The sequence below is a fragment of the Vitis riparia genome, chromosome 13, assembly GCF_004353265.1.
Source record: "Vitis riparia cultivar Riparia Gloire de Montpellier isolate 1030 chromosome 13, EGFV_Vit.rip_1.0, whole genome shotgun sequence".
In the NCBI taxonomy this organism is placed as follows: Eukaryota; Viridiplantae; Streptophyta; class Magnoliopsida; order Vitales; family Vitaceae; genus Vitis; species Vitis riparia.
The window spans coordinates 7,309,485-7,433,877 of NC_048443.1; the positions used below are offsets into that span (position 1 = coordinate 7,309,485).

Here is a 124,393-nt window from a genome sequence, read left to right on the forward strand (position 1 = left end):
TCATTATTAAGCACTTTCTCAAGCACGAATCGAATATCAATCTCGATATATTTAGTTTTGGCATGAAAAATAAGATTTGAAGTAACGCAATAACACCAATGTTATCACACCACCAAATGAGGGTTTTTCAAGAGAAAGACCCAACTCATGAAATAGAGATTGAATCCAAATCAATTTTGTAGTGGTAGAAGATGAAGCACAATATAGGAACAAAGACTTTTTTTATTGAAGAATTGACTTACACACTTTGACAACTAGATTGAGAAACACTAGGCTCTTGTAGCAGAGAAAGCAAGGCCTTGAACTTAGAAGATGACTTGGACTATGAAGATTATGATTGTGTGAGATCAAGTTGATAGAGACCATTCCTAAGAGCTCGTTCCACCATAATTTTCTTTGAAGCTTTGTCCTTGCTTAGACAATAGTCATGACATAATTCATTAAACATTATTATATTTTGTAAATTGAGAAATACTGAAAAGATTTTTGGTTATGTGTGGAACATGTAAGATGTTATTAAGGAGAAGAGGTTTAGAAGAATTTTTGCAAGGTAAGAAGGAATTTCCAAAATGAGAAATAGCAAGTTTAGAACCATTACCAACCATAAGCTTCTCATTACCCATGTAATCTACCTTGATAGTTAAATCATTCATATCGACAGTGATGTGGTTTGTCGTGCTACTATCGACATACCACTCGTGATTTGCAAAGTTAGAGGTGAAAGCAACATTTGCCTGATAACTAGTCAAATCAACACTTGAAAAGCTAATATCAAACCTTTTGTAGCATTTAGCAACCACATGACCAATCTTGCCACGGAGTTGACAAATTGGCTTGTTGCCATGACTAGAACCACCATTGTCAAGGTCATCATGACCATGAAAATGAGAGTTACCACCATGATTGGCATTACTCAATACAACAAGAAAGGATCTGCGATAAGCAACATTAATAGACGGAGAATTTTCCAAATCAGTTGGCAAAAATACTAATTGATGTTGAATCATCATTTCATGAGTCTATATGACAAGTTGAACCTCTTGAAGAGTGAAAACATCATTTCTTGAAGTAAGATTAACAATTATTGACTCATATTTAGGATAAAATCCAATAAGAATATAAAGAATGAGATCTTTATCAATAATGACCTAAGTAAAAAGTTAAGATTGTCAGTCAAACCTCACATCTTAAGAATATACTCCTTTACACTAAGAGCTCATTTCTTCAATGTCTATAGCATCATACAAAGCTACATCACTTTGGCCTTCAATTGAGACCAAAAAAGTTATTCACGTGTGGACCAAACTTCAATAGTAGTAGCATAATGATTGACATGATTGAGCATTGATTCGCTCATCAGTAAAAGAATCTAGCTTAGAAGAAACTGATCATGTCTCATTCAAATTAGGAAATCAAGATTTTAAACCCTAGTTGGTGGAGAACTATGACTGTTACAAAGAACTTTGACAAATTGAGGCAGAATTAGAACAAATCCAAACAAAAAGCCTTCAAATCCTTAAGCTCGTATAGTTGAAAGCACTTGACCTCGCCATTAGTAGCACTTATTGTGATCCAACCAAAAAGAAAAAGCATTGAAATTTGGAACAAAAGAGGCAAGAGGCAAATTAGGAGCACCAAAGGAAGTAGAAGAGGTCAAAGACATGTTTCTAGAGAAAAATTTCGAGAAAAAAATGGAAGAATTTAGAAAGAGAAAGAAGAGAGAGAGAGAGAGAGAGAGAAGAATTCTCAAATGCAAACTTGCTCTGATACCAACTTAGAGAGAGAAAGGATTTGGTGAGAATGACGACACTCACTTAAGTTTATTATTGATTATGATATATATATATATATAGCTATTACAAGAGGGTTTAGTTAATTACTTACAATCTGAGCTGGCATAACAAACTCTTAACAAACTTCCTAACAAATGCAAGCTTAATTTAATTTTATCACTAATATCATCAAATGTGTTTGTACATGTTTACAAGAATGGAAAAGATTGTTAAAATATTGACTAAAGAAATGCAAGTTGTGTTCTTATTAGGCCACTCTTCTAATCAAGCTCACCAAGAAATCCTTATAGTTTCCAAGAGCTACATCTTCAATCTTCTGGGTTAGAGGAATTTTATATTGCTTATCAAATTCTTCTATGATTTCCTTCATATCAACATTGATCCGTGTCACTATTACTCGAGTTAGGGCTTCTTTGGTATTCTCGTCTGCATCATCTTTGAATGCATCATTTAAGACCTAAAAGAATTGAAACAATCAATCCAATACATGATTCTACAAACAAATATAAGATCATTTCTAAGATATTGTTCATGATGAATTAATCTTACCTTACTGAAATGTGCTTGGGGATTGCATAGGCACTAAAGTGTCTCCTTCAAACTCATTAGAGTGTCAAGATCCTAAGCAGATTAATGAGAATCATACTAAATTGGTAATTTAAGATGATAAGAAAAGTAAATCAAAGAAACCCTTCATGTGATTTTTCATTGTTTTTCCTACTTAATTTGTTCACTTTTTTATAAAAAAATAAAAGAAATAAAATATGAAAATATTAAATTGTTTTCCTTTGCTACATTTCATTTTTATTTTATTTTTTATAATTTGATTGGTATGTTATACTCCTTCCCCAAAGATTTAGACTTAGTAACTAGAGCTCTCTTGGTAAAAAATCTAGGCTCTTACTCACCATGGTTTTTAAAATAGATTACATAATTAAGATAAGTCCAGTATATAAAAAAAAAATACCTAATACTTCTCTTCTAACTAATATGGAATATCATATTACAATTTCAATTTTATTATTATATATCTACTAAGGGGTTTACTTATCATTGTTATTCCTTCAAACAACTAAGGTACCTTCTTTTTTTTTTTCTTTATTTAAAATTTATTTTAATTACAACTGTTGTTGAATTAAAGTTTGAAGAATAAAAATTTAAGGTATATTACACATTTATTATAATATCATTCTCGGTCCTCACCTCATCTATATTTTTGCCATAAATCTCCTTATAGTACTTGACCACTGCCTTGAGATGGAGCTTGCTCCTTGTTGTTAGAATCCTCACTATCCCATCATCTTCAATTGGGTTCTTCTTATCAACATTCTTAACAGCGATTGCAAGTGTTGTGGCCTCTGATCTAGCAGTCCCATCATTAACTCGTGACCCTTCATATCTATACGAACTCACAAGGGCTACTAGGAGCTATCAAGATAGGAAAACAAATTTTCGTTATACCATAATTTACATTAATTATGGAAGTATTTAACCTTTATTAAATACCTTTAAAATCAAAGATGTCAAACAAGGCCTTAATCTATCATAAAAAAAGTTAGATTTGTGTTCTTTTGCCCTTGTGCTAATTCAAATTGGGTCAAACATATGATGAGGCTTGAGAGGGAAGAACTTTGGTGTTAGCCAACTATATTGTCATGCGTTTGAGGCTTAATTTTTAGGTTATCAACAAAAGAGCCATGCATATTATGGCACAATGATTGGGCCACACTGCTTGGGCTAGCCCAATCTTGAAACATATGAGCTGACCAAGTTTGAGCTCAAAGTGGGCTCTAATCATCATATAAAAAGCAATCCCACAAATCATAATAAATGTTTTTAATTTTACAAAAATATTATAATATATTTTTAATCATATAAATAAAACCGTTAAGAGTATTTGAAAATTTTAATATTTTACAAGAAGTAATAAAACTGTCATGAAATGGATTCTCAAAAAGATTATAAAGTATAAGGATTATGTGATAAAATTATTATTTTTCATATAAAAACTGTGCTCATGCTTTGAATATCATTCATTTGATGCGATAACCTGACTGAAGTGGCATTAACCTTGCGTTCAATGCCTTCAAGTTGGGAAGCAACATCCTCGATCGACTGGTTGAAGAGGGATTGATAAGCTTTCCTAGCTCCAAGCAACTCTTCTGATGATCTTGTGCATGCAATCTCAATGAGCAAGCCATATGCTTGAGGACCCTTAGTAATAGCCTCATGCACCAAACGAGCATCCCTTTCCCAAGGATGCATGATCCATTGCACCACAATATCCTAACAATAAAAAAAAGTCAAAAGAGTCATAAGATTGCAAAAAATTCAACCATTCATAACTAATGTATCATCACATCCTAATATATGTGCCTTGGCAAAATATAATACAATGCTCTTAGGAAAATACTAAGATACTAAATTAATGCCTCTGAAACTTCGAATTTCGGTTTCTAGAAATATACGATGAAATTTGGATCATTGAATAAAGGTACAAATATAAATATAAAGAAAGAATTATGGTATAAAAACAAATTAAATTAAGGTATAAATAAACAAAATTAAGGTATAAACAAATGAGACCAAGGTATGATGGGATAGAATCAATATACAGAGTAATGAGACCCCCAAATGTGATACAAATGAATGAGCTTAGAATACAAAACAATGGGACCTGAATTACATATGCGACACCATTTAGTGGTGCCTTTTGAATAGGTTCCACAAAAAGTATATTTGGATATCGTACTAAAATGTGTCATCGTGCCAATTAAAAGCACTTAAAAAAAAATAAGTCAATCTAAAATATAAGTCAATCTGACTTATCCATGAGTATAGATTGGGCATGAAACTATGATAAGAAAGGGTAAGTGTTAGCAAACATTAACAAGCCTATGAAATGAAAATTTTATTTCATTTTATTTTTCATTATTTGAAGTAATGGTACTATATCATATATATATATATTAGAATTTTCTCATATTATATATTGCAATTTTTTATATAGAAAAGTATTTATAGGCTATATCTAGTACCAAAATACATTAAAACTAGGTTAAAAAGAGAACATTTTTCAAGCATTTTTCATGTGATATCCATAATTATGACTTTCAGCTAACATTTTTATTACAAGAGGAAGAACATGAGTACCTTAAACCGCAGAAATTCTTTCGTTAAGCATCCAATATGGTGATCATCCCACCTCTCAAAAAGACGTTCATCCTCCAAGAAGAATTTAGTTCTCTTTCTAAAGGATTCCAAGTGATCCAAATGCCACTTTCCTAGGATCGATGCCATCAAATCCTCATCAACTCCAAATCCTAAAAAATGCAAATTAAGGTTGCTTCAAATAGATGGACTACATATAAGTCCTGGTGAGCCTATATAAAATAAAGCAAATAGAAAATAACAAAAGCCTACAAAAATTGAATTTCACAATTTAAATTATTATACCATAATTTAGAGTGCAATTGGTTGTGATTTTAAGAAATGTTTTTAATCTTTCTAATATTTGAAAATTTCTATCTTTCGAGTATTAAAAATGTTAAAAATACTTCATAAAATCACAATCAGAAGCATTCTTAAAGTTCAAATACTAAAACAACGAAAAGCATTTCCTAAAATCATTATTAAACACACTCTTATTATCCAACTAAAATAAACAAAATTAAATAAAAAAAAAATGATAAGAAAAATATAAGGGGCAAACCTGAGAAAGCCTCGGTGAGAGCTTCAAAGTCATTTGGAGGATCCATTTTGGCTGTTTTTCTTTTCCCGAGTCACGCAATAAGATGAAAGGCTTCTCATTCATACATGATTTAGTAAGTGATCCATCCAAGGGGATGGATGCAGTAGAATAAAATGTACACAAAAAATGGAATGACTTGTGGGAAGAGGAAAGGCATCTGTCCTCAAAGGACTGCATGTCAATATCATGGAGTCCTTTCACTGATTATGAGATTCCGACTATAGTGTTTGAATTTTGCTTTTAAGACTTGATTTTCTGATCAAGACTTTGACCTAGGTTTGGGTGATTTTAGTTCATGGAATAATGATTTTGAACAATTTGAATTTGTTTTGATCTAATAATAATGAATTTATAGTTGGGCTTGGGCTTGGGCTGAGCTCCTATAATGAATACTAGTACTGGTACAGTGTTGGTCAAAGCTGCTTTAGAATTTTGTCGTGAAAAGATTCATGGAAACTTAGGCACTCATCACGGTGCTTAATGTTCATGTGCCTCTTCTATGGGGGTCAAATATGATGAATGTATTGTGTGATCAAGTCCTTATGTATATACATCATCCTACACACACACATTTACAGCTCGTTTAGTAATGATTTTAGGAAACATTTTTAACCTTTTTAACTCTTGAAATTTTTTCATTTAAGTATTAAAAATATTAAAAATGTTTTCTAAAACCACTCACAAACGCATTTTTAAACTTCATTTGATAGTGTTTTCGAAAAACACTTTCAATCTAAAAAGTATTTTTGAAGAAAAATAATTTTTTTGATAAAATTTATGAAACACTTTTAAAAACCATTTATAGTATTAAAAAATAATTGATAGTGCTTTTTAAAAAAACATTTGATAAATGATTCATTTAAAAAACTTTTAGAAAAAATAACATTTTAAGTAAAAAAATTTTGAGTAAAAACACTATCAAATAAACTTTTGAACCTGTTTGACAGTACTTTTAGATGAAGTGTTTTTATTGAAAAAGTTTTCCCTATAATATTTCTATGAAAAACTATCTTACGAGATTCTGGAAAAATTATTTTAATAATGTTTTTGACAATATGTTGCATAAGTATAAAAATATTTTAATATTAATAAATTATCAAAAAGGACATATAATTTAATTACAAAAAGTAAATATTATAATAAATCCAAAAATTTTCATTGTAAAAGAATGTATAAATATTTATATTGTTAAAAAAACTAAAAATAATCATTTTTATAATTACCAAAAAAAAATGGAAAATATATATTTTTAAACGGATTAATAAATAAACATCAATCATTATATAATAATTTTTTTAACTAAAAAATGAAACAAACTATTTGATTATCTATTAAATTAAAAATAATAAATTTTTATTACAAAATGATGGGTGGTAGCTACTTAAGATTCAAAAGTTTTCTTAAATTGTATTTGTTTAAAATTAAAAGAGTCAAATATTAATTCTTACCCTGTTGTATTCCTATGTGGAGTGGAGAGTTGGGATATAAAATATGGTTAAAATTATACCCTTTATGATGCCCACATAATGTCCAATTATAAGCATATGCGAGTTTCTTTCCTTTTGTGAGGTAGGAATGCCTAAAAGCATTAATTTCCAATATATATTTGCAATGTACACATTATTCACTTTATAAACTTGCCCATCTAGAACGGAGAGTACTTTGGAGTAGAGCTCAACGATATTGAACGAGAGTGACAAAAGCCTTCGACTGTAGAGTCTCCACTCGAATGAAGAAGGAAGGAGGAAGAAAAAAGTGAAAGGGAAATGGAGAGTATTAGAAAACACTTAAGGGTATTTCAGAAATATTTGTAAGCTTTTAAAGTGATTTTTTTTAAAATCACTTCCTAAGTGCTTCTCTAAAAATTGCTTCAAGTATTTTTCTAAATTTTTAAAAGTTTTTTTAAAAAATATATATATTGTCAAATACCTATTTTTTAACCTTGAAAATGCTTTTAAATATTTTTAGGACTAGAAACACTTTTAAGAAACATTACCAAATGGGCTTTTAATTATTTTTTACATAAAAGTTTAAGACATATTTGGATGTATGGTATTGTTAGACACCTTAAGAGGTATGTGAAGATATAGTGTCTATTAAAAGTTTCAAAAAGCATCCATCCCTAAAATTCAAAACCCTTTTTATGATCCCCTCATTTTTTAAGCTCTTAAATTTATAAAAAAAAAAAAAAATTGTAAAAATCGTATATCCTCATTTCTAATATTATCGGAGATGATTATTTGTTTTTTATTACTCTAATATTATAATTTTTAGAGAGAAAAAATTACTAAAGTAATGAAAAGATTAAGAAAAAAAGAAATGAAAGAAGAAGTGAGACGATGATCTGAATTAATTTGTAAAAGAATTTCAATATTTTCACATATAAGTACTTTTATCTTTAAAAAACCTATAATTCTAATGGATATATAGAAAGTTTGGTAGATGCAAATATAATTTCTCTTTTAACACTTCGAATCAATCCAATAAATTGGTGTTTGGTGCTAGCCTACTAAGCCTTGAGGCCCAAAAGAGAGCGGGCTTGAACAGTGAAGGGATACTGCCCAGCCCGTGTAATTACATGGTCATACTATTTGGGTCAGCCTAGTCTTGAGATCTATGGGCAATCTTGGTTTGGGCTCACTAAGGTAGCTCTTAGGCAAGCTCAACATGCTTGATGCGCTTCTCTTCTTGGACTAAGCCCAGAGTTGGGACGACCCAATCTTTGACTAAAGCCCATGTAAGAGCATCTAGGCTTTAGGCAATTACATTTAGGGCTACTCAGTGTACTAATGCATGTGGCAATTTTGACACAGCCTAACATGATTGATAAAAGACATAAATTTTAGTGGGTTCGGGTCACACAAAATCACGTTTTTGTTGTAATCATATCAACTCATATAACTCATTCAATTAGTCATGTTTATGAGAAAAGACATTTATGATTTGTTTAACTCAATTTATTAATTTTAAATATTTAAAAATTCTAAAAATTTAAAATGCCTTTTAATTATGAATAATATCATATAGTTAAAAAAATTTAAAGAACTAAAGTATAATTATATTAAAGGTTAAAAATATTTTATAATTTAATAAATAAATAAATTTATAAATAGTATATAATTAAAATTTTAATTTAATTTTTATGTTATAAATGTATTATAACTTAAAATAAATAATTAAATTAATTAAAAGTTAAAAAAATTAAACTTAAAAGTTAAGAAAACTAAAAAAATATTTTAAATTAATATTCTTATAAAATTAAAATTTTAAAAAGGTTAATTAAAATACAATCATATTAATGAGTTTAATGAATTAAAATTATATTAATCAGTTTAACGAGTTAGAATCATGTTAATAGCTAGGTTTCATAAGAATGAGTCTCACCCATTTACTTTGAAATTCTCCCATAACATGCAATACAATTCGATTTGGGAAAAAATAAAATAAAATAAAATCAAACATATCATTGTATGATAAGAGTATTATTTTCCTTGCAAAAATTATGCTCATATACTTTGAATGTCTTCTAAGTGGCACTATCTCTCTTCCATTTGATGTCTTAAATTTGGAGTCAACATTCTCAATTGATACGTCAAAGAGAGATTGACAGGCTTTTCCAGGCTTTGTGCATGTGATCCCGATGAGCAAGTCGTATGATTGTCAACCCATGCATGGTCACAGCTTCTCAGCATATCAAATGAGCATCCCTTTCCCAAGTATGTGTGACCCCATTGCACCAAAGCATTCTAACCATGACAAAACTCAAATCTACCACAAGATTGCATTGACATCTTGTCACATCGTAATATGAATGTCATATTTTTAGAAGAGTTGTGTAGTTCTCTCACTAAAGAAGTATAAATACTCTGAATCCCATTTTCCAAATATCATTGTCATCCATTTCTCATCAACTTCAAATCCTATAAAAGCGAATTAAAGGGGTTTCAATATCTAAAAATAATAATTAATATAGGAATTAAATTAACTATGATTGGGTTGAGGACTTTCTCTCTCTTGCTGCTTATGATGAAAGCTATTAGAGAATTGCAAAATGAGGGGAACGAGGAGATCTATGACATGCCAAAACCTAGAGGTGGGCACTTGTAGGAATCTTCCCTGCATAAGCGTTGTGAGCAGAGAGGGTGTGGGGGCCATTTTTAGAGAAAATAAAGGGAAACTCTATTGAAATTTTCCTAGTCAGACATTGTTTTAACATTTAAGTTCAATTAAACTATGGTTATTAATTTCCTTTTTTAGAGGATGTTTGGTAAATCAATTTGGTGAATTAATATGAATTAATGATTTAATGACTTAATTTAAATCATTAAGTAGATTAAGTATATTTGGTAAAATAACTTAATATCAAAATTTAAAGTAAAAAATAATTTTAAGTATTAATTCAAAATAATGAATTTATTTTTAATCTCAAATCTCTTTTATAACATTTGTCCATATTTACTAAGAGTATATTTTATAATTATGGCTCTATATTCATAACTCATTTTTTATACTAAATATTTTTATAGTTAATTTATATATCTACAATATTTTAAATATGAATGTTTAATAAATAAATTTATTGTTTAAAATTAGGAAAAATATAAATATTAATTAAAATTAATAAGGGTAAATATGTCGATTTGATGATTTAGAATCAATTTTAAATTAACTTTATGAAATAGCCTTAATACTTAATGTAAAAAATAAGTGATAAGTTTTAAATTAATAATTAATGAAAAATTTAACTTAAAGTCAAATTAAGTCATTATTAAGTAATAAGTATTAAGTTTTTACCAAACACCCACTTACTAAATTACTTCAATTAAAAGATATTGGAGTCATCATAATTTGTTTCTTTGGTTCTTGGAATCTAGTAAAAGAATGAGAGTAAGAATGGGAGAGGATGCATCGAGTAAGAATAAGCATTGTAGAAGTTTGGTTACAATAGGAACCAACGAAAGAGTAATGACTTGGGAAATGAAAGGGAATAAGATATAGGATTGATAATGCATGGGAAAATGGGTAAATAGTAGGGTTATTTACAAAAAAATGGATTCTATGCTTTTCATTTTTTTTTTCAATTTATTATAACCATTTTTAAATTGGATTACATATACTAAATGCATACCTAATTGTTAGGATTTTAGCTAGCTCAACCTCAAGTAATCATTGTAGAAAGAGGAGGAGGGTGAATGGGTGAAGGTCACTTTTTGCAAATTTAAGCTATGTAAGGCAAGTGACAATTATATGCAAATGTATAAGAAATATAATGAAATTGCATATAAAATAGAGAGAGTAAGGAAGAGAAATTATAGACATTGGATTTTATGGTAGTTTAACGCAACCTGACTTATGTCCACTCTCCTCAAGCTCCTAATTGAGTGAGAGTTCCACCGATCCAAGACTTCCAAACAAGTATTCAAAATATATAATTGGATTTTTCAACTCTAATGGGCACTACAAATTTCTTCAAGAGATGCCTCACTTTTGAATTCCTTAAGTGATATCCCATATTTGGCAAACACTAAGTGATACCTTATACTTAAATTTTTCTGTTAAGTGATTCCCCACACTTGAGCTTTCTTTGCAAAGGTTACAAATTGATAGGAAATATAATCTCACAAGATCCTACTACAAATTTAAGCTAAGCTCAAATAATATGAAGAAAAACTAGGATTGAGGTTCATTAAATGGATATGCAAGTTTTGAAATAAGGTACACTAAATGGATATGCAAGCTTTGAAATAAGGTGCATTAAAAAAACACTCCCTCAAGGCTTAAATATAATCAAGAAAGATTTTGGAATGTTAAACTCTCTTGAACAATGAAGAATGGCACCTTTTTATAAGAGAAGGAAGCCCAAACTAGCCATAGGCATAGTTTGGGGTTTGATTGGTTGAGCATCAACTTGACTAGTTCACTATCCTTTGTGCATTAATTGTGTAAGCAATTGACCATTGGGGTTCAAGGCTTCAATTGGGCCTTGATCGAAACTTGGCTAATCCTCAATTGGTCTAAACTTTTTGAACACTTGCTACTGGAAATCAAGGTTGCACAAAATGCCCCTTGATTGATAAAGCCCAACCGGCTCAACCAATTTCCTAAACCCTTAACCTATCGCATTGTGAAGTGCTCAAATAATCCAGTTTTGAGGTTTGGAACCTCTAACAACTTGTGTAAAGCAAATTAAAACCTTTAAAGCAAGTTTATAAAGAATTTGACTTAAGGTTTTGATTAAAAACATGAAATTGTCCAAATATAAAATATGTTAAGGCAATTTAACTCTTGGATGATTGTAGGTGCATCAATAAAAATACAATGTACAATCCTAACGTATCAACAACCTTACAAAAAGATCCTAAGGAATGGGTTTTCAGTGATTTCCACTTTGAGGTCTTCAGTTTCTTTTTGAATTTCTTTTGACTTATTTTTCTTTATGATTACCACTTTATAAATCTTCTTACCTAAACACATTTAAGGTTAAATATTAGTTTCAAGCTTTATTTTATTATCATCAAAATGGAGATTAACCAAATCTTTGTTTAACAATCTCCATTTTTTTTTTATGATGACAAAATCAAGGTTGCTAAAATGCCCCTCCTCAATATATGGTCCTTAATTTTTAGAAAATATTTAAGTTTAAGAACTTTAAGGAGTATATTAAAAATGTTAAAATAAAAAATATACCCAAATATAAATAACATAAAGAGCAATTAAGAATATGACAAGATATAGACATTAAATATGATACATGCATATTTGACCAATTATGCACATAACATCAATAATTAAGATTACGAAATACAAGATTGTCATTTTACTACAATGACAACCTAATACTAATATTTCATCGTAATTACATCCACTCATAACTGGGGGAAAAAATCAATCATAATACCAACTCTTAAAATTAGCAACCCTTAATTTTATTTTTTAATTATTAAGAGAAGACATTTTGCTCCTATTTCTCTCTATATGCTTGTGGGTGTTTGAAGCTATCTCGGATATATTTGTGGATAGTAGAGAAGAAATTCGTTAAGCAAAATACAAGGAAAGTAAAAACAACTATTGAAAAAGAGAGCTCCAAAAGTATTGTTTTTAATTAATACGATGTTAATTTTCCTTTTGTTTTGTTTTTTTTTTTTTAATTTATGGCATAGAGTTTAGGTGTAAATAAAATATTTTGAATTAAAAAGATTGCATTTTGTACCCTATCCAATTCTTGCCATGAGATATTGGTGATATCTTTACCATGATGATCAATTATATAAGAGGGTTATTGCTTTAATATATACTATAGCACAATGAAATTGGACTTGAGAATAACCAATTTATTTAATTGTATAAATATATAGGTCCTCCATACAAACAAATACGAGCATGATACAAAAGCAATAGAACTTTAGTACAAAGCTATAGGAATAATGGTTCAATTGTATTGGTCCAAATGCATAAAGAAATGGGTCCAAAATGAAAGGTAATAAGACCAAAGATACAAAGCAATGGGACCATAGTACATACTAATTGAACAAATGATTTATAATTCTATCCTTGAGAGTGAAATTAGGGATAATAGAAGATGAGTGACTAATTTAGGGGTGGAATGATCGATTTCTAAATTGGAATGACTAATAATTTCATGAAGACAATTAATAATTATAGGAGCACAAAGTGCCTCAACAAAGGATGAAGGGAGGAGGCAATAGAGTTTTCCATGTACCCTCTCTTTCCATTGATGGTGGAGTGATTTTTCTCTCTAAATTAGTGTGTCTAATATCATTCAATAATGTAAATGTGGTACCTCTTGCATATAGTTGTTAAAAAAATTTTTTTTTTTTTTAAATTTAATGTTGTTATATAAGCTAGATGTTGAATTTAAAAATTAAGAACAAACCAGGGACATGGTAGGATAACTAAAAAAGGAGTCTTCACACAGTGTGATTTGTTAGGGAATATGGGAAATAAATCAGAACCTTGAAACTCAAGTCACTTGCTTCACTATTAATAAAGAACTAATGGAGCTATTAATTGAAGATTCCCTTAACACATGAAAGCAAGATGCTTAGCTGTTGTTGGTTCATTTTCAAGACTAAGACAAGGGTTGATTTTGGGAAACAACATTTTAAAGGGTGTCTCCATGGTTCTAAAAATTCTCCCTTTTAAGTTAGAAAGTTAAGCTTTCTTTGTTAGCTTGGAGGATAAAGCATTTTAAGATGGATACGGTTATATATTAATTTGGTGTTATAATTTTATGTATTTTTACTTCAATTAAAATTGAAATTGAAGTCGATATCATGATTTCCAAAGAACAATGTTGATATATATTATGAAAGTTCACACCAAACAAAGCATTTGCTTGCATAAATCAAGAAACGATTTTTCCTAAAATCAATATAGTAGGAAAGCATGATATTATCAGCTCAAATTCTATAAACTTAAACTTTTAGAAAATATGATTGTCCAATATGATATCACAATCTCATTTGATAAGAGATCATGTGTTCAAACATTACTACAAGGACATTTATTTGACCATACTTAAGAGGTGTTAAAGACTATAATTTACATTATAAACGTAAATTATAAGCATCAAACTCCTTGAAGCAAATTATTCTCATTCATAGAATTTTATATTCTTAGAGGTTATCTAATTTAGGTCTTACCAAGGATTGAAATTTCAGATTTTATTGGCGATATTTCACCGATATATCGGATATTGGATGACCCCAAAATGATTTTGAGAACCGATTATCGAACGGGAGGAATTTCAGGAAAATGTCGGAAATATCATTGAAATATCAATGATATATCGGTTTGGAACCAATAAATCGAATATTAAATCGGCCATGGAGCGACACATGGAGCAAAGGGAAGAAATGGAAAAAATTGCTGATTTTTTCAGAAAATCTATGATTTTTTTGGCCGTTGTTTTTTTTGAAAAATTAAAATTCATCTAATGATCATATTTGAATTTTTGATGATCCAATGACCCAGATTTCACCCGTACTTTTGTAAAGCCATCCAATGGTCAGATTTGTGATCCAATGGTGGAAAATTAATCTTGACTTGATCCAACGACTATGAAATGTTTCCAATGGTTATTTGAAGATCTAATGGCCAAATTTGAACCAAATTTTGATCCAATGGTTAAAATTAATTTATAACAACTATTTAACCATCCAACGGCTAGTTTGACCAAAAAAATCCTATAAATACTCACAATCCACTCCATTTCATACATAAAAATTTGATTTTATTCTATTGCTCCAAATTTTTATTTTTTTTATCTCTACCAAAATTTTTAAATTTTGAAAATTTGGTGGCGAAGAGGATTAACTCCAAGTCAATACTAATTAAGATATGTTTTACCTTTCATAAAATTTATTTTTATTATGCATAATTCAATGTTAGCTTTTATGTATAGTTTAATTGATATTATCTAATTTTAAAATTTATCATATTAACATTAAATTTCATATGGAATGGAAATTGATTTGACAACTATGCATATTTAGTTTCATTTCTTAATAATTTTAAAATTAAAGTTAATTCATATGGAAATTTAATTGTAATGTTTATCTATTTCATCCATAATTCAATTTTAATTTGAACTTTTATTAGTAATGATTCTTATCAATTTCATGAATGTGGAAAATTTATTTAATTCAATTTAATGTAATTTAATTTAAATTTAATTCATATGAAAATTTAAGTGTAATGTTTATCTATTTCATATATGCATAATTCAATTTTAATTTCAATTTTTCTTTGTAATGATTCTTATCAATTTCATGAATAATATTAATATTAAATTTCTTAGATGTTTTATCTTTAATAATTTTAAATTTGATATTAGTTTCATATAGGAATTTAAAATACATGTTTAGAAAATGGCTAGTGGAAGTGGAAATGGAAGTGGTATCATGGGTCGAGATCCTTGTTGGAAATATTGTACAATTATGGAAGAGAACAAAAATGGAACAATATGCAATTACTATGGGTTGACAATAAAAAATGGTGAGATTACTTGTTTTAAATTTTACCTGTCACATACAGACCCTCATTCAAATACAAAAAAATGTTCTAACGTGCCTCCATAAATGAAACAAGAAATAAGATGACTTCTAAAGGAAAAAAAAAAGGCAAAAGCGAAGAAACCTGCAGATATAGAAGAAATCCGAGCTTAATTGTGAGACACAATGGGAGAAAGACATAGACATGTAACTGATGAGGAGGATGAGTAGAACCTTGATGATGATGATGATCATGATGGAGATGATGTTGATGTGTATATGTATTCGACTGACATGCACCTTGATAAGTGGCATGCTTATAAAGCGACAATTCGAGCATCAAAAGCTACTGAATGGAATCAACAACAAGAAAAACATATTGTAAGAGACAAAAGAAAAACAGGTATAATATTAATTTGAATTATTACTGTTTCTTATCAACTTTATTAATAATATTAAATTAACATATATGTTTAATTTTAATAATTATAATAGGTGAGTCTTCATATCTAACTAATCCAACAAGGCATATGTGAATATCGCAAAGTGTTCGATATTTGGATCCATCACCACCTAGTGCACCCTCATTGTACAAATCTTCAGCAGCAAGACAGAAAAATGTGAAAAATCTTTTCAAAGGTGGTGTCATCAAGGAAACCATGGGAAATTTGATCAATAAGTTCTTCATATATGATATTGTTGTGCCCAATGAAGCAGACTCTTACCATTTCAAGAACACGATTGTTGGTGCACAATAAGCAGGTAATTACTATAATTTTAAAAATTGTATTCATTTTAATAATATCATTATTATTTATAAAGTATGATTCCCACAAATATTCTTATATGCTTTAATTATATATGGATGATAGGTATGGGTATAGAACCACCTCTTCTTATGAAATCAAATATAAGTACTTGGATATGGAGTACAAAGACATGGAAGCTTATGTCAATATTCAAAGAGAAAAGTGGAAGACTTATGGATGCATGATTATGTGTGGCAGATGGACTGGGCTCACGAAATTACGCATAATTAATTTCATGGTATATTCAAAAGGTAGCACAATCTTCTTCAAATTTGTTGATGCATCAAATTATATAAACAACAAATACATACATGGTTTATTGAAGGATGTGATCAAGGAAGTTGACAAACAAAATGTGGTATAAATAGTTATAGATAATGGGTCGGCATTCATGTAGGCGGGGAAGCTGTTAATGAAGAAATACAATCTTTATTGAACTCTATGCGCAACACATTACATCAACTTAATGTTTGAAGACATCGGTAAAAGGCCAAGTATTGTAGATATGATTACAAAGGCTTGAAAGATAACCAACTTCATCTATAACCATAGTTGGTTGCTTGCACAGATGCGGAAGGTGTGTGGTGGAGACATAGTTGGCCTTGGAGCAACAAGATTTGCAACCAATTATATTGCCCTCGACAGTTTTTTGAAAAAGAAAGTGAGTTTGAAGAAAGTGTTTATCAATGATGAATGGCCACAACACAAGTTAAGTCGTACATTAATCAATAAAGAGGTTGAAAAACTTATGTTTGACCATGCGTACTAGGAGAGAGTGGGAAATGCCATTTGTATACGAATTGATTCGAGTTATGAATGAGAACTTCATTGACTTAATGCTAAAGAATGGGTGTTAGAAATAATGGCAAATTGTTGGGATAGAACTCTTAAACATCATTTTCATGTAGCAGGTAACTAAGTATTATCCGTCTTCAAAAGTTATTGGTATTTAATATGTTTCTTTCATAGCATTCTAATTCTACATTTCTACTTTACTATTGTACCATTTCTTTCTTAATCCAAGGTTTCAATATAAACGTGCAGTTGGTATTAATCCTGGTCTACTTCGAGCTGTTCATGAAGTCTTTGCGAAATTAAATCCTGCAGTAGAAGGTCTTAGTCAATTTGGAAATGAGGTAAATAATTATAGTTATAATATAAATTAAATAATTGAATTTCATTTACTCAATTTTTTACTTTCAATTATTTAATATGTAGCTTATACTATTCCGAGATGTAAATAGAGGATTCAATAATCGAGCAACGATTATTTCAAGGTAAAAAATGATTCCCAATGAGTATTATTTGTGAATTAATAATACATTACATTAGCATATTATTGTAGCTTTCTAATATAAGTATTGATATGATTTATTTGGTTGTAGCTGAATGGTGGTTCATGTATGGAAACCACACTCCTACATTAAGAAGGTTGGCCATCAAGGTTTTATTGCAAATTGTGTCATCTTCAACTTGTGAGAGAAATTGGAACACATTTGCCTTAATTCATACAAAGCAAAGAAATCGGTTTGCTTGCCCAAGGCTCCAACAATTAGTTTTCTATTATTATAATATGAAGCTAAAGATTCGTGATATGGAGGCAGAAAATGACAAAGTTGTGGAGAAAGATTACCCCGATTTACTTGACATTACAACTGAGGCTGGTGAAGAGGAAGATAACCAATTGTTTTAATAGGTTAGACCTCTTCCTTTAGATGATGAAGATGGAAATCCTGACCCATGAATTGCCGCACATGTCCAAGAAACAGGTGTTGATGTTGAACGACTATTATCTAATGAAGTTCATACTGATAGTTTCAACCAAGACACGAGAAATTCATTTCTACAAGGAAATTCTCAGTCAATAGTCACTTCTTAACCTTCTTTTGACTCCAGGAGTGTTGAACATAGTAGTAGACCTAGTGCTGCTAGTACTTCTGCTTCCGATTATGATGGTTCAAGAGGGGAGGAGACTAATGATGGTAGTGACCCTGGAAATGATGGAGGGGATGTTAGACAATAGCAGCAAAGTGGACAACCATTGACATTTACTTATGAAGATGATTTCACACATTATATTCAAGATGAAAACCACGACTCTAGAAGAGCTGGTCTAAGTGTTGGAGCCATTGGAAAGTCATATAGAGGAAGACGACGAAGGATAACACCATACAACAAGGACTCATTGTCGACCAATTTTAAGTCAATCAGTATAGAGACTCAATTCAATGACTTGTCAAATGAAGCCAACATTTATGCTCCTTATGCAGTGAGTTATGGTCAACCTCCTCCAAATCTTTCAAGTTCCATTGATGGAGAGTATGAAAGATATAACTTATCCTTCTTCTACACAAATGTCGTACTACCTTCCATATCAAATGCAACAACAAGGATTTCAAATGAGTACATAGGAAAACCTTGGATTTCCCATCCATGGACAGGTTGTGGGTAGGACTCAAGAAATTTATGCGTGGCATGTTCGTACTTACAATCAATACTATCAAAACTCTATGTCCTAGTATGAATATTGTTTTTAACAGGATGGACTCCCTTCATCTAACAATATGATGAAACCATATCGATCTTCATTTTGGTATTAAGGACTATTACAATGTCATATGTATTATGTCTATGTATAGATTGTTTTCATTTAATAAAATCAAATATTTCTTAACTCAATTCTAGCTTTCTAAGTGTGCAATTCCAAATTTATATTTTTTATTCTTAAAATCCAAGTATTGAATCTATCGATATATCTTTATTTACCGATTTTTTTTTTTACAATATTTATGTCAATTACACTTACAAAATAATTTTAACTGATATATCCATGTTTACCGATATTTCAAATGTCGGGTCTCACTCAACTATGGAAAAAATGTATATCACTCCTATATATGGAACAAAGAAACTTACCATATACGAAAGTGGCCCACTAATATTTTATAAGAGAATATTTTATCTCATGACAATGATTGACAAACAATCTATACTTGTCAATGTAGCATTAAATAAATACCAATACGAATAATTGAGAAAGGATTTAGAAAAGAAATATGGATTGTATTACTACGTACGAAAGGAGCACTTTTACTTTAAGTCATTTCATCAAATGAAAATTAATCTTAATCAATAAGATTTACAATGATCTTGTGGGAACCACGTGAACAAAATTACTTCTCAATGTAATCTAGTTACTTTTTAATTAGATTTAATTATCTTCTTGATTGATCTAATTTGAAGGAAAAAAATTACTTCTTTCAACTCAAATTTTCATTTAGATATATTCTTTTTTCTAGTACTGAAATCTCAAAAGAAGTAATATATATAACAATGATGCTTGTTCACTAAAGGAGTGCGACGTTTGGAATTTATTCAAATATGACTTCTAAGTGGGTCTAGAAAAAGAATAAAGTTACAAAATTATAAAATTGAAAAAGAAGGAACAAAAAGTTTACACACCCAGGTTGTCAGAACAAAGACTTGTAAAATTAACCATAAACATTGCTTTAGATGTTCTCTTATGGGTCCTTAAAGAGGTTTTTTTTTTTTTTCAAGCTAAATTAAATATTCCCTTCCAACCCAATGAAGGGAAAAGGAAAATGGAATTATCTTGTCCTCATTGCACTTTTATGATATATTATTAATAAAATATTAATATATATATTTTTAATTTAATATTTAATAATTTTAAAATTTTTAGTCCTTTTTAATCCTATTAAATTAATTAATATTATATATATTATATATTTTATAAATATAATATATATTTAATATAAATATAAAATATATAATATAAAAAAATTGAATTAAAAAAATATTTTTAATATTAAATTAAAATTCATTTGATTCAATTGTATTTAATAATACAAAATAAAATGATGATTATATATAATTTTTTTAACATTTAATTAATATATTAATGATATAGAAAAAAAGATTTGTGAAGAAAATTATTATGATTATTTTCATGTTGGAATATTTTTATTTAATTATAAAATAATTATTAATTATTTATTAAAATAATTCTTTTTAATACATAAATAAATTTTTCATTTTTTTGTTTATATGTCTTTACATTTAATAGGTGTCATTTTTTATATCCAAAGTTAAGTTAGCTTGATGGTGGGTGGGTAAACATTTGAACTTTTTGGTTGGGGTTCGAATCCCCCCAACTCCAAAAATTTGGAGCAAATTTTGGGGTAGCCATATGGCAAAAAATATATTATATATTATTAATAAAATATATATAAATATTTTATTAATATTTTTAATTTAATATTTAATAATTTTTAAATTTGTATTATATTTTTATATATATAATATATATTTAATATAATATAAGTAATAATATAAATATAAAAATATACAATTTAAAAAAAAATTAATTCAAATTTTAAATTGAATGAAAAAATATATTTAATATTAAATTAAGATTCATTTGATTCAATTGTATTTAATAATACAAAATAAATGATGATTACATATAATTTTTTTAATATTTAATTAATATATTAATGATATAGAAAAAAAGATTTGTAAAGAAAATTATTATGATTATTTTCATGTTGGAATATTTTCATTTAATTATAAAATAATTTTGAATTATTTATTAAAATATTTCTTTTTAATACATATGTAAATTTTTCATTTTTTTTTTATTTATAAGTCTTTATATTTAATAGGTGTCATACCATATAACAAATGTTAAGTTATCTTGATGGTGGGCGGGTGAATATTTAAACTTTTATTTGGGGTTCGAATCCCCAACTCCAAAATTTTGGAGCGAATTTTGGGGTTGGAAAAAATGGCGAAATATTGAAAGCTTTTGATATTTGGCAACATTTAATCCTTGAATGTAACATTATTTGAAAAATATATTTAATATGTAATAAAATGTAGATTCTAATTTATATAAAAGGATTTCACAAACAAAAATATTATATCAAATTATTCAACTCATTTTATGTAATCCAACAACTAAGAGTCATATGTGTGTGACCTAAATCAATATATAATTATAAAAATAAAAAATTTATATTTTCAATAAATATGTGGATTGTAAGATATTAAAATAAAATATGTTTGAATATTATACAGTATTATCTAATCTTAATTATTAATATATCATATGAAATAAATTTAAAAATAATATTTTTATACCATGTTGCAAAATAACAATAGGTGACAAATAAATTTTGTCCCTAAAATTTTATAATATTCTTTAGTAACAAAAATTTCAATAAAATATTTTGTTGTGAAAAATATATCTTGCGACAAAATAATTGTCACTAAATATTCATTATTGTCGCAAAAAAATTTCATGAATAACTTACTAGCATGACTTTCTCATTGTCAATATTTTTTTGTGACAAAAATGTAATTTGTTGCGCCTAATAAATTTTGAGACAATTTTTAAATTTTGTCACTAATAATGACATTTAGTGACAATTTTTTTTTTCCCACATTAAAACTTCATCGCTAATTCTCCTATTTCTTGTAGTGTACATATGGAACAAAATAAACTTACCATATACAAAAGTAGCCCACTAATATTTTATAAGCGAATATTTTATCTCATGACAATGATTGACGGACAATCTATACTTGTCAATATAGCATTAAATCAATACCAATACTAATAATTGAGAAAGGATTTAGAAAAGAAATATGGATTGTACTACTACGTACGGAAGGAGTACTTTTACTTTAAGTCATTTCATCAAATGAAAATTAATCTTAATCAATAAGATTTATAATGATCTTGTGGGAAGCGCGTGAACAAAATTACTTCTCAATGTAATCTAGTTACTTTTCAATTAGATTTAATTATCTTCTTGATTGATCTAATTTAAAGGAAAAAGTTACTTCTTTCAACTCAAATTTTCATTTAGATATATTCTTTTTTCTAGTATTGAAATCTCAAAAGAAGTAATATATATAACAATGATGCTTGTTCACTAAAGGAGTGTGACGTTTGGAATTTATTCAAATATGACTTCTAAGTGGGTCTAGAAAAAGAATAAAGTTACAAAATTATAAAATTGAAAAGGAAGGAACATTGCTTTAGATGTTCTCTTATGGGTCCTTAAAGAGGTTTTTTTTTTTTTTTTTTTTTTTTTTTAAAGCTAAATTAAATATTCCCTTCCAACCCAATGAAGGGAAAAGGAAAATGGAATTGTCTTGTCCTCATTGCACTTTTATGATATCCATTCACCTTTTCTTTTTTATAAAGTTGGTGATATAAAATGTTATTTGATGGTTATAAATACTAGATCTTGAAATAGCTTGTGAAATGAGTCTAATACACTTGGAAAGAATCCTCTAGAAGCCCTTCTTAATTATCTAGTATAGGTTTTTCATAAAAAATTAATTACAACATAGTTAAAGTGCCTATTCTCAAATCTTATTCCGCAAAATTTTGTTATAGTTTGAACATTACTACTTTTCTAGAGAATCTCACATCAACAATAAAAGGTGTTTGATAATTAACATTATAAAATCTTTTATATTTGTAATTGAAGTGTTTTATACATCCAAGTGAATATGATACGGAACCTCTAAGCTACTGAAAGGTAGAGTACCTCCGCAAATAAGGCTCAATCAATGTTAGCAGCCAGCCAATGTGGGACATTGGACTTTTGTTTGTCCTATCTCAAAAATCCTTAGTAAATTGTTGATGCCCATATTTATGTTTCAATTGTTGATGCCCAATCTTACTTTGAAACCAAATGATGCGAGACCATATACACTCCCTAAAGCCTAAGCTAATAGGAGGTAAAGGTAGCTCCACATAACAGGTCCAACCAACATTAATCAGTTGATGTTGGAAATAGACAAATGAGGTTCTAATGCAATGAAAAAAGCAAATAAGCCAAAAGAAATAACCATTCCAGTAAGTAGTAACACCTAACATATTTCTTTCTTCACACAATTTTTAAAATCCAAGTGAAACTGCTGAATTGCTCCTCTGATAGTGTAAAATTTCTCTTTATAAAACAAAGAGTATATATACCATATACTCCTTAAAGATCCACTTGAAAGAATTGGTAGAGAGTAGCATTGCATTATAGATTAATATTTGACCTTCCAGTATTTCCCATGAAAAGGACGAGGAAAAAGGTGTTGAGACAAATGCTTCTTTCCTAAAGGTGACCCAATAGCATCTTTTCTATATAAAGTTGAGTCTGTTTCTAGCTTTCCTAAAGCAAAAACATGAGAATGGCTTCACTTAGACTGCCTGATTCAATTCCTTCTCCAGTCCAAGATAGTGAGAGACTTAATCTAGCTTTACAAGGTCTTTCTTCTACCTTCATTTATCTGTTCAGTTTTTCGATGCATATAGACCAACATAATGTAATGATTGTATGAAGTTCAAATCCTCTTGATTACTTTTTTCTTGGTTTTGTGGATATGGGTAGGGAGAGGAGTGGATGAAAAAGTGATAGTATGGATATTGGGACACAGGAATGCAATCCAAAGGAAGCAGATCAAAGACACTTATCAACAGCTTTATAAAGAGTCCATCATCCATCGTCTTCAATCTAAACTTTCTGGTGTGCTCAAGGTACTTTGTGTTCATACCTTAGCCCCAATTTTATGGAGGATGTTTGATTTTGGTTATATACATGAGCTATATGAATGGCAATTAATGGTTCTAATTACATGTCTAATCAATAGTTTGAAAGGAGCTAGTAAGATAATATGGTAGATTTATGACTATCATTCTAATAGAATGAAATGCTCTTAAAAATAGATTAGTTTTCTTTCCCTCTGACAAATCTTATTGTCCCTTGAATCTCAAGATTGGTACAACTTATCAATAATTATGGACCTATAAATGGTTCAAATTTTTACATAGTTCTTAGTCATGTACGAATTGATGAAGAGTTATTCATAACTATATAATAAATGTTTGATAATAGACAGCAATGATCTTGTGGATGAATGAAGCCCCCGAAAGGGATGCGATATTGGCAAACATGGCCTTGAAAAAGAAGAGGAAGAAAATAAATCAGTTGCAGGTATTGGTAGAGATAGCATGTGCATCATCCCCGGACCATCTAATGGCAGTGAGGCAGGCCTACTTCTCTTTATACGAATGCTCTCTGGAAGAAGACATCACATCCAACATCTCAACTTCTCTCCAAAAGGTGATACATCATGTTAGACTATTAATTAATTTGAGTCAATAATATTATATCAAACTAATTTACGTTACAACTTTGACAGTATCATTTCACCATGATTACTTGTCATTAATATTGGGCTTACCATTTCAAATTCAGGACTTTTCATCAACAAAAAAGCATGTCAAAATAAGCTTAATCCTAATACATAGGAGGTATGCATATGATACGAAGACCATTATGTGTGCTATTTATGTGATTTCCCACGTATGAAAAAGTTCCCAATGCATATATATAAATTGAAATTCTCTTAATGGTATAAATGTGTTTTAAAGCTCCAATAACTTATTAAACCTAGAGCAAACAATATGTATATGGGAGCATGTTACGTACTAATATCAAAGGTGACTCTTAATCCTGGTGTGTGACTTTGTTTGTCTGACTCTACAAGGGATGTCCATTTATTTGGCTTCACAAACTCGTGCAAATGACATAACAAGGACATTGTGTCTGCCAAGGTGGTAGGGTGATTATAATACCACGCATCCAACATAGGAAAAATTTTTAGACATTATATATATAGTAGACTCCTCTTAGTGTAGACACGTTTAAAACCATGTGTATTCATTAAGTACAAAGCGGATACTATTTATATGGGAGGAAATGGGTTGGTATAATTTAAATATACCATTGTTATAATCTTCTAGCATTATACGTTTTCACTCCCTAGACTGACTTGTATTGTGGGTGATGCACAGCTTCTAGTGGGTCTAGTGAGCTCGTACAGGCATGATAGAGAATTGGTGGACTTTAATCTTGCAAAATCTGAGGCAGCTAAGCTACATGAAGCCATTGAAAAGAAGCAATTAGATCATGATGATGTTGTGTGGATATGACAACAAGGAATTTCTTTCAACTTAGAGCAACTTTTGTGTGCTACAAGCAAAGCTACGAAGTTGCTATTGATCAGGTTTGACTTCTAGAAAATCAATAGGTAGATTAATTCCTTTCTTTTCCTTTTTTTTTTTTTTTTAATACTAAAAATGAACTTTTATAAATTTTTGACAGGCCATTAATAGTAGTGGAAATGGTGATTTGGGCTCTATATTGCGAGGAGTAATTTTGTGCATTGTTTTCCCAGAGAAACATTTTGCTGAGGTGATGGAAAAAAGTTAAGGGAAGAAAATAAAAACTTTGGACCTTAGAACTTTGGATCTTACCTTTAATGTTGTATTGGTTCCTGAAAAATATAGAAATCCAAGTTGTTAGTCTTGTTCCAAACTATTGTTAGGTTCCACTTTTTTGTCTCAACAAACCAAACACAGCAAGATTAATGTGATTTTTCCATTTGTGAGTCAATTCAGGTGTGCACATAAGCAACTTCTAAACATTTGTTGAAGTTACTTTAATGCATGCCATTGGATGTTCAAGGAGGTCTGAAACTATTCCAATGGAAGACTTTCTTCTTCCATGAAAGTTTGTATTTCTTTTATTAAAGCTTAATATGTAAGCTTCTCATTAGCATTATTTTTCTCTATTGCATGATCCATCATCAGGTCATTAGAGCCTCCACTATTGGGTACTGGACTAAAGATGAAGATTCATTGACAAGAGCAATTGTGACTCGGGCTGAAATTGATATGACGAAGATCAAAGGAGAGTACTTCAAAATGAACAACACCAATCTCGATGATGTAGTTAGACATAATGCATCAGGGGTTTACAAAAGCTTCTTGATGGCCTTAATTGGAGAAATAATTTGATTCTCTCAACCAAGTGTCTGTTGTTGTTCTAATCACCAAAAACTGGCTTTATTCGGGATATATTTCCCTACTACCCCATTGTAGCCCGCAAAAGTTGAATTATAAGAACCTTCTGAATGTTTATCTTAAAAGTTTGACCGTAAACCTAAGTATATATGTGGTCTTAATCAGCTAATCAAACTAATTAAGCAGCCATTTCCATCCTTCAAACCCTTTTGGACCATGAAATAGAATAATTAATTTACTCTTTTGATGTTGATTTTAGTCAATCCATATTTGTCATTCACTTTTCCTTATGAGAGGGTTCGATCCTTGATATCCTCCACTTCAATTCATTCTTTTTTAATTAAAGCTCTTTTGGTCTCATCAACTTGAATGATCTCTTTGCCCTTACAAATTGTCTAAAAATCTAAAACTCATTCAAAAGTCAAGCCCTTCACATGGCAGGTGGTAAATAGAAGGTTAATACAAAAGAATTGCAATAGAAGAGGAGACTTTACAAGAACCACAACTCAGAGTGATGTGTTACGCATAAGAAGAGAAGGGAATTAATGGATCATCTATGTCTACATTGCTCAATGCGGTATTGACATTATGGCATTGAATGTTGAAACTTATAGGGATTGATTGAGTTCCAACTAGAAGTGTGGTGGAGATGCTAACTACTTTTGATCAATTCTTTGGAAGCTTTCTTAATTAGATGTATAAATTTATTTGGTGCATTGCTAGTACTATCTTATTATGGACTAAAAAGAAATATAATTAGAAAAGTTTTTATGATAGACTAAGCACTTTTAAGTCATTGTGGAATTTATTCTATTTTTCTTCATCCTCTTGGTTGACAACTTGTGTGATATTTGAGCGAACTCCTATGTGCATACCATGAATCATGTTGGAACACTAGTACTAACCCTCTTGAAATATGTTGGAGAAGAACTAGCCATTGAGTTTAGCTTTATTGGAAGGCTAAACAATAGCAAAAGTTGAGGACCTCTCTAATCTTCTAGTAAGGAAGATTTGAGGATAGTAATATCTTTAATAAAGAAGAAAAAAGAGTTCTATGAAAGTTACATGAGAGGCCTTCCTAAGTCTTTGATATTACCTTAGAGATGCGATGCTTCTTTTATTGGATTCTTTACTTAGTTAATCAAGTGGTGTAATCATTGATAGAGTGGTAAACAAAATATTTGATCTCTTTTTTGAGAATAGTCTACTTCTAGGAGGAATTGATGGTTGTAATATATTTCTTGCTTTTAATAAAGAGTTACAAGATTATTACAATGGGGAAGACATTTTCATGGTTCTTTATCTAATTAATAATTAAATGTTTTTGTTTTTGATAAAAGAAGTCTTCCAACCACTAAAATATAACATCTAGAGGTCTATATTCTTAATCTTTCAATAAGTGAAATTCATTTTCATTTTATGATCTTGAACCGTATATCCATTTATATCATAGAAAGATTTTATTTATAGATTATGAATCATGGCCAAAAATATAATGTAGTTATATGAAGTAGCTTTATGATTTCATTTTTAACGTTATGTTGGATATCTTGGTTATTGGTATGTGTATGTAATAGAATGTGACAACAAATTTTATTGAATTTTGGTGAACCAAAGTCCTTAATTTCTTTTAAAATATTTTTAAAAAATCAATGTTATCACCTTGTATTATAACAAGTGGCTTTAACCTTTATAAAAAAAAATTCATGGTCAATACTATGGTTTTGATTCTTAATTAACTTCAAGTGGGATTGCCCACACTTGCCCTCGACATAGATATTAAGTTCACAAAAACCAAAGATTACACCAAATTTTAAGAAATGTATGTTGTATAGAATGTAACAATATTGATTTTTTAGAAATTGAAAATTAAAATACTAAAATAAAATTTCATCCAAACCAAGGGATCTTCTCACCCGGTGCTATCACAAGACTCCTTAATTAGAATCAAAGGTATTCCAAGTGAAGGCACCCTGGTTTGTCTAATCTTGCTTCAATGACATTAATCCAAAATCATAAAATTTTTATTTTCATTTTGTATACAAAAAGATTTAACGTAGTTTAATTCCCATATTTTATTTTCCTTCAACCAATCAATTCAATTTGTTGATATTTTCATGAAGTTGCTAGAAATTTATTTTAGGTCATGGAATATAGTTCGTATTGAATTTATTCTCCAATACAAGACCATGTTAATGATAAATTGTTGATTTGATTTTGGTACCATATAGATAAAGTCTTACCACATGAAAATTGTTTTTTTCTTTTAAATAATGAAAATTATCTTTAGGTGTTGTATTACTTTAATTAAATTATTTATTTATTTTTAAAATTTATTTTAGATTTTTTATAATTTAATTACGACTATAATCCTTTCTTTTTTTTTCTTCTCCCCTTAGTTCTTAGTATTTTTTTTGAAAATGATTGTCCAATTATATTTCCAAGGACATATTGCTTCCAAGTGAAATTATAGGCTAAACATTGGTCAAGTATTCATAACTAAACTATTTTTTTAAAAAAAAGAAATTATCATTAAAGCACTATGGAGCAATTGTAGAAAGACCTAATTAATCCTAATGAGGGTTCCATGGTCCTTCCGAGCGTTCATATTCACTTTTTCAAAGTTAGAAGACCCAAGCTTTCTTTTCTTAGGTCAGAAGAAAGAGCATTTATCCTAATGTCTATATTTATTCCATTATTAACTCGTTTTCTTGGGAACCAAATAACTCTATACCTCCTACATATAGCTTTAGTAATGATAAAAAGAAAAAGGAATAAAGTGCATGTGAAAGTAGCTATAATACCTTTCAAACGACAACAAATTTTATTTTACTTTATTTTTAAAAATTATAAATTTGAAAGTGTGTAAATTAAATAACAGCTTCATGCACCTAGATTTATGATACCCGTTTGGATTTACATAACATTCTTTGGGACCCTTAAAGATTTTCTAAGCCAAAGGAAAGGTGGAAACAATCTTCCCATACATTATTGCACTCCCATAAATCCCATCACCTTCTACTTATCCAAAAAGTTTACCCTTTGAAAATGTTAAGCTGTATTGGATCTATTTACTTGGAAGACTTAAATCATGTAAAAATATCCTTGAAACAAACAACTTAGAATAAGAACTAAAATTTCATTAATTCTTTCATATATATATATATTCATTTTATTATGGAACATCAACCTACCTCAAATCCCTAGGTTGCTTGAAAGACTTCTTTGACGCCATCACACTATACACATCTATTTTAAGAATCATGATTTAGTTGACCCATTTTTTAGCTTAAGAGTGGTATTATTGCACCCCAATAATTCCTATGATGCTCACATGACCATTAATTGTGATACCACTTGTCGAATCAAGTTTTGACCACTTTATTTGAAAATCATTTAGTATTTGGCAACAATAGGCTAAATCTTTTTTTGCATTCAACATCATACCCCACAACTTGTTCTAAGAGCCATCATTTGAATAACTTATCTTCGAACTTAATTATATTTGCATACAATTGCTCTTGATTCAGACATTACATTTGTTTCTGCTACTCTATTTTACATTCAATTACTCTCTAGAATTGTGCAAAATATTAGTCTCCCTAGTTTGGATTTTTTTTTTTTTCAAAAATCGAAAAGAAAAAAAAATAATTTTTTTTCCTTTTATAATTTTATAAAACTAATATAGTTGAAACTATAAACAATTTTCCCTTTCCACATCATTATCTGTATAATAAATTCACTTCTCATGCATCTTCAAAACCAATTTGATTTGGAAACTTAAGTTGCAACTATTTCAAAGCTATGCATTTTTTTTTTTTTTTTTTGTTTCAGTCCCCCAAACATTATTTTTCTCCCTTTCAAAGGGGATCAATATACTTTTATCATTCTCTGTCACAGGTGTATACTATGTTGATTTGTCCGATTCTCTTTCAACTTCAATTGGATTTCACAAATCCCAAATGGGGTTAGCCCAAGTTGTTATATTAAGTGAAAACATATACTATAAAGCTATAAAGTGAAAGTTGGTCCATTTGGAAGTCAATTTAAGTATCACCAACCTCATATCGCAGTACAGATTTTCCAACCAAGCTTGATCTGATCGGATTTGAACGATTCTTCCTTAACCTGCATGTCAAATGTAAGACTAATTCCTTCTAGATTTTATATACTTTATAATTATCACCACATCAATCACATAGTCAATTTATTAAACATGAAATGAAATTAATAAAGTAAGAAATTGCTTTGATACACCGACCCTCAAAAGTCTCTCAAATGGGCCCTTCTTTCTTTGTGAAGGCTCATTCAACTTGTTTGATGAATGCCAACTTTTGACATTACTTTCTTTGTAAAGTCGTTATTTTATTTTTGGATGAATAGAAAAAATTATAAATTGTAACTTTTGACATTAGAAATTTTGGGCATTTGCATGTTAATGGGCAAATTAATTTATTTGACCTAGCAAAAAAATTGACCAAAAAATAGATGGAATACATTTTTTCTCCATTTATTTTGTCGTTGAACAAGCATTAATTTCAAATAATATTTTTCTCAAATTATCATCATATTTGTAATTTTTATATTTTTTTATACATTTTTCTTCCATCATTTCGTTTTGGATATGCAAACCTTCAAATTTTTTCCATGATGTCAGCAATGGCATCTCCTACACATCATATAATGCTCTTGTAAAATAAAAAGTATTGGTAAGATATGAATCTCATATGGAGAATCCTCTTTTAAGGATTTTGTTTGATGAGTTGTTTACATTGCGATGGAGATTACTTGTTGGTTTCCCATCAGAAGTGAAAAGGAAAAGACAAGAAAGAAAGAGAAAAAGAAAAAGAATAAAGAAGGGAGGGAAAGAGAGAGGAAAGAAGAGGTTGACACAATAGATCTTTCTTAAAAAGGAGAACAAATAAGTAAATAAATAACACAAGCTTTTCTCTATAAAGAGTGGTTCTCATTTTGGTAAAGAAAAATATGAAAAATGGCCACACTTAGACTGCCTGATGTAGCCCCTTCGATCTCTAACCCAACACAGTGAGAGACTTAGAGTAGCTTTACAAGGTTTCTATCCCTCTTCTTTTTCTTCTTTCTTTCATTTCTCTTCATCTTCTTAGGTTTTTTCATTTTTCGTCTACAGTTTTAGAAGGTATATAGTTAAGAATGATATATATATATATAGCAAACTACTTTATTATTATGATTATTATTTATTTATATGCTTATTTGTACGTAGGGTGGGGAGTGGATCAGAAAGTGATAATATGGATATTGGGACACAGAAATGCAGTCCAAAGGAAGAAGATCAAAGAGACTTATCAACAACTTTTTAAAGAATCCATCATTCATTGTCTTCAATCTACACTCTCTGGTGTACTTGGGGTACTTTGTTTCATGAAATATATATTTCATTCATACATAATAATAAGAGTACAATCGGGCCTTTATAAGCTAATTAGTCCCACTATTTTTGGTACCATTGAAACTAAGTCCTAGAATTAAGGCTGCAGATATTTTCCTAACAACTAGATAATAAAGAGGTATTTACAGCTAAATATATATATCTTCTAAATATTCCTAATTTTTATATAAAAAAAATGTTCTGCAAGGATACTAAACAAGGCTGTTTAAGCTGAAGATTTTGATGTTTTATGTATCATATTGTGAAGCACATGCTAATTTGTTGATGACAGTTGATATATATTATCATAGATATAAAGGGCATTGGGCTAGTTAGCTTCGCAGAAATTGAGTTCTCTCTCTCTCTCTCAAAGTGGCAGTCCTTTATTCCTGTCAAAAATTGAAGGAATGGTGTTCTATACAGCCTGAACTTAAATCCCATACCATTTTGCATCTGTCTATGCCTTCATTATTTTTCTTTAAAGGCAGATTAGGATTCAATCCCTAGTTGAGTATAGGAGAGTGGTTCTAGTAAAAGATTGTCCCCTTCATGCATATCTACTTTGGCACCACCTAATGATGATTATGAGCCTAAAATATTTAATTCGCAGAAGCTAATCTTCCCCATGTGAAACCCCATGCATATGGGAACATAATAGGTATTAAATGTTTCATAATAGAAAGCAATGGTCTATTGGATGGAAGAACCGCCTGAAAGGGATGCCAAGTTGGTAGAGAAGACCTTGAAGAGGGGGAAGGCGGGCATCACTCAACTGCAAGTCATTGTCGAGATAGCATGCGCATCATCTCCTAACCATCTAATGGCAGTCAGGCAGGCCTACTGCTCTTTATTTGATTGTTCCCTCGAAGAAGCCATCACATCCAAAGTTTCATCGTCTCTCCAAAAGGTGGTACACTCTCTTAGATATACAAGTCAAAATAATTAAGAAAATATGTTTCAGTTTTAGGGTTTAAACTTATGCTGTATGCACACCATTTGCATTTCTATGAATGACTTGTAATGTGGGCCATGCGCAGCTTCTACTGGGCTTGGTGAGCTCCTACAGGTATGATAGAGAATTGGTGGATTTGAATGTTGCAAAATCTGAGGCTGCTAAGCTACATGAAGCCATTGAAAAGAAGCAATTGGATTGTGATGAAGTTATGTGGATACTCAGCACCAGGAATTTCTTCCAGCTCAGAGCAACTTTTAAGCATTATAAACAAAACTACCAAGTTCCTATCTACCAGGTTCAGTTTTTATACATGGTTAGTTAACAGATCTGTTCGAGCCATTTTCTTTTACTGAAAGTTGACACATATATACCTTCTTGACAGGCTATTATGAGCTCAGGGAGTGATGATTTGGGATCTCTATTGCGGGTGGTAATTTTATGCATTGATGCTCCCGAGAAACACTTTGCCGAGGTGATGGAAATATATAAATAAAGAAAATAAAAATTTTTAAGCTTACCCTGACTTGGTATTATGCTTAGTGTTTCTTATGGTCTCAAATTGTGTGTCATGATGGTTAAAAAATTTTCTCACCATCCAAACAGAGTGATAGGATGCTTTTTGGAGTAATCTTAAGGAAGATTGGCAGTAAACTTGCTTAAAGTTATTAAACAGGAACATGATTTTGAAACTTATAAAAAGGTTCTGGTTGGTACAGAACTTCATCTTCTGAATGAAAGTCATTTTTCTTAAACTGCTTCCATCAAAAGATTTTCTTCGTATTTGTCAGAGATAATATTAAACTTTAAGCTTCTCATGAAATTTCTTTTTCCTTTGTTTGAACCATCACCAGATTATAAGAGCTTCCCTCAGTGGTCATCGGTCAGATGTTCATTCATTAGTAAGAGCCATTTTGGCTTGAGTGGAAATTGACATGATGAAGATCAAAGAAGAGTATTTCAACATGAACAAGGTAAGTCTTGATGATGCAGTGGTACGCAAAACATCAGGGGGCTACAAGGACTTCTTGATGACCTTAATTGGAGCAAGAATTTGATTCTCACCGCACAATCTTAGCCTATTATAGTTGACTATACATTGCAAACTAGCTCTTTTTGGAAGTAATTAACTCATAATTTATTCTGGTAAATAAGAGTGTCAGCTTGATATTCATTATTTTACTCCTTTTCTGGCCTATTCAGATTTGGGGGCATGAATCCATTTCCCTCGCATCCTAATTACTGGTTTCAGTTAGACATAGAAAATAAGTTTTATTATAGCCCAAAGTTTACCAAGTTTTGTTTTTTATAATTCTTTTAATAAGTTAAAAAACCTATCCAAAACTTCAACCACACACAGGGATGCACGATTTACCTAGTGGAAGTTACTCTAAGACTCATGTCTAAGACTTAATTTTTGGAAAACCCAAACCCAAATGTCTGAGTGTTGAATAAATGTGCTTCTACTGCTTAAGCGCCCCTTGTCAATGCTCGTGCACAATGATGAGCGATCTCAAGGAGCGTTTTTGCTCTCGATCAAGAATTTCTAAAACAGTTATCTTAAAAACACTCAACTTAAATACCCTAAAGTCTGTTATGTCGTTTGTTTAAAGTCAGTAGCTTTTATGAACCTTTCTATACTTCTTGTGTGTGTAATGGAGTGAAAGTCACAAAAAAATACAAAAAGTCCTCAATCAGGATTAATGGAATAAAATTACTAACTTAAACCAAAACAACCTAATGCACTAAAAACTCCTATATAACCAAATTTTACGTCCTTTCCTTCGATAGAAACTCTAGTTTTTAGAGTCTTTTGTCTCCAGATGCTTAAGCTCGGGTGTTTGGTGGCTACCTTCTAGGAAAGCAAATGAGATATGGACAAACTACGATCTTCAAATATTCAAGTGGTGTCCCTATGATATGGACAGCTGGTAATTTTTTAGGACTGGATTGGCTTAACAAGTGGTGCCCCTATGACATGGAAAGACTTGGACATCGGACAAACCCACCTATGTGCATGACCTAGTAAGAGGGTCATAGGTCCTTCCTCTAACCATAGCGTTTAGGAGGGTTAGTTGGTGATCAAAGGCTGGTTAGGCACAACCTCCTCCCATTAGAAAATTTAATGTAGCATGTCTAGCTAGCATTAAATAAGATAAGACTACAAGTCATAATTACAGCGTGAAAAGGGCTATTCCCTAAATCAATATGGAAACAATCATTACTTGAAATCACATATACAACTGAGAGTCACGAGGGAAGCTCGTCACCTATCAGCATAGCAACTTACCCAACCAACCATCACACCCCTAATAGTCTTAGATTTTGTATTATATCTCAGGACTTTTCTTTTTTAAAAAGTAAATAAAAAGAAATTCATTGCTCTTTAGAAATTTTTGAAAGTAGAAACCAGTAGTATATCCAAGAGTGCAAATATATCTTATTTATCTAAGAAAAATGATGTAACATTATGTGATTGAAACAAGAAGAATTATTAAGGGATCCAAAGATAAGTTTTCATACCAAGTGTTCAACAGAAAAATAATCCCCCAACTTGCATTTGAAGAGTATAATATATCCACCTTCTTTTTTCCCTTACATAAATTATGATCCAGACTGTTGAGGCCTCGTATCCTCCGCGATCCACGTAGTTGCCAAATGGATATATATACGATCTCAACGAATACAAATTCTTGATTCAGCTGTTCTTGCAAAAGGCGTCCGGACAGGGTGTCCGGACACACCCTCCGATGGTTTTGTCAGCTATGGAAAGAGAGATAAAAGCAGATGGCACAGTTGGCCTTTTACTAGGTATTGAGAAGCTTACCCTTTTCTTTGTGCGAAGGTTCATATATATATACCATTTAGAAACTCTCTCTCCTCCATAAATGATGGAAGGCTTTTTGGTTTACCATGATTGCCACTAGGTGGTGGCAGGGACATCCTCATCCTACGAACGGCTGTCAGAGATCGTGGGAAGTGACTAGCTGTCACTTCTGTCTTTTCACTCTGCAGGTATCGGAATATGATTTGTGACAGGATGTTAGAATGACGTAATGAGGCACGCTTAGTTTGGCCAGTGATCCGGATGAACATATCCGGGTGGAATATGAAAGGTCGCCGGATGAGTAATGGCGGTGGTCCGGGATCAACATATCCGGGTGGAATATGAAAGGTCGCCGGATGAGTGATGGCGGTGGTCCGGATAGGAAAGCGCGCCACCTGTACTCTTGGGGAAATCCGGATGTGGATACTCCGGGTAGAATCACGTGCCACGTGTCGACAGGGGACGTGTGCCACGTGTCATCAGGGATGGGTCCCTACAATGCCCCCTTTTTAACTTGTCGATTTTGCCTTAGCAAAATGGGCGGGTTAAAAAAGAATGATTGCTTTTGAAACCGAAGTTTGCTTTTGTTCTCATTGGGCCACGTAGCGAGCGGGGGCGAAGAGACAGGAGAGCATTTATGGCGAGCCGCCGTCTCTGGGTATTCCTTAGGCAATGTGTCGGTTTAATGATAGCGTTTTGCTGAACGCTTGGAATACCGAGGGGCTGTCTCTTATAAATAGCAGCCTGTGGACTCCCGTTGCTTTTTTCTTACTGCATTTTCTTTGTTATCGCTTCATTTGCCTACTGTCTGTCTTCGCTTGTGAGTGTACCGGCAGCATTCAGGTGGTGACGGTAACTGTATTTGCGATTTTCGACCCTGCTTTCGAGTTTACACTTGGTACGCAACTCTATTCTGATTTCTTTGCTTCTTATATCCTCTTTTCTTGGTTTGCCTTTGATTTGCTCGGGGAAGCTTTTTGGGCGAGTGACTATTTGATGCTAGCTTTTTCTGCGTTTTGGGTATGTTTGGGGTTTCTGTTGCCCCCCCTGCGCTTTTTGCTTTTTGGTGGGGTATTGAATCTCCTGCGGGGTAGGGTTTGAGGTTTTGTGGGGTCGATTCTGTTTGCTTGACTTGTTGGATTCCTTTCATGCAGATTCTGGTTCATCTTGGGGCTAGAAAATGTCTGCTATCAAGGAAATTACTTCACCTCGCCCGTCTGGTGACGCTCGTGCTGAAAAGTCTGTGGAAAAGTTGAATGTGAAGGAATTTTGCGATCGGTTTTGCGTTCCCAATGGTGTGTCTGTGGAACTGTTTGATGGAGAGGGCGTGTTGCCTAAAAAACTAGAAAATAACGCGATACTTTTTACCAAGGAGCAGTTTAATGCTGGGCTCCAGTTCCCTCTCCCGTCTCTGCTCAAGGAACTTCTGCACTTCACCCAAATTCCTCCAATGTATATACATCCCAACATGATTCGGGTGCTGATGGGGTGCAACATCCTGAGTGTGTTGTTTAATTTGCACCTCTCACTACTGGAGGTTCTCTTCGTTTATTCGATCAAGAAGGCGAAGAGTAATATCTTTAGCTTCGTCGCCAGCCTTCCATCTCTGCAACTGGTGACAAACCTACCGGATTCGAATAAAAAGGCCGCCAAGGGACAGGTGCTGGTCAAGGGCGTATGGGCAGGTTTGTCTGAGCATCCGGATAGGCCCTTTGTTCCCAATCAGTCACTGGAGATTCCAGGTATAGCTAAGCTACTTTATGTATTTGCATAGTTTGTGAGTCAGCATTGTTTTTAGGCGGCTGACATATTTTGCTTGCTTGGGTGCAGACCAGGATAAGAGAGGAAAACTGGTGGATTGGGTGGAGAAGGCTTCGTTCGATCGTTTGAACAAGCTTTTTGAGATAACTTCGGCCGAGCGGAGATGCGAACTGCTTCTTTTTGCGCAGAACCTCCGCTTGGTCGTCCAGCAGCCTCAGTCATACGTGCTGAACATACTTCCAAGGCGGCTGCCTGAAGAAGTGGTAGTTGGGGAGCATTTTACTCTTGAAGATCTTCCCTTCTATGAGGGGGCGCGGAAGGCAGATGCCCAGACACGCAAGGCCCGTCTCAACAAGCGGGAGAAGAAAAGACAAGAAGGGCTTCTGCGGAAGGCTCCGGGTGGGAAACGGTCCGCGTCTTCTCCACCTGCTGGTGCTCCAGCGAAGAAGAAGAAGAAGCTGAGTAAGAAAAGTAAGGGAAAGGCAGTGAAAATCCCAACTCCTCCACAGGAGTTTGTGCCGCCTCCCATTGGCTATGAAAAGGAATGTACAATACAAGAGCCAGAAAATCCTCTCCCGGCCTCTGTCTCAACCACTTTTGAATTTATTAGGGGCCTTAATCTTTCGGGGCCTTCGGTGGCACCAGACGTCCGGATGGCTCTCCTGGCCGAGGAAGCGGCCTCAATAAACCAACCCGGATCCGCTCCCCCGGATGAGGGTGAGGCCCTGGCCTCTGGTGTTGCCAACTTGCCTCCTGTGACACCCCCAACAGGAGAAATGGGGGCAGACAGCCAGGAGTTGCCTGTGCATAGGCCAAGCCCTCGTCCCTTTGTACCTGTGAGGGGGCCAACTAGAAAAAGGTTGCGTCTGGTACGCGACTTGAAGTCTGGCCTCGCTGGGCGGCTTCAGGATCGTTTCGTAGAAGGCATCGAAGTCAGCTGTTCATCCGTCCCGGAGGGCCATCCGGAAGGTGGTGAGGTGGAGATGGCGGAAGAGAGCCCAGCCGTCCCAGCGCTGGTGCCGGCTGAGGTTCCACCTAGAGAGGCCCAACCGGTTGAGAATGCTGAAGGCGTGGCTCCGGATGAGGAATCACTCTCCAATGCTTCCTTGGGAGAGGGTCCTTTTGATGATGCCACTTTCATCCCTGCTAGCCCTTTCAGTTATGCGGAGATGGAAGAGAAGCTAAAATAGATTCCTTCTGGCTCAGACGCTGGAGTACCTTCAGCCCTGATGTTCGAGACAGTAGAGATGGTATAATTTGCGTTTTGATTCCTTTGTCATACTGATGCGCTTGTCATATGATTTGTAACTTGGTTTTTCTTTGTTTGAGTACTTTCCTGCAGCTGGTGAGTGGCCTTCGCGGTATGGCTCTTCAACGCAATCTTCTTTCTCACCTGTTGGAGACTGCTGAGTATACAAAATCCTTCGTGTCTCAGCGAAAAAATGATGAAGAGAAGTTGCGTTTGAGACTGGAGCAGGCTGAAGCCAGTTCATCTACTGCTCGAGAGGAGAACAAGGTTCTTCGAGAGGAGAACGAGGTTCTTCGAGAGGAGGTTGCTGAGGCAAAGAGCCGGGAGGATTTATGGAAGTTCGCCTGTTTGAGGCGGAGGATGAGATGGCTCTTTTGAGGAGGGAGGTGAGGCACCTCCAGACAGAGGTGTCTATTGAGAGGAGGCAGAGAGAAGAGTTGCAGTTGCGTTTATCAGGGCAAAAAGAAGAGCTGGAGGGTGAGTTTGCTGCGGAAAGGGAGGAACTTGAAGCGGAGTACCAGAAACAAGTTGATGAAATGTACTTATTCGGCTACCGCTGCTGTATGAAGAAACATGGCATCAAACGGGACGTTCCTTCAATTCCTCCAGGTGAATTGGAGAAGCTGCGCAGCAAACCTGCTCAATGAGAGTCTTTTCTTTTTGTAAAAGAAAATCTGCTATCTTCTTTCTGTACTTTTGTAGTCCAGAGACTTTTGCGTATGTGATTTGTTCCACAAATATCAATAAAATACACTTGTTCATTTTGTATTTCTATCTTTTGCCTCATCTTTCATTGGTAATACTACTTTAGATTAGATACATTCCATGGTCGCTGCAATGGGGTTCCATCTAACTTCTGTAGATGATAGGCTCCATTTTCAATTGTTTTAGATACTATGTAGGGGCCTTCCCAATTGGCCTGGAACTTTCCTGCCCCTATGTCAGCAGTATTTTCAAAAACTTTTCTAAGGACTAGCGTACCATTTTTGAAGCTTCTGGGCTTTACTTTGCGATTGTAGTGAGTTGATGCCTTTTGCTGATAGTCTGCCATCCGGATGGCTGCAGTTTCTCTTATTTCGTCCGCCCAGTCCAAATTTCTTCCTAATTCTGCATTTGCATCATCCTGCCTTCCTGCTTCGGTTCGGATAGTGGGTAGCCCAATTTCGGTGGGAATGATTGCGTCCATTCCGTATGCGAGGGCGAAGGAGTATTTCCTGTTGGACGTCCGGGTGTGGTTCGATAAGCCCATAGGACGCCGGGTAGCTCCTCCACCCATTTCCCTTTGGCTTGCTCGAGTCTTTTCTTCAAGGCAGTGACTAGAGTCTTGTTTGTGGCCTCTGCTTGCCCATTGCTTTGAGGATAGCGTGGTGTAGAATATGAGTTCCGGATATTGAGTTCTGAACAGAAATTTCGGAAAATCTTGCTATCAAATTGTGGACCGTTGTCTGCTATGATTGTTTGGGGAACTCCGAAGCGACAAATGATGTTCTTCCATACAAACTTGGTGACATCTTTATCTTTGATGCTAGCATATGCTTCAGCTTCTACCCATTTACTGAAGTAATCTGTGGCGACAAGCAGGAATTTCTTCTGGGCAGGTGCGGCTGGTAGAGGTCCTACTATGTCCATGCCCCACTGTGCAAAGGGCCAGGGTCCTGAGATTGTTTTCAATTCTCCCGATGGCATATGTGGTATGGGGGCGTGCCTTTGACATTTGTCGCATTTTTTGACATATGCTGTCGCGTCTTTTTTCATCGTAGGCCAGTAATAACCTTGCGAATGGGCTCTATGTGCCAGTGACCGCCCTCCAGCATGATTTCCACATACTCCCTCATGCAATTCAGCTAATACATAAAGTACTTCTGAATGTTTCAGACATCTGAGGTAGGGGCCTGTAAAGGATCGCTTGTACAGGTGCCCTTCAACCAGGGTGAAGCGGGCGGCTTGCACCCGGATCTTGTGCGCTTGCTTAGATTCTTCAGGCAGGGTGCCTGTCCGGAGGTATTCAATGATATCTTTCATCCATCCCTCGTCATCCGTTTCGTCTACCTTAATGGCGTTGCAAGTGGAGGCTTCCGTGATGGAAGGTTTGGCTTGCACGTATATAGGCAATAGTATTGCTTCCTTGGTGGGAAGGGAGGCAGCTATACCTGCCAGGGCGTCAGCACGCGAATTTTCGGTCCGCCTGATTTTTTCAATTGTCCACTCGGTGAACCGCTGCAAAGTATCTTTTACTTTGTTTAAGTATTGTGCCATGCGCTCATCTTTGGCTTCGTATTCGTTTTGAACGTGTCTTACCACGAGTTGGGAATCACTATAGACTCGAAGCCTGGAGACGGATAAAGCCAGGGCGAGATCCAATCCGGATAGGATGGCCTCATATTCCGCTTCATTGTTAGAGGCGTGGAATCCCAACCGGATGGCTTGCTCCAGCTGTTCCCCGGTTGGGGATTGTAGGAGGATCCCTACTCCGGAGCCAGATGTCCGTGAGGCTCCATCAACCCGCAATGTCCACCATTGTTTTTCGCTTGATTCGTCATGTTGGACGGGCCTTCGAGAGTATTCCAACACGAAGTCAGCCATTACTTGGCCTTTTATGGACAATTTGGGCTGGAATTCTATTCCAAATTCACTCAATTCTATGGCCCATTGAAGCATTCTCCCGGTTAGGTCCGGCTTGTGTAAGATATTGCGAAGGGGTTGGTCAGTTAATACGACCACTAGATGTGCTTGGAAATAGGGCGGAGTTTCTGGGCGGCACTTCGAAGAGCTAAGGTCGTTAATTCCATCTTTGAATATCTGGTTTCTACATCTGCCAACGCTCTGCTGATGTAGTAGATGGGTTTCTGCTCCTTGGGCGATGGGCAGCGGAATAAGACAGCGCTAATTGCCCATTCTGAGACAGCCAGGTACATATACAATTTTTCTCTGGGGATGGGGCTGCTTAGGATGGGTGGTTGCATGAGACGCTGCTTGATTTTTTCAAAGCGTTTTGACAGCTATCTGTCCATCCGCTTGGTCCTGCTTTGCGGATTGCCAGGAAGAAGGGTTGTAGCTCATCGGTGAAACGGGCTATAAAACGCCCTAGAGCGACGAGCTTGCCTATGAGGCGCTGTAATTCCTTCTTGTTCCTGGGAGGTGACGTTTCTACGACTGCTTTGACTTGATCTGGGCTCACCTCTATCCCCCTTTGACTGACCATAAAGCCCAGGAATTTCCCAGCACTTACGCCAAAGGCACATTTGGAAGGATTCAACTTCATGTCAAACTTCCTTAAGAGGTGAAAAACTTCTTGTAAGTGGAGAACATGCTCTTCACGAGTTTTGCTTTTAACCACGATGTCATCAATATATACCTCTACTGTGCGGCCAATTAGAGGTTTGAATATCTTTGTCATCAGTCTTTGATAAGTGGCGTCAGCGTTTTTGAGACCAAATGGCATGACTTTGTAATAGTAAAGTCCGTGTGGCGTTATGGAGGCTGTTTTTTCTTGATCATCTGGGGCCATGGGGATTTGGTGATATCCGGAGAAAGCGTCCAGGAAGGAGAGCATCCCTTGCCCAGCGGTGGAATCCACAATCTGATCTATTCGTGGCAAAGGGAAACTGTCTTTTGGACATGCTTTATTGAGGTTGGTATAGTCGACGCAGACCCGCCATTTGCCTTCTTTCTTGGGTACCACTACTACATTTGCCAACCAGTCCGGATATTCCACTTCTTGATGAATCCGGCTTCCAGCAGTTTGTCAATCTCCGTCCGGATGATTTTTGTCTATCCGGGTGAAAACGTCTAACCCTTTGCCGGATGGGTTTTGCCATTGGTAAAACGTTAGCTTATGCGAGACTATCGAGGGGTGAATTCCCTTCATATCAGAGTGTGCCCATGCGAAAATGTCATGGTTTTGTCGGAGGACGTCTTGGATGTTCTGGGTTCTTCGGGCGTTAAAAGGGAACTGATATGAGTAGATGAGAATCTCCTTCTGAAATTTGGATTGTTTGTAAGGGATCTGCTACCGGGGATCTCTGTCGCCGACACAGTGACTGCTATTGGTCGAGTGCATGGGTGACTCGGGGAGGGTTCATTCTCCCGACTGGTCCCTGCTTCTCTTGCTATCTGGTAGCATTGGCGAGCGGCTAGTTGGCTGCCATATAGGTTGATTTGCCCATCTTCAGTGAGAAAGCTTACCATCTGATGATATGTGGAGGGGATGGCTTTCATACAGTGTAGCCATGTGCGTCCAAGATAACATTGAAGGGTGATAGATCTTGTACTACCGAAAATTGAACGTTGAGGGTGACTGGGCCAGCTTGGACTGGCAGCACAATGTCTCCCACGAGATAGTTGATGCCCCGTTGAATCCGGATAAAATCCTTCCAGGGTTTTCTAGACCGACTAAGTTGTGTCCCATGTGGCTTATGACTGATGCCTGCACCAGATCGGCTGAGCTGCCTGGGTCAATTAGGATGCGTCTTACGTCGAATTTGTCTATCCCCAAGGATAGAATGAGGGCATCACGGTGCGGACGTAATATCCGCGTAGGGTCTACTGGAGGAAAAGTGATTGTCCCGTCTATGGGGTGAGGGCCCCCTTCGGTTATCCCTGGCCGGATGGAATTGATACGCTCCCGCACCATCGCTTCCCGTAACAACTTCTGCCTTTTTCGCTTGGAATTGAGCTCTTCATCCGACGGGCCTCCATTAATGTAGTTTATGACGGCTTTGGGGCGGCTGGAGCCGTGGGGGCCCCAGAGTCGCGGCCCCGGGAGGCATCTCCATCTCTAGCATCTGAACGGAGGTATTGCCTTAAATGACCCGCCTTTATAAGCCTTTCCACCAAATATTGAGGCTTCTGCACGTCTCCGTTGTATGGCCATGCTCCTTATGATAAGCGCATTTTTTGCTATGATCTCTCCTGGATGGATCCGATCCGAGGGGTCTGGGCCACCTGAAATCGGACATGCTCTGGATCATAGGAGAAGCTTCTCATAAGTTATAGAGAGTGGTGTGAGGGGTGGCATTTCCGGGCGGCTTGGCCCTTCTTGCCTTCGATCAGATGGCCTTGGCCTGTCCGGAGGTTTAGTGCTTCCCTCTGTACTACCCTTGGACGACTGTCCGGCAACCAATACTTGCTGGGTGGCTGCCCGTACGTCATCTCAAGCATTGAGTATTTGTTTGCACGTCGAAACAAGTCGTCCATCGTCATGGGAGGCTTTTAGCTAGTGACTCAAAAAATGGAGTGCCTGGACAGATGCATCGCTTGAAGATCTGTAGGACAGCATCCATGCTGCAAGCTTCCACTTGTAGGACAGCTTGGCCAAATCGTTTCACGAATTCCCTCAAGGATTCATTATCCTTCATTTTTATATTTGCAAGGTGCTGATGTTTTGCTTATGCCGAGCGGAACATAGGTATTGTCCACGAAAGCTTCTGAAAGGTCTCTGAAATTATCCACCGAGTTAAGAGGTAGGCGATGGAACCATGAAAGAGCTTGTCCTTGTAGACTGGCAGGGAATACTTTGCACAGCAGCGGGTCGTTGCCTATATCAAGGGTCATGAGCTGTCGATAATGCATGATATGGTCGAAGGGGTCACTGCACCCATCGTATGTGGAGAACTTTGATACGAGAACCCCCTTGGGGGCTCGTAATGAATGATATGAGAGCAGAAAGGCGTGGAGAGCATGTCATCCAGCCTTTTGCTAATGGAGCCCATGGGTGGCTCGCTCAGGAGATTTTTCCCAATGGTTCGTACCGCTTGGTGCGGTGGAACGTCTGCATCATGGGGTGACCAAGGGGTCACGATGCGAGAGAACGTTCTGTGGTATGGGGGTGACCGTAGGGTCATGGTGCACTCCCCCTGTGGTGGTCAGCGGTGGCTTGGGCCTGCCAGTTTGTTGGGGACCCAGTCTCGCACGCATGGCGCCCGACAACTGGGATCTTCTATCACATCGTCTTTTTGACGAGAAGTGGTGGAATCTGAGCTCTCTTCACGGGGAGCTCGAGGCATAGTGTGTGTGGCTCATGCGGCCTAGCGCTGCGTGTTTCAGGAATTGCTCCCGCTGTTCCAGGGTAAATTGACTCCAGATGGGGCCTCGAGTTGGCCACTTGGCCTCTGGAGTGCTGATGACGGGGAATTCCTGTCGACGATGCCTGGATACGTAATATTGCGTTTTCTTCTCTTAACCTCGTCGTCTCCTGGAGGAGAGTTTGTAGTTGTCACTCGCTCGCTAACTGCCTTCTTTCGATGGCTTGGCGCCATTCAGAATTATCTTCCTCTCTTCTATCAGATGAATGGCTTTGGGAAGGCGTAGCCATTTTTGCTAGTTACTGAATCAGCGAAAAAGTTTCCCACAGACGGCGCCAATGTTGAGGCCTCGTATCCTCCGCGATCCACGTAGTTGCCAAATGGATATATATACGATCTCAACGAATACAAATTCCTGATTCAGCTGTTCCTGCAAAAGGCTCCGGACAGGGTGTCCGGACACACCCTCCGATGGTTTTGTCAGCCATGGAAAGAGATAAAAGCAGATGGCACAGTTGGCCTTTTACTAGGTATTGAGAAGCTTACCCTTTTCTTTGTGCGAAGGTTCATATATATATACCATTTAGAAACTCTCTCTCCTCCATAAATGATGGAAGGCTTTTTGGTTTACCATGATTGCCACTAGGTGGTGGCAGGGACATCCTCATCCTACGAACGGCTGTCAGAGATCGTGGGAAGTGACTAGCTGCCACTTCTGTCTTTTCACTCTGCAGGTATCGGAATATGATTTGTGACAGGATGTCAGAATGACGTAGTGAGGCACGCTTAGTTTGGCCAGTGATCCGGATGAACATATCCGGGTGGAATATGAAAGGTCGCCGGATGAGTAATGGCGGTGGTCCGAGATCAACATATCCGGGTGGAATATGAAAGGTCGCCGGATGAGTGATGGCGGTGGTCCGGATAGGAAAGCGCGCCACCTGTACTCTTGGGGAAATCCGGATGTGGATACTCCGGGTAGAATCACGTGCCACGTGTCAACAGGGGACGTGTGCCACATGTCATCAGGGATGGGTCCCTACACAGACTCCATTTTTTTTACGCCAAACCTTGATCAGGTTCACTTTGATGGTGGACTTAACCTTGCCTTGGATTGTAGCTGGAGGTTGGGATTGCAAGGTCAAAGATGGAATTTGAAGGGTCTTCTTTAATGTCAAGTGTTATGCCTATTGTGATCATTATTTGTATGATTCCTTTTTCTCTCTCTTATTCCATTTTTATGTTTCATTCCTTTACACGTGTCTCTATTTTATTAGTCTAACTGTTTAAAGGTGAATCTTAGCAACGATTTTTGTCTTCTAGTAAGTTCATGATGGTGAGAATTCGGCCATAGCTTGATTCTTATGTTCACCTAGATCGTGTTGACTAGTACATGAGGCATGACTGAATTCATTATGAGCTTTAGTTCGTATACATCTTTATACAAGAGCTAATTTGTGTTGACTTTTGGACAAACTTATCTACGGTAATAGATTCCTAAATCATCTACTTCACTTGCCCACTTTTTCTCATGTGTAAGCTCCATCAAGGAGTTTTTAGGTGAGAAAAATGTTTTATTATATCTATTTTGTCTTGGTAGTCATTTGCTTCCTAGTAGGGTTATCTGCACAATGATATTAAGTGGTACAAGAATTATAGTCTGTTTTTTTTTTCAAATGTGGAAGAGAAATGGTTAACTTGACTCCTTCTAAACCCCACCCATTATACTTCCGTATTCTTAGGTGGACAATCTTTTTAGCTCATGTTCTTAATAATAAGGGTCATTTTACCCTTCTTATGGTATTAAAAACTTGAGTATTCATCCTTGATTTTTTACTCATGTGTGTTTGAGTCCAGTGGATCCTTTTACACGGGTAGTGGACGAGTCTATAAATTAAATAGACTAATAATCTCTCTATAAACAATGTTCTATTTGATGATGTGACAAATCTTGAATGTTGGCATGGGTTGCCTCTTGAATGTTGGCATTGCTTGCCTTTCATACTTTTGCAACTTGTTAGATTTACTCTGTTTTGAATGAACATTTCATGTTACAAATTTCGTTATTCTTGATAGGTAATTTATGTCGATTGTTCTTTTTATTTATGATCGTTTAGTTTATAGCATGCATTTTGTTCTAATGGTACTTCATCTTGATGGGTATGTTGTTTGGATGAATGTTTATTTTATATAACTCCTAATGCACTCATGTAATGTAAAGTACAAAAGATGACAAACCTCAATGTCTATAGAGTATAATGCATAATTAGGATAGATAGTATAGGGAAACTAGAAATTACTATTGAATAATAAATCCAATTATTATGACATCATGTCATGCTTTTAAGCGTTCTATCTTAACATCCTCAAACTCAAACGATTTTCTTATTTTCCTTGAAAATGATTTCAATTTGTTTAAAATTTTGAGATGATTTAAGTGTGAAAATTCATTCTACGGCTACCACATCCTTAGATTCAAGTCCTCCTAGCCAATTATATTATTTAAAACCATGTACTTAAACATAGGTTCATCACTAGTGTTCCATCTAGACAATTCAATTATACAAATCACATTTATCTTAATACAAACACAAATCTATACACTATAACTTTAATTTATAGAAAATATACAAAGATTGATATAAACATGAAAATATATGGAAAAAAAAAATGATGTTGAATCAGTTTAGCAACTAGTATTGAACCACTGGCTCCCCAAGTATAGATATAACTCCAAAACTTTGAACTCCATTCTTGGACCTCTCCTCCAAAACTTAACTCTCCAACTCAAGAGAAAAGAATATGAAGCAGAGAAAAAACCTCAAGCCAAAAGAAGGAAAAATGATCCAAAACACTCCTCCCCACGAAAGAGATCTAGTTGAAAAGTCCCCTCCTCCATGTATCTCATTTGCTTACATGGGCAACAGCAATGGTTTTTGTTGGAAAGTGTTTTGAATTCCTAATTAATATAGATTCATTTTTGTAAAGAATATTATATAGAATATTTCTCACATTCACTTGTCATTATAATATTAGATTTTTTTATAAAATAACAAAAGTTATTAGGAATATCTCTATAAATATACTTGATCGTAAGGTAAAAGGTTATAAGATGGAGGTGGGATTGTGAAGGCAATATATGGTGTATAGAGATGTGAAAAAGAATAGGAGACACCCAATGAAGCAAACCGCGCTAAAACCCCTTGTACCTTTGCATGAAATATTTTACTTTTATGTTATTGAACTAATATTGTTTACATTCACGCTTTTGTTGACATAACAAATTAGTATTAAAGCCTAAGTTAAAGATTTCTTAAAAATAAAAAATAGAGCACACAAGATGATGACAAAAGGAATTTTAGTTGAAGGTGAAGTCGATTGTTCCCTCATTGAGATGTGATATAAAAAGAATGCACCATGAAGAGATCAAAGATTGACTTAATAAAATTTGATCAAATGTGAAAATTGTTGGAAAGCGTCTTAAATTCCTAATTAGTATTGATTCATTTTTGTCAAAAACATTGTATAGAATATTTCTTATATTTATATGTCATTGTAATATTAGATTTCCTTATAGAATAAGGAAAGTTGTTAGGAACATCTATATGAATATGCTTGGTTATGATGGAAAAAGCTATGAGGTGGAGATGGGCTTATGAAAGTTATATGTGGTGCATGGATATGTGAGGAACAATGGAAGACACCTATCGGAGAAAAGAAGCTCATGGTTCAGGGTGTAGATACAAGGATTAGGGAAATATATGATATTTTGGGAATCCAATAGTTGAATTTGGTTTTCATCTTTTGTAATATTCTCTATAGTATGTTAGAATGATTCTCTCTCATCCATTGATGTAAGCATATTTGATCAAACCATATTAAAGCCTCATGTGACTTTATGTGGATTGTTTTATCTTTGTATTTTTTAACTAATATTGTTTACATTAAAGCTTTTACTAGAACAATAATTTTATTTCTAAGAAAACACACGCTCCAAACTCAAATTGCACCATTTTTTATCCTTTAGATTTCAACACGTCAGCTACTCAAATTCTCTATATCCTTCTATTTGCTTTCATCACAAGCAAATGAAATATGGTCTTCAAGTTTGTGCCAAGTGTCCTCCACTAGCCCTAAGGTACAAACTAAGAAGATCCCTTCACTTGCTAGCAGTTGTAGTGGAGAAGCATACGTAAACCCCCATCAAAGTTGAAATTTTTTATTTATAGACACAATTGGGGAATTGATTTGAGCATACCTTAATATGATTTAATATTGAGTTGTCACAAGTACAAGGATGAACTACTCAAATAGTGGTAATGACATTCAAGAAAGGGTTTCTAAAGGGGTCATAACTATTTAGAGCCCATGAGTTCCCTATGTTGGAAAAGGAACTTAAGGTAAGATAATCACAACAACCAACCATAGTAGTAGCCTCATTCACCATAGGGCCTTTAAATGGGACCTAAAAAAACTACTCCACTAGGAGAAGAAAAGGACAAAAAAGAGTGGTTGTCATCTTTGCTAGAGAAGAGAGTTATAGTGTGTAGATAACATTGGAAGAACCTTGCAACTAGTATTTGAGGGTTCATAAGATAGGATATTGCATGTTCATCATATACGAAAAGTTCCACCATACCAAGATGCCACACTATGATCCCCTACTCATCACTCTTAGGCTATGTTCGGTTCTCGAAAAAATTGAAGGAAAATGTAAGTGAAAGAAAATAGAGAGGAAAAAAAAAAGAATAATAATAATAAATAATAAATAAAAATTAGATTTAAAGTCAAAAAATTATATATATTTGCTATTTCAAATTCATTTTACTTATTTTAATTCTTCAATATAAAGATTAAATAATTCAAAAATATAATAGTTTTCAATTAATTTTAATTATATTTTATTTCCTTTTGTATTTTCCATAGTATAACCAAACATGAAAAAATGTTTTTTCTTTACTTCCTTTTTTCTTTCCTTAATACTTTTGAGAACTAAACAAAACCTTAAAGTATTTAATTTCAAGGTTAGGAGGATCTTGTTCAACTTTAATACTATAGTTGACCTCTTATGCTTGTCAACCTCTTAATACAGAACTACTAACAGACATGTTACAGGCTACCTTGTTTAACTTGTGAGTCTCGATGTACCAATGATAATAGGATTTTTTTTTTTTCCCTGTATACTAATTCCTTTCTTACCCTTAGTAGGTTGAGTTTAGAAAAAATACAAATAGATTAGGGACAAGTTTGAGATTTTTTTTTTTTAAAAAAAAAAAAAAATTGAATTAGATTTGGGTAGATTCCAATATTATCTTACCCTACCTCACTCTATCCACCCAAATTATAAATAGAATTAAATAAAAAAATTATTTTATTAATTCATTTTTAATACATATAAATAAGAAAAATACTTTTCATGAAAATAAATAATAATTTATAATATTTATTTATAAGTTCTATTTATATTTTAATATAATAAAAAATTTTAAAAATTAAAAAAAAAAAACAAAAAAATTATTAAACAAAGCAAGACTAGACAAGAATGGGAAATGTTATTACTCGTCTCGACCCATCCGCTTACATTATTTTATTTTATTTTATTTTTGGGCAGTTGAGGGGAGGGACATAACTTGTCTTGAACTTGTGCCTCTATCATTCCTAACTTGATGGCATCCTCTATAAACCCCTTGGCGAGATCGTGATTCCCATGATAAGGCACCCTTAAATCCATGAAGTAGAAGCTACGCTTTCATCTTATGACCATAACATCAAAATTCTTAATTTGAAGGGACATTACATGATTTAGGATGATCAATCATCATCTCGAGTTTGTTATTCCATGGCCATATGGGCAATGAAAAGATTAGCATGAGCGAGGTATCTAGAATTGCTCCTGTTCCCACTCCCTAAATAATAATTACCAAGTGACACTAAAGTCAGTGGAAAAAGGAACACCAAACCTAGGAATAGCTAACAATGGAAGAATTTATGTTCATTGCCTTGGGAGGGAAACATTGATAATGATAGGAAGCCAATTGAAAGCCTAAGAAAAAGAAATGTTCAAAAAACTTTTTGTAGGAACATAGGGATGTCTTTCCCTGGAATAGTGAACACGATTGGGATAAATCTACAACTAATATGGCATAACCTAAAAATGGAAATGTGTAACAAGTCAATTAAATAGAAAGTTTGATTATTCACTCTTCAAAAGCAATTTTCCATAGTCAAGGAAGATCCTAACTCATTAAGGTTGGGTTTATTGAAGAAGTACGATACCATGATTGGCTAGCCAATACAATTGTTATTCCAAAAAAAAAAAATGTGGGCCATGGAGGGTATATGTGGGTTATACTAATCTAAAATGTGCAAACTTAAAGGATAGTTACGCACTCCCCAAATATAAGCCATTTGGTAGACATCATGGTACGTAGGTCACACCTTCTTTGCCTTCGTAGATGCATATATAGATCAAGTATAACCAAATACCCATGTATGATCTTAACTAAGCAAAGATATTGCTCATAAGAGAAAAGTGTTTAATTGTTACAAAATTATGTCATTCGAGATAAAAATAAACAAATAACTCCAATACCACCCATCAATGGATCGTAGAAAAAGTTTTTAAGGTACAAATTGGTGACACTATAGAGATATATGTAGATGATACATGGTGAAAACATTGAGCAGACTAACCATTGTAACCATTTGGAGCATGTCTTTGGAATTCTAAGAAAACATCACATGACATTGAGCCCTAGTAAATGCACCTTTGGGGTAATGTCCCAAGCATTTATAGGGCTCTTTGTCATGCAGTATGGAATTTATGCTAACCCTAAAAAAATTTAAGCTATTCTTGAAATGTCAACCGAGGAACTTAAGGAGGTACAAAGTTTGGTGAAGCAACTCACAACCCTAGGACAATGCATCGTCAAGTTAATCAATCAATATCATCTAATCCTTTCCTTATTAGAAAAATATATATATATAACCATGACTAGACCAATCATTGTGTATATACTTTGTGAAGCTTAAAAGGTACCACTCATTCCTACTTGTATTTTGGCTAAAGTAAAGATAAGTGACTTTTGTTGCTATATCTAGCAACTTTTGTAGTGACAATGAGCATCGCCTTAGTCCACAATGACCAAAAAGATGCATAGAGACTGGTTTACTACATCAACAAGTTCTTGCCATCAACTTGAGCCACAAAGAAGAACTTGAGCCGCAACACTTCATCTTTGCCCATGAATGTAGTCTTTAGACCATATCACGTAAATTGTTATGTATTTTCTATTTTCATTCTCTTATTTTCTTTTCCTTAGCTATTATTATTCTTTGTTATGGTTTTTCACAACATGATCAATTGTGCATAATTAAGTAGAAAAATACATCTAAGTTGAAGAGACTTGTAGTTAATGTCTTATTGGCACCAAGTTTTCATTTGTAGAACAGGAAAATTGCCTCAAATTTATACACTACTAGTTCTATACGGGCAATAGTCTATAAATGCCAACTATAATTTTGCTAAGACAATAAATGCTTAAAATTTGAAATCTTGAATTAACAAGATGCATGTAAAGTACAAAGATTTCTACTTATTTTGTCGATACAACTGATAACTAGGCTACATCTTCAGCAACCCCAACATCTTGTCCATTTGCCAGATGGTTTACTTCCTGTCAAAAGGCAGTTAAAATTTTTTAGCACCTAGAATTTCATTAGCAACTAAAAACTGTTCTTAGGGAAGTAATGTTCATTGAATTTTCTTTTCTTGAATTTAAATGGATTAAGAAATTCTATGCCAGTAGTACTTCATATCATGCCAACCTGAATCTAGGTAAAAGAAATGCAATAAGGCAGGTTGATTCAAGGAAAAGAGAGAGAGAGAGAGAGAGAGAGAGAGAGAGAGAACACATTAGTGCAGAACTGAGATATCAAGTTTTTGGGAGTGTGGAATCAACCTGTGATGCGATGACTGCATCCCAATAATCATCATCCCATTGATCCCTGTACCCATCTAGCTTGGCTTTTGCAAACTTGACACACTCCCTGTACATTCTTCCTCTCCACTCCTTCAATGGTGGCATTTCCACCTGAGCCAGTAGCCAATTCCTGTACTCAATCTGACATCAAACCATCCAAAGAAAAGGGGGTCATCTACATGATAATGGAAACAAATGAAAATGTTTTCACCAGAAGTCAATAGCCTTATTACCATATAGATTATCAAAGGAGCTTCAAACATTTGATATTGGATGTAAAACCCAGTTAGATTTCCTCCATCAAAAAAGAAATGGCTTCATCCAATGATGAGTTGTTAAGAAGATTAAATTTGAAAGATAAGAAAATAGATGGAGCACCTCATTGGGGGGAAGGACATGGGTGAAGCTCTTGGGCACTCCAGTTTCCTCCATATGATGATAGTAATTTTCGACATCAGACATCATCTCCTCTTCTGTTGGCAGCAACACCTTACCAGATAAAACATGAGCCAACCACTTGGATTGTAACTCGGTTGTCAGAAATGGTGTATCCTGATTGTAAAAACCAACTTCCATTGTCAATTGCCCAAATCTAAAGTAGTCTGGTTTATAAACAGAAATTTAATCTATCACAGACTAAAGAATCAATCAAATGTGCACTAGCATACAGAAAACAGGATCAAGGAAAGGGGCGTATTTTAATCACCTTAATGAATTTTATAGCAAGATCCATTTGGTTTTCTTAGGCCAGAAAATTGATAGTTCGTATACAATGCTTAGTGGGTATTCCATGGATTCTCTAAAATGAACAAAACTGTTTTCTTTTCAAATTTAACACACCACTTTGTGGGAATATGTGGTTGAAACAACAGACCTGCTTAGGCATTCCAATGAAAGAGAGCCAAGGAGCTAAGTGCGGAGGGAAGACATGTTTATACAGTGGCCCAACACGGTTATCGTCATCAATGGTTACAATTCCATTTGTTTCAATAAATGGAAAATGGTATTTGTACCTGCAAAAGATATAATTCAGAACTTGAATGACAAAACGAATATGCTGAACCAGCAGGAGGAGCAATGAAGGTAGGAATGGAAGATAAAATTTGCAGGGCTACTAAGGAAAAATAAATGAAAAGTGAACCATTTGATTCGTACCCAGTACAATAAAAAATGGTATCTGCATGAACTGAGGATCCATCTTGAAAGACAACCTTACCATCTTCATAAACAAATTCTATCTGTAAATATAGGATTGAGAATAAGTACCTTACACCTTGAAACACTTTGGTAAGCTTACTATTCAACCAAAAAATAAAACCTTGAATATGACAGTTTTGATTGAGTAAACCAACTTAATAACTTAATATGACTTAATAATTTAATTTAAATCATTAAATAGATTAAACATATTTGATAAAATAACTTAATGAACCAACTTAAAGTTAAGACCAACTTTAAATATTAAATCAAAATAGTTAGCTTGCTCTTAATTTCAAATCTTTTTACTTCATTTGCCTACATCTAGTAATAGTATATTTTATAACTATAGCTCCACATCCATAACTTATATTTTATAATAAATATTTTGTAGTTATTTTATATATTTACAATACTTTAAATATAAATGTTTAACAAAAAAAATTATTACCTAAGATTAATAAAAATAAATATTAGTTAAAATCAATGAAGATAAATATTAGTTAAAATTAATGAAAGTAAATACTTTAATTCGATAATTTAAAATAAATTTTAAGTTAACTTTATCAAACAACCTTAATTATTAAAGTAAAAAACAAATAATAAGTTTTAAGACAAATTAAGAATAATTTAACTTAAAGTCAACTTAAGTCATTAAATAATAAATATTAAGTTTTACCAAACACCCTCATGTTTGTAAATAAATATGAGAAATAATTTGAGATACGGAAAAAAAAAAAAAAAAAAATACAAGAGGAAGGCTACCATTTTATGCAGCCATATGTTTTCATGGTTGTCTGATTTTCCAACTGTCACATTAGGGGCTCTTGTTGTGATGTGAACTTCCTTGGCTACTGTTGAAACCTCTCTAGAGATATCAAAAGCGCTAGGTCCCAATCCGATTAAAACCACAACCTATTGGGTATAGTAAATCCAATAAATATTCATGTTGAACTATCAAACATAAGAGTGATTTAATCCAATTTAATAGAAGAAACAATAGAATATAATTAAACAAATTAGAAATACAAAGCAAGTGACTCACTCAAATCCCCAAAAAGAGTACTAACTAATGTTAGAAAGTGTCCTAAATTCCTAGTTAGTAAAGATTCCTTTTTGTTAAGAATATTGTATAGAATATTTCCTAAGTTGAATACTATTGTAATATTAGACTTCCTTCTAGAATAAGGAAAGTTGTTGGAAATATCTCTATAAATATTTTAGGTCATGAGAGGAAAAAATGATGATATGGAGATGAGCTTGTAAAGACTATATTAGGTGGATAGGGATATAAGGAAAAATGGGAGATACCTTAGGGAGTAAGATGACTCGTGGTTCAAGGTGTGGATACAAGGAGTGAGGAAACATGGGATGTTTCAAGAACCCAATAATTATATCTGGTTTTATCTTATGTAATGTTTTCTATTGTATAGTGAAAAGATTATCTCTCATTCATGGATGCAGGCATAGTTGGTTGAACCACGTTAAAACCTCGTCTACCATGTGTGTGATTGTTTTATCTTTATGTTATTGAAGTAACATGTTTGTATTAAAGTTTTCGCTAGCACAACAATTAATACATAGTAAACTGCTTTGGGCATTGGCCATGGAGCAAAGTGGTAGTTTAGAATCCCAAGATTAAAGAGTACATAATTTGAGGCCACCTGTTAGTCATCAAACTTTTGGCATATAGTTAAGATTCATATTGAAATTTCAATTCATAAACTAACCTACTTCCCAAGAGAGGTTGAAGGGCCATTATAGATGTTAAAAAGGAAATGTGTTATCTTTTGAGAACCCTAAAAACACAAGAACCGCAAAACCCTAAATAAATGCTCCTAGAGCCAGCCCATATACAATACTCCACAACTCTAGCAAGCATGTCTTTGTTCCATGACCTCTAAACTTGGGGACAAGTTTCAACACCTTGACCTCATTGTTGCAAGACCAAGGCCTCTTGTGATAACAACTTAGACCCATGAGTGCCTTTGGCTTGCAAGGTGACATGTCATGTTTAAGAAGAGTGAAAATTATGATGCTTAAGAAGTTGAGTAGAATGTCAATGGGCAAATATAGTGTTATGGGTGCTAGGCATTGGCTTGGTGGTGACTTGGGAGTGGCAACACCTTTGGTGCACATGCAAAGCATTATGTGGGTGGCTCAACTTGGCAAAAATTCAAGTGTAAGATTTCACTTGATTCAGATTTTTTTTTTTTTTTTTTATCAAACTGACACTTTAAAAACTCTTTAGGGTGGGAGAGGTGAGACTCTCTAAAACTATGATGATAGAACATGGATAGCAATGGGTATGTCACCCCAACCTAGTTCAAAATCGTAGTTTAGGTCATTGACTCAAGAGGTCTCGAGGTATATCAGTCTCAACATCCCAACTTAGTATCAAGCCATATGGAAAATAAGTTAACTAAAAAGTTCAAAAAAATTATGAAAATTATTTAAACAATTGGTATGATTAAATAAGTTAAAAAATTAATTAAAAAAATTGTATCGCTTTAAACATTGTTTGAATAGTTATAAAAGTATGTGCACATGTTAATAATTGAAAATTATTTTATTTTAAATATAATAATATTTTACTAAAAAGACATACAATTCAATAGCAATTCTACATTGCATGGCGTGGGGCTCAAAATCATCATCATTAGTCCTATGACAAGTATATAAATAAGGTGGTAGTTCCCATGATAAGGATATAGTTGCAAGAGTTGCCCATAGTTCAAATATGTTGGTTGAGATGACTAGCTTGATAATCGATAATCAGAACCTAGGGTGATAGTACCCAAAACCTCGATACCCAATGTTGCTACTAAAACAAGATTGATCATATGCATAATAGTCATTAGTTCATGTTTTAGTATCAAAACACTACTCAAGATGCATCCTTAGAAATAGATCAAAGTAGTTTCTACAAGAAGTAGTACAAAAACTATAATGTTGAACTCTAAAGCTATGATGTGATTTATCATCTACTCCTCTAAAATATTGTCATAATCCTACACCTAAATTCTAGATATGCTCATCAATACCTTGATAATTATGCCTATGACATGCTTGGATTTGCTTAACTAATATAATCACCACCTCCCCCACTACCCTCACCATCTTCATTATTGATAGTCTATTACCATTATTGTTGCTCCTTCTATCATCATCATCATCATCATTAGAACTTGAAAAACTTTTCTAACAATCTTACCTTGATGACGAGAGTCATTCTCTCTTCTTTATGCAGTAATGCTTGTGTGCTAACTCTATGATATGCATACCCTGTTGAAAAAGCAACATGTTTGTTTTTTTAGCTATGTTTTTGAACACTTTGGGTTACCAAAGGTTATAGTGAGTGACAAAGATTCTCACTTCATGAGTAGGTTTTAGGTTGAGTTGTTCAATATGTTGGGATTAAAACCAAAATTTTTAACTAAAATCACCCTCAAATAGATAATCAAGCTAAAAAGATGGATGCAAATGCTACGGAAGTATTTGAGGCACTATATGATTTCTAGACAGCATAATTGTTTGGAATTTCTAGAAATGGCTCAATGTTGTTATAATCTACACAAGCGTTCTTCTATAGGATTGTGCCCATTCAAGGTGGCAATAAGGCAACAACTTCACATGCCTTTGGATGCATTGTTAGGATGTAAGTTGGGCATAACATAAGTCCTATAGCCTTTAGATTCATGAAATCTTGTTAAGAGATGCATGAAAAGGCCAAAAAAAAATGTTTGGAAAAAGACAACAAATTAATGAATGAAAAGGTATGAGGATAAAGGGAGGAAGCCCATAAAGTTTCAAGTTGGCCACAAGTTTGAAAGAACATCAACAGTCAAAAAGTATAGAGGGGGTTTCACCCTAAGTGTGATGGTGCCTTTGAAGTAATGAAAAAGATTGGTGCAATTACAAATAGGTTAAACCTTCAAATAGACTAAAAATTCATCATTCTTTTCATACTACTTTCTTTAAGCCATTCGTAACAATCAAGATCCCACTAAGATATACAAAATCATGCACTCTGATTATCCAAAAGTAATTTAAGTCAAAAGCTTACAAGAACTTGGATCATAGAAATATGGGTTAAGTAAAAAAGAATAGAAGGATGTTTACCCAGTCCATTGAAAGGGACTCTTGAAAGTGAAGCTAGGTGGGAGAGGGATACAACCTTGTGACAGTGTGAAAAGGTAGTACAAAAGTATACGCAGCTAAGTTGATGAGGTGCAAATTCCACTTGGTGTGGTGGTTTTTCAACATCATGACTACAATGATGTGGGACCAAAGCTTCATGTAGTGGCACCTTGTAGCCATGAGTGCTTATGGCATAAAGGTGGCATGCCATGTTGAAGACAAGATGAAAAGTTACGGTGTTTGCGAAGCTGAGAAGCATATTAATGCAAAGGAATAAGTGTTATGGATCCAAGTGTTGGCTCTGATGTGGAAACCCAGAGTTGCAGCATGCATACATGCACACGCAAGGCAGCCATTGGTGGCTCGACTTATAAAAATTTAAAGTATGAGATTCCACTAAGCTATGATTTTTCTTCCAAAGGAAATTCCTTAAAAAAAAAAAGAAGGGTTTCAGGGGAGAAATACTTTTCATGTTTTCTATAAATAAGGAAGATCCATTATGCAAGTAGAAACAGTTATAGTGTCTCCTTGTGTCTAAATAAGAAATGCTTAAAAACTATTTAAGGGAGAAAGAAATGATTATCTCCAAGGGTGGTGATGGAACATATTGACAATGGGCATGTCACTTTAAAAACACGACAAGGAGCCTCAAACATGATCGAGGGATGATCGCGAGTAGTGGTGAAGACAAAAAGTTTGATAGGGGAGAGGGTCAAAACTATCTATCCAACTATCTATCTATCTATCCATCTATGTATATATACTAATAACCTCCTTTTCATTCAACAAACTAAGTAATTTAGGCATTAATATATAAATAAAATGTTGGCAAAAAGTTATTAGATTTTATTTTTAAAAAATCAGAAGAATTTTTCAAAAAAGTTAAAAATGATTAAAAGTCTAATTAGAAAATTTCAATAATTTTCATTAAAAAATCTTTAAAACTTTTTCAAAATTTTTTATAATCAATTGAAAGTGATGAATTATTTACTTAAAAGTTATCTATCATATGGTCATATGAGGTGACACATTTGCTAACTATTAAGGTCTTAATATTTAAGTTTTATTTAATTGATTAAAAATCTAACTAGAAAATTTTCAATAATTTAATAATTTTTCATAAAAAATTTAAAACTTTTCAAAAAAAAAATTATAGTTTCTTTAATAAAAAATTGAGATTTTTTCAAATCAATATATAAATATAAAATTAATTGAAAGAGGAGAAATAATCATTAAAATTATCTATCATATGGTAATTCGAGAATGACACAATGGGTAAGATATTAAGTTCTTGATATTTAGAGTTTTAATGCATCATATATCAACTTAAATAAACATAAGTAGTTACTAAGAATTTAATAGATATTATTGTCTATAGTTCAAGTATTTTATTATTCATATGATCTTAAATAGCTAAGATTAAATATAAACTCAATTAATATAAATAAATTTAAAATTTTGAAATGGAAATGGATCAAAGAGAATATACCACAAAAAATATATATATTTAATAAAATGTCAAATATAAGATGATCAAAACTTAATTTATTCCAAATATATATATATATTATATATATATATATATATATATAATATATAATATATATAGAAGAATAAATTAAGATAATATTCATATGAAAAAAAATATAAAGATAAATAAAAGGGAAAAAATAAGTAAGGATATTATGCAGATTTTATAAAATGTTTTTATTTCTTTTAATTTAATTCATCTCTCCTAGATTTTGATCCAATATACTTAGTCACTATAGTTTAAAATTTTTTTAATGATGGCTAAGTATTATTAGCAAAAATCTCGGGGAGATAAATAAAATTAACTTATAAAATAAATAATACTCCTTAGTTTATTTAAAACAATAATATTTTTCATTTAAATCCATATATTTAAGATATAATTATTTTATTTTAAAAAAATTAAATGAATTTTATATTTTAAAATCGCTAATTATAAATAAGAATTCCTTTATGAAAAACTTGATGGGATCATTACACATAAGGATTTTTTTATTTTTATTTTTTTAAATTAGAAGGGGCATGCCCCTCAAGCCCTTATTTAATCTACATGGGATGGTGAGTCTTGCTAACATACAAAATTGGGTCCAATATCATGGAACATAGCATAGGTATGCATGCCCAAAAGAAAGCAATAAGCAATGTTGTCACGCATGAGACAATAGTGCAACAAATGTAGACCATGGACTAAGAAGGAAGCTTAGACATATGAGCCATGTTGTAGCAATATGTAACCTAAGAGGGATTTGGCACACATGAGGTCACCTATACATATATCAGCAGTGAGTAGTAGCACATGGGACTCAATATAAAAATGAACGCGTTATATCTAATGAAATTAAAATAAAGCAATTTCTTTTCATGAGAAATGTAAACAACCACTTGAGTGCTCAATATGTATACACTTCTTATTTTTTGACTTCAAAAAATAGAAAATAATAGTAGCTTCTATATAAAATTTGGTATATATTATATTAAAAGTATGAATTTACCTTATTTTCTTAAAATTTATTTTTAAAATTTGAGATTATAAAAAAAATTAATACCACAACATTTTTAAATAGTTTTTAAAAGATATTATTTTCGTAAGATAAAATTCAAAGAATTCTTACATTTTACATAGGAATTACTATCATATTCTTAGTTTAAAAATAGAAAACAATCACTAAATTGATAACTTTCATAAACTCAAATATTACACCTATTGAAACTATTGGATTTAGCTATGTAATCAATAACAACCAATGAAAAAAAAAAAAAAACAAGCCGATTGTGGCAAATGAAGAAATACCTGACCCGTGAATGGTTCGGGAGTACGATAATTATGACTATGTATTTGATATCCACGCCATTTCTTAATACCTGTCACATATTAACAACAAAAAATCCAACATCACACGTACATTTAGTATTTTGGATGCACTTATAATTTTTTATTTTTAAAACTAGAAAATAATAGTTACTTTTATATAAGATTTTAAAAACCGTTAAAAAAAAAAAAAAAGATTTTAAATTTTTTTAAAAGCATAAGGCAAATCTGTAAAGATGTAGGAATTTTATATACAAACTTCTAATTTTAAATATAAAAAATAGAAAGTAAAGTCAAAGGGACAATCATTTATTTTAATAACATTTTTTAAATTTTTCCTATCATGTGATTGAAGCACAACTTGCTCTATAGTTTATTAAGATGGATCCAAGGACAAAGAAAGAGTGAAGACGAGAATTTCAGAACAAGAAAAGTCCTAGAAACCATAAAAGCTAATAAAGACGACAGAGTGTTCACCAATATAAAATATTTAAAATTTAAAATTAAATTATTGACCCATAAAAATAATATGGCTCTTTTTTCCAATGTATCGGTAGCATACAATTGATTTTCTATCATGGCCCACTAGATTTGGATCACAATGGGATAGATAAATGTGCAGTCATCAAACGATCAAGCAGAGTGAATTACTGTGGGACGCGCTGCACTGTATCAAAACACCGGAACTGCACTCACCGCACCAGAAAGGACCGTACCTGGAACCTTAGCGAGCTGGGGCTCAGTGAAGTGACCGTTACAAACGACCACAGCGTCATACACCTCCCTCACCACCGCTGCCGAGTCAGACCGTGATTCCTAGATTCAACCACCCACGCGTCGTTCCTTCCCTCGGCTCGATCCACTCGGACGACCTCGGTGCAGAACCGAATCAACTCGCGGAGTTGGAACTCGTCGGCGAACTCGTTCAGAAACCGAAGCACCTCCTCGTGACCTGGAAGGTTCTTTGGTCCTCATGGGGGCGCTTCGCAAATGGGTAATCGAGAAAGCCCATGAGTTGGCGGGGGAGGTTGGTGCGGAGAGAGTGGTAGAGACTGGTGCCGACGACGTCGCGGGCCGGGTCGAGGCTGAGCGGATCGGAGTCGACTCGTGAGTCGTATAGCCAGGTTCCGCCGAGACTGTGTCTTTTTTCGAGGACGACGACGCGGTGGCCTTCCGATGGAGCTCGGCGGCGGCAGCGAGGCCGGCGACGCCTGCTCCGATCACCGCCACTCTCGCTGACTGGGCCATTGGGAGTGAGACGGCGCCGTTTGGGGAGTGTGATCTCCTTTCTTCTCAAAATAACCTGCGAACGGTGCAGGAAATGAATGTGATCGCGTGCTGAGGTTGAAAACTATGAATATGCGCACGTGACATAAATTTTTCAATTTTATTATACCCAAGTGGCAATAAGAAACGAAAATTACTCTAAAATTACAAGGAAATCATAATTAAATCATTTCATTTACAATCTTGACTTTATCATTCTGAATCGGAAATGCGGCCAAATGTTTGTATTGTTGGGCTTTGTGGAGCCTAGTTTTGTTTGATCCAATTTGACGACCCAACCCGAATAATATTGCGTGGCTTTTTAATGGGAGATTTATTGAGGCCTGTTGGGCCGTTTAGCCCATTGTGGAACCACCTGATTAGGGTTTTTTAGTGTGGTGGGGTTGTCGTGTTATATATATAGAGAGAATATTGTAGCCGTCAGGTTGTACTCTGAATTCTTCCTTGATAATAGTGATATCCCTGCAACTCCGTGGACGTAGGCAAATTGCCGAACCACATAAATACTGTCTTGTGCGTGTGATTATCTTTTCTTTGGTGTGTGTTTTCTTTAATTTTGTTTCTCACGGGTTGGGAATTCGGTTTAATTCCCTACAACTGGTATCAGAGCCTAGGGTTAGGTTTGAGTGGAAGCAATGGCAGAGGAAGCAGGAAAGGCGTCTGGAATAGAAAAGTTTGATGACACAGACTTTGCGTATTGGAGGATGCAGATTGAAGATTATCTCTATGGGAGGAAATTGCATCTGCCTCTTTTGGGGACAAAACCTGAGAGTATGAAGGCTGAGGAATGGGCGCTTCTTGACAGACAGGTTCTAGGAGTTATTAGGTTAACTCTGTCTAGGTCTGTTGCACATAATGTTGTAAGGAGAAGACCATAGCAGATTTGATGAAGGCTTTGTCCGGTATGTATGAAAGCCGTCCGCAACAATAAGGTGCATCTGATGAAGAAGTTGTTCAATTTGAAGATGACAGAGAATGCATCAGTAGCACAACATCTGAATGAATTTAATACAATCACAATCAATTGTCGTCTGTAGAAATTGATTTTGATGATGAGATTCGTGCTCTGATCGTCTTGGCTTCTTTGCCAAACAGTTGGGAGGCAATGAGGAGGCAGTAAGCAATTCTACGGGAAAGGAAAAGCTCAAGTACAATGATATACGAGATTTAATTCTGGCTGAGGAGATTCGCCGAAGAGATGCAGGTGAAACCTCAGGATCTGGTTCTGCCTAAATTGAGACAAGAGGCAAAGGTAATGACAGATATTCAAATCGGGGTAGATCAAATTCCAGAAATTCTAATCGGAACAGAAGCAAATCTAGATCAGGCCAACAAGTACAATGCTGGAATTGTGGGAAAACAGGTCACTTTAAAAGGCAATGCAAAAGCCCTAAGAAGAGAATGAAGATGATTCTGCTAATGTTGTAACAGAAGAGGTACAGGATGCGTTACTTCTTGCAGTAGACAGTCCATTGATGATTGGGTTTTGGATTCAGGAGCTTCGTTTCATACACCATCACACGTAGAGAAATCATACAGAATTATGTTGCAGGTGATTTTGGTAAGGTGTATTTGGCTGATGGTTCAGCCTTGGATGTTGTGGTCTGGGAGACGTCCGGATATCGTTGCCAATGGGTCTATTTGGTTACTGGAGAAGGTTCGACATATTCTGACCTGAGGAGGAATCTAATTTCTGTTGGACAACTTGATGATGAAGGCTGCAATACTATTTGTTGGTGTACTTGGAGGTTACAAAGGGAGCTAGGGTATTGGCTCGTGGAAAGAAGGCTGGTACTTTGTAATGACCTCATGTCCAAGAGACACAATTGCAGTTGCTGATGCAAGTACTGATACAAGCCTATGGCATCGTAGACTTGGTCACATGAGTGAGAAAGGGATGAAGATGCTGTTGTCAAAGGAAAACTACCAGAATTGAAATCCATTGATTTTGACATGTGTGAAAGTTTGCATCTTAGGAAAACAAAAAAAGGTAAAGCTTCTTGAAAACTGGCAGGACACCGAAGGCTGAAAAATTGGAACTAGTACACACTGATTTGTGGGGGCCTTTTCGGTTGCATCCCTAGGAGGTTCAAGGTACTACATCACTTTTATTGATGACTCAAGTAGAAAGGTATGGGTTTATTTTCTGAAAAATAAATCTGATGTATTTGAAACTTTTAAGAAGTGGAAGGCATGGTTGAGACAAAAGGTTTGAAAGTAAAATGTTTGAGGTCAGATAATGGAGGAGAGTACATATATGGAGGGTTCAATGAGTATTGTGCTGCACAGGGAATTAGGATGGAGAAGACCATTCCTGGGACACCACAGCAGAATGGTGTGGCTGAGCGCATGAACAGAACTCTCATGAGCGTGCTAGAAGTATGAGGTTGCATGCTGGACTACCAAAACTTTTTGGGCTAATGCTGTTAGCACTGCAGCTTACCTGATAAACGAGGACCATCAGTTCCATGGAGTTCAGACTTCCTGAGAAGGTTTGGGAGCGGTAAAGAGGTGAAGTTTTCACATTTAAAAGTTTTTGGTTGTGTTTCTTATGTTCATATTGATTCTGATGCTCGTAGCAAACTTGATGCAAAGTCAAAAATATGTTTTTTCATTGGCTATGGTGATGAGAAATTTGGCTATAGGTTTTGGGATGAACAAAACAGGAAAATCATCAGAAGTAGAAATGTGATATTTAATGAACAGGTTATGTACAAGGACAGGTCAACTGTAGTGTCAGATGTTACAGAGATAGATCAAAAGAAATCTAAGTTTGTCAACTTAGATGAATTGACTGAAAGTACTGTCCAGAAGGGGGTGAAGAAGATAAGGAGAATGTAAATTCACAGGTAGATCTGAGTACACCTGTAGTTGAAGTTCGCAGATCTTCCAGGAACATTAGACCTCCGCAGCGTTATTCACCTGTTTTAAATTATCTCCTGTTGACTGATGGCGGTGAGCCAGAGTGTTATGATGAAGCCTTGCAAGATGAGAATTCAAGCAAGTGGGAGTTAGCCATGAAGGATGAGATGGATTCCTTGTTAGGGAATCAGACATGGGAATTGACTGAATTGCCAGTAGGAAAGAAGGCTTTGCACAACAAGTGGGTATACAGAATAAAGAATGAGCATGATGGTAGTAAACGTTACAAGGCCAGATTAGTTGTTAAAGGGTTCCAGCAGAAGGAGGGCATTGACTACACAGAGATATTTTCTCCAGTTGTGAAAATGTCAACAATCAGACTTGTACTAGGAATGGTGGCTGCAGAAAACTTACATCTTGAGCAGTTAGATGTGAAGACAGCATTCCTTCATGGTGACTTGGAGGAAGACCTTTACATGATTCAGCCAAAAGGGTTCATTGTTCAGGGACAAGAGAATCTAGTCTGCAAACTGAGAAAAAGCTTGTATGGCCTTAAACAAGCTCCTAGACAGTGGTACAAGAAGTTTGACAGTTTTATGCATAGAATTGGGTTCAAGAGATGTGAAGCTGATCACTGTTGCTATGTTAAGTCTTTTGACAATTCTTACATCATATTACTGTTGTATGTGGATGATATGCTTATTGCAGGGTCTGACATTGAGAAGATTAATAATCTGAAGAAGCAATTGTCCAAACAATTTGCAATGAAGGATTTGGGAGCTGCAAAGCAAATCCTTGGTATGAGAATCATTAGAGATAAGGCTAATGGTACATTGAAGCTTTCACAATCAGAGTATGTGAAGAAAGTTCTCAGCAGGTTCAACATGAATGAAGCTAAACCAGTGAGCACACCCTTGGGGAGCCATTTCAAACTAAGCAAAGAACAGTCACCGAAGACAGAAGAAGAAAGGGACCATATGAGCAAGGTGCCCTATGCCTCAGCTATTGGTAGCTTGATGTATGCTATGGTGTGTACAAGGCCAGACATTGCACATGCAGTGGGAGTTGTGAGCAGATTCATGAGTAGGCCTGGAAAGCAGCATTGGGAGGCAGTCAAGTGGATTCTAAGATATCTGAAGGGTTCATTAGATACATGTCTTTGCTTCACAGGTGCAAGTTTGAAATTGCAGGGTTATGTAGATGCTGATTTTGCTGGTGATATTGATAGTAGAAAGAGTACTACTGGGTTTGTTTTTACTCTAGGTGGTACAGCTATATCATGGGTTTCAAATCTACAGAAGATTGTTACTTTGTCTACTACAGAAGCTGAGTATGTTGCAGCAACTGAAGCTGGAAAGGAGATGATTTGGCTACATGGTTTCTTAGATGAATTGGGTAAGAAGCAGGAGATGGGCATTCTACACAGTGACAGTCAGAGTGCAATTTTTCTTGCCAAAAATTCGGCTTTTCATTCAAAGTCGAAACATATACAAACAAAATACCACTTTATCCGTTATCTTGTTGAGGATAAACTGGTAATACTTGAGAAGATTTGTGGATCTAAGAACCCTGCAGACATGTTGACTAAGGGTGTCACTATTGAGAAGTTGAAGCTGTGCGCAGCTTCAATTGGTCTTCTAGCTTGAGGACAGGAGGATGAGTTGTAGGGATGAGGGATTGTTTCTTGGAGGATAGCGGTTTGATGTTGGTGATTGGACTAGTCTCCAAGTGGGAGATTTGTTGGGCTTTGTGGAGCCTAGTTTTGTTTGATCCAATTTGACGACCCGACCCGAATAATATTGCATGGCTTTTTAATGGGAGATTTATTGAGGCCTGTTGGGCCGTTTAGCCCATTGTGGAACCACCCTTTCTGATTAGGGTTTTTTAGTGTGGTGGGGTTGTCGTGTTATATATATAGAGAGAATATTGTAGCCGCCAGGTTGTACTCTGAATTCTTCCTTGATAATAGTGATATCCCTGCAACTCCGTGGACGTAGGCAAATTGCCGAACCACGTAAATACTGTCTTGTGCGTGTGATTATCTTTTCTTTGGTGTGTGTTTTCTTTAATTTTGTTTCTCACGGGTTGGGAATTCGATTTAATTCCCTACATGTATTGCAATAGAGTGGACGAAATTAAATGAGGGAAAAAGAGTAACTGCAAAATTTAATCAAATTAATGGAAGTAATTAAAAGAAGACATGTCATCTCTATTGCATAAAATGGGTTGGGATAAATATTTAAGGGTAGATATTAATTTTTTTTCCCTTTTCAAATAAATTAAAATGAAATGATTTGAAATTTTTCTATCTTAATTCACACTTGTATAATTTCTTGGTTTATGGGATTTTTTTTTTTTTTTTTTTTTTTTTTTTTTGTACGAGAGGTAATGAAAAGAATTATAAAATGGATTGTTATTGGATGAGGTGCACGCCCAAATGTCTAATAAGCTGTTATGCCTCAAAAACATTTTAAGGAATTGGTGTGGCATAAAGTAGAGATCTAGGGAAGTGGAACAAAATTCTTGTTTAAGGTCTTTGGAAGGTTATGGCAATGAAAAAGTTTTAAAAAAATTTAGGTTTATTTATTTTGTAAAGAAAGGAGATTGTTAGAAATTGTTTATTTGAATAATATTCATTTATTTAAATAAGAAAAATATTTTGACTCATTTTAAATAAATTAGGGATATTATTTCAAACGTCACTTTCTCTCTAGTTATGTCTTTTCAATTAATATAAATAATAGAGTTGTATTGGGCTTTGTATCTATGGGATTATATTTTTTAAAAGGTTCAAGATTTTCAAATACATCAACTCAATTAAGATATATATATATATATATAGCATGAAGAATTCTCTCCCTAACCATTATAAGATATCACAATCACTTTTTTATGCAAATATATTATCTTCATTGTATTTCATGGAATTATGAGATCAATTAAAACAATACTCATTTAGATTCTCACGTCAAGGTTGAGAAATGACTGTGATATCATTTGTAGTAACTTACTCTCTCCTATATTGATACTATTCACTCTAGACCTAATAAACTATCATGACTTTAAAACATTTCTATACCGTTAAAAGAAATCACTATATACATCATTCTAGAAACTTCTTATCATATTTAATCAATATGGGATATCATAGCATGCCACTATCATTACAATACAAACCCCAACCAAATACAACACAACATCACCACACAACACATACAAATCTTAAGCAAAATCAACACAACATATACTCATAGAACCCAAATGCATGCAACCCTATTGTGTACCATGCCATATCGCGACACTACAAGCTTTGATTTTGGCCAATTTTTTTTATTAAAAAATATTTACTTATATATTTGAAATTTTGATTTTTATCTCTAACTCAAAGTCATTTTTTTATTTTTTAAATGAAAATAAATGAAAACAAAATCTTTTGTGGTTGAGGCCCTACAAGATCTCAAATGGCTTCCCAAAAGGTCAACAAACCATGAAATGAGAATGGATTTGAGGTTAAGTTAACAAGAAGATATGAGGCACCTCACTAAACCGGAAAGGCATTGGCAATTAATTTATTTATTAATGAATAAGTGTCAAATAAAAATAATAAAGTTCATCTTCTCATTTATCAAAAAAAATTTCCTTGTGTTATAATGAACTTAATAAATCAACCATAAAAAATCTTAATAAAATAAATTTTCACATCAAAAGTAGTTAAATTTACAAAATGATATTGTTTTATATTGTTGAGTATTAGTTATGAGATTACTATATGTGTGATTATTTTTGCAAGGGGATGTAACTCTCACATTAAGTGTGAACCACTATAAATCTCATGTGTGTGTGTGTGTTTTTTTCGTACTTTGTTTTTTGTATTGGTTTATCATCGCTTTCGGAAAATAAGATTAGAATGTTTTAATCCTAACAATAGCATGTTGTTGCATTTGTACACGCCGAAGGATGTATGGAAAGAAAGAAAAGAAAATAGTTGCATGAATTGAAAATGAAAATAAATAAATAAATAAAAACCTAAAGAGGGTAATTTGTGAAAAAGAAAAGAAAATGAGATATCCCAGCAAGATGAATTAAGAAAGGAAAGAGATCCTCAATGTGAAAGACACTAATTTACCCTAAGAGACTCCCAATGGGAGAGTACTTGAGTACAAATACGTATCTTTTAGTGAAAGCTCAAGAATAACAACGTATTATTTAATTATCTGTAAACATTTGTATCAAATATGAATTTGGATCAAAGATTTATATATAATGATTGAATGATATCAAATGTATATTTGAATAAATTGTTGGATGATAAATTGAAGAGATTATTTTATGCAAAAAAATTGGAATATTTAACGATATATGTGATTATAATAGAAAATTTGACAAACCTAGTTAATTTAATTTTTGTATGATTAAAGTTCAATTAATGTATAATGTGAAAAATTATTATATATATATATATATATAATATATATATATAATATATATATAATATATAATATTAAAATATATATATATATATTCATTTGATTATATTACACAAATTAGAATTTTACTCTTTGGATGCACAACACCCTATTGAGAAACATGGAAATATTAACACTTTTTTTCTAAAAATTTTAGATGTAGATATTATTCCCAGGAACCATAGGGAAATTAAGAAGAGTTCCAAAAGGGTCCAAGAAATGAAGAAAACTTAAATGAATTTTAAATTATACGATTTGGGCTATGAAATTTATTATATTTATATGGTTATTATAGTTGTAGGCTAAGAGAATTTCTTGGCTTTATATGATTCTGCCTATATTGTTTAATAAAAATATATGCGAAATTTTCACAATTTACCTTCAACTTGTACTAAATATATTTAGTCATCAAAATTTTGAAATTTCAATAGATATTTCTCTAATTTTGAATCAAATAAGAAATGAATAAAAATAATAAATGAAAAGGATATCTGAAATATTTGATGGAATTTCAAATTAACGATGGTTAAGATATATTTAGTCCAAATATAACGTGGGGAGTGAAATTAACCCTCAATCTTAACGGAGGTTTGATCCATGGGTAGAGCAAGGCTTATGACAAGAAAGCAACCCACTCACAGCCGAATTGTTCAAAACTGGGCTGGCCTGGCTCAGTCCAGCCCATTATCACCTGCAGGCTGTTCACACAACTTCTTCTCCAAACGCTACGATTAGATCGATTCTGAGTTCAAGGTACTGCAACTATCTATTCCGAAGTCAATCAATCAACCTCTAGGTTAGATACAGTTGTTTGAATGCCGAGAAAATATTGCTTCTAGGATGCTGAGAAAATAATGAGATATTGTTTGGGAATGCAGAAAACGGCACTTTACCTAAAACTCATGTGACCATTTCACCTCGGGTTTTATTTATTTTTAAGTTTTTTTTCTTTTTGTTTCTTTTAATGGATTTTTTTTTCATAATAAAGAAATGAGAGATAAATAGGAGTCAAAATATGGTTTATATATATATATATATATATATATATATATATATTCATTTTCTTGACAACCAAACAGATGGTTGGATTCACTTTGGATTCACACTTGTATATTTGTTGGTTTGTGGGATTTTTTTTTTTTTTCTTTTGTATGAGAGATAATGAAAAGAATTATAAAATGGATTGTTATCGATGACCGGATTGTGGATGAGCTGCACGCACAAATGTCTAATCAACTGCTATGCCTCAAAAACATTTTAAGGAATTGGTGTGGCATAAAGTGGAGATTTAGGGGAGTAGACCAAAAGTCTCATTTAAGGTATTTGGAAGGTTATGGCAATGAAAAAGTTTTAAAAAAATTTACATTTATTTATTTTGTAAAGAAAGGAGATTGTTATGAATTGTTTATTTGAATAATATTCATTTATTTAAATAAATAAATTATTGTTGACTCATTTTAAATAAATTAGGGATATTATTTCAAGTGTCACTTTCTCTGTAGTTATGTCTTTTCAATTAATATAAATAATAGAGTTGTATTGGATTTTGTATCCGTGGAACAATATTTTTAAAAGGTTCACTTACAATAGTGTTCAAACGATATCATGGGATTGTGGGAACGATCAAAACACTCACTCAGATTCTTGCATCAAGGTTGAAATTATCCTTTTTGGACCAAATAAGCCCTCACGATTTTCAAATGCATCAACTCAATTTAGATATATATATATATATATATATATATATATAGCATTAAGAATTCTCTCCCTAACCATTATAGGATATCATATTTACTCTTCCCTGCAAGTATATCATCTTCATTGTATTTCATGGATTATGAGATTAATCAAAACAATACCCATTCAGATTCTCACATCAAAGTTGAGAAATGACTGTGATATCATTTGTATTGACTTACTCTCTCTTATGTTGATATTATTCACTTTAGACCTAATAAACTATCATGAGTTTAAAACATTTCTATACAACTAAAAGAAGTCCATTATATATATCATTTTAAAAACTTCTTATCATATTTGATCAATATGGGATATCATAGCACGCCACTATCATTACAATACAAACCCCAATCAAAAATAACACAACATCACCACACAACACATACAAACCTTAACCAAAATCAACACAACATACACTAATAGAACCCAAATGCATGCAACCCTATTGTGGACCATGCCATAACGCAACACTACAACCTTTGATTTTGGCCAATTTTTTTATTCAAAAATATTTATTTACTTATATATTTGAAATTTTGATTTTTATCTCTAACTCAAAGTCATTATTTTATTTTTTTAAATGAAAAATAAAAAATAAAATAAAATTTTTCATGGTTGAGGCCATACAAGATCTCAAATGGCTTCCAAAAAGGTCAACAAACCATGAAATGAGAATGGATTAGAGGTTAAGTTACTCAACAAGAAGATATGAGGCACCTCACTAAGTCGGAAATGCATTGGCAATTAATTTATTTATTAATGTATAAGTGTCAAATAAAAACAATAAAGTTCATCTTTTCATTTATGAAAAAAAAAAATTCCTTGTGTTAAAATGAACTTAATAAATCAACCATAAAAAATCTTAATAAAATAAATTTTCATATCAAAAGTAGTTTGGAAAATTTACAAAATGATATTGCTTTATATTGTTGAGTATTAGTTATGAGATTACTATATGTGTGATTATTTTTGCAGGGGGTGGCAAATGATAGAGGCTTTATTTTTGGGTATTGAGAGAGAGAAAAAAACACAAAGGGAAAATGTGATAAACAATTGCTCGGATAAGAGGGAAAGTTCATGGTACTATATAAGTATAGAGTTCTCTTAACCCTGCAAACGCGTTTTAAAGCTGTGAGGGCCCCTTTGGGTCCAAAGCGGACAATATTTACACGATTGGGAGCGGGTCATTACAAATGGTATCAGAGTCGATCCTCGACCTTGGTGTAAGAGTCTGTTTGGTCCCGTAAAGGGTGTTTGTCTGTTTGGCCCCGTAATCCCATGTGACACAAGGAGGACGTTGTGTCTGCATGGTGGGGGAGAGGGGGGGTGTTTGTGACATCCCGCATCGGATAGGGGAGAAAGTTCTTAGCGCTATATAAGTATGGACTCCTCGTAACCTTGTAGACCGTTTTAAAGTCGTGAGGACCCATTTTGGTCCAAAGCGGACTAATCTCAACTGTGTAGATATTGTCCGCTTTGGACCCAGGTGGGGAGGGGGGGCTCATGACTTTAGAACGCGTCTACAAGGTTACGAGAAGTCCATACTTATATAGTGTCAGGAACTTTCTCCCTTATTCAATGTGGAATGTCACAAACATCCCCCTCCCCTCATGCAGACACTACATCCTCGTTGTGTCCCATGGGATTATGGGACCAAATAGACAAACACCCCCTATGGGGCTAAATAAACCCCCCACACTGAGGTCGGAGATCGGCTCTGATACCATTTGTAATGATCCACATCCAACCGTGTAGATATTGTCCACTTTGAACCCAGAAGGGTCCTCACAACTTTAAAACGCGTCTACAAGGCTACAAGAAGTCCATACTTATATAGTGTCAGGAACTTTCTCCCTTATCTGATCAAGGATGTCACAAACACCTCTCTCCCCCATGCAAACACTAAGTCCTTCTTGTGTCCCATGGGATTATGAGGCCAAACAAACAAACACCCCCTTTGGGCCCAAAGTGGACAATATCTACATGGTTGGGAGCAAGTCATTACAAATAGTATTCGAGTCGATCTCCGATCTCGGTGTGAGGGGTTTGTTTGGCCCATAGGGGGTGTTTGTCTATTTGGGCCCAAAATCACATGGGACAAAATGAGGACGTTATGTCTGCATAGGGGGTGTTTGTCACATCCCACTTCGGATAAGGGAGAAAGTTTCTAGTGTTATATAAGTATGGACTCCTCGTAACCTTGTAGACACATTTTAAAGCTGTGAGGGCCCCTTTCGGTCTAAAGTGGACAATACTTGCACGGTTGGGAGCGGGTCGTTACAAAAAAAGTTAAAAGGTGAAACATTTTAGGATTCTCTTGTACTCTCTTTTCATCATAGTGAAAATCTATAGTAACTACAAGTGAATGTAACTCTCACATTAAGAGTGAACCACTATAAATCTCATGTGTTTTTTATTTATTTATTGTTTGTACTTTATTTTTGACATTGCTTTATTACAGTTTTGGAAAATAAGATCAGAGTGTTTTAATCCTAACCAATGATGAAAATATCGGTAATTACAGATGTATTGGTACTTCCATTTTACGGATATATCAAATATATCCAAGATATATTGATAGATATTTTGACATAAAATATCGATAAATTTAAAATTGATTAGAAATTATAAAAAATGTAAAAAAAAAAAAAAAAAAAAAACTCTTAAAAATAAAATTAGAAGTATAATAGAATTGTAATTGATATATATATATAATTTATTAGATTTGATAATAATATTGTATGTGCTAATAAAAATATGAATTTCATAAGTATATATTTATTATTAAATTATATCAAATATTATTTGATAATAATATTGTGATATTTGATTACAATATGTCTAATTGAAAAATATCTTTAATATTAAAATTATAATTTATTTAATTCAATTGTATCAAATGATATAAAATAAATTATAATATATGTATAATTTTTAATACTTAATTAATATATTAATGATATTAAAAACACTATGAAGAAAATTATCATGATAATTTTTATATTTTTGGTTTTCAAATAGATGAAAATTTTTCATTTAATTATAAAATAATTATAATTAATTTTTTCTTTAAAACATTTTTTTTTAAAATATGTTTATATGCTGAATTTGAGTATATATTTATTTGGTGCAACTTATATAATAAGGAGCAAATTTGCCCTAGTGGTCGGCTCAAAGGATTGCAAACCTTTTGGCGGGTGACTGCCCACTGTGTTGACCATCCCAAAATATCGCGACAAACTGATGATAAATAGGTAAAATATCGATAAATTCCAAAAAAAATAAGCGCAATTCACTATAAATTACCAAAATATTTTTCTCCCATATATTTCCAAAACTGCATGCCGCATTGACGGCCCCTGACCATGTTGACCATCCCAAAATATCGCGATAAACCGATGATAAATAGGTAAAATATCGATAAATTCCAAAAAAAAATAAGCGAAATTCACTATAAATTACCAAAATATTTCTCTCCCATAATATCCAAGTCTACTCATATAAAATGAGATATCTTTGAAAGACATTAGTTTACCCTAAGAAGACCCCGAATAGAAGAGTACTTGAGTACAAATGTGTATCTTTTAGTGAAAGCTCAAGAACAACAATGTATTGTTTAATTATATGTAAACATCTGCATCATATTTGCATTTGAAGATTTATATGTAATGATTAAATGATATCAAATGTATATTTGAATAAATTGTTGGATGATAAATAGAAGAGTTTATTTTACACAAAAAAAAAATGGAATATTTAACTATATATATGATGATAATAGAAAATTTGACAAACCTAGTTAATTTAATTTTTTTTATGAGTAAAGTTTCTGATAATGTATAATGTGAATAAATTATTATATATATTTTTTAATTTGTTTATATTACACTAAATTAGAATTGTTACTCCTTTGGATGCACAACACCTTATTGAGAAATATGGAAATGTAACACTTTTTTTTTCTAAAATTTTAGATATAGATATTATTCCCAGGAACCATAGAGAAATTAAGAGTTCCAAAAGGGTCCAAGAAATGAAGGAACAACTTAAATGAATTTTAAATTTATACGATTCGGGCTATGAAATTTATTATATTTATATGGTTATTTATAGTTGTAGGCTAAGAGAATTTCTTGGCTTTATATGATTCTGCATATATTGTTTAATAAAAAATATATGCAAAATTTTCACAATTTACCTTCAACTTTGTACTAAATATATTTAGTCATCAAAATTTTGAAATTTCAATAGATATTTCTCTAATTTTGAATCAAATAAGAAATGAATAAAAATAATAAATGAAAAGGATATCTGAAATATTTGATGGAATTTCAAATTAACGATGGTTAAGATATATTTAGTCCAAATATAACGTGGGGAGTGAAATTAACCCTCAATCTTAACGGAGGTTTGATCCATGGGTAGAGCAAGGGCTTATGACAAGAAAGCAACCCACTCACAGCCGAATTGTTCAAAAACTGGGCTGGCCCTGGCTCAGTCCAGCCCATTATCACCTGCAGGCTGTTTACACAACTTCTTCTCCAAACGCTACGATTAGATCGATTCTGAGTTCAAGGTAATGCATCTATCAATTCCGATGTCAATCAATCAACCTCTAGGTTAGATACAGTTGTTTGAATACCGAGAAAATATTGCTTCTAGGATGCTGAGAAAATAATGAGATATTGTTTGGGAATGCAGAAAACGGCACTTTACCTAAAACTCATGTGACCATTTCATCTCGGGTTTTATTTATTTTTAAGTTTTTTTTTCTTTTTGTTTCTTTTTTGGATTTTTTTTTTTCACAATAAAGAAAGTGAGAGAGATAACATAGGAGTCAAAATATGGTTTATATATATATATATATATATATTTGACAACCAAACAGATGGTTGGATTCACTTTGTGTGCTTTATAACTTAAAAAATCTATTTATGGACTTCTAGGTTTCTCTTCGAGTGGTTGTGAAAAAATTGCAAGTTTTTTTTTTAAAAAAACCCTTATTGTTCGAAATGGGACATGGGAGTTAGTTCCGCCAACCCCACACAAAACTTTGTTAATTGTAAATGGGTTTTTCAGACTAAACATCACTCTAATGATTCTATCAATAAGTTTAAAGTTTGTCTAGTTGTGAAGGATTTTCACCAATGACCAAAAGTAAATTATCACAAGACATTAGTCTAGTGGTTAAACCAATCATTGTGCGCCTTGTTCTCAATATATCAATTAGTTGTAGGTGATTTTTTCGTCAACTTGATGTTAATAATGTTTTCTTGCAAAGTCATCTTGCTAAGGATGTGTATATGGCACAACCATCGGATTTTGTTGACTCTGACTATCCCTTTTACGTGTGTAAACTTTGCAAGGTCATCTATGGGCTCAAGCAAGCTTTATGTGCTTGGTAGATGAGCTTCACCAATTCCTTGATGCCTTTGACTTTCAAAATTCTCATGTCGACCCCTCATTATTTGCTCTCAACATAGGTAGTCATACTATCTATCTCCTCATTTATGTTGACGACATTATTATCACAAGTAGTGTTGATGCAATACAATGCTTTGAGGTCCTACTAGCGCCCAAGGGTTTTCTCTCAAGGACCTTGGACCTCTCGCCTACTTTCTTGGTGTGGAGGTTGGTTTGCATGAACATGGGCTCCTTCTCTCCCAACATCAATACATTGAGGATTTATTTGCTCATACCAAAATGACTAGTGCCAAACCAATTGTCACACCTCTTCCCACCAACCCAACACTTACACTCCACTTTGGATCTACTCTCATTGATCCCATAGAATATCAAGCCATTATTAGAAGTACATAATAGATCATTTGCGATGAATAAACTCTTTCAATTTATGTATCACCCCACCACCGACCAATGGGCTATTGTGAAGCGCCTACTGTGTTATTTATGTGGTACTTCTAACCATGGACTCCTCCTCCATCATGACTCTCCCATGTTGCTCCATCCTTCCTCTGATGCAGATTGGGTTGACAATAACGATGACTTCACTTCAACAAGTGCTTATATTGTTTATCTTGACCACAATCTCATCTCATGAAGTTCCAAGAAGCAACATACTATTGCCCACTTCTCTATAGAAGCCGAATATAGGTCGATTGCTACTATAGCTACTAAATTCATTTGGATGTGCTATTTTCTTACTAAACTTGACATTTAGCTTCCACAAGCACATGTGATTTATTGCAACAATGTTGGTGCTACTCATTTTTGCTCCAATCTAGTTTTTCATTCATATATGAAGCAAGTGGCCATTGTTTTTCACTTGAATGATCAAGTACAGAACGATGCTCTTCACGTTGCTTATGTATCTTATGAAGATCAACTAGCGAATGCTCTTACCAAACCACTTCCACACACCCATTTTGTTTCTCTCATGTTCAAGATTGGACTCTCCACATGGAGCTCCATCTTGCAGGGCATAATAAAGGAACTTATTATATTCTTTTTCAATCACTAATTTGTTTCCTTTTATAAATAACCTATTGATTGTAAATTAGTTATATTATAAGTTATAATTTAGGTAATTAGGGAACTTTCCGGATTCATATTTTTTATATATGTATATACATATATTTTTCATAATCAAAGAAAATATACAATAATTTACCAATCTCATTCGTAGTCAACAAAAGAGAGAGAGAGAACACATTAGTGCAAAACTAAGATATCAAGTTTTTTGGGACTACGGAATCAACCTGTGATGCGATGACTGCATCCCAATAGTCATCATCCCATTGATCCTTGTACCCATCTCGCTTGGCTTTTGCTAACATGGCACACTCCCTGTACATCCTTCCTCTCCACTCCTTCAATGGTGGCATTCCCACCTGAGCAAGTAGCCAATTCATGTACTCAATCTGACATCAAACCATCCACAAAAAAAAAGGGAGTCATTTTCACGATAATGGAAACAAATGGAAACGTTCTCCATAGAAGTCGAGATTCTTATTACCGTACAGATTATCTTAGGAGCTACAAATATTTGATAAGAAATGGCTTCATCCAATGATAAGTTGTTAAGAAGATTAAATATGAAAGATAAGCAAATAGATGCATGGAGCACCTCATTGGGGGGAAGGACATGGGTGAAGCGCTTGGGCACTCCAGTTTCCTCCATATGATGATAGTATTTTTCGATATCAGACATCATCTCCTCTTCTGTTGGCAGCAATGCCTTACCAGATAAAACATGTGCCAACCACTTGGATTGTAACTCGGCTGTCATAAATGGGGTACCCTGATTGCAAAAGAAAAAATTCCATTGTCAATTGCCCAAATATTAAGTAGTCTGGTTTATCAACAGAAAGTTAATCTACAACAGACTATAGAATCAATCAAATGTGCATTAACATACAGAAAATAGAATCAAGGAAAGGGGAACATCTTTTCTTGTGGTATGCTATTTTAATCACCTTAATGAATTTTATAGCAAGATCCATTTGGTATGCTTAGGCCATAAAATTGATAGTTCATATCTAATTAATGCTTAGTGGGTATTTCATGAGTTCTACAAAATGAACAAAACTATTTTCTTTTTCAAATTTAGCAAATTTAGCACATCACTATGTGGGAATATGTGGTTGAAACAACAGACCTGCTTAGGCATTCCAATGAAAGAGAGCCAAGGAGCTAAGCGCGGAGGGAAGACATGTTTATACAGTGGCCCAACACGGTTGTCGTCAATGGTTACAATTCCATTTGTTTCAATAAATGGAAAATGGTATTTGTACCTGCAAAAGATATAATTCAGAACTTGAATGACAAAACGAATATGCTAAAGCTCATCAACAAATCATTCACTGAGAGAACCAGCAGGAGGAGCAATGAAGGTAGGATTGGAAGATAAAATGTGAAGGGCTACTGAGGAAAAAACAATGAAAAGTGAAGCATTTGATTCATACCCAGTACAGTAAAAAATGGTATCTGCATGAACTGAGGATCCATCTTGAAAGACAACTTTACCATCTTCATCAACAAATTCTATCTGTAAATATAGGATTGAGAATGAGTACCTCACACCTTGAAATACACTTTGGTTACCTTACTGTTCAACCAAAAAACTGAAACCTTGGATATGACAGTTTTTATTGAAATGCAAACCGAAAGCACCCTTTAAGTCTGGATTTAGATGGTGTTAAGTAATTAACTTAATAATTTAATATGACTTAATAAGTACTTAATTTAAGTCACTAAATTAATAAGCATATTTGATAAAATAACTTAATACAACAACTTTAAAATTAATTCTAAATATTAAATCAAAACAATTAACTTACTCTTATAAAAAATAAAAATATCGATAATTACGGATATATTAGTATTTTGATTTTACGGATATATTGAGATATATTAAAAAATATTTTGATACAAAATATTGGCGATGTAAAAATTAATGAAAATTCTGAAAATATTAAGAAAAACTCTAAAAAATTATATAAGAAATAAAAAAATGGACATTTTAAAGTTAGTTTTTTCAAAATAACAAAAAAACCAAATAGAGGGAATAGGGTATGGCTTGGACGTGGGGTGATGGGGGTAGGTAAGGGTAGGCAGGGAAGTGAGAGGAGAGAGGAGAGAAAGATGAAGGAAATAAAATGAAAAATAAAATAATAATAATAACAAAATAATAATAATAGTAATAATAAATAAATAAATAAAAAGTAAAATATAATAATAATAATAATAAAATATATATACAAAATAATAAAAACTAAAAAATTGGTGAGTGGGTCAAAAAACACATATAATCGAGATTTAAAATTTATGGACAAAATTGAACTCAAAATCAATATAAAATAAAAATGAGACAAATTTTGAGGTGTATAAATGGATATTAAATTTTATCAAACATCTTACAATTGCTTGAAGTTTGGATTTGAAGAACTAAATTAACTAATCACAATTTCCAACTTGGGGTCATACCACAGGTGGCTCCAACAACACCGCGATTGCAAATGAATACGAGAAATAATTTGAGATATGAAAAAGAAAAAGGAGGAGGTTACCATTTCATGCTGCCATATGTTTTTATGGTTGTCTAATTTTCCAACTGTTACATTAGGGGCTCTTGTTGCGATGTGAACTTCCTTGGCTACCGTCGCCACATCTCTAGAGATATCAAAAGCGCTAGGTCCAAATCCAATGAGAACCACCACCTGTCGGGTACAGTATATTTGTAAATATTCAAGAACTGGCAAACAAAAGAGTAAATTAATCCAATTTAATAAAAGAAACAATATGATTATATTAAACCTACCCCAGAAAGAGTGCTAATTAATAAGTAGTGAACTGCTTTGAGCATTGACTATGGAACAAGGTGGTAGATTAGAATGTTGGGATTTTATTTCTCCTACATCTTTGGTAATAAACCGAAGACGTAATTGGAATGTGGTCCACATCATTCCATCAATTTAAGAACGAGGATTCATGCTCCAAACCACATTCGCATCACTACCCCATGTTCTGTGCACGTTCCAGGTAGACTCAGTGATGAAAAGAATCTTTTAAAACGAGGCAGAACATGACTAACGGGAGGGTACCCTAAGCTTGCAATTTCTTTTCAGTTTTCAAAACACCATCTAAGTGGAGATTGTGAAGATTTAGAAGCACCTGAAACCCGAAATTAGCAAAACCCATTTTAACCTATAAAATGGCAATGGCGGGATGTATGTTTTCCGATCAGTTTATAATTCCGTTTATGATCTAATTGTTATTTAATATTTTTTATAGCATGTTTAGATATAAAGATTACATAGAATCCTAAGATTAAAGAACATAATTTGAGGCTATCCGGACTTTTGGCATATGGCAAAGATTTATATTGAAATTTCAGTTCGTAAACCGACCTGCTTCCCAAGAGAAGTTGACGGGGGCCATTATAGATGTTAAAAAGGAAATGTGTTCTCTTCTAAGAACCCTGAAAACACAAGGACTGCACAACCCAAAATAGATGCTCCTACCGCCTGCCCATATACAACAACACTCCACAACTCCAACAAACATGTCTTTGTTCCGTGACCACTAAACTTGGGGACAAGTTTCAACACATTGACTGCGTTGTTGCAGGACCAAGGCCTCTTATGATAACAACCTGGGCCCATGAGTGCCTATGGGATGCGGGATGACATGTTATGTTTAATACCAAGTGAAAAGTAGGATGCTTAACAGGCTGAGTAGCGTGTCAGTGTGTGGATATTAGTATTATGGTGCTAGGCATTCGCTTGGTGGTGACTTGGGAGTGGCAACACCTTTGGTGCCCAAGCAAGGCACCATGTGGGTGGTTCAACTTGAGAAAAATTCAAGTGTGAGATTTCACTTGATAATAAAAAATAAAAAAAATGCTTTAAAAACTCTTTAAGGTGAGGGAGGTGACTCTAAAACTATGGTGATAGAACATGGACAGCAATGGGTATATCACCCTAACCTAGTTCAAAGTCATAGTTTGGGTCATTGACTCAAGAGGTGTTGAGGCATATCAATCTCAGCTTGGTATCAAGCCATACAAAAAATAAGTTCACTAAAAAGTTTAAAAAATTATGAAAATTATCAGAACTATTGGTATAATCAAATAAGTTAAAAAAATTAATAAAAAACATGTATAACTTTTAACATTGTTTAAATAATTGTAAAAGTATGTGCTCAAAGTTATTTATGATAATGTTAAGAATTGAAAATTATTTTATTTTAAATATAATAATAGTTTGCTAAAAAGACATACAATTCAATATGAATTATGCATTGAATGACGTGAGAGCTCAAAATCATCATCATCATTTGTCCTATAACGAGTATATAAATTGGGGTGGTAGTTCTCATGATAAGGATATGGTTAAAAGAGTTGTCTATAGTTCAAATGCGTTAGTTGAGATGACTAGCTTGATGATAGGTAATCGGAACCTATGGTGATAGTACCCAAAACCTCAATACCCAATGTTGCTACTAAAATAAGATTGATCATATGCATAGTAATCATTAGCTCATGTTCTAGTATTTGATTACTCCTCGAGATGCATCCTTAGAAATAGATCAAAATAGTTTCTACTAGAAGTAGTGGTACGTACTATAACATTGTCTAAAGCTATGATGTGATTTATCATCTACTCCTTTGAAATATTGTCATAATCCTACACGCAAAGTCTACATATGCTCATCAATACTTTGATAATTACTTCTAGGATAATATTGTCCACTAGAATAATAATCATTATTGGAAAATATAGTTAGTCTTTCCAAATCATTATATGATATGTATCTTATGTGGCATAGTAATTTTTATCTCCTTGTGCCCATGACATGTCTGAATTTGCGTAACTAATATAATCAGCACCTCCCCCACTAACCCCACCACCTTCACTTTCAGATAGTCGATCACCACTATTGTTGCTCCTTTTATCATTATCCTTGTCATCATCATAGTGAGTGACAAAGATTCTCACTTCATGAGTAAGTTTTGAGTTGAGCTCTTCAAGATGTTAGGATCAAAACCAAAATTTTAAACTAAAATCACCCTCAAATAGATAATTAGACTTAAAAAAAATGGATGCAAATGCAATAAAAGTATTTGAAGCACTATATGATTGCTAGACAACATAATTATTTGGAATTTCTAGAAGTGACTCAGTGTTGTTATAATCTACACAAGAGTTCTTCTATAGGATTGTGCCCATTCAAGATGGCAATTAGGCAACAGCCTGATCACATGCCTTTAGATATGTTGGTTAGGATATAAGTTAGGCATCACATAGTCATGTAGCCTTTTGATTCATGGAATCTTGTTAGGAAATGCATGAAAAAGCAAAAGAAAGTTTGGAAAAAGACAACAAATGAATGAAAAAGTGTACTGATAAAAGGAGGAAACCCATAGAGTTTCAAGTTGGCAATAGAGTATCATTGAAACTTACACCACAAATTTGGAAGAACATCAACAGTCAGAAAGTATTGAGGGGTTTCAACCCCAAGTATGATGGTTGGTGCCTTTGAAGTAATAAAAAAGATTGGTGCAATTACATATAGGTTAAAACTTTCATATACACTAAAAATTCATCATTCTTTTCATATTACTTTCTTTAAGCCCTTTCTTAACAATCAAGATCCCACTAAGATATGGAAAAAGCATGCACCTTAGACTATCCAAAAGTAGTTTAAGTGAGAAGCTTATAAGATCTTGGATCATCGAACTATGGAGCTAAGTAAAAAGAATAGAAAGATTGATTACCCAGTGCATTAAAAGGGGACTCTTGAAAATGAAGTTAGGTGGGAGAGGTTTACAACCTTATGACAGTATGAAAAGGTAGTACAGGAGTATATGCAAGCTAAGTCAATGAGGGTGCAAACTCCACTTGGTGTAGTGGTTTTTCAGCATCTTAACTACAATGATATGGAACCAAAACTTCATGTGGTGGCACCTTGTAACCGTGAGTGGTATAACATGGGGGGTGACATGCCATGTTGAAGACAAGATGAAAAGTTAAGAGTGTTTACAAGGCTAAGAAGCATATTAATGCAAAGGGATAACTATTATGGGTGCAAGCGTTGGCTTGGATGTGGAAACTTGTAGTTGTAACATGCATACATGCACATGCAAAGCAACCATTGGTGGCTCAACTTATAAAAATTTAAGTGTGAGATTCTGTTGAGCTACGATTTTCCTCCCAAAGGAGATGCCTTATAGAAGGGGTTTTCAAGTGGAGAAATACTTTTTGATGTTTTCTATAAATAAAGAAAATCCATTATGCAAGTAGAGACACATATAATATCCTTATGTGTCTAAATAAGAAATGCTTAAAAACTTATTAAGGAAGAAGGGAATGACTCTTCAAGGGTGGTGATGGAACACGACTTACGATGGACATGTCACTCTAAAAGCACAACATAGAGTCTCAGACATGATCAAGGTGTGATGGCAAATAGTGGTTTAGCCAAGAAGTTTGATTTGAGGGGGCGCAAAAGTATATATATACATATGATAATAAGTTCATAAATTTGAAAATTAGTTAATGACATCCTCCTTATCATTCAACAAATTGAAAAATAGTTAATAATATCCTTCTTGTCATTCAACAAACTAAGTAATTAAATAATTTAGGCACTCATATATAAATAAAAGTAAATAAAATTATTAAATTAAATCACCAACTTAACAAAAATATTAGCAAAAATTATTAGATTTTATAAAATAAAAAAAAATTAAATTAAAAGAATTTTTCAAAAAAAAAAAAGTTAAAAATGATTAAAAATCTAAGTAGACAATTATCAATAATTTTTCTTTAAAAATCTTTAAAACTTCTTCAAAATTTTGTATAATATCTTTTTTGAGATTTTTTCAAATCAACGTATATGTATAAAATCAATTGAAAGTAATGAAATCAGTTACTTTAAAATTATCTATCATATGGTCATATGAGGGTGACACATTTGCTAAGATATTAAGGTCTTGATATTTAGAGTTTTAATAGATTCATATATCAAAATTTAAGTAGTTCCTAAGAATTTAATAGATATTATTGTCTATAGTTCAAAATATTTTATTCGTCATGTGTTCTTCAATAGCTAAGACTAAATATAAACTCAATTAATATAAATACTTTAAAATTTTCATATATGGATCAAAGAGAATATACAATCAAAATTTATTTAATAAAATGTCAAATATAAAATGATTAGACACTTAATTTTATTCAAAAATAAAATAAAATTATAAGAATAAGTTAAGACGGTGTCAACCCTAAAGTTGAGGATTTGAACCAGTAACCATTGGAGAGCAAATCCAAGGTCGGACCAATTGAGTTATCCCTCAGTGTTCAAGGAAGATAAATGAAATAAACTATATAAAGTAAACATTACTTTTTAGTTTATTTAAAATTTATAAAGTTATTTTATTTAAATCCATAGTATTTAAAATATAATTATTTTTATTTTAAAAAAAATGAAAGGAAATTTTAATTTTTAAAGTGGCTAACTATACATAAGAATTCCTTTTATAACAAAAAATGATGGGGGGAGGGGGCAGTATACATAAGAATTTTTTTATTTTTTTAAAAATAGAAGAGGGCATGCTCCTCTAACCTTGATTTGATCTACACATGATGGTGAGCCTTGCAAACATGTAAAAAATGGGTGCAATACTATTTTACACAGCACAGGTTATGCATGCCTCAAAAGGAAGTAATAAGCAATGTTTCATGCATGAGTCGATAGTTCAACAGATGTAGACCGTGGACTGAGAAGGAAGCTTAGGCATATGAGCCATGTTGCAGGAAAGATGTAAGCTAAGAGGGACTTTGGCGCACATTAGGTTACCTATTCATACATACATCAGCAACGAGTAGCACAAGTGGGCTCAATATGGTGCACCAGTTAAGATTAATAAAAAACCAAGCAATGGTTGTTGGACAATAAAAACATGACACCTAGAGGCATAAGGATGTGGCACATTAGCATCAGGAAAAGCCCCAGCAAGAAACTATTGGCACATTAAAGACATGATCATATCTGGCATGAGGTGTTATAAGGCATCTAAAATAAGACACATGGAGTCTGGCTAAACATGTGACAAAAATGAAAGCAATCCTCTAAAGGTATGGGATAAGTGACATGCAATTAGTGGTATAACAAGACCAAGAAAGAGTAGTATGTCTTCAAATTGATAAATTGTAGTTTTTTCATTCATACTTTCATTCATTCATGTACAGAGTATATATAGAGGGTAATCACCATTCTAAGAATGGGAAAGAATGATACAAGGAAAGAATGATATAAGGAAATAACAACTAATATCCTAATATCTCAACTTTCCTAATATCTCAATATTCCTAATATCTTAATATTCCTAGTATCTCAATATTCCTAATATCTCAATATTCATAATATCTCAACTTTCCTAATATCTAAACATTCCTAATATCTCAACACTAAATGATATAAGGAAATAATGATATAAGGAAAGCATTCCTAATATCTCAACACTCCCCCTCAAGTTGGTGCATAGATGTCACACATGCCCAACTTGTCTAAAAATTTTGAGAACACTTGACTTGAGACAGCTTTGGTAAGGATATCGGCAAATTGATCTTCTGATCGAATCTTAGGCAATTCCACAATCTTATCATCCAACTTTTCCTTAATGAAGAATCTATCCACCTCGACATGCTTTGTACGATCATGTTGTACTGGATTATGAGCAATATCACATGCGGCTTTATTGTCACAAAACAATCGGATTGGTTGCCTAGATAGGTAACCTAAATCCTGTAAGAGGAGTCTTAGCCATAATGCCTCACAAAGTCCTAGAGCCATACCTCTAAATTCCGCTTCTGCACTTGAACGAGCGACGACATTCTGTTTCTTACTTTTCCATGTCACAAGATTACCACCTACAAAGGTAAAGTAACCAGATGTAGATCGCCTATCATCCACTGCACCAGCCCAATCAGCATCAGTATATACTTCTATACTCTGATGATCAACATTTTTTGCGAATAAAATTCCCTTCCCAGGAGCATTCTTCAAATACCTCAAAATACGCATGACTGCATTCATATGTTGTTCTCCAGGATTATGCATGTATTGACTCACTACACTCAATGCATAAGCAAGATCTGGTCTTGTATGAGCTAAGTACATTAATCTCCCCACAAATCTTTGGTATCTTCCCTTATCGGTTGATACTTGATTAGGCTCAACACACAATTTCAGACCTTCTTCTATTTGTGTATTAATAGGTTGACATCCCGACATTCCAGTCTCCTGTAAAAGATCTAAGGCATACTTTCTTTGAGACAGAAAAATTCCTTCACTTGATCGAAAAACTTCAATCCCAAGAAAGTATTTCAGAGGACCTAGATCTTTCATTTCGAATTCTCTAGATAGATAATTTTGTAGAGCTTTTCTTTCTTCAGGATCATTTCCTGTAACTACCATGTCATCCACATATACGATGAGTGCCGTAATCTTACCATGTTGCTTTTTTAGGAACAAAGTGTGATCTGAATTACTTTGACGATAGCCAAAAGCTCTCATTGACTTTGTGAACCTTCCAAACCATGCTCTCGGGGATTGCTTCAACCCATACAATGACTTCTTCAATTTGCACACCTTCTGACATTGCTTTTCTGACACCATGCATCCTGGTGGAAGATCCATATATACTTCTTCAGATAACTCGCCATGCAAAAAGGCATTTTTCACATCAAATTGTTGTAATGGCCAATCTAGGTTTGCAGCTAAAGACAGTAATACTCGAATTGTGTTGATCTTAGCTACAGGTGCAAATGTCTCTGTGTAGTCAATTCCATAAGTTTGAGTGTACCCTTTTGCTACCAGTCTTGCTTTAAATCGTTCAATACTACCATCTGCCTTGTACTTCACAGTATAGATCCAACGACACCCAACTGGCTTCTTTCCTAGTGGACATTCTACGAGTTCCCATGTTTCATTCTTCTGCAATGATTTCATCTCTTCATTCATGGCTGCTTTCCACCTTGGATCAGCTAAGGCTTCCTGCACACTATTAGGAATAGCTACAGTAGATAATTGATTTACAAATGACTTATTTGATTCAGACAAACGATGGGTAGACACATAGTTGCTCATGGGATATTTGACTTTAGTAGACAATTTAGGTTCATATGTGGGTTTAGGAATACCTCTATTATGACGATGTGGTAACCGTTTCATGAATGGATCAGGCTCCAAATTAAGAACACCCTCAACAGACGACGATTGGTTTGGTATTTCAATGAAGACATCTTCGGACCCAAATTGTTGACCACTCATATCCAACTCACCCACTTCCTGGTTCACTAGTTCAGATTGTCCAGATTCATCTTCCTCAGAAATATGATAATCATAATCGAGAGTCTGAATTTCCTTATGGTACTCCCCCTGAAGTTCAGACTTAGATGAAAAATACATTGAATCTTCATGAAACACCACATCCATTGTAATATACATTTGTCGAGTTGGAGGATGGTAACATCGATATCCCTTTTTGTGCAATGCATATCCAACAAACACACATTGCAATGCATGGGAAGTTAACTTGGTGCGTTGGTGCTTGTGTAGATGCACAAATGCCACGCAACCAAAAACACGAGGAGGTAGATTTGGGACGGTTGGGGCAACAACGGCATTAGTAAGAGCTTGGAGAGGTGTTTGAAAGTTAATTGAGCTAGAAGGTACCCGATTGATCAAGTATGCGGCAGATGTGATTGCTTCTCCCCAATAAGATATTGGTGTTTTTGCTGCTATCAAGGAAGCACGAACAACCTCTAACAAGTGTCGATTTTTTCGTTCAGCGACTCCATTTTGCTGGGGTGTATTGGAACAAGTAGTTTGATGAATGATGCCATGTCCTTCCAAATACTTTTGAAGATCAGAACTTTGATATTCTCCACCATTATCACTACGCAAAACCCGAACCTTTGCATTGTATTGAGTTTCAATCATTTTATGAAATTTTTGAAACAACAAGTTCACTTCATCTTTGGTCTTCATCAAGCATAACCATGTCATTCTGGTACAATCATCAATAAAAGTAACAAACCAACGTGAGCCACTCAAAGTTGGGACTTTGGATGGGCCCCAAACATCAGAATGTATAACCATAAAAGGAAACGGACTTTTATTCAAAATTAACGGAAACGAAGCACGATGACTTTTAGCCAATTCACAAATATCACAATGGAAACCAGAAATATCACTCTTTGCAAACAAACTAGGAAACAATTTTTTTAAATAACCAAAGGAAGCATGTCCCAGACGTCGATGCCACAACCAAATTTCAGACTTTTTCTTCTCCCCCTCAGATCCATCTGCCATCAAGGCTTGTTGCAACTTATTTGAATCCTTTGACTGCAAGTCCAAGTAATAGAGTTTTTCCCGTTTAATACCACAACCAATCGTCTGTCTTGTTTGGATGTCCTTAATCACACAAAATTCAGGCCAAAAAATGACAATACAAGATAAGGCTATAGTGATTTGAGAAACTGACAAAAGATTGTAATCTAAAGATGGAACAACTAAAACAGAATCCAAATTCAAAGTATCAGTAAGAGTTAAGGATCCTTCCCCAATAACTGGGGTTGTGTTACCATTGGCTGTGGAAACAATTTTTTGTGAGGAAGGTCTAAGGGGTGAAACCTGTCTAGAATCAAAAGTCATATGATCTGTAGCACCAGAATCAATTATCCATGTACTATTAATAACAGGTGTAAAAGTATTTAAAAACTTACCACCATGATCAGTAGCGGCTACCAATGCAGAGGCTTTCTCAGCAACATTAGCCTCTGTTTTTATTTCGGCAACAATTGCAGTCAAGGTTTTCTTGGAATCCTTCTTCCGTTGATCACGATTATTATAATTAATAACAAAGTGTTGATAGCCTAAACATGATCTAAAGGTCCATGGTTCAAACCCTCGGTTCCTTATTGTTTTCCTGGTCATACCAAGAGTCGTTGCTTTGAAATTGTGGGATATCCAGACTGGTGGGACCAGTCTTATTGCAATGAGTGCATTTGAAGGTTGACTTATCAATATTAGGGCTTGTCTTAGGATGGTTGATCGCTGTCGGACCACCATAGCGACAAAATATCCAGGATTTCAGTTCCATGGCTCTGATACCATCTTCAAATTGATAAATTGTAGTTTTTTCATTCATACTTTCATTCATTCATGTACAGAGTATATATAGAGGGTAATCACCATTCTAAGAATGAGAAAGAATGATACAAGGAAAGAATGATATAAGGAAATAACAACTAATATCTTAATATCTCAACTTTCCTAATATCTCAATATTCCTAATATCTTAATATTCCTAGTATCTCAATATTCCTAATATCTCAATATTCATAATATCTCAACTTTCTAAATATCTAAACATTCCTAATATCTCAACACTAAATGATATAAGGAAATAATGATATAAGGAAAGCATTCCTAATATCTCAACAGTATGACCAATAGAGTAGGTTGTTTAGCATGGTGTAGGTTGCATGAGAAGGCAAAAAATTCAATTACTATGACATATGACAAAAACATGAGCATAGAATGCAACTATTAAGGCAGGTGGAATTAACTAAAGTCAAAAGTTGAATCACTACCCAAAATATGGGATGCATAAGTAGATTAATTCCTAAGATGTGGATGTAGTTGATGTCAATGTAAAATATGGGTCGCTTCCATCCCAACCTCGCCCCATTTATTAAAAACAATTTCTATACCCATCCCGTTTAACTTTTTTTTAAAAAAAATAAATAAATAAATTACTTTTATATTTTTTAATTACATTAAAATAAATATATTTTATAAATAATAAAATTATTATATTTTTTATAACTTATTTTATTAATTTTTTATTATTATCTATATATTAAAAATAGTAAAATAAAATTTTAAATTAAATTAATTTTAAATTTTAAATTAAATTAAATTAAATTAAATTATTTTATTAATTACACTTCTTATTTTTTTATTTTAAAAATGAAAAATAGTAATAAGTAATAACTTCTATATAAAATCTAGTATCTCTTATATTGAAAAGTATAGTTAAACTTACTTTATATTCTTAAAAATTATTTTTAAAATTTGATATAATAAAAAAAAAATTAGTACCTCATTATTTTTAAATAGATTTTAAAAGATATTATTTTTTAAGATAAATTTAAAAGTTCTTACACTTTACATATGAGTTACTATCATATTCTTACTTAAAAAATAGAAAACAATCACTAACTTGATAACTTTCATAAACTCGAATATTAGACCTATTGAAAATATTGCATTTAGCTTTGTAATCAATAACAACCAATCGATTGTGGCAAATGAATAAATACCTGACCCGTGAATGGTTTAGGAATGCGATAATTGTGGCTATGTATTTGATATCCACGCCATTTTTCAATACCTATCACATATTAATAACCAAAAATAAACATCAAGGATACATTTAATATTTGTTTGGATGCACTTTTTATTCTTTATTTTTAAAATTAGAAAATAACAACTTTTATATAAGATACAATAGCTATTACATTAAAAAAGTAATAATTTAAAAAATGGTTAAAATTTTGAGGTTACTTTCTTAAATTTTAATTTTTATAAAAAAAATACAAGGTAAATCCATAAAAATGCTTTAATTTTATGTACAAGTTTCTAATTTTAAATATAAAAAATAGAAAGTGAAATCTAACTGACAATCATTTATTTTGATATATAACATTTTGAATTTTTCCAATCATGTGATTGAAGCAATGGATACAAGGACAAAAAAAAAAAAGAGTTATCAGGTAAGACAAGAATTTCAAACTTTGAAACCATAAAAGCTAATAAACAATATTTTCATGATCAAACCTGATATTAAACCAGAAAAATTACTAATTCACAGTTCACTTGTCAAACCGATGATCGAAAAATGGTCGAAGCAGTGACATCATAAATATACAATTTATATTTTATTAAAATTAAAAATAATTATAAGAAATTTATATAAAATTAAAATTTTTAATAATATTTCAGTTTTTATATTTGATATATCAAATTAAATAATAAAGATAAATATAAATGTACCAATATATTAGAATTTATTAAATGGAATAGGTATAATATTTAAATATAAAGGTGAAAAGAAAATTATAATATTTAATTTAATTATATATCTATATATTTTGTTATTTTAAAAATTATTATATTAATTAATTTATATTATTTTCATATTTATCATTAATAATTATTATAAAATAAATTTGGTAGAAATATTTATATATGTTTAGTGTGTTATATGATAAAAATTTAAAACAACCATGTATATAATTTAGATCTTTAGCAATTATATATCAAAGTTGACAAGTAGTAGAATAGTTCTTTACACATATAATCACAAATCCTAGGTTTGACAGTGCAATCGGTCCGATACTCCGGACCCGATAAAAAAGATCGTCAGTTATTTTCAAAACATGTCTAATAAAGACAAAAAGGAGTGTTCACCAATATAAAATATTAAAAATTAAATGATTTTGATCGATTCATTAAAAAGGTTCGACGGTCTGACCAACGGTTCAAAGTCGATCCAATACTTTGAACGGGATTAGAGGGTCCAATACTTGGGACCACTTCGGACTATTATCATCGATCATTTTCAAAACATGTTTAATAAAGAGGAAAGAGTGCTCACCCATATAAAATATTAAAAATTAAAAATTAAATCATTGGCCGTAAAATAATATAGCTCTTTTGTCCAATGTATCTTTAGCATACAATTGATTTTCTATCATGGCCCAGGCCCACTAGATCTGGATCACAATGGCATATAGATAAACGTGCGGTCATCAAAGTATCAAGCATAGTGAATTACTGTGAGACGCGCTACACCGTATCAAAACACCGGAACTGCACTCACCGCACCAAAAAAGAACCGTAGAACTGCACTCACCGCACCAGAAAGAACCGTACCTGGAACCTCGACGAGATGGGGCTCAGTGTAGTGTCCGTTACAAACGACCACAGCGTCATACACTTCCCTCACCACCTTTGCCGACTCAGACCCACGACTCCTCGACTCAACCACCCACTCGTCGTTCCTCCCCTCAGCTCGCTCCGCTCGGACGACCTCGGTGCAGAACCGAATCAACTCACGGAGTTGGAACTCGTCGGCGAACTCGTTTAGAAACCAAAGCACCTCCTCGTGACCTGGAAAGGTTCTTTGGTCCTCATGGGGACTCTTCGCAAATGGATAATCGAGAAAGCCCATGATTTGGCGGGGGAGGTTGGTGCGGAGAGAGTGGTAGAGGCTGGTGCCGACGACGGCGCGGGCCGGATCGAGGCTGAGCGGATCGGAGTCGACTCGTGAGTCGTATAGCCAGGTTCCTCCGAGACTGTGTCGTTTTTCGAGGACGACGACGCGGTGGCCTTCCCGATGGAGCTCGCGGGCGGCAGCGAGGCCAGCGACGCCTGCTCCGATCACCGCCACTCTCGCTAACAGGGCCATTAGGAATGGGACGGCGCCTTCTGGGGAGTGCGATCGCCTTTCTTTTCAAAAGACGCTGCGAATGGTGCAGGAAATGAATGTGATGGCGTGGCCGAGGTGGAAGACTAAGAATATGCGCACCAGACGTAGATTTTTCAATTTTGTTATGCCCAAGTGGTAGTAAGAAACAAAAATTCCTCTAAAATCATAATTAAATCATTTCATTTGCAATCTTAACTCTCTTATTCTGAATTGGAATGGGGCCAAATGATTGTGTCGAAATAGAGTGGACAAAATTAAATGAGGGAAAAGAAGTAAATTTAATCAAATTAATGGAAGTAATTAAAAGGACACATCTTATCTCTATTGGATAAAATGGGTTGATGGTGCTGAGAAATATTTTAAGGGTAGATATTAAATTTTTTTTCCCTTTTCAAATAAATTAAAATGAAATGATTGAATTTTTATTATGTTAATTCATGGTTGTATAATTGCCCGTTTTGTCGGATTCTTTTTCTAGCGAGAGATAATGAAAAAAATTATAGAATGGATTGATATCTATGACTAGATTGTGGATGATGTTCACACCTAGACGAGTATTTTCTTTTCAAATGTCAAATCAATCGCTATATCTCAATATATTATAAGAAATTGGTAGGGAATGAAGTGAAGGTTGAGGGGAGTAAAACAAGATTCCCATTCAAGGTCTTTTCAAAAGTAATCTTGCCAATAAGGGTGGCAACGGGACGGGTTTAGGACGGGTCGCCCCCATCCCAATTCCGTCTTATTTATTCAAAATAATTCTCATCTCAATCTCATTTAAAAGATTAACGTGATGGGGTGAATATGATAAATTCTCACCTTGTCCAGCTCAGTTTAACTTTTTTTTTAATTTTAAATTTTTTTTAAAAAAAATTAATTTTAAAATTTTTAATTACATTAAAATAAATATATTTTATAAATAATTAAATTATTATATTTTTTATAACTTATTTTATTAAAAATATTTATTATTATCTATTTATTAAAAATCGTAAAATAAGAATTAAATTAAATTAATTTTAAAATTTAAATTAAATTAATTTATATATAATCGGGGCGGGACGAGATGGGACGGGGTAATACACGAACCCGCCTCAAACCCGCCCTGGGTTTTTAAAAAAATTCTCAAACCCGTTTATTAAAATTGAATCCGATCCCATTAGGACCGAGACACAGGACATGTACCCGAAAGAACCTGCCCTATTGTTATCCCTACTTGGCAACAAAAAAAAATGTTTAGAAAAAATTGTATTTATTTATTATGGAAAAAAAAAAGATTGTTAAAATTGTTTATTTGAATAATATTCATTTATTTAAATAAGAAACATAGTTTTGACTCATTTTAAATTCAATAGTGATAACAGTTCAAATGTCTCTTTCTTTTACAGTTATGTTATGTTCTTTTAATTAATATAAATAATAGAGTTGATTTTGAACTTCTTGAAAACACTCTCTTGTATCTTTTTTAGGTGATTTTCTAATTGAGGCATTGATTTTCGGAGAGTGCAATCTCAAAAACAAGAGTAGTGTTAGGATTTGTATCCTTGTGACAATATTTCCAAAAGGCTCACCTACAATAGTGGTTTAGGCAATATTTCATGAGATTGCAACACTAATCAAAATACTCACTCATAGGGATGGCAATGGGACGGATTCAGGACAGGTCACTCTCATCCTAACCCCGCCTTATTTATTCAAAATAATTCTCATTCATGTCCCATTTAAAAAATTAAATGGGACGGGACGAGACGGGTATGGGAAATTTCTCATACTCGTTCCGTCTGGTTTAACTTTTTTTTAGAATTTTTTTAAATTGCTTTTAAAATTTTTAATTACATTAAAATAGACATATTTTTATAAATAATTAAATTATTATATTTTTATAACTTATTTTATTATTATCTATATATTAAAAATAGTAAAATAAAATTATACTAATTTAATTTTAAAAATTAATTTTATATATAATCGGGGCGAAATAAGACAAGGCAATACCAAAACCCACCCTGGGTTTTAAAAAAATTCTCAAACCCACTCCAAACTTGTTTAGTTAAAATTGAAACTCATCCCATTAGGGAACGGGCAGGGCGGGTACAAAAAAAAACCTGCCCCATTGCCATCCATACTCAGATTTTCACATCAAGGTGGATATGATCCTTTTTGGACCTAATAAGCCCTCATGAGTTTCAAATGTATTTACTTGATTAAGATGATCTTATTATATATGTAGTATTAAGAATTCTCTCCCCAAATGTTGCAGGATATTACAATTACTATTCCATACAAGTATGTCATTTTCATTGTGTTCCATGGGATTATAAGATCAGTGTGTCATTTTCATTATGTTTCATGGGATTATAAGATCAATCAAAACAATACTTAATGGGTGTTTGGTACACCAACTTAATGACTTAAAGTGATTTAATAACTTAATTTAAGTCATTTGGTAAATTAAATATATTTAGTAAAATAACTTAATAGTATTACTTAAAGTCAAAAACAACTTTAAGTAATAAGTAAAAACAATTAACTTATTCTTAAATTCACATCTTTATTTTACATTTTTACCTTCATTTGTCCTAATTATCTTTACGATCTCTTTTACTACTTTACGACCTTCATTGTTACTCAAATTCTTTTGCCCTAATTGTAATTTAGGATGATAAATATATCAATTTAATGATTTAGAACAAATTTTAAGTTAATTTTATTAAACAACCTTAATATTTAAAACAAGAATTAAATAATAAGTTTTAAGTGAGCAACTTAAGTATAATTTAACTTAAGTTATTAAGTAATAAATATTAAGTTTTACCAAACACCCTATTACTCAAAATCTCATATCAAGGTTAAAAAATAACTATGATGCTATTTGTAGTGATTTATTCTCTCCTATGTAAATAGTATTCACTCTAGATTTAATAAACTTTCATGGTTTTAAAACATGCCTATACAACTAAAAGGACTTTACTATATTTATATATAATTCCATAAACTTTTTATCATTTTTTATCAATATGGGATATCATAGCACACTCATAGACCCTTCATTTTATCCTCTTGGCACATTTGATTCAAGGACTACCCTAATTCATCCTTTGTAGCCTGGTTGTGATATTAGGGTTCTTTTTTTGAGTTTCTTTTAATCACTATCTTTGGACTTTCTTTGGATATATCTTGGGGGACTCTTTAGAGATCTTAATTATGATTTGTTAGTGACCTCTGATTTTTTAAGATTTTGTTTGATGGGGCTTCTTTTAGTGTATTAAGATTTGACTCTATTTTTCTATGACATGGTTTTAGGATTAGGTGAGTTTGGATTGATCTTAATTTTTTATCATGTGTAGGCCATTTTGATATTGAATGGCTTGTGGTGGATATTTTGACTTTTGTGTATATGATATGGAAATTGTGATATTTAATTATATTGAGTTGATATTTTTTATTGTTACTACATAATTTTGATTTTTAATTTTTTTTGCTGCATAAATTTATTTTTGATTTTGAATCGCATGCTAATGTATTCAAATTTTGCCTAAGAACTAACCTTAGATTTAATTTTTACATGAAATGAATTTTAATTCTTGTTAGTGTTTGATTTGCCTTATGGCTACTAATACATAGATTTTCTTTACAAGGGACGCAGGAAGAGAGAACACCTGCATTTTAAGAAAGCTAAAGGTACACTATAGACCTCCATTTTGTTCACTTGGTACATGTTATCCAAAGTTGCCCCCGTTCATCCTCTGCTACCTAATTCCACACTTAGTATCCTCATTTGAGTCCTCATTGGTGGTCCAATGAGACTTTTTCAATCACCATCTTTGGACTTTCTTTGAAGATATCTTGGAGAACTTTCAAGGGATCCTTAGTGTAATGATCAGTGACCTCTAGTTTTTTTAGCTTACGGTTCTATTTAGCTTGACTTTGATTGATTTCCAATGCATTTAGACTTGTGTTATTTTCTCATTGCTTGGTTTTAGGATTATGTGAGTTTTGACATTTTAATCTCGATTGCACAAGATTGACATTTCCAATATTTAATTGCATGTGGATGACACTTTGATTCCTAATTTAATGAGTTTCAATTTTTGCATCTTTCAGACATGGGATTAATTTTGTTTGCATGTATTACATAATTTTGTTTTTCTTAGTTTTCTAGTGGCTTGGGATTAGTTTCTAAATTTTTTTTGTGTGTTGCATGTACATTGATTATAGTCTTATTTTCTTTCATGAGATAATCTTTTAAATAGAAAATGATTTGCTTGTTTAATTATTTATACATGGTTTCTTTCTTTCCATGAGAGTACTTGAGTCAAGGAACTTTGATTTTAAATCATCACATGTTCTCCATTTTGGGGTTATTGAGAAGGATCATCATGCATCAAAGTTGGGAACCTACATCCAATTAATACCATCTTTAATTTAACTTTCTTTCTCTTTCTTTTAAATAAAAATTGATTTTTTTTAATTTTCCAAATGATCTTATCTTATAGTATTAGAATTCAACTAAAACTTCATGAATCGTTAAAACTTTTTTTCTTTTTTAAATATATATATATATATATATATATATATATATATAAATAAAAAAAAACCAAAATTTTTAAAAGTTATGTTTCTTTTAATAAATTTTATATCCCATTTATCTTTTTTTTTTTAATTTTTTATTTAAGATGAAATCGTTAATTTTTATTTTTAAAATTCAATTCATTTAATACTATTTTTAACTTTCTTTTTTTTTTCTTTTTCTTTTAAATAAAAAATTGAACTGAGATATCATTAATTATTTTGGCATAAAAATAAAATTAAGGTAAGAAGATATTTAAAATTAAAAATAGCAATAAAGCCAAATTTATAGAATTTATATTTCTTGTAATAAAATTTATAGCGCATTTATCTTATTTTCTTATTTTAATTTAGCTATATTTATATCTTTAATTTAACTTTATTTCTGTTTTTTTAAAATAGAAAAATTGATTTTATCATTTCAACATCAAAAATCAACTCAAACTCCATTAACAATTTTGAAATTAAAAAAAATTAAGATAAGAATATATGTAAAATTAAAAATAGAAATAAAAACCAAATTTTTTAAAAGTTATAAGGATAAAATATATATATATATATATATATATATATATATATATATATATATATATATATATATATATATATATATATAGATAATAACATAATAATAGATTGTGAGTAGCAACTAACATTTTTTTTTTTTATCATTTTAATTTATTTTTATAATTTTAGTTTTTATATTTTTAGAATCATGAATTTTAAACATAAATAAATATTTTATTTCCTTTTTTGTTTATTTTTATTATTGATTATATATTTATTTTATCATCTTAATCTCAATAATCCTTTTTTTTTTATATATCATAGATATATTTTAGATGGTAAATAACAGAGTTTGTTTAAGTAGGATTTTTCCTTTTTTTTTTTTTTTTTTTTTTTTTGCTTAATCCTCTCCCAAAATAACAACATCAGTTGTAAAATTCAAAATAATGAAAAATAAATTGGAGATGAGTATCTTCTAAATCATTTTTTTTTAATATGAAAATTATATATACATAGTTTATATCCTTATACATAGTTTATAATATTTTTTTTTTCATTTAAAAAAATAGTTTTATCATGGGATAAGGAGGCATCAGGATTTGATGGATGAAATCAAAGGTAAAATAATAATTTTAGACTATTTTATATTTTCTCATGGGATGATGAATAAGAATTTCATCTACTTGCGATGAATTGAAATCTCACTTATAAATGGGATTTGATTTTTGTCAAAATCATTTTTTATTCTGTTTTTACCTTCATAAAATTTATCCAAACATGTGAATGAAGGAGGGAAGGAATGAGATCTCTATTCCCACTTTTCATTCCCACGTACCAAACACCCCCTAAAAGTATTTTAAATATAGAAAATAATAAAATAAAAATATATGAAAAAAAATTATAGAGAATAATAATCGTTATAGAAATTATAAAAGATGAAGGACTTGAAACTAATATAAGAAAATAATTAGGGATGAGAATAACATGTTATGTTTCTCTGAAAAATTGTCCTTCTTCTTCAACATTCAATGATTTAGGGTGTGTTGATTAACTTGTAGTGCAAAAGGATTGTGAGAAAGAAGACAAGAAGATGCATATTTAGGGTTCGAAATTGAAGAGAAACTGACCTAAGGATAAAGTTATGTATTAAAAATATATATATTCAATGTTATGTTGACAACAGTTTAAAATACTATTAATGTATCTTTCCAATACTAGATGGATAAAGTTTTATTTTTAAAAAACATATATAGAAGGTTATGTTGACACTATTTTAAAATACCATCATCTAGCTAGCTCTTCCTTATTATTAATATTGCTATGTAGACTCAATCGTTCCCAAGTTCATCTTATTGACATCACCATCAGAGGATGATCACTTGCTCAACAGAAGACTTGGAACCACGTTTCTGCATCTCAACATTGTCCGTTCAATTTGCGGATCATCATCGGAACAAAATCCAAAGGTGAGTTATGATGGCCTTGTTTCTATTTGAATAAAAAATCAATAGCTTGGACGCATATTGGATCATGGAATTGGATGTTAGTCAGATGTTTTGTTCAATTTAAAAAGAATGGAAACTTGTGTTTTGATGGGCCAATTTGTGAAATATATGGTTTTTGGAACCCATGTTTATGAAATATGAAAAACAACTTTTAATATGGAAAGTTATATGCGTTTCATGCACTCTGAGCCAACTGGCTTTTTGTGCCGAGATTGTCCCTCCGGGTATCCAGGTTAGCATCATCCGCAGGCCATGCGAGCATAGGCTGAAATTGAACTGGTGAAAAACACAACGGCACTTGTAATGTCCTACATCTGGGACTTTCCTTGTCTCTCATTTGATACTCATTTCTCTCATCATTTTTCACTCCGTCATCGAGGCGAAACAGAGAATCTGTATATTTTTCAACAATTTCTCTCATTTCATTTCAGAAGCCTTTAATCCCAAACTCCAATCTACAGCTTTCTATCTTCAACCCCTTCTCCTCTCAAAGTCCTAACCAGTTGAACCCGATCGTCCCAATTTCCTCACCCCTCCTAATCGAAGACGGTGTAAACTCCAATCTACAGTTTTCTATCTTCAGCCTCTTCTCCTCTCAAAGTCCTAACCATTTGAACTTGACCATCCCAATTTCCTCACCCCTCCAAATCGAAGACGGTGTCAAAATTTGTGAAATTTCACACATTTGAAATTGTAAACCTTTAATCAAAAACCTCAATCTAAATTTTTGTTGCTTGTGAAAATTGTGAAAAACCAAATGGAGCACTTCATCGAAACAACGTCCAGTTAAGAAGACGGCTTGAGAAGGGTGCGTTTTGATTGAAATTCTGGTTTAGGATAGCGAACCCGAATGGAAATGACAACTGTGATATATTGGCTTCATGAAGAAGAAATCTCGTCTTCGTCTCATTGGATGGCATTTTGCTCTAACCCCCACATAAAATATGAAGGTAATTAATTTGTATTTAGGGTTGTTTTTTTTTTTTTTTTTTTTTTTTGTTTAAAATGGAGCACAAGAGTGATTTTAGAGTGGTTGTTGTATTCCAAATTTTTTTTGTGCATTGGTGAGGCCATAGCTTGAGGCACATGTGGATTTTGGAGCGCATGATTGGACATTCGATCTCAGTCTTTTTGTGGATTGGAGACTCATGAAATGAAAAAATGAAAGTGGTAATTTATTTTTTATTGTGAAAAGAATGTTGTGGAGATATATAGAAATTGGGTGGAATACTTATGTATTTTTTGAGATTTTTAGATTGATTGTAATTATTGATGACTATAATTAGGCAAGATCATCTTTTGGCGAAAAACTTGATAGTTCAATCATATTTGTTGAGAATAAAAATAATAATAATAATAAGAATTAAAATGCATAAATTAGGTGTTGGTTAGTAGAAATTGTTGGTAGTGTTTGTTGGATTTTGAGTGTACATCTTTCGTCAATGAAGACACAATTCTTTCATTGCATTATAGATTGAAGCATGACATTATTTTGTTGTTATTGGTTACTCAACGTGTAGCTTATGCAATCATAACAAATTTAAAGTACTACCTTAATGCACCTAAGGTACTACCTTAATGAACATGAGGAACAACCTTAATGTACTTGAGGTACTACCTTAGTGCATATTTGAGAAATGTTGCTCTCGTGTGACTGAAGACACAATTAGTTCATTGCATTATAGATTGCAGCATGACATTGTTATGTTCGTATTGATTACTCTATCTGTAGCTTATGTAATCATAACAAATTTAAGGTACTACCTTAATGCACCTCAGGTACTACCTTAATGCATATTCGATAAATGTTGTTTTTCTGTGACTTAAGCAACAATTAGTTCATTGCATTACAAATTGCAACATGGCATTGTTATGTTCTTATTGGTTACTCCATCGATAGCTTATGTAATCATAACAAATTTAAGGTACTACCTTAATGACCTTGAGGTACTACCTTAATGTACCTCAAGTACTACCTTAATGCATATTCGAGAAATGTTGTTATTCTGTGACTTAAGACACAATTAGTTCATTGCATTACAGATTACAACATGACATTATTATGTTCTTATTGGTTATTCCATCAGTAGCTTATGTAATTATAAAAAATTTAAGGTACTATCTTAATGCACCTCAGGTACTACCTTAATGACCCTGAGGTACTACCTTAATGTACCTCAAGTACTACCTTAAAGCATATTCGAGAAATGTTACTCTTCTGTGACTTAAGCCACAATTAGTTCATTGCATTACATATTACAGCATGGCATTGTTATGTTCTTATTGGTTACTCCATCAGTAGCTTATGTAATCATAACAAATTTAAGGTACTACCTTAATGCACTTCAGGTACTACCTTAATGACCCTAAGGTACTACCTTAATGTACCTTAGGTACTACCTTAATGCATATTCGAGAAATGTTGCTCTTCTGTGACTTAAGCCACAATTAGTTCATTGCATTACAGATTGCAGCATGGCATTGTTATGTTCTTATTTGTTACTCCATCAGTAGCTTATGTAATCATAACAAATTTAAAGTACTACCTTAATGCACCTCAAGTACTACCTTAATGACCCTGAGGTACTACCTTAATGTACCTCGGGTACTACCTTAATGCATATTTGAGAAATGTTGTTCTTCTGTGACTTAAGCCACAATTAGTTCATTGCATTACATATTGGAACATGGCATTGTTATGTTCTTATTGGTTACTCCATCGGTAGCTTATGTAATCATCACAAATTTAAGGTACTACCTTAATGCACTTTAGGTACTACCTTAATGACCCTGAGGTACTACCTTAATGTACCTCAGGTACTACCTTAATGCATATTCGAGAAATGTTGCTCTTCTGTGACTTAAGCCACAATTAGTTCATTGCATTACATATTGCAGTATGGCATGGTTATGTTCTTATTGGTTACTTCATCAGAAGCTTATGTAATCATCACAAATTTAAGGTACTACCTTACCCTAAGGTACTACCTTAATGCATATTCGAGAAATGTTGATCTTCTATGACTTAAGCCATAATTAGTCATTGCATTACATATTGCAACATGGCATTGTTATGTTCTTATTGGTTACTCCATCAGTAGCTTATGTAATCATCACAAATTTAAGGTACTACCTTAATGACCCTGAGGTACTACCTTAATGTACCTCAAGTACTATCTTAATACATATTCGAGAAATGTTGCTCTTCTGTGACTTAAGCCACAATTAGTTCATTACATTACATATTATAGCATGTCATTGTTATATTCTTATTGGTTACTCCATCGGTAGCTTATGTAATCATAACAAATTTAAGGTACTACCTTAATGCACCTCAGGTACTACCTTAATGTACCTCAGGTGCCACCTTAATGCATATTTGAGAAATGTTGCTCTTCTGTCAATATTTTGTTGTAACTATTTATTTAATCAAACAATTGTTTTCTCATTTTTGTGTTTATCTAGATTTTGAAGGGTTGTGGTTGGATATGGAAGGTGATCATGTGAAGCAAAATTTTATTTGTTTTCTAACACATTTATTTTTGTATCACAGCTTGTATATTGTATGAAGTAAAAGATGAGCGACATGTAGAAGCATTTTGGAACCCTGTATAGCCCTTGCAAATGAGGATGCTCTTTCTTTAGGAGAGCAAGTGGTAGCCCTACAAGATGAACATCAGGATTCTCATTTCCCTAATGATGTTAAGTTGGGGCCAAGAGGATCAGGAGAAATTTTCTTCATGACTAGGAACTCGGCCAAAAATGAAGAACATGAGGAAAAACCATATCATAAAATAAATATGTCTATCCACTCAATAGGGCTGAACCATGATAGATCAGGATTTCAATGTCGTCAGAGAGGAATAGGGAGAGAGAACGGAAAGAGTGGCATTTTGGCTGAATCCATGATTTGACTAGGGTTGAATCCAATCATTTTGGCTGCACATTCATGTCTACCGTGTTTGGCATTAGAAGAAATAGTCAGCATGAAGACAACAAATTTATGGATGGTTCAGATTTAGCACTATTTTTGCTGTTATGTTCAATGATTTAAAACATTCTCTATTATTAGTGTCCTGAATTCACAATTAATAGTACTTCAGATTCTCTTTGCTGGAAGGTTACCTGATGACTGCTTCTTAAACGAAATCTAATTCATAACAAACAATTCAAATATATCACGTGGCTTATTATTATTTTTTTTATTATTAATATTATTAGTATTATTATTATTATTATTATTATTATTATTATTTTAATTATTATTCATATTATTATTTTTAATAACTTTGTTGATAATCAATGCAGTTTTTTAAAAAGCCCCACAGAATGATGAGCAAAATGGATAGTTGACATTTTGTGGGTAGTGCATTCTCATCATATCCAGGCAAGGTTGCCACATTAATATGCCACCACACAACCCATGTTGCACCCAATCTCTGATATCAAACCTTAAGATTTCTCTTTATTTTTCATGAGATGTTTCATAAGATTTTTATTAAATAAAAGAAAAAAAACTCGTGATATATGGAGGAGGAATTTCATCGACATGCTTAAGGCCATCTCAGCACATGACAATGTCAAAAAATCACTAGTGCCAATAGTTTTGAATGCTTCCTTACGAATACCATCCCATGGCTTCACCATCACCCATGAGACCTGAATTTATCGCCATGGCTTGTAGCATTCAGCTTCTACACAAGATCGTTATTTTTTAACTACAGTTGGAGAGGCCACTGGCATGGAACAGGAAAAAAAAAAGGAAAGGGTATCTAAGAAATGCCTGACCTCCATTAGCATTTCCTCAATAAAACAAAACACAAACATAGTCCATGGAATTTTTATATCAGCAAAATGATTATAATATAGTCAACAAACCAAATAAACCTCCAACCTACCTAGAACATTGATAGAAGATGTTATGTAAAAGCTTACACACCAACTAATTATGAAAGGAAACTCGATAAACGATTTACTAAAGTGAGTATAGAAAGATAAATTAAAAGATGATCAAGGTAAGAACAATAATTGCCAATCTTTGTTTGTTGTTTTCCTATGAAATTAGTAACATGGCCTAGAAAAAGCCTCTCACTTTGGATCATAGGTTACAAACGCAGATATTGTCAAAGCAATCATCAATGCACCACAGACCAACACCTTTCATCAACATCAGAAATTAACAAATATTGACTTTTCTCCATGTTCTTATTCCCTTTCCTATACAATATTTCACATTAATGAACAACCCTATTACAGTGATGAATATCCTCATTTGAAAAGGATTGAATAATTGATTTATTCGTGTTCTAATTTTGACCATATGGAAAAATGAGTTTGCTTGATACAATTTGAAGAAGGAGGATAACATATGACCCAGTTTGATATTACTGCCTCTCGTAGGCTATAGCAACAGCATCACCAAGTAGTCTTTCTTTTCCTTACGCGTTGCCCATTGTTGTACATAAAGTCCTGACATTCAGCATCACCAAATTCCCATTGTTACAATAGTTAGTGGAATACTTAATAAAATACAACAGATATAGAACAAAAATAATGGTTTTACAATTGGAACAAAACCACATCAGCACACAACAGGATAACCATTCAGTCATTTCTGGACAAACTATAATCAATCATTGCTTTATAGGGTTAGTAGCATCAGATAGGAAAAAATTTATCATCAACCATGAAGTCACAATTGACAGGAAGCCATAATTTTATCTCTGACACTGTTCCGTTCATTGAGTAGTAATTACACAACTAGCTGGAGTCTGTACATGTGCAGTTTGTCCTACAGAAATGGGAAAAACTGATTTCATGTTGTGGGAAAAAATAAAAAGATAAGTAGTACAAATTAGGGTGTAAACCAGCTCTAACATCTGCCAGTGAAGTACTTATGGTCGCCTCATTCCAAAATTCCATGAACTTAAGAGCGAGGATACCACAGTCGTACCTTATTAAGGCTAATATGAGAAGTGAACATTTTCTAACCAGCACACCACTACTAAAAATTTGGTCAACCGTAATGACAAGTAAGGTTTTGTTAGCTCAACTTATTTTTTTATAGGATCTTCATCAAGATTGGAAGTTTGTATTGTTACGATAAATACAAAAACCAACGGAATCGGAACAGGTTTATGGTCAGCCATGGAGATCTGGTTCCTCCCCACACTGTTTATTCATAAAGAACCATTTATCTGAAGACTAGAGTGTCATAAAATTATCATTTCTTAATTTACGTCATTGAAAATTTAGTTACTTCATTTGAAGGGTTACAATTATTACCTGTATATATAAAATATAAATTTGACCAGATAATTTAACTACTGCAAAACTTGTATCCTTTTTCTAAGCATTTATAGCACTGCCTAATAGTTAAAGTAATTTTATATAAATATATGAATATCAAACTGATAAAATTATCAAATCTATGTCATTTTATGCTAAATGGGAGCGATCACAGACAAACAAAACAAAAAATATATAAATCAATATGCATTTCATCCATTATACTTGCATTCCCTAGTTCCAAAAATATTATGAAGAAATTAAACCATTGCATGGATACCAACAGTTCCTATATAGCATTTCCTATTTCCATCTTCTAAAAGGGATCTCTCAATCAATATCAATTACTAATCAACAAGAAGAGTAACATATACTAACCAAAAATATTTGAAGAAATGGGACGTGAATTTAAACTATACACAAAAAAAAAAAATTAAAAAATTAAAAAAATTAAAAAAATTAAAAAAAAAAAAAACCAACGAAAACTTTAGCACCCATCAACCATCAATATCACAAAAACCCAAAAACCTAAGTAATTTGGAATCTAAAAATCACCATTTCAGAAGCACTTATTTCGCTCTAAAAAGAAATACATCCTCTTAAAAAAATTGTTCCCTTTTGGTAATCCATTGCAAAGCCCAATCCAAAAACACAATCCAATAAATGGGTTTCACTAAAAATGCATTGTTTCCCAACACCCAAAAACACGGGAAAAAAAAAAGTTTCTTTTTAGCATATCAATTCAAAATCTGTTTTTCACAATTCAAAACCACAACCAAAACAAATGAGTTTTTCAGCAAAACAATTCCCAACCCATATTCTTGCATTCATTTGATATCAAAACAGCACAGTTTTGGGAATTTGCCAATCCAAATAAAACAATAGAAACTCATAAAAACGCATGGAATTGAAAAAAATGGATGATGATTCATTACGAACAGATTTAAAAACTCATTACGAACTCTTAAATGCCAAATTTGAGCCACACCTAGTTGAGAAAAAACCCAAACAAACAGGAGATTTTCGTGAATGTGAATGCGAATGCAAAACAAAGAAAAAATGGGTTACCTCAAAGAAAATCTGAGATGAGACAAATGGGACTAAGGGCTTTTGAACTGAAATGACAAAAAAATTTTAAAACTTTGCACTATTCTTTGCTTCGCATCTGTGACGAAGTGAAGAAATATGAGAGGAATGGGTATCAAATGAGAGGGAAGGAAGAAAGAATTGTCAGCTAGGGTGTTTTTGTGGGAAACTCAAATCGCCTCGATGATAGAGTAAAGAAATATGAAATGAATGGGTATCAAATGAGAGAGGGGGAAGAAAGAATCGTCGGCTATGGTGTTTTTGTGGGAAGCTCAAAATTTGATTTTGGAGTTTTCAACCGGTTCAATTTCAACCCGTGCTGACATGGCCTGTGATGTTGCTAACCTGGATACCCAAAGGGGCAATCTCGACACAAAAAAGCAACTGGCTCAGAGTGCATGAAACGCATATAACTTTCCACATTAAAAGTTGTTTTTCATATTTCATAAACATGGGTTCCAAAAACCATATATTTCACAAATTGGCCCATCAAAACACAAGTTTCCCTAAAAAGAAAAAACTGATGCGACGACGGACAGTGGTTGGTCGGCCATGGAAAGTCTTTGTTAATGGCTTTTGTTGAACTTTAAAAATCAACTGATAGGGATGTCGGGGGTTGGTGTTTGTATGAGATGTAAAAATAAAATGAATGCATGGCAGGCATGGAAGGGCGTCAATGTTTTGTTTTAATTTTTAAAATCAGTGAATGAGAATGAGTGTAGCCCATGGTGATTAGTTAATTGTATATATGTCACCGACTATGAGAGGTGTGCTTGTGAAAATTTGTGTTGTAAAAGTATGGAAATATTTAGGCATTGTTTGGTAAGTAGTTTTTAAAACAATTTTGAAAAATAGTTTTTAATAATAGTTATTGAAAACCGTTTTCTATGATGCTTTATAGAATAAAAGTACGTTTAGGAACTTAAAATATTTTTAATATTTTTTTAAAAAAAATTATCTCATTTTTAATTATATATGTTTGTATAATTATTTTTTAAAACAATTCTAAAAAAATAAGTGAAAACAACTAAAACATGTTATCTAAAAAACACTCAATTTTTTGTTTTTAAAAATAGAAAGTAGAAGACAGTTTCTAATTGTCAAACGAGTTTTCCAATTTTTTTATTCTGAAAAGATAGAAAAATGTTCTTGAAAACAGTTGTCAAATAGGCCTTTGACTTTAAAATTGTATACAGTTGTTAATTTAATTTTCATAAAATTATAGGATGAATGATTTTTTTTATAAAAAAAAATTAACACAAATTCAATTCTTATTGTAGAAGAAGAACTTCCATAATTTAAAAACATGAAATACAATTTTTGTAGACAAAACTACCCTTCATCAAATTTTTTTATTCTCATCTCACATTCAATTTTTTTTTTTTTCGAAACAATGTACAAGGATAATTGTATTAAAGCGATGTTAATATTTAGAATATTTAATGAAATGTATGGGGTTATGTTGCACTTTGGTATCGATATTTCTAAACCTTATCCAATGAATTGAGGTTGAATTACACTTAAAAAATAGCGTGCACCCCTTACATATTTGATACTTGCTACTACAAAAAAAACTCGTAACACCAACCCCATTCATAATTCTATCAATTACTCATCCATAAAAAAAATGAGTTAGTTCTGCTAATCCTCTTCACAATGACCTTTGACTTAATACTAACCATATTTAGTCATCAAAAATTTGAAATTTTAATTGATATTTCTCTTTTTTTGAATCAAATAAAAAATGAGTAAAAATAAATAAATAATAAATGAAAAGAATACGACGAGATTTCAAATTAACGATGGTAAGATGTATTTAGTCCAAATATAACGTGGGGAGTGAAATTAACTCTCAACCTTAACGGAGGTTTGATCCAGATGGAACCATGGCTGGAGCAGGGGCTTATGGCAGGAAATCAGCCCACTCACAGCCGAACTGTTCAAAATCTGGGCTTGGCCCTGGTCCAGGCCCAGCCCAGCCCATTGTCACCTGCAGGCTGCTGCGATCTCTGTTTACACCACTTATCCAAACGCTGCGATTGGACCGATTCTGAGTTCAAGGTACTACCCCTCTCTATTGCGAAGCGATTCAGTCAACTTCTAGGTTAGATACAGTTGTTTGGATACCTAGAAAATGCTTCTAGGGTGCTGAGAAAATAATTAAATATTGAAAGAAAATTTCGAATGGTAAATTTGTCACCATCTAGGGCTTGGGAATGCATAAAATGGCACTTTACCTAAAACTCATATGATCCTTTCATCTCAGGTTATTTATTTATTTTTAAGGTTTTTTTTTTTTTTCATTTTCTTGATAACCAAACAGATGGTTGGATTCACTCTGTGTGCTTTAGAACTTGGAAAATCTATTTCTGGACTTCTAAGGTTTATCTTTGAGCGGCTGTGAAAATATTGCAAGTTCCCTAAAACCCTTTGGTACACTCTGTTTTATTACTCCTCTAAAACCCTTTCTCTCTCCCATACGCAGCTCTACATCACCCTTGATACAGAGGCGCGTAAAACGACGTCGCAGCACACGTTCTCTGCCCTCTGTGTATATGAAGTTTGTGAGTTTCTTTTCTTCCTCTTTCTCAATTCGCACAAGCGTTGAAACCTCCTGATTCGGGTTTTCTCTTGCAGACATGTCTCAGCAAAGGTGGGAATTTCTACTTCCCACCGTGCCATATCATCACTGTATCTGGGTTTCGGATCCTCCTCGATTGCCCCTTGGACCTCTCTTCCCTCATGATATTCTCTCCTATTCCCACACATGCTTTTTCGACCCCTGAACTTCCGAGTCCGGATTCTGTGGACCAGAAAAGGCAGAAGCACGAAAGACCCATTGATTCAAGCGAGTTAATTCGTGCACAGCCTTGGTTCAAAACTGTAACCTCCTTGCATTTGTGGAATGTTCCTTTCATCGATGTTGTTTTGATTTCCAGCCCAATGGGTATGCTTGGACTGCCGTTTTTGAGTAGAGTTAATGGCTTTCGTGCTAAGGTAAATGTGGAAGAGGAGTGTTTTTCTTTTCCTTTTTTTTTTTCTCCTTGTGGTTTGGCTTTGTTGGGAATGGGGTAGATTGAAATGGGTGGTTTTGATCTTTATTTTGTGTTTATTAAAAAAAAATTTATAAACAACAAACTAAAGATCAAAACCCATTTCAATTTGCCCAATATATATGTATAAAGAGTGCTATTGTCTTTGTCTAGTTGGAATTGAATTAATTGATATCAGTTTTGATTATTTTTTTGTTCAGATATATGTTACTGAGGTTACAGCAAGAATTGGGCAGCTGATGATGGAGGATCTTGTTTTGATGAATAAGGAATTTAGGCAGTTTTATGGGTGTGAGGAGTCTGGTTTGCCACAATGGATGAACTGGGAGAAGCTTGAGTCGCTTCCTTCATTGTTTAGGGAGATAGTTTTGGGTGAGGATGGGGTGGAGCTTGGTGGTTGGTTGCCCTTGTATAGGTAAGCTATGCTGCACCTTTTTTTTTTCATATAATCAGTTTGGTTTTTTTTCCCTTGGATTGGGTGTTAGGTTGTTATATTTTGATTTTCAAATGTGTGAAATGAATGGAAATTTTTATGATTGAAATGGAATAAGGTACTAGGGATTGAAGATATTTTGAAATTTTTTACTTCCTGTGTACCATGTGTGGCCTTTTTGTTGCCTTTTAAATTGATTGCTCATTTTCCTATAAAACAAAACAGAAAAAAAAAAAAAGAACAGAAAAAAAAAAAGAAGATATTTTGAAATTTTCAAATTTAGGATGCATTTGACATTTCAAGACTGAAATATATGATTAATTAGTGATTTTTTTCCTCCATCACATCTACACAATAACCAAGGCTAAGGTGTAAATGCTCTTGATTATGGTAGAGTTGTAGAGACATGGAAACTTAGAATATTGATAACCTTCCCCTTTTTGCAACTGTTAAAACAACAGAAATGGACAAATAGATTCAAGAAAAAGGATGAGGCCTGTTTGGTAACTATTTGTTAAAACAATTTTTTGTTCTCTAAAACAAAAAAAAAAAAAAAAAAATGGAAATCAAGTTTGGTAATGAGAAAACAGAAAATAGTGTATTTTCAAAAAACATCTTTTAGTTGGTTTTGGTTGTTTTTATTTGTTTTTTAAGGGTTGTTTTAAAAAATAATTATACAAATACGGAGAATGATTAAAAATAAAACATTACAGATAAAAGTTATTTTTTAAAGCATATTTGAAAAATATATAAAACAAGTTAAAAACATTTTAAGTTTCCAAACAGACTTTTGTTTTACAAAATATCAAAAAACAATTTTCAATTTTTTTTTTCATAATTGTTTTCAAAAATAGCCTAAATTTCCCTTTTATTTTATGATGATAGCTAAGTACATTCACTAAAACATGTTAACGGAAGCATTACAAAGTAGATAAATAAACGTCCATGAAAGAAGGAAAAAAGGATGACAAAGAAAATGTTCCCAACTCTTCATCACCTCTTCCAGGAGGAACATATGCCTTACTTTACCCATAAGAGTTTTAAATGAGATTTAACTAGACAAGTGCCCTTCTTTGCCTTCTCTCACCTATAAGATCTTTCTCTTGCTTAATTCTCTAAAGCATCTCCAAAAAGTGCTCAATCTCCTCCACCCCTTAATTCTGAAAATGCTAATGATTCTTGGACTACCTTGACATATTTCCCCATCCATTCTAAGGGGTTCGCCACCCATGCCTTCTTATCCTATGTAACATGTACAACTCTGGAAAGTGACTTCCCAAATCTCTATCTCCACCACATGTTCATCCAAAAAGGAACCCTATGCCCTCATCTCACCTCAAAATGTAAGACTCTGCAGAACTCCTTATTTCTCATAAATCCTTTTAAAGGATTTGTGCAGTAGACAAATGACAAAAGAGCAAACTAGAGTTTCTTCTTGAATTTTTTTTCTTACAAGGCTCATTTATTATATTATGCACAATTTATTGATGGGGAAATTTGTATTTGAGAATGTAATAAGGGATGTTTCTCAGTGCAGATGACGTTAAAGGTTGCATGCAGAAGGTTCATACGCTTAAATATGCTCAAGAAGTCTGCTATAATGGCACATTGATCATAGAGGCAGTCAGCTCTGGCTTAGAAATAGGCACATGTAATTGGACTATAAATGGTCCAAAAAGAAATATTGCATGTCTTTCAAGCTCTATCTTCAATTCTTCTCATGCTATGAACTTTGATCATCATGCTCTTCAAGGTAATGATCTAATCATATATTCAGATCTTTCATCCCCTGTCTTGGAAGATGTCAAGGACAACGGCTGTTACTCTGCCCCAACTAGTCAGAATTCCTCAACTCTCAGGTATTTTGCTTTACATTGTCTTGATGGTATTTGAAGTGAAGTTCTTTACATTTTTTTTGGATGGAAGTCTTACTGCAGTTTTATTAGAATTTATTTATTAATGGTATTTTCCCCAATCATACTTCTTTCTAATTCCAAAATTGTGTATATGTGGCAGTGCTGATAATGATCGGGAAGCATCTGCTGAATTGTTGCTTAGTACCAGTGAGAGTCTAGAGGAGATGGAGAAACTAAATTTCATATGTTCCTGCATTATAGATTCTGTTAAAGCTGGAGGTTCTGTTCTTATTCCCATTGGTCGGCTAGGTATCATTCTGCAGCTTTTGGAGCTGATATCACTTTCTCTTGAAGCTTCAAGTTTGAAGGTATTTTTTTATTTTTTTCCCCCTTTTACTTTCAAGATGCCATAGAAATAGATATACAAGGACATCTATTACTCACAAAATTAAGATTTTTTCCTGTAATATTTCATTATTGTTGCCTGCCTTCTTGTAGAATATGCTTACTGAAATTGAAGCAGTTCATATTGTTGATCCTTCGTTGGGTTTATTCATTTGTGAGTAATCTTTCTAACTTAAAAGAGTTATTATTAAACTTTTTCTCCATGCTGTAGGTTCCCATATTTATTATATCTTCTGTAGCAGAAGAATTATTGGCATTCACAAATATCATACCTGAATGGTTATGCAAGCAGCGACAAGAAAAGGTACATACTCTCTGAAGCTTATTGATTAAACTTGGTGCAGATCTTTCACTTGATTTATGGCAGGATAAAACTAATCAAGATGCCATACTATCCTTTGGTTGGTGCGACAGCTATTTTCTGGTGAACCATTTTTTGCACATACACAGCTCATAAAGGAGAAAAAGCTTCATGTGTTCCCTGCAGTTCATTCACCTAATCTATTGTAAGATATGCCCCTATTTCAATATGTCAATATATTTGGCTGAAGATGCATTTATGTGAAAGGCAAAATGTCAAGACATTTATCCTTTATATATTGCCTTTGATTTGTATTTTATCTTAGTACTGATAGGATATGTCCTATGCATAGTGTTAAGAATCTTAAAATAGTTTCCACGGGTGGATTTGGAGCTTTAACTATCACCCTGGTATTATATTTTCATTTTTTTTAATCTATTTTTGCTCAATAGTTGAATTACATTACATGGGTTCAGGTATGGGCATGTGCCTGGTGCTAATCCTTTGAGTTCCCAAATTTTAGGATGCAAGAACTGGAGTGAAAGAATCTCAATAGCAGTATGGGTACTTGAGCACGACTGAAAATTTAAATACATATATGATTACAAATCAGGACATCTTATTTAGAGCCATATCTACTTTATTCTTTGGTTGTATCTATCATATTGAATTTTACTAATGCTAATTTATATTACTGTCAAATGTGAAGGAGAAGTAACATAAAAATTGCATATTACTTGTTATTTTTGGAAATTTCAAAATTTTTATTGACACATTTGTTATTTTGTAAATTTTAATAGCAATTCTTGCTAGTTAAAGTTTTGTGTCAGAACTTGTTTACAAACTATTTGTCATTAATAAATATAGCTTGTCATAAAAATCTGCTCTCTTTTTCCTTATCCTTAAATTTCGTCCCCACTTTTCAATAAATTCCTCTCCTTCTAGTTGCAACCAAATATGTATTAATACTTATGAAATTGGCTACTAAATCTATAGTCCCACTTCTCTTGGCATAGTTAAAAGCAACAACAAGCTAATGTGTTTGTATGACTGTTGGTACATATTAAATATTTTTCCCTGAATTCTTGCTTGGACTGATATAAAACTAAAACTGGGGAACATTTTTGGATGCTTGCTTAAATGCATTGTTTGCCTTCAATTCAAAATAGATATATCAATGTCGTTTGATATCACTTTTTTTTAGGGAAGATTTTTTCCCCAAGATTGTTAAGACACATTTTCTGCTTTCTTTTGTAATAGTAAGGAAAGTTGAGGCGGGTGAATCCCCTGCCAATAAAGGCCAAACTTTATTGACAAGCCTTTTTGAGATGCTTGTTGCCATTTTTTTCATCTTCAACTAAACATCATTAAAGAAGATTACTAGACAATATTTGTGTTGTAATGCATTAAAAAGAAGTGCATCCAGACACCTGAAGTGGTCTGTGGTCACTTGGGAGTTGCCGTCCACATGTCTGTAGTTGTGTTATTGGTGCTTTGTTTTTTCTCTCCTAGAAACTAACACTCTGTAGATAGAAAAATTTGGCAGGAACCGTGCATTGCATTTTCTCCACACTGGAGCCTGCGGCTTGGTCCTGTTGTTCATTTGCTTCGACGGTGGTGTGGAGATGAAAACTCTTTACTTATAATGGAGGTGATTTTTCATCATATAATTTTTTTTTTTTGTCTGACTCATGAAGCATGCTTGCATTATGATTAAATTTCACAGAAGCATCTTATTCACATGTTTGAATTGTAAATAAGCCTGACATGATATTTTTGGCATTACTCTTAATGGAAAAGGAATGTTCAATTTTCAGGAAGGAGTAAATGCGGATCTAGCTCTCTTACCTTTCAAGCCAATGGCAATGAAGGTTCTTCAATGCTCATTTCTTTCAGGAATAAAGTAAGGTGCATTTTGATTACTTATACATGCCTACTGTCTAGGAATTGCAACGGGATGGGTTAATCTTGTCAGCGATATGGATGGGATTTGATATACCAGGTCCATCTAGGGTGAGAATTGTGGGTGATGTGTAGGTTCTTTTTGGAGACATCTAATAAAACCGGAGCAATATAGTGGCGATTTTTACACAAGAGCTCCAGTTAATGAAAATAGGTTAATTTCATTTACCTCCCCTAAGGTTTTGATTAAATATATCTAATCCCCATAGGTTTAAAATTTCATCAAATACCTCATCTATCATTTTTATTTCATATTTTCACTCACCGTCCCTCCCACTCAAAATAAGGGAAGTGTATGATGAAATTTCAAACCTATGGAGGCTAAATGTATTTAGCCAAAACCTCAGGGGAGGGGAATGAAATTAACCCGAATGAAAATTTAGGGTTGTGAGGTGTCCATGCTCAATATTTTTTATTTATTCTTAGTAGGCATTAGTTTTCTTTTTAGTAAAATGTAGGAGGTATTCAGATTGGATGATCTGAATCACATGTTTTGGCACTGACAACAGTTTAAATATGAGGCATCTAATGTTTCCTAGACCCCTGTAAGATGGGTGATTTTTACATCGAAGATGCTTAAGAACCTGGGCTTCAGAAGTGCTGAGAGTTGATATTAAGAGAATGTTTCTCTGGGTGCCTAATTTGAATTTTTCTCTTGGTTTCAGGTTGCAAAAAGTTCAACCTTTGCTGAAGATATTGCAGCCAAAGTTTGTTCTGGTAATCTCATTCTACTAGTGAGCTTTTGGGTTTTTGTCCTTCTTCTTCTTCATTTTTTTTTTTTTTTAAGATTTCTGTATGAGATCTTGTTCTATGTCTAAAATAATTTCTGCAATTAACTCATTTTCTTTTTCCTATTTTCTGCTCAACATAGTTTCCTGAGGATTTGAGACAGCTGGTTAGTTATTCAGACACAAACTCTCCCACATTCTTTTACTACTGTGAAAATGAAACATTGCGTGTGCCAAGCTGGAAAAACAGTTCAGAATTAGAGATTGCAGCAGACTCGGTCTCCCTGATCCATTGCAGAAGGTTAACAGCAGAAAGCATAGGCATTGGAAGATTGAAAGGAGAATTCTCTGTAACTCATGGTAAACATCAGCTACGTTCTGGAAGTGAACAGGCAGACTCTTCACAGAGTAGGCCACCATTGCTGCATTGGGGTTCACTCGATCTGGAAAGGCTTCTGGCAGTTTTAGAGAAGATGGGCATTAGAGGATCCGTAGAACAAGGCAATAGCGATACTGACTCGGAAAATGCGCGTGTTGTACATGTCTATGAGCCTAACAAGGCACTGATAGAAGTCCGAGAAAACAGTACTATTATCAGTGCTTCTAATGAGAGCTTATCATCCCTCATCTTTGAGGCTGTAGATGGCATTTTGTCTGGCCTATAAGCAACAGAGAGTTTTAATTTCTTTTCTTTTTGTTTATTATTTCTGTAACTATTGATGTTTTTCAATAAAGCTAGATCATTTGTTACTGTTGTTTCTTTACTCTTGCAAGAAAGTCTTGTTTCCTTTTAGATTCACGCTCTATCATCTAATTGCAGATTTTCAGCCATTTTAAGGAGCTGGCTATCATTTCTTCTGGTCTGTCTCTGAAATGAACAATTCTATCAAATACAGCTTACAGTTCAACCTTAAAGTTTATCTTATAGTTGCTCAGAAGAAGGAACTTCTTGCAAGCTCAGGTGAACTTGGAACCAACATTCAACCACGCCTTCATGATAGGATCTCCAATATGCTGCTATGGTCCAAAGGGAAAAAAAAAAGCCGATTTTCAAAGCAGTCTCTAACTCAGAAATACATCAAAGTAGAGAATCAACTGTCAAATATGGAAGGAAAATATATCTTGCTCCAAGCTATGTTGACATGGAAGAAGTCTGTTGTGATTAAACAAGTTTTCTTATAGATGACATGTGCCTTAGGTTTGTTCCAAAGCAAACACAGCATAGACATCCAACATACTTATTCAGAAAGTAATTCCCATTTTTTCTTTGAAAGACAAATCAATGATCAAACTTTTATTTACAAACAATCAACTCTGGAAGCAAAGAAACATACTTAAGAAGCATTTTTTCCAAAAAGAACGATGAAATTCAATCAGGGGCTTAGACTGAAGAGAGTACAATCATATTCTTGCTCCAAGCAAGGTCATCAAGAAGTCCTTGTAGTCTCCCGAGGTATCACCACTAACTGCATTGTCCAGGCTGGTCTTGTTTGTGTTGAAATACTCCCCTCTGATCTTCATCATGTCAATTTCTGCTCGAGAAACAATGGCTCGGGTTAAGGAATCTTCGTCTGTCCCAAGCCCAACAATGGAAGCTCTGATGACCTGGTGATTTCTCAAGCAACAAGACACAGCAAACTGAAAGAGTCACTGTCTGAGAGAACAGTTTAGGTAATATTTGAAGCAGCTTCAACAAAGAATGACTGGTTTGTAACAAGTAACTTGCCTACCAAACTTTCATACATCTAGAGAATATGCATACTATAGCTTCATAATTATGAAGAAATTAAATTGTGAACTCATTCTGAAATGAAGCCAACATTCACAAAAATATAAAAGGCCTTTGCAAGGATTAATGGAGAGATTCAATTGAAGCAACATGACTAAGCACTATTATGCAAACTCATATTTCTATCCTAAACAGTACACTGAACTGAAATACACCGCCTACCTGGATCACATATTAATAGTTTTGCTTGACATGAAAACTAGGTTTTGACAGAATTTAATTTCAAAAACCCGGGTTTAAACAGGGCCAGGGCAGTGCTGTCTTAAGTTGCCCTGTCATCCAAACAGTTCACTTTACATATCGAGACCATTTTTCTACTTGCTTGAAATGCATTGAAAGGCATTATAGGTAGAAGCTACTTCAAGGAAGAACAAAGTTCTAATGGATGCAAAATGAATTACAACATGCTGTTTTATAAGTTGGTTTTGGCTTGTCCATTTCAATATGAAAATGAAAATGAAAATGCAGAGCCTTGTCCACTCAAATTCAACAAGATGCCTCCTCAAACCTCCAAAATCGCCTTTTTGGCTTACCATAGAGAGCTGACACAATATATTCTTCTAAAGATCCATCACACTTAGGAGTTAGAAGGTATTAAAATGTAACAAAAAGAAAATATTAAAGCTTTTGGCACAGTTTGTTAATGACTCCAAATATAAAAGCTCCACTATCGCTTTTCTTCTAGAAGTTAATAAAAAGGCCTTCTTTGGGCAGTTGCATCCAATTTATATGAAGTCAAAAATGAGAAACAATAGAATTCTCATAAAATTTAGAAGTCCAGTGTTTGCAATCACCTCAGCAAAGTGTTTCTCTGGGGAGTCAATGCACCAAATTATCACTCTCAATAAAGATGCCAAATCACCAATGCCGAAACTTTTAATATCCTGTCAACATGATCATCTCAATGAATGCCCAGAAAAAATAAACCAGAGTACTGCAATCGATTAAATCTCTGTAGAGGCCAAACCTGGTCAATGGAATTTCCATAGTTTTGCTTATAGAACTCGAATGTTGCTTGGAGTTGAAAGACATTCCTGGTGCTGAGTATCCACACAACATCATCATGATCTAATTGCTTCTTCTTGATGGCTTCATGAAGCTTAGCTGCCTCCAACTTTGCAACATTTAAGTCCACCATTTCCTTATCATACCTGTAGGAGCTCACCAACCCCACTAGCAGCTGTGCAGAACGGACACTTTTAGTAATTTACATGTTTTAGAATTCCCAAGATTATAAATGAAGTTTTACTGGGTTGAAAGCTTTTAACAATTTGGCATGTTAGCAAGTTTTTCAATTTGACAGCTCAAGGGGTCATCCTCAGGGTTCATGCCTCGATGGGAATGGTTACCAGTTTACCAATAGAGAACTGAAGAAGACCTCTACCTCTGGAGGTCCTAATCTTTCACATTCACCTTTCAAACCTTTTCTTGAATGCAAATTTACACGACACTGAGCTGGGTGAACTCATTTCAGTGTTAGAACTATATCATTCACCATCATAGGCAGATTATGGTTCATTGACTAGACATTACCCGAAATTGGTACCTTACATTTTGAACAAGTTTTTTTACCTTCTTGAGTGGCAAGGAGACATTAGCTGTGATGTCTTCTTCAAGTGAGCTCTCAAAGAGAGAACAGTAGGCCTGCCTAACTGACATCAAATGGTGAGGAGATGATGCACATGCTATCTCAACTATCACTTGCAGGTGATTGATGCCCTTCTTCCTTGCTTTCAAGGCTTCCTTTGCCAGTCTTGCATCCCTTTCTGGAGGGTCATATGTCCACAGGACCACTGCATTCTGTCACATATCAAAAGGGTAAATCACTGCAGATTTAAATTTCCATCATGGTATCATCAGAACTTCAGTTCAAAGTTCCGCAAAAATTCAACTCAAGTACAGATTCATCCCTCAATCCAAATTTAATTTTCGATATCAAATTCGTTACTTTCCATGGGGAACCAGCAAAGTTAATAGGACTGCATCAGTAGCCATGAAAATTAGAAATAAACCCAAAAATGGTATGTAAAATTGCATTTTAACACAAAATTGGCTACAATAAACTCTGTTTCATATCATTTTTTTCAATTTTATTACTGTTGGATCCAGAATGCTTTGCAGAAAAGCCATGGAACTTCTCGTACTATGAAAAAAAAAAATACATCAAAAAGTTTCTCCCCAACCAAACACTCAATAGTCCATACAACTAATACACAAATAAAAAATATTTTCTTGCTCATATACATAACACATCTTCCTATTCCCAACCCACAAATTCATAAAAAGAAACAAAGAAATTTCAAAAAAAAAAAAAGCCTAATTTAATTTTCAATGATCCAAAAACAGCAAGGGATGAACAAAATTAGTAAAGCAGCAGCAATAATAACAATGGGATTATTCTAATATTTTAGGGAAATTCCTTAAATTCGAGAGTTGATTTATTAAATTAGAAAAAATAATAATGAGGGATTGTAAACAGAGGAGCAAAGAGAAGAATACCCTGAAATCACCAGAGAGCTCAGACTGGAGGCGATCAATGAGGGATTCATTGTAAAGATGTTGATAGGTGTCTCTGATAATCCTCCTTTGGCTTGCATTTCTGTGTCCCAATACCCATATTATTGCCTTCTCGTCTGTTCCCCACCCTACACCCACCAAAATAACCCAAAAATCATCAACAGAATTCACACAAATATTCTGATAAAACCAAAAATAAATATTTAATGTAGTAATGATTCAATCTCAATCACCTTCAAGAATCAGACGAAGGAAAAACCCAGAAAGAAATGAGAGAGAAGGAGAGAGAGGAGACCTTGGAAGGCTTTTTGGAGCTTTTCAGAGTCTTGGGCTGGAGGAGGCACAGCATCTGGTACTCTGAGTGTGCTCATTTTCTCTCGGAATTTTCTCAGGAAACAAACGATACCCAGTAAAACTGAGATTCAATTTAAAGGAAATCTATGTTTAAATCTTTAAAAAATAAGCATAAAACAAAAAAGAAAAAAAAAATTGTCAACTGCTGTATGATGGAGTGCTATTTGCTGGCTGCTGTTTTTCCTCCCCATGCATGGGGGATTGAGAAATTGTAATCCAACCTCTCTCAATTTGGACCAAAATGACCCTGCTCTAGATTTCAATTCCTTCCAAGTACTTCATTTATTTATTTTTTGGTTATTTTTCAACAAGTTGTAGATATTATAAAATCTGCCCCCATACTTTCTGTAATATCATTTGGCACCAATTCGGTTTCTTAAATGTCATTAGCCTCCCCCGGTACTTTCTCTTAATTTGTTTAATATAATAATTTAATCTTTTAAAACCATATATTAATGTGGACTCTTGAGGTTATGATTTTTAGAGTTTGTTTCGTAATTTTAAAAAATGTTTTTAGTCTTTTTTTAATATTTAAAATATAAAAAATTTTAAATATTAAAAAGACGAGAAATACTTTCTAAAATCATTATCAAAATATACTTTTTGAATAAGTTATTTGACGGTATTTAAGTCATGTTTGTTTTTTTCTTCAAAGTTTATGGTTGAGATGTTTCAATATTATTCATGATTTAAATTAAGTCTTATTTTAAAAAATCTTGTCTCAACAAAAATAAAAAATAAAAAAAAATAATTTTATCCAAACTTTGAAGACATTTTTTTAGTGATTTTTATTCGGATTTAGAACAAATTTAGTATATCATTAATAAGTAAAAAAGCTTAATAAAAGGTAATTTCAGAAGCCATCTCAAGACATTTACATTTTAGGGTTTAAGTACTTATGAAGTTATATTCAATGCTCAATGTTTTAGAACAAATTTCTTTTTGTTTTCTAAAATTAATTGTTAATAAATAGTTTAATTAATGGAATGGGAAATGGTATGTATCATGTCAAAACTTTGAAACTTCTCATTTTAGTAATTTCTAAAAAAATTTAATTTTAATGTAAGAAAAAAAAAATTGAAGCATTATTTGAAAACTGTTTTTTAAAACAGTTTTATGCTTTTGGGAGAAAAAAGAAACAGAAAACATGTTTAACAATAAGAAAATAGAAAATAATTTTTTATTTTTAAGAATAAAAAAATTTCAGATAATATCTTTTAGTTATTTTAATTATTTTATAAAAATTATTTTAAAAAATAATTATGTAAGTATCATCGATTAAAAATAAAGAATTACATATAAAAGTATTTTTAAAATATATTAAAAACAAAACAAACTTTATTTTACAAAATTTTCTTGAAAATTGTTTTCCAAAATAAATATTTCTCAAAAACTGTTTTTAATTATTAGGAAAATTCTGAAAAACACTTCTATTGAGACTTTATGCCAGAGAGTTTTTTTTTTAGCACTCCCACTGTTGATTTTTTTTTTTTTTTTTTTTTGTTTCAAAGTTGTCATAATAGTAGGATAAGGTGATAGGACACAAAGATGCCTTTTCAGACTGCAGACCCCCCTCAGGCCCTTCCAACCAACATGTGAAACACAAAAGTCCCCAAAAAGATGGGTTAAAAAAAAAAAAAAAAAAGTCATGAATCTGAACCAGGCTCTCATCATGTGGCTGGTCATGTTTGTATATATCTTCTCCGAAGGAAGAATCACATGATTCACATCAAGAAAAATAATAATAATAATAATAATTAATGATATAAAGACATGAGCTGTAAATTCAACTGCTAGCTTGGACTGATCCCATTAATAATGGAGCATGGTACCATATGAAGATATATTGAAATAATTAAGGGTATACCCCACAAGGCATGTCTTTGTTTATAGATATGAAGAAAACTACAATTTCTTCCCCTACTTTAAAGAACATTTATTGATTTTGTTTGGCACATATTAGTTGGACTCATCTCTAATAATAATAATTGATCCAACACTTGGTTCCACCTTGCCAACCTCTCAAGTCACCTTGCACCCCATTTTGTGGTGGGGAAGAATTTTGTACCAAGAAAACACTCAAAAATATTTGATGTGGTTGTACCTACATTTAGGGGAAAAAAAGTTATAATTCTTGAATTTTGAAAGAATTATATATTTTTTAATTATTAGAAGGATTAAAAGATAAAAATAAAATAAAATATTGGTGGTTGGATTTTACAAAAATATCAAGAAATCTCTCATAAAAAATTATCATTCAAATAACAATTGATCAAAATTCATAAACATATAAAATAAAAAAACTTAGAAAATGACAATATAAACTATAATAAGCATATTGGAAAGAATGATATACTTGTCATAAATCTATAATATTTCATAATAATATGTGGAACTTAAAAAAAATCTAATATTAGGACTTCAAGGAGGAGTTGATGGATGCGCCAACCTCTGATTTGTCAATAATTTCCCCCCTAAACGACACATTGGAATTCAAACTCTTAACCTTAACTCTAATACTACTTGTGAGACCTCAAATACTATCAATTCTTTTAAAACAATTACTGTCAGAAAAAAAGACATATTTTAACTTTATAGTGTATTCATTTGAGAGTCCACGACATTCAAATATAAGGAGAGTCGATGGACACAACCAACCTCCAATTTGCCCATAATTAGTATTTTTATTATTTTATGCAAATTCTTTTTTATCTTTATTATTATTACATTAATACATGATATTATAATTTTCACTAATAGAGTTTATGGTATCAGAGCCTTCATTAACATAAGAGATATTAGATGTTATGATTTATTTCATAAGGAAAATTTATCATTTATCATAAATACATATGAATACAACATTTATGTTTTCAATATGAAAAATAACTTATAGTAATTTTATTTTTTATTTGGAATGATATTCTAACTTATCATGAAAAAGGAAGAAAAGTATTCAAACATTTTATTATAATGTTGTCTAATCAAGGTAAAGAATATTTAAGTCAAGAGTTGACGACACCTACTCTTTATCCAAAATATTCATTATTATCAGCATCTACCTTAATGTTTTCCCTTAATTTAAATACATCAAATAATGTGAAACATGTTACACGAGCTTGATACCTTATAAAAGCCCAAACTAAAATATAATTGATGGGGCATAGTGTGTCGTGCATGTTCCAAGTCATGCCACATGAATAGGAAAAGAATATCATTTGAGAGCAAAGGAAAACTATGGATTTATTTATTTTTATTTTTATTAAGTTTATGTGATGTTAGATAATAAAAATGTTTCTTAAAAGTTGAAGTATGTTCGTTTAAAAAATAGAATCAAGCATACTTCATCAAAGTTGAAATTTGATGTATTGTGATTCGGTAATTATTGTTATTTTGTTAAATACTAAATATGTTATAATACTGACGAAACAGATTTGAGATGTGTCATGTTTGTCTCTAAGGATTTGAGACAAGCCATTTTTATTTTCGTTTTATCACTATAATATAAATGTATTATCGTGATTTTCCAATATAATGTAAGGTTAATATATGTTTTTTCTTAATAATAAGATTTTCGGAACACATTAGGAACAAATTATCGTTATTTTTACAAAATGTGTTATAATGTAAATGAAAAGGCCTTGAGATGAGTTATTAATTTCTTTAAATATATTCTCGTCATCTTCCTAAGTAAGGTAGGTGAAAAAAAAATGGATTCCCTCTTATGAATTGTATTAAATAAATAATTAAATTTTATATATGCGATATAATGTGAACAAGAAGGATTTGAAATAAGCCACTAATTTCTCTAAATATATTTTCATCATCTTCTAGAGGAAGTAAGGTTGGTGAAAAAAAAAAAATTGGATTCCATCTTATAATTTGTATTAAACAAATAAATTAATTTTTTATGTATAAGCTATAATGTGAACAAGAAGGATTTGAATGAGGGTCAATAATTTCTCCAAATATATTATCATCATCTTCCCAAGGAAGTAAGTTAGGTGGAAAAAA

At 33.1% G+C, this 124,393-nt stretch overlaps 5 protein-coding genes and 3 pseudogenes across 7 annotated transcripts; 4 read left to right on the forward strand and 4 right to left on the reverse strand.

Annotated features, from left to right (window-relative positions):
• Positions 1–1,940: 1,940 nt before the first annotated feature.
• Positions 1,941–5,586, reverse strand: LOC117929284 (annexin D4-like). The gene is made up of 5 exons (XM_034849558.1): positions 5,506–5,586; positions 4,947–5,116; positions 3,864–4,079; positions 2,997–3,221; positions 1,941–2,250 (listed from the first exon to the last, which is right to left on the reverse strand). Exons 1-5 carry the CDS (start codon positions 5,549–5,551, stop codon positions 2,041–2,043), a joined length of 867 nt encoding a protein of 288 aa, XP_034705449.1. The 5' UTR covers positions 5,552–5,586; the 3' UTR covers positions 1,941–2,040.
• An 18,001-nt stretch (positions 5,587–23,587) lies between these two features.
• LOC117929233 lies at positions 23,588–26,358 on the forward strand (annotated as a pseudogene).
• A 4,899-nt stretch (positions 26,359–31,257) lies between these two features.
• LOC117929382 lies at positions 31,258–33,747 on the forward strand (annotated as a pseudogene).
• A 4,680-nt stretch (positions 33,748–38,427) lies between these two features.
• On the forward strand, positions 38,428–39,110 carry LOC117928257. Its single transcript, XM_034848169.1, has 3 exons — positions 38,428–38,464; positions 38,557–38,809; positions 38,920–39,110. The coding sequence occupies exons 1-3, from the start codon at positions 38,444–38,446 to the stop codon at positions 39,108–39,110; spliced, it is 465 nt and encodes a 154-aa protein (XP_034704060.1). The 5' UTR covers positions 38,428–38,443.
• A 12,772-nt stretch (positions 39,111–51,882) lies between these two features.
• On the reverse strand, positions 51,883–61,948 carry LOC117927984 (annotated as a pseudogene).
• Positions 61,949–77,591: 15,643 nt separating this feature from the next.
• Positions 77,592–93,102, reverse strand: LOC117928917 (flavin-containing monooxygenase FMO GS-OX-like 2). Its single transcript, XM_034849032.1, has 7 exons — positions 92,471–93,102; positions 90,856–90,926; positions 80,029–80,178; positions 78,925–79,007; positions 78,618–78,753; positions 78,087–78,260; positions 77,592–77,880 (listed from the first exon to the last, which is right to left on the reverse strand). The coding sequence occupies exons 1-7, from the start codon at positions 93,003–93,005 to the stop codon at positions 77,683–77,685; spliced, it is 1,347 nt and encodes a 448-aa protein (XP_034704923.1). The 5' UTR covers positions 93,006–93,102; the 3' UTR covers positions 77,592–77,682.
• A 15,917-nt stretch (positions 93,103–109,019) lies between these two features.
• On the forward strand, positions 109,020–116,479 carry LOC117928819 (integrator complex subunit 9). 3 transcript variants are annotated; one of them, XM_034848843.1, is made up of 12 exons: positions 109,020–109,085; positions 109,467–109,545; positions 109,619–109,978; positions 110,235–110,449; positions 112,000–112,326; positions 112,484–112,691; positions 112,940–113,032; positions 113,143–113,234; positions 114,563–114,680; positions 114,847–114,932; positions 115,657–115,708; positions 115,863–116,479. In XM_034848843.1, the coding sequence occupies exons 2-12, from the start codon at positions 109,537–109,539 to the stop codon at positions 116,382–116,384; spliced, it is 2,082 nt and encodes a 693-aa protein (XP_034704734.1). In that variant the 5' UTR covers positions 109,020–109,085; positions 109,467–109,536; the 3' UTR covers positions 116,385–116,479. The 3 variants fall into 3 exon arrangements, with proteins under 3 accessions (XP_034704734.1, XP_034704735.1, XP_034704733.1); XM_034848844.1 differs by having other exon boundaries at positions 109,021–109,042; XM_034848842.1 differs by lacking the exon at positions 109,020–109,085 and adding an exon at positions 109,094–109,247.
• A 478-nt stretch (positions 116,480–116,957) lies between these two features.
• Positions 116,958–120,571, reverse strand: LOC117928820 (annexin D3). Its single transcript, XM_034848845.1, has 6 exons — positions 120,321–120,571; positions 120,008–120,153; positions 119,081–119,308; positions 118,476–118,688; positions 118,303–118,392; positions 116,958–117,324 (listed from the first exon to the last, which is right to left on the reverse strand). Exons 1-6 carry the CDS (start codon positions 120,394–120,396, stop codon positions 117,121–117,123), a joined length of 957 nt encoding a protein of 318 aa, XP_034704736.1. The 5' UTR covers positions 120,397–120,571; the 3' UTR covers positions 116,958–117,120.
• Between the last annotated feature and the right edge of the window lie 3,822 nt (positions 120,572–124,393).

What these genes read in the sequence shown, in the direction of transcription:
- LOC117928820 (XM_034848845.1), bottom strand. Translation starts at nt 120,396, where the DNA reads ATGAGCACACTCAGAGTACCAGATGCTGTGCCTCCTCCAGCCCAAGAC. An exon ending in AGCTCTCTGGTGATTTCAGG is followed by an intron (nt 119,309 to 120,007) that starts GTATTCTTCTCT and finishes GATATGTGACAG; the next exon opens with AATGCAGTGGTCCTGTGGAC. An exon ending in CAGAGAAACACTTTGCTGAG is followed by an intron (nt 117,325 to 118,302) that starts GTGATTGCAAAC and finishes AGAAATCACCAG; the next exon opens with GTCATCAGAGCTTCCATTGT.
- LOC117929284 (XM_034849558.1), bottom strand. Translation starts at nt 5,551, where the DNA reads ATGGATCCTCCAAATGACTTTGAAGCTCTCACCGAGGCTTTCTCAG. An exon ending in AAGAATTTCTGCGGTTTAAG is followed by an intron (nt 4,080 to 4,946) that starts GTACTCATGTTC and finishes TTTTATTGTTAG; the next exon opens with GATATTGTGGTGCAATGGAT. An exon ending in ATGGCAAAAATATAGATGAG is followed by an intron (nt 2,251 to 2,996) that starts GTGAGGACCGAG and finishes CAATTCTTTTAG; the next exon opens with GTCTTAAATGATGCATTCAA.
- LOC117928819 (XM_034848843.1), top strand. An exon ending in TTAATGGCTTTCGTGCTAAG is followed by an intron (nt 109,979 to 110,234) that starts GTAAATGTGGAA and finishes TTTTTTGTTCAG; the next exon opens with ATATATGTTACTGAGGTTAC. An exon ending in TCATTTCTTTCAGGAATAAA is followed by an intron (nt 114,933 to 115,656) that starts GTAAGGTGCATT and finishes TCTTGGTTTCAG; the next exon opens with GTTGCAAAAAGTTCAACCTT.
- LOC117928257 (XM_034848169.1), top strand. Translation starts at nt 38,444, where the DNA reads ATGTTCGAGACAGTAGAGATG. An exon ending in TGTTCGAGACAGTAGAGATG is followed by an intron (nt 38,465 to 38,556) that starts GTATAATTTGCG and finishes ACTTTCCTGCAG; the next exon opens with CTGGTGAGTGGCCTTCGCGG. An exon ending in GGATTTATGGAAGTTCGCCT is followed by an intron (nt 38,810 to 38,919) that starts GTTTGAGGCGGA and finishes TGCGTTTATCAG; the next exon opens with GGCAAAAAGAAGAGCTGGAG.
- LOC117928917 (XM_034849032.1), bottom strand. Translation starts at nt 93,005, where the DNA reads ATGGCCCTGTTAGCGAGAGTGGCGGTGATCGGAGCAGGCGTCGCTGGC. An exon ending in CTAAACCATTCACGGGTCAG is followed by an intron (nt 80,179 to 90,855) that starts GTATTTATTCAT and finishes TGTACCCGACAG; the next exon opens with GTGGTGGTTCTCATTGGATT. An exon ending in TCATTGGAATGCCTAAGCAG is followed by an intron (nt 78,261 to 78,617) that starts GTCTGTTGTTTC and finishes TTTTGCAATCAG; the next exon opens with GGTACCCCATTTATGACAGC.